We start from the raw sequence: 131,525 nt of genomic DNA, 5'->3' as shown, positions 1-131,525 counted from the left end.
GCTATCATCTTCCTGAGGGAGGGTCACCACAGTCTCTCTAGTGCTCAACCCCATGCCAGCAATTGCTGGTAATTATAGTAACAACCATAATTATTATGGCTAAGATACTCAACTAGTTTTCTACGGCTGTCATAACAAAGTACCATAAATTAGGTAGCTTAAAACCACAAAAATTTATTGCCTCAGTGTTCTGGAAGCTGGAAGTCCAAAATCAAGATGTTGGCAGGGTCATGCTCCCTCCAAAACCTGTAGGGGAATCCTTCCTTACTCTTCCTAGCTTCTGCTGGGGGCCATTCATCCCTGATGCTCCTTGGCTTGCAGCTGCGCCACTCCAGTCTCTGCCTGTACCTTCATGAGGCCTTCTGCCTGTGTGTCTGCATCTTCACATGGCATTTTTCCACTTCTAATAAGGGCACCTATCCTATTGGCTTAGAGCCCATCCTAATGAAATCATCCTAACTTGATTACATCTGCAAAAACAAATAAGGTCACATTCACAGGTGTCAAGAGTTAGGACTTCAACATCTCTTTCTAGGGGACACAATTCAACCTACAACACCAAGAGCTTGGTGTGGGCAGGTGCTGTTCTTGGTGTTTCACCTGCATTCACTCCCTTAATCTGGACGACACCCTTGTGAGGCAGCTATGATCATCACGCCCACTTGATAGACCAAGGAATTAAGGTAAAAAGACGTGAAGCAATCTACCCAAGTTTAAATTTGTATGCAATTTAGAAACGCTGAGAAGGCAGAACTTCTCCTTGCCTTTCTTGCTCTTTTTCTTCTTGAGTAATTAGGGGGCTAACTTGTAGGAATTGCATGCGTAGTGCTCCTCAGACTTTCATGTGCCTATGAATCACCTGGGATGTTGTTCAAGTATAGATTCTGATTCAGCTCTGAGGTAGGGCAGGAGATTTCGCCTTCCTAAGTAGCCCCCAGGTGCTGCAGGTACAAGTTGTCTTTAGGCCGCACTTTGACTAGGAAGATCACTTGGTTCCTAAGTACTAGCGCTATCAGTGCTATCTTTTTTTGAGATAGGGTATTGCTCTGTCACTCAGGCTGGAGTGCAGTGGCAGGATCACAGTGCACTGCAGCCTTGACCTCACAGGCTCAAGCGATCCTCCCACCTCAGCCTCCCAAATAGCTGGGACTATAGGCACATGCCACCATGCCTGGCTAATTTTTTGTACTTTTTTGCAGAGACAGGGTTTCAACATGTTGCCCAGCTATCTTGAACTCCTATACTCAAGTAATCCACCCATCTCGGCCTCCCAAAGTGATGGGATTACAGGTGTGAGCCACCATGCCCAGCCTGGAGTGCTTTTAAATTACTAACTCTCAGGCCTTATCTGACTCAGAGTCTCAGAGGCAAGACATAGAAATGTCTATTAGCCTTTATTTGAAAAGAGGTGATTCTGAAGGGCATCTAGGTTCAAAGACTACTGGCCTGGACAAACTAAATGTTGATTTGAATTGGCCTGTTATCATCTTGATCACATTGTGGTTAAGAGCAAGACATTCGAGTTAAATGATTTTAATTAAGACTTCAAAGCTGTTTGGGTAATTACATCCAAAAAAATATGTCAACCCACAGGCAGTCCCTTAGATGAGTGGTCTGACCCTGCCTTGGGGAAGGTGTAGATGCCTGACTTAGATGCAATCATATGCTTATCAAGTTTGTAGGTGGCAAAAGCCTGGATGGGAAACCTAATGCGATTGCTAAAATAAAATCAGGTTCTGACATTGTGCCAAAAGCAGTAAGATTAGAAGTGGTTATCACAGGGTATATCAAGTTTACAAAATGAACTGAAGAAGTAAAGGATGGAGAAACCTGGTGCTATTGTTTGGATGTCAGTCCCCTGCAAATCTCATGTTGAAATGTAATCCCCAGTGCTGGAGGTGGGGCCCAGTGGGAGGTGTTTGGGTCATGGGAGCGAATCCCTTACAAATGGCTTGGAGCCTTCCTCATGATAATGAGTGAGTTCTCGCTCTGCGTTCACATGAGATCTGGATAAGAGTATGGCACCTTCATTCTCACCATGAGAGGCACCTGCTCCTGCTTTACCATGATTGTAAGTTTCCTGAGGCCTCACTGAAGGCAGATGTCAGCACTACACTTCCTGTACAGTCTGCAGAATTGTAAGCCAATTAAATCTCTTTTCTTTTTAAATACACAGTCTCAGGTATTCCTTTATAGAACACAAAAATGGCCTAACACATCTGGCTTGATAACTACAGTTTAATTAAACCAACAGTATAAGACAACAACCTAAACATCTCAAGTAATCTTAATCTGTGTTTCCACGAATACAAAAAAGGTGACAGTCTCAGGGCTCCCTGCCTGGCCAGAGCAGAGGTGATATACCATGTTCACGTTGGGATGCCATGGAGTAAGAGTGGCATTAGGCTGCACCCTGTGGAGAAAGATCAGGTTGGTGAAGCACTTGTAAGTCCCCAAGACATGGATGAAAAAAACTGATATTACCTTGGAAGACAGAAAACAAAAGAATACTTGAGCCCCAGCTGAAAATACCTGGGAGCTTGTTATCTGAAAGAGAATGACCTTGTTCTAAGTAGCTTCAAACAGGCAGAAGCAGCATAAATGGATAGAAGCTGTAGGGAGACAATATTTTAGCCAGCATATCTGGGAGAACATTCTAAGACCTGACCTGAAGGATGGTGAAATTAGATGCTTGAGGAAAGATTCAACTCTGTGTTCCTTTTAGTGTTCAAGGAGCTGTGTCATGGGAAAAACTATTTTCACTCTTTGTAAGGCTGGGCTACATGGCCTCTTAAACACTTCCAGCTGAAAATGTGCAGAAAAACATACATTCATATACTATAAAGAGTCTGCCTCAACTCCCAGAGGGTTTTATTCTTTTCCTCTTTCTCAAAAATAGAAATAATTATGTCAAAATGTAAAGTCCTTCTTTTTTTTTTTTCTTTTGAGATGGGCTCTCACTTTGTTACCCAAGCTGGAGTACAGTGATATGATCTTAGCTCACAGAAGGCTTGGCCTCCCAGGCTCAAGGAATCCTCCAGCCTCAGCTTCCCAAGTAGCTGGGACTACAGGTGCATGGCAATATACCTGGCTAACTTTTTTTGTATTGTTGGTAGAGATACGGTTTTGCCATGTTGCCCAGGCTAGTCTGGAACCTTTGAGCTCAAGTAGTCTGCCTGCCTTGGCCTCCCAAAGTGCTGGGATTATAGGTGTGAGCCACTGCACCCTGCCACAGAGTCCTTATTTTAAAGTGTTTTAATATTGCTGAAAATAATATTTTGGCACAAGAATTTCATTGTTTTACTCATTTTATTCTATATTAATTGAGCACCTAATATTGACAATAATTAATGATAATAGCTAACATACAGTGCTACATGTCAGTCACTGATTTTAGCACATATTAGCCCATTTAACCATAGCTACAACCCTATAAACCAAGTGATATTATCATCCCTATTTTACAGATGAGGAAACTGAGTCACAAAGACATAAAATAACTCCCCTAAGTTCACTCAGAGACCTCGAAGAATGGCAGAGTCAGGATTCAAACCCACAAAGCCTTGCTCAGCATTGCTACTCTGAAAATCTATACTGTATTAGTCTGTTTCCACACTGTTGATAAAGACATACGTGAGACTGAATAATTTATAAAGAAAAAGAGGTAGCTGGGGAAGCCTCCCAGTCATGGCAGAAGATGAAGGAAGAGCAAAGGAACATCTTACATGGTGGTGGACAAAGAGAATAAGAATCAAGTGAAAGGGGTTTTTCCCTTATAAAACCATCAGATCTTGTGAGACTTATTTACTTCCACAGGAACAGTATGGGGGAAATCACCCCATGATTCAATTATCTCCCACCAGGTCCCTCCTACAATATGTGAGAATTATGGGAGCTATAATTCAAGATAAGATTTAGGTGAGGACCCACCCAAGCCATATCATTCTGCTCCGGCCCCTCCCAAATCTCATGTCCTCACATTCCAAAACCAATCATGCCTTCCCAACAGTCTTCCAAACTCTTAACTCATTTCAGCATTAACTCAAGTCCACAGTCCAAAGTCTCATCCAAGAAAGGCAAGTCCTTTCTGCCTATGAGCCTATAAAATCAAAAGCAAGTTATTACTTCCTAGATACAACGTGGGTACGGGCATTGGATAAACACAGCCATTCTAAATGAGAGAAATGGGCCAAAACAAAGGGGCTCAAGACCCCATGCAAGTCCAAAATCCAGTGGGGCAGTCAAATCTTAAAGCTCCAAAATGATCTCCTTTGATTCCATGTCTCACAACCAGGTCACACTGATGCAAGAGGTGGGCTCCCATGGTTTTGGGCACTCTGTCCTTGTGGTTCTGCGGGATACAGCCTTCTTCCCAGCTGCTTTCATGGGCTGGCATTGAGTGTCTGTGACTTTCCAGGTGCAGGTTGGATCTACCATTCTGGGGTCTGGAGGATGGTGGCCCTCTTCTCACAACTCCACTACGCAGTGCCTAGTGGGTACTCTGTGTGGGGGCTTGAACCCCACATTTCCCTTTTGTACTGCCCCAGCAGAGGTTCTCCATGAGAAGCCTGACCCTGCAGCAAATTCCTGCCTGACCATCTAGTCAGGATTTCTACACATGCTCTGAAATCTAGGAAGAAGTTCCCAAATCTCACTTCTTGACTTATGTGCACCTGCAGGCTCAGCAACATGTGGAAGCCGCCAAGGATTGGGGCTTGCACCCTCTGAAGCCATGGCTTGAGCTCTACCTTGGCCCCTTCTACACAGGGCACCAAGTCCCTGTGTACACAGCAGGGGGGGTTCTGGGCTTGTCCCACAAAACCATTTTTTCCTCCTAGACCTCTGGACCTGTGATGGGAGGGGCTGCCATAAAGGTCTCTGACATGCCCTGGAGACATTTTCCCCATTGTCTTGGTGATTAACATCTGGCTCTTCGTTACTTATGCAAACTTCTCCTGCCAGCTTTAATTTCTCCTCAGAAAATGAGTTTTTCTTTTCTGTCACATTATCAGGCTATAAATTTTCTAAACTGTTATGCTCTGTTTCCTTTTTAAAACTGAATGCTTTTAACAACACCCAAGGCACCTCTTGAATGCTTCACTGCTGAGAAATTTCTTTTGCTAGATACCCTAAATCATCTCCCTCAAGTTCAAAATTCCACAAATCTCTAGGGCAGGGGCAAAATGCTATCAGTCTCTTTGCTAAAACATAGCAAGAGTGATCTTTACTCCAATTCCCAACAAGTTCCTCATATTCATCTAGAGACCACCTCAGCCTAGATTTCATCATCCATATCATTATCAGCATTTTGTTTAAAGCCATCTAACAAGTCTCTAGGAAGTTCCAAACTTTGCCACATTTTCCTGTCTTCTTCTGAGCCCTCCAAACTGTTCCAACCTCTGCCTGTTACCCAGTTCCAAAGTCACCTCCACATTTTCAGTTATCTTTATAGCAGCACCCCACCCTACTGGTACTAATTTACTGTGTTAGTCTGTTTTCATGCTGCTGATATCCAAGACTGGGTAATTTGCAAAGAAAAAGAGGATTAATGGACTCAAAATTCCATGTGGCCAAGGAGGCCTCACAATCATGGCAGAAGATGAAGGAAGAGCAAAGGACATCTTACTTGGTGTCAGACAAAGAGAGAACAAAAATCAAGTGAAAGGGGTTTCCTCTTGTAATAACAACAGATCTTGTGAAACTTATTCACTACCATGAGAACAGTATGGGGAAAACTGCCCCCATGATTCAATTATTTCCCACTGGGTCCCTCCCACAACACGTGGGAATAATGGGGCCTACCATTTAAGATGAGATTTGGGTGGGGACACAGCCAAACCATATCATATACCAAACTACCTTTTTCTTTCTTTCTTTTTTAGATAGAGTCTTGCTGTGTCACCAAGGCTGGAGTGCAGTGGTGCAATCTCAGCTCACTGCAACCTCTACCCACCAGGTTCAAGCAATTCTACTGCTTCAGCCTCCCAAGTAGCTGGGATTACAGGTGTGCACCACCAGCCATGGATAATTTTTGTATTTTTTTTTTATGGGGAAGGAATTTCATTCTTGTTGCCCAGGCTGGAGTGCAATGGCATGATCTTGGTTCACTGCAACCTCCACCTCCCAAGTTCAAGTGATTCTCCTGCCTCAGTCTCCTGTAATTTTTGTAATTTTAGTAGAGATGGGGTTTCGCTATGTTGGCCAGACTGCTCTTGAACTCTTGACCTCAGGTGATCTGTCTGCCTTGGCCTCCCAAAGTGCTGGGATGACATGCATAAGCCACCACGCCCAGCCCAAAATACTTTTTTCATGTTACAATCTCAGGTCTGACTAGTCATTAGGCACAATGCCTAGAACAGTGGTCCTCAAACTTTTTGGCACCAGGGACTGGTTTCATGGAGGACAATTTTTCCACAGACTAGGGTAGAAGATGGTTTTGGGATGATTCAAGAGCATTACATTTATTGTGGCTTTATTTCTATTATTACATTGTAATATATAATGAAATAATTATACAACTCATGATAATGTAGAATCAGTGGGAGCCATGAGCTTGCTTTCTTGCAACAAGACAGTCCCATCTACAGGTGATGGGAGACAGTGATAGATCATCAGGCATCACATTCTCTAAGGAGTGTGCAACATAGATCCCTCACATGTGCAGTTCATAATAGGCTTTGCACTCCTATGAGAATCTAACGCCACCCTGATTCAAAAGGAGGTAGAGTTCAGGTGGTAATACGAGTGATGGGGAGCAGTTGTAAATACAGATGAAGCTTCGCTTGCTCACCCACTGCTCACCTCTTGCTATGTGGCCCAGTTCCTAACAGGCTGATACTGGTCAATGGCCTGGGGTTGAGGACTCCTGGCCTAGAACTCCACAATACTTTTAGGGGCCCAACAAAATGTCTTAATTTCTTTTAAAATCAAAAGAAAAAATGAGCTTAGGATTAAAGAAAGTGTTTTATTTTTTTCTTCACACCAGAAGAAAACAAGACATTCAGAGCCCATGAAAATTGATGATGGGGAACAGGGGCCCATAAAGGCAAAGTGCATAAGGCCCATGAAAGTCAATATTTGGCCCTGACAGTTTTACCTGTGGTGAATTTTGAAACACATTTCTTGGGGTGTTTTAAGCTGGCCTTGCCATCAAGCTGGTGCTCTCTCATCTGTGGTGGTGACATGGGGGAGAGGGAGTGCTGAAGAGGGTAATTCAGGTGCAGGCAAGGACATGATCAAAGGCATGGAAGCCGGCAACCCTGCGTGCGCGTGGGGAGGAGATGAGTGTGGCAGGTCAGAAATTATTTACTCAGCTTCTTCACTGGAAGAATTGGGCCTCTAGAGAATCGTTAGGGAAAGATAGTTTGAATTAGCGCAAGACTGCAAAATCTATTTTGTACTGAAGAAGACAATGTTGTCTGGAAAGGGAAATAATTTCCAAAGAGTCTGGTGCACACAGCCTGAGGGGTTGGAAACTATCCAAACTGCTTGTCAGGAAAATCACATTCACACTGGGCTGACAGGTGAGAAGAAGCGGTGGCTGCTATTTTGCAATACAGATGTAAAACACTTCTGGGAAACAGAAATAAAGTAAGGAAGGAAGGGTATCTTCCAGGGAAATTTGATCTGTTTCATGTGTAAAAGATTCTAGAAGAAGGCTTTGCAGATGTGGAAGGCCCTAGAGCATACAGATGGGAGTCTGAAAGCTGTCTAGAGGTTAACTACTCGGAGGATCTGGGTAGATAAAGATTTTATAGCCCAGATTTAAAGTCTCTTTCTATTTCTGCTGTACTCAGTTTTCCAGTTCAATAAATGTGCATTTACAGAAATTAGCCAGGAGAGGAATGATACTATTAGAGTTCAATGATCATGAAAGGTAAACATTTCTGAAAGAAACATTTTATTTGTAGTGATACCTGCCCTTACACCAGGGTATGAGGGGCATCTGCCCTAGCCTTTCCTCTCCACTCTCCCCAACCCTTCCACTTTAAAGCACCTTCCTTGAAATTTCTTTTTTTTTTTTCCCTAACATACTCAATTTATCCAACCGATCCTTGACATTTTCTAAGTCCCTTTCAGTCTGCAATTCAGACTGGGACCCACTTGGCCACATCTCCATTTTCTCCTCTATGAAGTGTTCTCTGGCTCTCTGGCCCTCTGCCCCATGTGTGTGAGGTCAACCAGATGCCCCAGGAGTTCTGGGGCTTAATCTATGAAGCTTTCCTAGGGGCTTGTGGCCCGGGCCTGGTTTCAGAGAGGCAGCCTGAATCGCTCCTGCTGGGGTTCTTTCATGAAATCATGCTAGAAGGGACCCAGGATAGCCAGAATTGTGCTGGGAGACTAAAAAGACAAAAAAACAAAAAACCGCAAGTGTTTTTAACAGCCTCACTGAAGTATAATTCATATAACACAGAATTCATCCATTTAAAGTGTACATCAAATAGTTTTTATCAAAAGTAATTGCTGGGTGTTACATCTTCCAGGGGCGTCCTTGCTTATAGATGAGAAATATTGAAATGAATGCACAAGTGGAGGAGGCGAAACTGCTTTTTTCCAGAAGAAGTAAGAAAGAGAATTAGGGTGGGAAGAAGGAGAAGACTGAAAAACTACCTATCAGGTACTGTGCTTATCACCTCGGTGATGAAATAATCACACCAAACTCCTTGACACAGAATTTACACATGTCACAAACCTGCACATGTAAACCAAATCAAAAATAAAAGTTGGAAAGAAAAAATGAAGAGAAGTCAATTGAACCTCTACCAGACAAGACAGAATCTGTATCTACAGAGAGGAATTATATTACACTGTTATCAATTATTACAAATTACAAAATTGTTAAAATTGCTCCCATACATTCCAAATCAGACAACCTAGAGGGGTTATCCTTTAGAGTCTAGAACACTTTTTAGCACACTTTGATTCTTTGTCAGCCTTTCCTTGGAATTTTAATGATAGTAATTATAACTTAGTGCCTGCTATGTACAGGCAATGCACTAAATGCTTCAAAAACATGATTTCATGTAATTCTTATAAGAACTTTATGAAGTAATTATAATCATCCTCATTTTACAGATGATAAAACTGTGTCAAAAAGAGAAGGTGACACTCCCACCATTGTCAATCCACCAAGTGGCACAGAATTCCTAGCCAGGTCGAATGCCAAAGCCTTTGCTCTTATCCTGGGATCTGCTTCTCCTTGGGCTACTTTGTCCCTCTAGGTAACTCTGCCATCTGGGGATTCAGCTTTACTCAAAATCAAGACTACAGGCTGGGCATGGTGGCTCACGCCTATAATCTCAGCACTTTGGGAGGCCAAAGCAGGAGGATCGCTTGAGTCCAGTAGATCAAGAGCAGTCTGAGCAACATAGGAAGACCTTGTCTCTACAAAACGTTTAAAAATTAACTGGGTATGGTGATACGTGCTTGTAGTCCCAGTTACTCAGGAGGCTGAGGTGGGAGGATTGCTTGAGCCTGGGAAGTCCAGGCTGCAGTGAGCTATGATAATCACTGTACTCTAGCCTGGGTGACAGAGCAAGACTGTCAAAAAAAAAAAAAAGCAAGCAAGAAAAAAAGATGGTTCTACAGGATATTCAAGAGCCCAAAGCCAGTCCTCTGTCTACAGCCATTCATGCCTGCCTTGGTAACTGGGCTCCTGGCTTATTGCCTGTGATCATGTCATGGCATTGTCCCCACTTTCAGACAAGGTACCCTACACAGTTCCCCACTCCCTCTCCCCTGTTGTTGTCCCACCCATACCTCTGTTCCTGCTTCAGGGACATTAGCCAGTGTATCAGCCCTTTCAGAACTCAGGGGGATCATTCTTTCCATCCTCAGTTTTTCAGGGACTCAAGTTTCGTCCATTTGACTACTCCTGGGTTCTTCTGCACTTGCCTGCTGGCCTGGGCTTCCTCCTTGTGTGTAGTAGGGGATTGTCCTCTGGGCATGTGCTTGTTTCAGTCTTGGCCACCCTCCTTCCAAACAAGTCCTTCTTCTCAAACTCTCTTGTGTTAACATTCAATTGTCAATATTTCTTAGTTATTACCCTTCTCTCTTCAAAAGCACAGTAATCTTGTGCCAAATGCCCTGCTTAGGCATCTGCTTCCACCATCTCTCCTACTGCTGCCAGCCAAGAGTGGTAGGGAGAGGAGAGGGAAGGGGCAGGAAGTAACAATGCCTTTTATCCTCTGTTTTGCCGACTTGTTCTTCTCCTCAGCAGGAGGCCCAAGTGGTAACACATGGTTAGATCCATTGCCTTAAGTGATATTATACTACAGGAAGGAATGGTTATCCATGTACAAAACACAGGCAGGTATATAATTTCATGTTCTGTGAAACAATAGGAATAGAGCTTAAGAGTAAATCTTGGAATTTTCTCAGTTCTAGAAACTTCTATTTAGCCAACTGAATCCAGCCAAAGTTTTTCTGGCTTAGGTCCCACTCACCCCAGTGGGCAAAAAGTCTCTTGAATTCCTAATGACTTCTCAGCTCACAGGCAAAAGTCTTTTGTAGGCCTGATCAATAAGGAAACAACATCTTTGGAAAGCCAGCCCCTGTCAAATTCTTCTTAGCTTTCTAGCCAGGCGAAAAGCAATCCTTTCCCAGACTCTTGGTTTGAATGTTTCCTCCTCCCTTTATGCTTCATACAAGTTTGTTGCTGGGCTATAACATTTGTCAGTCTGTTTCCCTTCACAGTTGTTTATTTACTCTTCACTAGATTGTGAGCTCCTGCCTTACTCATTTTTACAGTCCTGGTAAGCCTAATCCAGCGTAATACCTAGGGTCATGGAGGAACTGGAGCTGTGAAATACAGAATACTGGCAAGTATAAGAAAAAGGCAAGATCAATACAGACACCCTTTAGACCACGTCACAGGCGTTTCTGTAAGAATTATGGATTCTGAGATAACACAGGAAATTTGTGATACAGCTGAAAGAATGGTTTTGGAAGAGGCAGCAAACAGTCCAAATTCTTGGAGCTCAACTCATGATTCCTGAAATCCATGTCTTTTTTTAAAAAGTAATTTTACAATTAGAGAAAAATACAGACTCACTTACATTTCCTTTCTATATATAAAAGAAGGACAATATGGCCGGGCATGGTGGCTCAAGCCTGTAATCCCAGCACTTTGGGAGGCCAAGACGGGTGGATCACAAGGTCGAGAGATTGAGACCATCCTGGTCAACATGGTGAAACCCCGTCTCTACTAAAAATACAAAAAATTAGCTGGGCATGGTGGCACATGCCTGTAATCCCAGCTACTCGGGAGGCTGAGGCAGGAGAATTGCCTGAACCCAGGAGGCGGAGGTTGCGGTGAGCCGAGATCGCGCCATTGCACTCCAGCTTGGGTAACAAGAGCGAAACTCCGTCTCAAAAAAAAAAAAAAAAGGACAATAAGTACTACATTATTTGTTAAAACATAATTTTCTTATATTTGAATCATTTATTTTATATTAAGCGTATTTTTAAAAAGTTTTTATTTAGAAATTTAGTAAGATCTAATAGTCAATGTCTATCTACATACTCAGTTGGAACCCATCATTATTATTAATATGCTTGATTCTTATATTTGTACCAAGACAATGACATAAGATCTCACTTGCATGCGGTATCCGCCAAAGGGTGGTAGATGCACATGTTACAACGTAGGTTGAAAAACTCCCAAGGAAAACTTCATCTAAAGTAACTTTGCATGCCCGCAGGTGCCCAGGATAAGCAAATGCAAGTATTTCCCAGATGATGTGCCCTCGGATGAGCACTCAGCCAATTCCCAGAGAAAGTAGAACAAATCTGGGCTCACAAGTTTGAAAACAAAGTAATCAAAGAACATTCAAGAAAATCAGCTACCATAAATGAAAGAGAGCAGAAAGAACAAATGATAAAAACAGCCCCATAAGGTCTTCACATATTAGAATCATTGGAGCAAATATTTAATTTCCTGGCAGAAATAGAAGTGATGACAAAAGAAGAAGAAGTTATAAAAATGACCAGTTTCTAAAAGGAATCAAATGAAACTTGTAAACTGAAAAATATAGGGTTGATCTAAGAAAACTGAGTAGAAGCATCAAAGATCAGAATAACCCTAACTGGTGCTGAAACAGAGACTACCAGATAAAAACAGAGCCCATGGATTTGGAATTTTCTATAGAACAAAGGAATCAGCCACCACCACTTGAGTTTGGTAAGCAAAGTTTAAGGCATGCAGGGGGAGTGGACATGCTTTCCACTGACAAAGAGGAAGACAGCAGGTGTCTTCTGATTGGAGGCTTTGGTTTTGGGGCAGTTAGAGGTGGGCATTTCATGTGATGGGTTTGGAGCAGATGTCTGGCCTTCTCTGGTTGCTGATCAGCTGGAGACCAGAACAAAAAAACAGGAAAATTGGGTCTGATCATGGTAGCTCAAACCTGAAGTCTCAGCACTTTGGGAGTCTGAGGCAAGAGGACTGCTTGAACCCAGCAGTTCATGACTAGCCTGGGCAACATAGCAATACCCAGGCTTAAAAAACAGAACAGAAAAAAAAATTTAAAAAGTTGGCTGTTGCTGATTAAGTCTTGCCTGTTCTGGACAGATTGCTACAGAGACTGTGGTTTGGCTGCTGGGGCTTCCTGTATAAATCAGAATCCTATGTCGTGTGTTCTGGCCATTGGCTTTTGTACAGTCAGTCTCTCCCTGGTGGAAAAATGGTTAGCTAGAAGACCGATCTGAAGAAGTACTAAGAACGCAGTTCAGAAAGCCAATGAGATAACATGGAAAAGAAACAGTGAGATGGGGAGGGTAGCATGTGAAGGGCCAATTTATGTCTTATCGGATTTCTAGAATGAAATAAAGGAGAGAATGAGCGACGTGAAATACTCAAAGAGATAAAGGTTGACAGTTTGTCAGGACTAGTGAATGACTCAGGTTTAGAAGGCCCAATAAATCCCAAGCAGCAGTAATACATGTAGATAAATATAACATTGCCCATGGTAAATATTAATGAATAGTTCAATTTAGGGCTAAAAAGAGTAAGAAAAAAATAAAAGGCTGGACAATAATAGTATGTAACCTAGAGGTGTCTGTTTTGAGAGTCAGGTATTCTAAGGTTTTTTTGTTTGTTAGTTTGTTTTTTGAGTCAGGATCTTGCTCTGTCCCCCAGGCTGGAGTGCAGTGTCATGACCATGGCTCATTGCAGCCTTGAATTCCTGGGTTCAAGTGATCCTCTCAGTTCATCCTCCAGAGTAGCTGTGACTACAGGTGCCTGCTACCACACCCAGTGAATTTTTAAACATTTTTTTACAGATGGTTCTCACTGTATTTCCCAGATTGTTCTTGAACTTCTGGCCTTAAGCCATTCTCCCACTGTCCTCCCAAAGTGCTAGGATTACAGGTGTGAACCACTGCACCAGGCAAAGTACTTTTTAAAATAGAAATTTATTCATAAAATTTGTACTTTAAGTATATATGTTGAATTCCAAGAATAACCACCAAAATGATAAAAATTAAATGTATATGCTCCAAACTTATAAGAGGCAGAAAAACAGAATGAGAAATAAAATTAATCCAAACAAAGGCAAGGAAGAAGAAGGAAATATGGAAAAAAGCAAGGCAAATAGCCTATAATATATGCATATACTAAGATGGCAAAAATAAACCCAAATAAATCAGTATTCACAAAAAATGGTCAATGATGTAAACTTTTCAATTAAGTCACTGACTCTTAGAATGCATAAAAATGAAATCTGGATATGTCTATTTTCAAAAGATGTAATTAAAACAGTATCTTTTCCTTATAATAAACCATAACAATAAGAGCTTTCAGTGAGTTGTATGAGTCTATGAATTGTTGAACCTCATGGTGGTTGTGGGAACCCCCTGAAGTTGCAGTTGATGTCAAAAGTGAGAACAATCTTGGCACTATTCCCTTTCACTTTATGGTTGGCTGAAACTCCTTGTAGTCTGTGCCAGAAATGAAAAAAGTTTTTTGTTTTTGTTTTTAGATTGAGTCTTGCTCTGTTATCCAGGCTGGATTGTGCAGTGGTGAGATCTTGGCTCACTGCAACCTCTGCCTCCCAGGTTCAAGTGATTCTCCTGCCATAGCCTCCCAAGTAGGTGAGACTATAGGCACCTGCCACCACATCCAGCTAATTTCTGTATTTTTAGTAGAGATTGGGTTTCACCACGTTGGCCAGGCTGGTTTTGAATTCCCGACCTCAGGTGATCAGCCTACCTTGGCTTCCCAAAGTGCTAGGATTACAAGTGTGAGCTATTGTGCCCAGCTGAGAGCAGTCTTACATGGAGACAGTGCCCACAGCTTTGCAGTTTGGTTCACTCAGAGTAAATATTTACAAAAATTCACCATGCATTAAGCTACAAAACATGCTATCTCAAAGTTCAAGAATCAGTAGTATGTCACTTTTTCTGACAATGTATCTGACTTAAAAATAAAAAATAAAGATCCCACAAGTGGGAGATTTTAAAATCACATTATTAAATAGCTATGGGATCAACAGATATGGAAAGAATATGGAAATTTGAAAATACTTAAAAGTGAATATTTAAGAAAAATACTATCAAAACTTGTAGGAAAAGTCTAAAAATTAATAATATCTGACTTAGAAGGCTCCCAAAATAATACGACAATCATTCCTAAAAGTGTATAAAGAAGGAACTAATAAAGGTAATATAGAAACTGGTGAAATAAAAAGGAAAAACTCAAAAGATCATATTATATAGTTTCAACTAACATACTCTTTGAAAACAGACACATAATTTAAATCTGCATAGGTAATATATGTGCGTGTGTGTGTTTATACATACATTTCTATTTCTACTTGTATTTATTTATTGGAACAGGGTCTCACTCTGTTACCCAGGCTGGAATGCAGTGGCATGATTGCAGCTCAATGCAGCCTCAACCTCCTGAGCTTAAGCAATCCTCCCACCTCAGCCTTCTGAGTAGCTGGGACTACAGGTATGAACCACTATGCTTGGCTAATTTTTGTATATTTTAGTACAGATGGAATTTCGCCGTGTTGCCCAGTCTGGTCTTGAACTCCTGGACTTGAGCAATCTGCCTTCCTTGGCCTCCCAAAGTGCTACGATTACAGGGAAAAGTATATATATATATATATATATATAAAAACATATATATAAAATTCATATATATTATATATAATTCATATATATTATATATAAACACATATAATTCATATATAATATATAAAACATATAATTCATATATATATATTATATATAAACATATATATAATATATATATATTTTGTAGAGACTGGGGTCTCACTATATTGCCCAGGTTCATCTTGAACTCCAGGACTCAAGAGATCTTCCCACCTCGGCTCCCAAAGTGCTGGGATTACCAGCATGAGCCATTGCACTCAGCCAGCTTAAAAATATTTGCTGCAAAAAAATCATAGATTTAAGAGAACACTAATAAGATAAATACAAGTGAATATTAATGTATTAGTCAACGTTCTCTAGAGGGACAGAACTGGGAATTTATTAAGTATTAAGTCACATGATCACAAAATCCCACAATAGGCCATCTGTAAGCTAAAGAGCAAGGAAAGCCAGTCCAAGTCTCAAAACTGAAGAACTTGGAGTCCAATGTTTGAAGGCAGATAGAACCCAGCACGAAAGAAAGATGTAGGCTGGGAAGCTAGGCCAGTCTAGTTTTTTTCATGTTTTTCTGCCTGCTTTGTATTCTAGCTGCCCTGGCAGCTGATTAGATGGTACCCACCCAGATTAAGGGTGAGTCGGCCTTTCCAAGCCCACTGACTTAAATGTTAATCTCCTTTGGCAACACCTCACAGACACACTTAGAATTAGTACTTTGCATCCTTCAATCCAGTTGACACTCAGTATTAAATCACAACAAATAAAACTGAAGAGCTAAAATTTCTAATACTTCCTAATACAAGCTTTTCAGAAAAAAATTAAGTCCTCTTTAAACAACAAAGGAACTTGAGCTTTCAAAAGATTATTTTGCAAATTAATTTTGTAAATGTTTTCACTGTCCTATAGTTTTTGTTGTTGAAATTACAAATGTGTAACACCTTTTAAAAACTCTCATAGTTGCACTTTTGAAAACTTGAAAAAAAAATTTACTAACTTGTTTCAAAAATCTAAAGGAAAAGGTTTAGTGAGTTTTGTATATGTGTTACAAAGAAAAAAAAATCAATACCTTATACTATTGGTTTGAAAGAACAACTTACAGACAACACAGAAGATGGAAACTCACCAGTCGGATCTCCAGCTAAACATTTATAGAATTGATGGATGTGACAGAAAATGATTAGTAAAGATAGACAATGAGGTATTTTTGTATTTGATCCATGAATCTTTGTAAGTTACATTTTCAGCTGTGACATACATTAAAAATTAAGTATTAAGACATACAGACCCATGAAATGAAAGTGAAAGTCCAAAATAAACATGTACCTTTATAGTCAGTTGATTTTTGACAAGGGTATTATAAAAATTCACTGGGGGAAAGAATAGTATTTTCAACAAATGTGCTAGGACAACTGGCTATCCACACTCAAAAAATAAAGTTGAACCCCTGCTACATACACATATAAAAATTATCTCGCTGGGTGCGGTGGCTCAAGCCTGTAATCCCAGCACTTTGGGAGGCTGAGGCGGCTGGATCACGAGGTCAAGAGATCAAGACCATCCTGGTCAACATGGTGAAACCCCGTCTCTACTAAAAATACAAAAAATTAGCTGGGCATGATGGCGCGTGCCTATAATCCCAGCTACTTAGGAGGCTGAGGCAGGAGAATTGCCTGAACCCAGGAGGCGGAGCTTGCGGTGAGCCGAGATCACGCCATTGCACTCCAGCCTGGGTAACAAGAGCGAAACTCCATCTCAGAAAAAAAAAAAAATCTCAAAATAGATAGGGATCTAAATGTAAAAACTAAAGCTATAAAACTCTTAAGAGAAAATAAAGATATGAATCTTCCTGACCTTGAATTAGGCACTTTTTTTTTTAGATATGATACCAATAGCACAAGCAACAAAAGAAAAATAGATAAATTGGACTTCATCAAAACGAAAACTTTTGTGCTTCAAAGGCCACTGTCAAGAAAGTGAAAATAATCCATAGAATGAGAAAAATGTTTATAAATCGTATATCTGATAAGGTCTAGTAGCCAGAATAAAGAACTCTTATTATTCTATAATTTAAAGACAAATAACAATTTAAAAATAGACAAAGAATTTGAATAGACATTTCTTCCAAGAAGAATGCTCAATAAGACCATGGAAAGATGCTCAATATCATTAGTGATTAGGGAAATATAAGTCAAGCCACAATGAGATACTACTCATATCTACTAAGATAGCTATAATCAAACAGACAGACGATGACAAGTAATGGCAAGGATATGGAGAAATTAGAACTCTCATCTATTGCTGTTGGAATTGTAAAAAAGTACAGCCACTTTCTTTTTTTTTTTAATTTTTTTATTGGATTTTAGGTTTTGGGGTACATGAGCAGAGCATGTAAGACAGTTGCGTAGGAACACACATGGCAGTGTGCTTTTCTTTCCTTCTCCCCTTCACCCACATTTGGCATTTCTCCCCAGGCTATCCCTCCCCACCTCCCCCTCCCACTGGCCCTCCCCTTTTCCCCCCAATAGACCCCAGTGTTTAGTACTCCCCTTTCTGTGTCCATGTGTTCTCATTTTTCATCACCCACCTATGAGTGAGAATATGCAGTGTTTCATTTTCTGTTCTTGTGTCAGTTTGCTGAGGATGACGTTCTCCAGATTCATCCATGTCCCTACAAACGACACAAACTCATCATTTCTGATTGCTGCATAATATTCCATGGTGTATATGTGCCACATTTTTCCAATCCAGTCTATTATCAATGGGCATTTGGGTTGATTCCAGGTCTTTGCTATTGTAAACAGTGCTGCAATGAACATTCGTGTACATGTGTCCTTATAGTAGAACGATTTATAGTCTTTTGGATATATACCCAGTAATGGGATTGCTGGGTCAAATGGAATTTCTATTTCTAAGGCCTTGAGGAATCGCCACACTGTCTTCCACAATGGTTGAACTAATTTACACTCCCACCAACAGTGTAAAAGTGTTCCTTTTTCTCCACATCCTCTCCAGCATCTGTTGTCTCCAGATTTTTTAATGATCGTCATTCTAACTGGCGTGAGATGGTATCTCAATGTGGTTTTGATTTGCATCTCTCTGATGACCAGTGACGATGAGCATTTTTTCATATGATTGTTGGCCTCATATATGTCTTCTTTCATAAAGTATCTGTTCATATCCTTTGCCCACTTTTGAATGGGCTTGTTTGTTTTTTTCCTGTAAATCCGTTTGAGTTCTTTGTAAATTCTGGATATCAGCCCTTTGTCAGATGGGTAAACTGCAAAAATTTTTTCCCATTCTGTTGGTTGCCGATCCACTCTAGTGACTGTTTCTTTTGCCGTGCAGAAGCTGTGGAGTTTCATTAGGTCCCATTTGTCTATTTTGGCTTTTGTTGCCAATGCTTTTGGTGTTTTGTTCATAAAGTCCTTGCCTACTCCTATGTCCTGGATAGTTTTGCCTAGATTTCCTTCTAGGGTTTTTATGGTGCCAGGTCTTATGTTTAAGTCTTTAATCCATCTGGAGTTAATTTTAGTGTAAGGTGTCAGGAAGGGGTCCAGTTTCTGCTTTCTGCACATGGCTGGCCAGTTTTCCCAACACCATTTGTTAAACAGGGAATCCTTTCACCCTTGCTTGTTTTTGTCAGGTTTATCAAAGATTGTCTAGTTGTAGATATGTTGTGTTGCCTCCGGTGCCTCTGTTTTGTTCCATTGGTCTATATCTCTGTTTTGGTACCAGTACCATGCTGTTTTGATTACTGTAGCCTTGTAGTATAGTTTGAAATCCGGTAGTGTGATGCCCCCCGCTGTGTTCTTTTTGCTTAGAATTGACTTGGCTATGCGGGCTCTCTTTTGGTTCCATATGAAGTTCATGGTGGTTTTTTCCAGTTCTGTGAAGAAAGTCAATGGTAGCTTGATGGGGATAGCGTTGATTCTGTAAATTACTTTGGGCAGTATAGCCATTTTCACGATATTAATTCTTCCTAACCATGAACATGGAATGTTTCTCCATCTGTTTGTGTCCTCTCTGATTTCGTTGAGCAGTGGTTTGTAGTTCTCCTTGAAGAGGTCCCTTACGTTCCTTGTGAGTTGTATTCCAAGTTATTTTATTCTTTTTGTAGCAATTGTGAATGGCAGTTCGTTCTTGATTTGGCTTTCTTTAAGTCTGTTATTGGTGTAGACGAATGCTTGTGATTTTTGCACATTGATTTTATATCCTGAGACTTTGCTGAAGTTGCTTATCAGTTTCAGGAGTTTTTGGGCTGAGGTGATGGGGTCTTCTAGGTATACTATCATGTCGTCTGCAAATAGAGACAATTTGGCTTCCACCTTTCCTATTTGAATACACTTTATTTCTTTTTCTTGCCTGATTGCTCTGGCTAGAACTTCCAGAACTATATTGAATAGGAGTGGTGAAAGAGGGCATCCTTGTCTAGTGCCAGATTTCAAAGGGAATGCTTCCAGTTTTTGCCCATTCAGTATGATATTGGCTGTTGGTTTGTCATAAATAGCTTTTATTACTTTGAGATACGTTCCATCGATATCGAGTTTATTGAGGGTTTTTAGCATAAAGGGCTGTTGAATTTTGTCAAATGCCTTCTCTGCGTCAATTGAGATGATCATGTGGTTTTTGTTTTTGGTTCTGTTTATGTGGTGAATTACGTTGATAGACTTGCGTATGTTGAACCAGCCTTGCATCCCCGGGATGAATCCTACTTGATCATGGTGAATAAGTTTTTTGATTTGCTGTGGCATTCGGCTTGCCAATATTTTATTGAAGATTTTTGCATCTATGTTCATCATGGATATTGGCCTGAAGTTTTCTTTTCTTGTTACAGTCTGGTGGTTTTTTAAATGGCTAAACATAGAGTTAGCATATGACCCAGTAATTCCCCCTAAATATATAATCAAGAGAAATCAAACAAATGCCTCCATAAAAATTGTACATAAATGTTCATAGCAGCATTATTTACAAAAGCCAAAAGGTAGATACAACCTAAATGTCCATTAACTGAGGAAGAGATAACCCACAGAAAATAGGTTAGTAGTTGCCAGGGGGTAGGGGTAGAGAGGAATAATAGTGACTTCTAATGAATATGGGTTACTTTCTGTGGTAATGAAAATATTATAAAATTAGTGTGATATTTACATAACTGTGTGAATATGATTTAAAAAACTCACTGAAATGAATCCTCAATTAAAAAAATTTTAAGAGTATTGTAATAAAATGAATTGGTCCAAAATTTTGAATCAATGTATCACAGAGTAATGAATCATGGTGTTTTTTTTTTAAAGAAGAAGCATATCTAATCAAATTAGTCATCAGCAATAGCCAGCAAAAGCAGTGGCTTTTGCACTGCTACTAATTTTTATGTAATTTTAAGATAGCTTAATCTTTATCTTATTCTTTGAAATTTAATTCTGGCTTTTTATTGTGTATAAATATTAATGTAGCAGTACAGAGAGATAATTTCTAAATATATAAATATATATTGGAGATTTATGCACAAGGTTTTTACTGATGGGGTATACAACCAACAAAGGTTTCAGACCATCTTGTTAGGTACCTTTATGTGGCAGTTGGGGAAGAAACTCAGGGAACTTATTCTAAGAAAATCAGCATGAGGTGGGGATATCCCAGATTTTATCTTATGTTGAGAATACTGAGGCCAGGTGTGGTGCCTCATGCCTGTAATCCCAGCACTTTGGAAGGCTGAGGCGGGAGGATCACTTGAGCCCAGGAATTCGAGAGCAGCCTGGGCAACATAGCAAGATCTCCTCTCGACAAAAAATAAGAAATTAGTTGGGTATGGTGGTACACATTTTATAGTCCCAGCTACTCAGTAGGCTGAGGCAAAAGGATAACCCAGGAGGTCAAGGCTGCAGTGAGCATGTTCAAAATATTGCCCTCCAGCTTGGGCAACAGAGTGAGACCGTGTTAAAAAGAGAAAAGAAAAAAAATAATACTCAGGCCAGGCACAGAGGCCAGGCATGGTAGCTCATGCCTGTAATCCCAGCACTTTGGGAGGCCAAGGCCAGCAGATTGCTTGAGCCCATGAGTTTGAGACCAGCCTGGGAAACAGGGTGAAACCCTGTATCTGAAAAAAAAAATACAGAAAATTAGCCAGGCATGGTAGCACGTGCCTGTAGTCCCAGCCACTCAGTAGGCTGAGGCTGGAAAATCACCTGAGCCCAGGAAGTTGAGGCTGCAGTGAGCCAGGATCGCACCATTGCATTTCAGCCCTGGGAAACAGGAGTGAGACCCTGTTTCAAAAAAAGAATACTAAGCTAATTTGTGTACATGATTAAAATAAAGAATAGCTGGGTGTGGTGGCACATGCCTGTAGTCTCAGCTACTGAGGAGGCAGAGGTGGAAGGATCACTGGAGCCCAGGAATTGGAGGCTGCAGTGAGGCATGATCACACCCTTGTACTCCAGCCTGGGTGCCACAGCAAGACCTTCTCTCTAAAAAATAAAAATAAATCTGAGACCCCTTACTGGAAAGTTCTCTAAAGTTTTACACACACACACACACACACACACACACACACACATAATTTACACATTTTTAAACTAATTTTAATTCACCATGTGGTGGCAAATTGGTATGTAGCCAACTTTCCTCTGTGTTGTTCCACAGAAGAGGGTTATGCCTTATTATATACTATGTGCTAAAAATGCAACTTTTGAGAATAATGTTACAGTTCTTTCTTCAGTCAAGTCCCTGACTGCCAGCTAGGCATTGGCACCCTTTACCAATTCGGCTAATACCTCAACATCGTCTGGACTAGCGTCCAATTCCTTTCCCCAGCTTTTTTCCTGGAAAAAAACAGTGGTGTTCCTGTAGTCTGCGATCTATTTCTTCAAATGTTTGCCTGACCTAATTATCCAGAACACTCTGTAAATGTAGTCTGCTACACAGCCCTGAGTCTGTGAAGGGATAGGATACTCCCTTGAATGCGACAAAGCAGAATAGAACGATCTGTCTAGCCAGGCTTGGAAAATATAGTTGTCAGGTTGCTATTGGTTAAAATAAAAACACAAGAGCAATGTGCTAGCCACAACCCTCTGTTTCTGAAACCCTGCTGTGAACACTGCAGTACAGGGATCCAAAGGCGAGAGGAAAGTTTGCTGGCATACCTACCTGACCAGTAGCTGTTCTTTGAGACAGGGTCACACTGTATTGCCCAGGCTCGAGTGTAATGGCAGAATCATTGCTCATTGCAGCCTCAACTTCCTAGGCTCAAGTGATCCTCCCACCTGAGCCTCCCAAGTAGCTGGGACTAGAGGCACATGGCACCACAACTGGCTAATTTTTCTATTTTTTTGTAGAGATAGGGTTTCACCATGTTGCCCAGTATGGTCTCAAACTCACGGACCTCAAGCCATCTGCCCATCTTGGCCTCCCCAAATGCTGGTGTTACAAGCATGAGCCACCATGCCCACCCTGTTTTTTCTTCTTAGAAGTGCTTTATATTTATGAGAAGCCATAAAGCCCAGAGCCAAGCTGCACCTGCTTCCCCAAAGTGCCAGCTAGTTGTCCTATGATCAAATGTATTTCCTTTTAGCAGGGGGACGTTGTGGGAAGAACACCCAAATAACTTGTGTTTAAATTCCTAGTCTTCCACTTCCTGGCTTTGGGGAAGTTATTCAACCGCTCTGATCCCTGGTATTCTCATCAGTAACATGGAGATAATAAGAATTACTGCAAATGGCTGTTGTGCAAGTGAAATGAGAAAATGTATCTGAAAATAACCACTGTGACTGGTACACAGTGTATATGTTAGATTTCTGTTTTGGAAGTTAGGAAAACAGGATCTGGGATGGCTTCTTTATGAACTCACAAGCACTATGGCTGACACTGTTGATATGGTTTATCCAATGGGCAAATAACCATGCACCTTTCTTCTTGGCAGAAACACCAATTTCATTCAGATAGTATTTGAGCCTGGCTTCCCCTGAAATCAAAGCCTGAGACAAAGCAAGTATGTGCATGTTTGTTTGGAAGATTATCCAGGAACCAGGAATGAAGAACTAGGGAGACAGGTCAGAGAAGGCAGAAAAGCCAGGAGAATAGTGTGTTATCAAGGTCACAGCTATGGACAATGGAGCTCAATACCACCAGTACCTTCCAAGAATCATATGGCCTGCTCTTGAGGGATGGGCCACAGGAATGCTTCTCCATCAGATCCCATCTTGACTGGTCAAAGTTTCCCTTCCAAACTGTCCATGTCTACCAGCTGATTGAGTGCCCAGTGGTGCCTGTAGCTTCTGGGAAGCACAGGAGAAAAAGCAAGAGGCTTAAAGCAAGAGGCTACCAGGGAGAAGTGAGACAAAGCCCACATGGGACTGTCCTCCCAAGCCAGGACCAGCTAGATAATTTGCAGGACCCAGTGCACAATGGAGAGGTAGGGCTCTTTGTTTTAAAAAATATTTCTAACGAGCAGAGCATTAAACTAAGTCCAGAACCCTTCTTAATGAGGAGCCCTGTGAAATTACACAAGCTCCATTCCAAGAAGCCAACCCTGACTCCAGCTGGGGCCAGAATTAGAGACAAGGCCAAGCAATTGTGAGTGAAGGCACCATGGACATAAACACAGGTAGCAATGTGTCCAGCATGAGAGGATGAATTAAAATTGGTATAAGCCCATCTGGCAGTCTCATTTCCCTTCTACAGTGATTAGGTTAAGATGCTCATGTTCTGGCTAATAAGATATAATGAAAAGTTTACTGAAGGGTGGTGGCCATAGAAAGGCAAGAAAAGCAAATACTTTTTTTGCTCCCCTTTCTCTCCTTTCTGCTAGAAATGCCATTCTGCAAGGACATAATGCTGGGAGCAGCAGCAGCCATCTTGTAGCCATGAGGGGAGGCGCTCCTGCCATACTGAGACAGTGGAGTGGACAAAAAGGAAAAGCTGGGGTCCTAGAGGAATTTGGTTAGCTGCTGGGCTCACCTTGGGACCACTACTTAGGGACTTCCTGCTTAGTAACACTAAGTTTACCTGTGGGTAAAGCCACCAGCTGCCAGAAGCATTTTTAACTTACACAACTCTTAAGAAACATATTCACTATCTTTGGCATTACAATTGCATTGATCTTTGAAGCAGAGTAGAGACTGCTGTCTGTAGACATGCTTTAACTAGGCCAGGGCAAAGAATTAAATTAAGGAAGTAAACAGTCACTGACACTGACTGGGTAGAGGAAAGCCCCATCTAATTTACCTTCCTTGTCTGCATAATCCATATCCTTTGCCTCTAGTTACTTTCCAACTTTCACCATTGGAGGGGTGTAACGAGGGAAACGGCAGTTGGTGCCTCCATGGCGCCAACACCAGTGGGGGACTTGAGCCACTGAGAGATTGGTCTTATTTTCTAAGATTAAGCTGTTTAAATTTTGTAGAGGACACTGTTGTATTTGACTATCCTGAATTATCTTCATCTGGCAGTGGACATCATTTTACTTTCAAAAACTGTTCAGCTGCTTTAAATGTAGTCTTAGTGAGACTTCAGAGTCAAGGCGCTTAGTCCTCCATTGCCAAAATCAGGGCACCTAACTCAGAAGCCCATTGGACTTTCTCTCCAGGACATTTGAATCCCAGTGGCAGTGCCCTGAGTGAACTATGAGTTCTTTGAGTTCTTGCTGTCTAGATTCTGGATGGTTCAGAGTTCCTGTCTTTGCAGAAGCTCATTCTTAGGTTCTCTGAGCTCTCACATCATACACACACACACACACACACACACACACATACACACACACACATATATATTTATAATATATAAACATATATAAATAATATTTGCCTGTTAGCCACTATTTCTATTGCATGCCACTGAAGAATAAAAGAACAATCTTTAAACCTAAAATTTAAAGGAAAGAGAAACCTCAAATAAAATGATTATTTAGTTACTTATAAATCAACTCTTACTTTCACATATCCTGTCATATTAATTGAAGGCACAAAATGATTGTACAGCTGGCCACAATTATCCAAACTTCGCTGTATGCAAGCACTTTGCAATATGACTTTGTAGCTCCTCCCATGAAGAGATGAAGTCTGTTTCCCCACTCCCTTGAATATAGGTTGGTTTCATGATTTGCTCTGGACAAGATGTTGTAGAAGCAACGATGTGTATTTCCAAGCTTAGAACTTGAGAGGTTTTGTCTGCTTCTGGTATATCTATTGGAACCCTGAGAATGCCATGTGAATAAGCCTAGGCTGGCCAAGAGACCACATGAAGCAGAGCTGGTTCATTGCATCCATGGCCATCCTAGAATAGCCATACTGCTGACTCCCAAACCTGTGAGAGAGCCCAGCCCAAAATGAGAACTACCTACAAATGTACTAGAGCTGACTGCACTCATATGCGTGACTCCAGCCACAACTAGTAGAACTATTTCCTTAATTAATAGACTCTTGAACCACAGTAAATCGTTGTCATTTTAACCCTTAGTTTTGAGGTAGTTTTTATTATACAGCAATAGCTAACACCCAGATACATAAGACCCATAAAGAGATTTAGACTCAACGAGACAGAAAATTGATGAGGACAACCAGGACTTGAACTCAGATCCAGGACAAGTAAACTTAACAAATATTTATAGAGCTCTCCATTTTAAATACACAAAATATACATTCTCCACTTTAAATACACAAAATATTGATCGGCCATTATTAATACCCATTTTTAGAATACAGCAATATTCCCGTTCTCGCTCCCTCTTTTTCTTCCTCTTTGTTCTTCTCCTTCACTCCTTTTTTTCTCTTTCTTTTCTAAAGAAAAAAAAAATTAAAAAAATAGCTAATGAATACAACCTCTAAAGCATAAAGGGCACTAAAAGGGTATTCAATCATTATTATATGCTTATTATATGCCTTACACTATGTTCACATATAATTGCTCACTGAAATTCTCATGGAAATCCATAGGTTATATATTTGTTTTTAAAATAATGTAGTTCCTCTCTACTTGCATGTAGTTGGGAAATTTATGTAATACAAGAATATTTGTTTTTGCCTGGAATTAGCCCAGTCTCTCATGTTGCCAAAACCAGAGAAGACTCTATTTTAAGCAGAGTGTTGAGAGAGGTTATTGTGGACTTTGGGCAGGGAATGTTCTTACCGTCTCTCTTAGCACAGTGGTGCATGTTTGATACGTTGAATGGAATATTTAAGTCTCCTAGTGCAAGCCTGGTGGTTCTATTCAAGACCAGAGTAATCCCGTTTGTGAGCCAAAGCAAAAGACATCCCTATTCCAAAGTGCTCAGAAAGCTTGAGGCACTTCTATGATCACTTGGAAAATTCTAAAACTGACTAAGCATTTAGAACAAATGTATAATAAGAGGATCTGTTCAAAACATTCAGGTTTCAATGAAGCAGTTTACTTCACAGACTAGAAGTGGAAAGTTGGGTAACGGGTATGTTTGATTCACCCAGGCTTTAAAATAAACCTTTGCAAAGCTGTGTTCTAAGCTGGTGCATAAGGCCTGTGGTTTATAGCACAGTGGTTCACTTAAGTAGATGAAAAGTATAAATACATTGAACGTATATCCATCATTTTTACTGTACAAGAAACTTTCTAATGAAATGAATTTTTGAAATATCACTAGAAACTTCAATTGTGGTTTCAACAGGATTTAGAAAATATTTTTGCTTATTCATTTGATGTAAAAAATTTCCCCAAACACAATGAAAATCTACTTGTAAAACAGGTTTTCCAGTCAACAAACATATTCTGATGGTGCCTCTGGTTATAATGTGAAGTAAGCTCCCTATTTCTTTCTTTTTCTTTTCTTCTTTTTTTTTTGTCTGTAGAAAGTGATTTATTTGGGTTAAAAAAGAGAAAAATGAGAAGAGAGAAAACTTCCACGAAGAGCGTGTGGAAGCGGGACCCCAAAGGGGAAATCCAAGAGAGGAAAGAGAGTGCCCACTATGTGGGAGGGGATTCCAGAGAGCTGGAAATCCCTCCCTATTTCTTAAGTTTGTTTTCTCTGGGATAAAATCTTGACAGAGCAATTCTTCCAAAAGATCCATAAGGAAGAAAACAAACAAAAAACTACATAAGGTTGTTAGTTAACACTGCCAATTAATCATCAGTAAAATCAATTACTCCTAAAGTAATTCAGGAAGTAGGTTACTCAAACAGCCAAAAGCTAAGAAAGTCCTAGGAAACTACAGTTCTGTGGTTTCCCCTCCATGCTATTTCAAAGGTGTCAGATTAAATAATTTATCATTTAATCATTAAATGATTAAAAATCATTAAATGATTAAAAATCATTAAATGATTAAATCACCAAATCATAAATTAACAAACAGTTATGTTCCAAAATGTTCTAAAATGTTCTAACAGATTGTTCCAAAATGTTCTAACTCTGAAAGAAGGAACAAAGCAAATCATTAGAAAAACTTAATGAAGTAAAATATCATGTCAGGGGCATAAGGAGAAGTGAGAAATAGAGTTAGCAATGATGAAATTATCAAAGCAACAGTACATCTGCTTTTGGTGAAACTGGTCTGTAATGGAATGCTTCCACATTAGCAGGACCAACTGTTCATTCCACCTAATCAGAACCAGTTGTTGCATGTTCTGTTTTATTCCATATTGAGCAACAATAAAGCAAAACTTGAGGCTTCTCAATGCAGCCTTGAGAAACTGTCCCAGTGAGACTTGGATGGCAAACTAGAACTATTAAGAGGAAAATGCTAATTAAATCTCTTCCAAATTTGAAGTACAATTCTCCCTGATTATTGACAGATTTCAGCTGTTGAAGACAGAGTCTTAAGCATGGTAACTGGTTTTGCATCACAGATTTAAGCTTCAGATGAAACTACTGGATGCCAAGAGTCATGATCAATGTGTTCTGTATGTTTTTATCTCAGTCTGTTTTGTTATAATATTTCATCTACAAACTTTTGAGAACAACAAAGAGTTCTTTGTTTATGTGTCCTTTGGGCTTTAAAATCACAGTCTGAAGGGAGAAAAAGGAAAATAACTTTCTAGTTATTCTCTAGAGGAATATAATTTCTTACAACTATTTTCTGAGTAAAATGCACTTTAGAAATTGCTCTGTGTCACGTCCATGTGCCATCCTTTGAAAAGATGGAAATAGAGCAGGCTGGGCATGGTGGCTTATATTGTAATCCCAGCACTTTGAAAGGCCGAGGTGGGTGGATCACGTGAGGCCAGGCTGCAGATCCTGGGAAAACCAACATGGGAAAACCCCATCTCTATCAAAAATCCGAAAAATAGCCAGGTGTGGTAGTGTATGCCTATTAATCCTGGCTACTTGGGAGGCTGAGGCAGGACAATAGGTAGAACCTGGGAGGTGGAGGTTGCAGTGAGCTGAGATTGTACCACTCTACTCTAGTTTGGGCCAAAGAGAAAGATCATCTATACAAAATAAAAGAAAAAGAGGAGAGCATTTTTGCTTCTCCCTCCTTTAGAAGCATCTAGCTCTTGGGATATTTATTTTTATTTAATCCGTTCATAAACATTTATTTTTTGGTAGCTATGAATACTGGGCTAGAGGGCAAATTCCCCAGTAAGGATGTCCTCAAAATCGTTAAAGAAATAAACTTAAATGGGAATAAAAGCCATGAAACAAGAGGAAGTTTGAAAGTAGAACATGCATTATGGCACTAACACCTACTAGAAATGTTAAAATGAAAAAAACCACAGTTATTAAAATTAACAGATGAGCTTAATAGCAGCTTCTTTACTGCCAAAGAGTTAATGAGTAAATTAGAAGGTCAAATAGTTTGTCCACCAGAATGCAGCTCAAAGACAAAGAGAATGAAAATACTAGTGAAAAGTTCAAAGAGAAGAGAACACATCCAGACACTTTAATATGTATTTAATAGAGTGCCGGAAGCAGAGAACAGAAAGACTAGGGAAGAGGTAACATGGAAGAGATACTACCAGCTAATGCTTTCAAGGTTGATCTACATTATAGAGCATGTATGAGTTATAGAGCATTTATTCCTTTTATGGCTGAATATTCCATTGTATGAATGTACTGCATTATATTTGTCCATTCACCAGCTGATAAACATTTGGGTTGTTTCCACTTTGGGGCTATTTTGAGTAATACTACTGTGAACACTCATGTATAAGTTTTGTATATACATGTTTCCAGTTTGCTTGGGTACACACACACACACACACACACACACCCCTATGAGTGGAGTTGCTGTGTCATACGATCACTCTGTGCTTAAACTTGAGGAATTTCCAAACTGTTTTCCAAAGTGGCTGCAACCATCCTACAACCTCACAAGCAATGTGGGTTCTGATTTCTCCATATCCTCATCTCTTAAAAAAAAAAAAAGACAATGAATTTACTGCATTATATTTGTCCATTCACAAACAGTAGACAATAGTTTTTTAAAAAATTATAGCCACCTGAATGTTTGTGAATGGCATCTCATTATAGTTTTGATTTGTATTTCATTAATGACTAAGATACTGAGCAACTTTGCATAAACAATCACACCAAAGGTAGTGCAAGGATACAGCAAGGCCTTGGAATAACCATTCTACTAGCTACAAGTGAGATAAGCTGTTTTTCCTTCACTGCAGACCAATTTCTTGCACATGGCTGCTGTCAGCTTCTGCCACCAGAGAGGGACTAACTCCCTTTCCCTAGGTGTTCTGATTCGTGTGCCTTGGGTCAGGCACCAAGGACCAGAGCAACCAACAGTGAACAGGAACTCAGAGTAAAGTAAAAACATGGCAGCTCCCAGTGGAATCATATGAATGGTCAGGAAGAAGAGTAATTCTCTAAAACAAGGAGGTGTTATTCCTCATTGAAAGAGGATACTGGTAAATATGCAATAGTATGTGTCCTTATCACTACTGACTTTGAGGATCAGACAGCATTAGATTTTTGGTCTCTAAATGTTTTATAACAGCCATCAGTCAAAAGCCTTAAAGTTTTTTGCTGACCTGGACTTTTGCTAAGTATTAAGAAATATATAGTTATGATCCTTATAATACATATTGAGGATATTCTTGGTGTTGGCTGTCTATTTAAACAATCCACTGTTGCGATAAACTTTAGCATCATTCTGTTTATATATTAACTCTAACTTTGCCAAAAAGGTTTCGGATGAAATGCTGACTCAGAGGTCACAATCTGGTAGCCCACAGGTCTGATATTATCTTAAGAAATTTATTGTTTGGTTCATATGGTATTGTCATTTTCTTAAATCTGAACTGGTTTCCTCTACTAAAAAAAAAAAAAAATCTGACTTTCCAGCAGAATTCTACCAGATGTACAAAGAGGAGGTGGTTCCATTCTTTCTGAAACTATATCAAACAATACAAAAAGAAGGAATCCTCCCTAACTCATTTTATGAGACCAACATCATCCTGATACCAAAACCAGGCAGAGACTCAACTAAAAATGAAAACTTCAGGCCAATATCTATGATGAACATCAACGCAAAAATCTTCAATAAAATACTGACAAACTGAGTGCAACAGCACATCAGAAAGCTTATTCATCGCGATCAAGTAGGCTTCATCCCGGGGGTGCAAGGCTGGTTCAACATATGCAAATCCATAAATGTAATTCATCACATAAATGGAACCAAAGGCAAAAAACACATGATCATCTCAATAGATGCAGAGAAGGCCTTTGACAAAATTCAACAGCACTTCATGCTAAAAACTCTCAATACAATAGGTATCGATGGAACATATCATAAAATAATAAAAGCCATTTATGACAAACCTACAGCCAGTATCATACTGAATGGGCAAAAGCTGAAAGAATTCCCTTTGAAATCAGGCACTAGACAAGGATGCCCTCTCTCACAACTCCTATTCAATATAGTATTGGAAGTTCTAGCCAGAGCAATCAGGCAAGAAAAAGAAATAAAGGTATTCAATTAGGAAAGGAGGAAGTCAAACTGTCTCTATTTGTAGGCAACATGATTATATACTTAGAAGACCCCATTGTCTCAGTCCAAAATCTTCTCAAACTGATAAGCGACCTTCAGCAAAGTCTCAGGATACAAAATCAATGTGCAGAAATCACAAGCATTTCTATATACCAATAACAGACAAACAGAGAACCAAATCAAGAGTGAACTCCCATTCACAATTGCTACAAAGAGAATAAAATACCTAGGAATACAACTAACATAGGATGTAAAGGACCTCTTCAAGGAGAACTACAAACCACTGCTCAACGAAATAAGAGACGGCACAAACAGATGGAAAAACATTCTATGCTGATGGTTAGGAAGAATCAATATCGTGAAAATGGCCATACTGCCCAAAGTAATTTATAGATTCAATGCTATCCCCATCAAATTACCAATGACCTTCTTCACAGAACTGGAAAAAAACACTTTAAACTTCATATGGAATCACAAGAAAGCCCGCATAGCCAAGACAATCCTAAGCAAAAAGAACAAAGCCAGAGGTATCACACTGCCAACTTCAAACTATACTATAAGGCTACAGTAATCAAAACAGCATGGTATTAGTACCAAAACGGAGACATAGACCAATGGAACAGGACAGAAGCCTCAGATGCAACACCACACATCTACAACCATCTGATCTTTGACAAACCTGACAAAAACAAGCAATGGGGAAAGAACTCCATGTTCAATAAATGGTGTTGAGAAAACTGGCTAGCAATGTGCAGAAAGCAGAAACTGGACCCGTTCCTGTCACCTTACACTAAAATTAACTCCAGAGGGATTGAAAATTTAAACATAAAACCTAACACCATAAACACACTAGAAGAAAAGGTAGGCAAAACCATCCAGAACTTAGGCATAGGCAAAGCCTTCATGACTAAAACACTAAAAGCAATGGCAACAAAAGCCAAGATAGACAAATGGGATCTAATTAAAATTCAGAGCTTCTGTACAGCAAAAGAAACCACCATTAGAGCAAACTGGCAACCAACAGAATGGAATGGGAAAAAATTTTTGCAGTCTACCCATCTGACAAAGGGCTAATATCCGGAATCTACAAAGAACTAAAACAGATTTACAAGAAAAAAGCAAACAATCCCATTCAAAAGTGGGCAAAGGATATGAACACACACTTTTCAAAAGAAGACATTTATATGGCCAACAAACATTTGAAAAAGTGCTCATCACTGGTCATTAGAGAAATGCAAATCAAAACCACATTGAGATATCATCTCATGCCAGTTAGAATGGTGATCATTAAAAAATCTGGAGACAACAGATGCTGGAGAGGATGTGGAGAAATAGGAACACTCTTACACAGTTGGTGAGAGTGTAAATTAGTTCAACCATTGTGGAAGACAGTGCGATGCTTCCTCAAGGATCTAGAAATAGAAATTCCATTTGACCTAGCAATCCCATTACTGGGTATATACCCAAAGAACTATAAATTGTTCTATATAAAGACACATTCACACATATGTTCACTGCAGCCCTGTGTACAATAGCAAAGACCTGGAACCAACCCAAATGCTCATCAGTGATAGACTGGACAAAAAAATGTGGCACATATACACCATGGAATACTATGCAGGCGTAAAAAAAAACAATGAATTCGTGACCTTTGTAGGGACTTGGAAGAATCTGGAAACCATCATTCTCAGCAAACTGACACAAGAACAGAAAACCAAACACCCCATATTCTCACTCATAGGTAGGCATTGAACAATGAGAACACATGGACTTAGGGAGAGAAACATCACACACTGGGGGAATTTGCAGGGGTCAAGGGGAGGGATGGGGTGGGGGTGGGGAGGGTGGGGAGGGATAAAATGGGGAGAAATGCTGCATATAGCCAAAGGGGGAATAGAGGCAGCAAACCACCTGGTAATGTATGCACCTGTGCAACAACCCTGCATGACCTGCACATGTACCCCAGAACCTAAAGTAAAATTAAAAAAAAAATCTGTGAATTTCATATAGAAATCTGGATTTCCAGCTTTTCTTTTAAAAATGATTAATACTAGAAAGAAACATGTGCACATATGTTTATTGTAGCACTATTCACGACAGCAAAGACTTGGAACCAACCCAAGTGCCCATCAATGATAGACTGGATAAAGAAAATATGGCACATATATACCATGGAATATTATGCAGCCATAAAATAAGAATGAGTTCGTATCCTTTGTAGGGACATGGATGAAGCTGGAAACCATCATTCTCAGCAAACTAACACAGGAACAGAAAACCAAATGCCACATGTTCCCATTCGTAAGTGGGAGTTGAACAATGAAAACAGATGGGCACAGGGAGAGGAACATTACACACCGGGGCCTGTTGGGGTGGGGGAGAAGGAGAGGGATAGCATTAGGAGAAATACCCAATGTAGATGATGGGTTTATGGGTGCAGCAAACCACCATGGCACATTACCTATGTAACAAACCTGCATGTTCTGCACATGTATCCCAGAACTTATAATAAAAGAATTTTTTAAAATTATTTGGTGGCATGTCCTCAAAATCAATGATCAGGCCGATGTTCCCACAACATACTGTAGAGCTGATGCTGGGGAGGGGCCATGCCTTAATCAGAGTGTTCACTGCAGACACCAGCCATTCTGCTCCCTGTGTGGCTCCTTGACCTCTGCAGGTGTATGAGTTTGTAACTTCTGATTTGAATTATTTCAGTCACTAGTCAGTGATTGTCCGAGGAAGCCTATACCAAGCACTAAATCATAGTTTCCCTTTGTTGTGGCCTTGCTGATCACCAAGTGACAGTACATAAATGGAGGATTCACTCACAGTTGAAAAAGAATCTAGTTTACAGGCACTTAAAATTTGTGATCATTTCATTTTCAGACCCTGAAGGCATAACACATAGGGAGATTATCCAGACAACACAAATGCCTCTTGCAAATCCAGGAGACTGTATTAGTTCTTATTCTGTCAAAACAGGTGACTTCTAATTAGCTTTAACCACTTCCTGCTGGAGGATATTTATCTAGTGCTAGCCTATAATTTCTTCACTAATTATCATAAAAAATTTTTTAGCCTAAAGTACTCTAAACAGTTCTGGTTCTAATTTAAGTCCATGTGGTTATTATCTTACTCTATTGTGAGAAGTTTGTAATCTTGCCCTTGTGTTATTGTGAAATAATGCTCTGAGTTATTTCAATTCAGTTCCTGAAGACCCCAGAGGCCAAAGTATTGGGTTGTCTTAGAAAATGACTGTCTTATATAAACATTGTGATATACCACTCCGATCCCCCTTCAGGAATGAAAGATTTATTCCCTCAGCTTCTGGGAGTGCTGCTGGAAGACAATCCTCAGCATCAGCTCTGTTTAAACTGCCTCACTCAAGGTCGTGCCTCCTCCAAGGCAGCATATTCCAAAGAGTGATCACTTGAGGATATGAAGTCCTGGCCTCTCGTCTAGCTTGGGACATATCAATGACCATCCCAGCCCCAGAGCTTCTTACGGGGTTACCTGAGGCCTTCCTTGGGAGTGCATCTCAGTTGACTTCTGCCTAATCCTGATTCCTGTTGTCCTTTCTACAGGTGTTGAGTCTCAGCACTCCCTAGCAACACTAGTCTCCATCTCAGAGTCAGCTTTGCAGGAGCCCAACCTTTGAAACTTCTATGAAGAGTGTGCTATGGAATGAGGGCATCACTTCAAAGGGAAAGGGAAGTAACCAGCATCATTGGGAGATGGTTCATATTTTGGAGTCAAGGCAAGTAAGATAGGGGAAATTTCTGAAAGCTCAGCAGAAAAGCAACTCTTGATTCTCAGCCAAAGCTTCAAGTGGGCAGAGCAATATTGATTTTCCTTCTTCCCCATTTAATTAAAATACTCATGGACTCATATAAAAGAGATGAAAATATTATAATGGCATTAGTACTGCTCAGGCCATCTGCTAGATACCAGGAAGAATGTCCATGTACCAAAGTCTGGATTGAGAAGCCCAGGGCATAACTGAGTGGCTCTAAGTAGGGGTGAGGGAGGGGTGAAAATGAGTTGAACCTCAATTAGTCTCCCTAAGGAGTAGTTGAGGGGGTGGGAGGGTAATTTGTTTTGAAGCTCAGAAGCCCAGTCTCCAAAGATCCAGAGATTGATCTCTTCCAGTGAAAAGATGAATAAGCAAAAAGCAAGTTATCAGAAAGATGGGCTTGCTGTTTTGCATCTCCAGTAATCCTCTCTAGGATCCAAATGGAAGGCTCGAACATTGACTATTTCCCCATGATCACAGGCATGGACCAGAGCTGAATACAGTTCTCCTGTTTCAAAGATACTATTTAAAAAGTGGTGGGGGAATCCTACAAAACATCACAAAATATAAATAGAGAACCTGGTACCCAAGAACACATGTCTGGAAAATACTTCTACAGGAAACCTAATTAACTTTAAAGAACAACATGTCTACACTCTCAGAAAGATTTAGGAAGATGTGGATATTTTGAAATAAAAGATGAAATATGGAGAAGACAACAAACATAAAAAAAAAGAACTAAGATGGCATCAGAAATCAAAAGAACTGTATGAGATAATGGAGTTGTTGCAAGACAACTATAAATACAATTACACATCTGAGTCATCACATTGATGGAAGAAAACTGAAGCAGTGATTCAGAGAATGCCTTGAGAAGACCTCCCAAGAAGCATTTGCAAGGCTGAGAGGTAAAAATCTAAATACGTAGGACAGACACTAGAGAGTTAACAAAAAGATAATAGTTATTCCTAAAACACAGGTCTGAACAAAAGCAATAAATTAATAAGAGAAAACTTTCTTGGTATGAAGATGTACTGCAGTATGCAGAATTCAGTAGCCCATCATATGCCCAGCAAATGAAAAGTCATAGGAAAAATATTAACACCTAGACATATCTTGAACCAGTTTTTAAAGTTCATTTTTTTTTTTTTTTGAAACGCAGTTTTGCTCTTGTTACCCAGGCTGGAGTGCAATGGCGCAATCTCGGCTCACCGCAAGCTCCGCCTCCTGGGTTCAGGCAATTCTCCTGCTTCAGTCTCCTGAAGAGCTGGGATTACAGGCACACGCCACCATGCCCAGCTAATTTCTTGTATTTTTAGTAGAGACGGGGTTTCACCACGTTGACCAGGATGGTCTCGGTCTTTTGACCTCGTGATCCACCCGCCTCGGCCTCCCAAAGTGCTGGGATTACAGGCGTGAGCCACCGCGCCCAGCCCTAAAGTTCATTTTTAAAGCATTCTATATAAAGAACAGTTGACCTATGAAAGAAAAAAAAAATGTAATGTTCTTCATTTCTAATATAGGGGATGGGATCAAGATTGGAAGGAGGATTATAGAAAGCACATGGGTGTCAAAGTTTGGTCTACTATGGTAACTCCTTGTCAGAGCACGTCCTGGTTTTAGGACTCAGGAGTTGTACCCAATGTCCCCAATAACTTCTTAGACTTCTCTGACCTGCTCATCCCTTACCTTTATGCTCTGTAAAGAATGGCTTCCCACCAATGCTGTTGTCAGCCCCATTAATCTCTCTGTCATTCTGGGTTCAGTACAACAGGCCACCATTGACTTGAACTCCAGTGCCCACACCTGTGAGGCATCAAATCTACTGGATCATCTGTGGAATTTTTTTTTTTCAATTTGTAGCCATACCCAGATGCATTAATTTGTATTTACTTATTTTTGGAGACATTGTCTTGTTCGGTTGCCACGCTGGAGTGCAGTGGTACAATCTCAGCTCAATGCAACCTCCACCTCCTGGGTTCAAGTGAAATTCCTGCCTCAGTCTCTCTAGTAGCTGGGACTATAGGTGCACACCACCATGCCCAGCTGTTTTATTTTATTTTTTATTTTTAGTAGAGACAGGGTTTCACCATGTTGGCCAGGCTGGTCTCGATCTCTTGACCTCAGGTGATCCACCCACTCTGGCCTCCCAAAGTGCTGGGATTACAGGCCTGAGCCACCGTGCCCCACCCAGATGCATTAATTTTCTATTACTACTTTCACAGATTAGCACAAACTGGCTGGCTTAAAACAATTTACATTTGTTCTCTTACAGTTCTGAAGGCCAGATGTCTGAAATGGGTCTCACTGGGTTAGCATTAAGGTATCAGCAGGGCTGTACCTCTTATGGGAGCTCTAGAGAAGAATCTGTTTTCTTGTTCTTTCTTGCTTCCAGAAGCCATGCACATCCCTGGCACGTGATCTTCCAGGTTGGAAACTGCTGGTGGAGTTTTTATCCCAGCACATCACTCTGACCTTTCCTTCTACCTCCCCTTCCACATTTAAGGACTTTTGTGATTACATTGGGCCCACCTGGATCATCCAGGCTAATCTACCCTCTCAAAATCCGTTGATTAGCAACTTAATTCCATCTGCTACTTTAATTCTCCTGTGCCAAATAACCTAAAGTATTCATAGCTTCCAGGGCCGTAGACATTGTTGGGGATCCACAACAGGCTTCTCTGATGTTGCTTCTGGCTACTTAACTTTTCATTAGCACCTCCAGAGAAGGGTGGTGACTTAAAAAAAAAAAAAAGAAAGAAAAAGGTAAAATGAACTGTACTCCCAGCACTCTGGGAGGCTGAGGTGGGAGGATTACTTGAGCCCAGGAGTTGAAGACCAGCCTAGGCAACATAGCATAGACCCTATCTCTAACGACAACAACAAAAAAACAACTGTCAACATCTCATTTACAATTAATAAACGTTTGATGACAGAAGGAAAAACACATGGCTAAAATAGAGACCAGAAATCAAATCGGTGGTGATTAAATCAGAAAATGCATGGAATATCTTTTAGCAAAAGGCCTGGCCCAGATCATCCCACACCAGGAGTCAGCCATTTCTTCAAGGTGTCCTGGTTCCTTCTAATGGGAACAGTATTTAGAGAACATCATCTGGAAATTGCTACTGGGTTATCATTGTTTTTAAACCTTTTCAGGTTTAAACCTCAAGAGGCTGAGGCAGGAGAATTGCTTGAACCCAGGAGGTGGAAGTTGTGGTGGGCCGAGATCACACCATTGCACTCCAGCCTGGGTAACAAGAGCAAAACTCTGTCTCAAAAAAAAAAAAAAAAATCTATCAGTTCAAAATAATACTGAATACTGAATAATACTATTTATGAGTTCAAAATAATACTGAAAAGTATGCAAATCCAGAACCAATTAAACAACTATTCAACCATCAGAGGTAGCTAGTGCTCTAACAGCATACTTTGAGAACTGGCCATTAAATGAAAAGAATTAAACATTTGCCTTGCTTGGCACCACTGTAGTTTTATTTGTGGAGCCACACAAGTCTTGAACTGCCCAATTTTTAAAATAATTTACATGCAAGAGAAAACCTACGTGTTCAAATCTCTTTATTGGGGTTTCGGTTATACACAACAAAACCTAATTGTAACTGATACAACATGTAGAAATGGAACTTTCTATTTTCTTAAGAAATGAGGTTGCTTTCTTGACTACCAACTGAAATGAAGGCTGTTGAGACCGAAATAATTTGATAAAGATTTATTGGAAGCCAAATTTGATGACTGACCTGGGAAGACACACCAACAAACTTGGGTGTGTTCCAAAGTCCGTTACAAGTTGGAATGCTTTTATCAGAAAGTGTAGATGGGAGGAAGACTCCTCATTTTCGAGTTGTCCTTTTCATTGGAGGGTACAATGCAGAGATTACAACCATTGGCTACAGATGACAACTACAGGGGATGGGTCAAAGTGGTAGGAAAAACTGTAGGAAAAGGATGCCTCAGCCTCCCAAGTAGCTGGGGCTACAGGCTGTGCCACCATGCCCAGCTAATTTTTGCATTTTTAGTAGAGATGGGGTTTTACCATGTTGACCAGGATGGCTTTGATTTCTTGACCTCATGATCCACCCACCTCCGCCTCCCCAAAGTGCTGGGATTATAGGTGTGAGGCACCGCGCCCAGCTGGATTTTTCTATATTCAATGGATTTCAATCAATTTTGATGCTTAATTTGTCTCATCTATGGCCAGTTAGAAGTTCCTGCAGATCAGCTCCAGTTCTTTTGACATGACCCCATCAGACTGTGAGCACTTTCTTGCTTTTAGCACAAAAATGTGCTAGGGTCATCTTGTACACTCCTTCCCCACACCAGGAGTCAGCCATTTCTTTAAGGTGTCCTGGTTCCTTCTAATGGGAACAGTATTTAGAGAACATCATCTGGAAATTGCTACTGGGTTATCATTGTTTTTAAACCTTTTCAGTGGGCAGAGCTTGAAATGTGTATTTTTTAGAGAGGAAAAATCACAAGTTTATACTAGTATTTCCAATTTAAGATTATGAAGGTTTTACTTAATATCTTTGATTTCAGGTTTGCAGCTCTTTTATGCTAAAATAATTGGTTACTAACAACATATTTTATGTAAATAGTACCAAAATATAAAACAGTATAATCATCAATAACAAGACTACTGATTTTGCTAGGTTTGGAGGTTGAGAAAAAATAAGACTATTGAATATGTCTTGCTTCTTTTTGTCTTAGTATATACCCTAACATCCAGTGCTTTAAAGTGAAATAATTTTTTTCAGTGTGGTTATGTCATCAGCCTGATATACAGGTTATTTTGTTTGTGCTTGTGTTTTTCATCTTAGTGGTTACTACTTTTCTTTTTGACTTGGTTTTATTTTTTAATTATATAAAGCATTTACCTAGTCACAAAACTAAAATTAAAAATGAGGTCTATTTAGAAAAGATGGCCAGGTGTGGTAGCTCATGCTTATAATCCTAGCACTTTGGGAGGGCAAGGTGAGTGAATCACTTGAGTCTAGGAGTTCAAGACCAGCCTGAACAACATAGTGAGACACTGTCTCTACAAAAATTAGAAAAAAATACCTGGCCTTGGCAGTGTGGCCTGTAGTACCAGCTACCAAGGAAGGCTGAGGTGGGAGGATCATCTGAGTCAGGGAGGTCGAGGCTACAGTGAGCTATGATGGTATTACTGTACCCAAGCCTGGGAAACAGAGTGAGACTGTTTCAAAAAAATAAATAAATTACTGGGTATATACCCAAAGGAATATAAATCATTCTATTTAAAGATACATGCACGCATATGTTCATTGCAGCACTGTTCCCAATAACAAAGAAATGAAATCAACACAAATGCCCATCAATGACACACTGGATAAAGAAAATGTGTTACATATACACCATTGAATATTATGCAGCCATAAAAAGGAATAAGACCATGTCCTTTGTAGGGACATGGATGGAGCTGGAAGTCATTATCCTCAGCAAACTAATGCAGGAGCAGAAAACCAAACACCACGTGTCTTTACTTATAAGTGGGAGCTGAATGATGAGAACACATGAACATATGGAGGGGAGCAATACACACTGGGGCCTGCTGGGGGTGATGGGGGGCGAGAGAGCATCAGAAAGAATAGCTGATGGATGCTGGGCCTAATACCTGGGTGATGGGTTAATCTGTGCGGCAAACCACCATGACATGCACATGTTCACCTATGTAACAAACCTGCACATTCTCTACATGAACCCTGGAACTTAAAAGTTGAAGAAAAATAATTAATTAAATAAAAAATAATTTTTAAATAGTCTAATTTTCTTTCCTTTGGCTCCCTAATATATTATGCTTTTGACATATCCTTTTATTTTTTAAAAATATGGACAAATGCTTATATATATATATTCATATTTCCCCCATTTTTGACACAAAGAATATTATATTCTAAATATTGTTCTGCATCTTGCTTTCTTCACTTAAAAATATATTCTAGAGATTACTCCATACCAGTAGATAGAAGGCTTCCTCATTTTTGTGTATGGAGGGGGTGCTGCCTAGAACATCATGTTTATACCATAGTTTATTCAACCAATTCCCTACTTATATAGACATTTGTGTTTTTCTTTTGTTATTATAAATAATACTACAATGAAAATCTTGAGGGTATGTTATTATGTCTTTGTCAGTGCACCTTTGGGATAGATTTCTAGAAGCAGGATTGCTGAGACAAAGAATATATACATATATAATATTGCAAGAAATGAACAAATTCCCCTCCATGTGGTTTATTTTTTGCATTCCCACCAGCAATGTGTAGGAGAAGCAGTTTCCCTGTAGCCCTGCAACCCTTTTGCATTTTTGCCATCTGACAGATAAGAAGTGGTATCTCAGTACAGTTATAACTTCCATGTCTCTTATTTTGAATGAGGTTGAACATCTCTTCATATGTTTAAGGGTCACAGAAAACAAATTTTAATTCAAATGTTTGCTGCTGATGCTGATATTTTCTTACTTTTAAAGTTAGATAGAACAAGATGAGCATGCTTAGGTATGAAACAAGTTTACACTGAGGCAAAGGTCAGGGCTGATGTGTTTCTTAGAGAAAATTCTATGAAGCTTTCTTTGAAAGATTGCAGGGACAAAAGTTTATCCATCAGATTTTAACATGGATCCATATAGTTTCCTTATAGTGGTATCCACTCACTGAAATTCTTGTCTTTGGCTATATATTAGATTCACTTACACAATTTTAAAAAAAGAAAAAAAAAGATGCCTGGGCTTCAAATATCTACCTCTGAATATCTTCAGGATAAGGGCTTGATAGTCATATTTTTTGGTTTTTGGTTTTTTTGTTTAAGCTGAGATGATTCTGTGCAGACAGACCTGAAAACCAAATGCATTTGTTCAATAAGTATTTATAGGATGGCTACTAAATGTCAGGGAATGAGTTGGCAGCTGGGTGCTGGAGACAGGGCAGTAATAAGACAGACATAGCCCCTGCCCTCATGGACAGATGGGTGCTGAAGACACAGCAGTAATAAGACAGACATAGCCTGTGTACTCATGGACTATAGAGACGGCTGAAAAACATTTAATAAACTCACATTAAGTTGTCATAAACACTATGAAAGCACAGTGGGCTGAGATATAGAATAGCAAGAAGAAATGCTTTTTGATAGGATGGTCAGAGAATATCTCCCTGAGATGATATTCAAGCTGATTTGCAGAAGGAAAATGGACTTTTGGGCCAGATAGGCCTAAATGTTTAAGGGCTATTAGAACATGTGCAGAATTATTATAAAATACTGTGCTCAGAACCTGGTTCACAGTAAATGGCAGCTGCAATGATGATGATGATGATGATGATGATGACCCTTCTGTTCAGCCAGATCTTTAAGTCCCATTTCAGTCTAAACTGCTTTATTAAGCCTTCCTTGGTGAATGCAGCTAAAACTTATTTATTCATTCATCAAATGTTTATGGGGCACCCACTGTTTGCAAGGTACTGTTCTATGCACTGGGGATACAGTGGTGAAACCAACCAAGGCTTCATAGAACATGTGTTCCATGAAGTGACTCAATTTGACAATTATCTATCATCTCTTCTCCAGACTTTTCCAATAGGATTGCAAACTCTTGAAGGTCAGACATGTTTTCTTTTGAACATCTCCCCACAATTTCAGAAATAGACTAAGTGTTCTGCAGAGTGGTAGACTTAGTGACCTTTCAGCTGGTCCGGCATGCATCATCCACCCACCAGCCAAGGAATCTTAGACCTGGGTATTAGGAGAGAAGAGAACAGATGCAGAGTCTGACATATTAAGGGCCTGAAAGCAAAATTTATTCTTTGAAAGAGGCCAATAACCATACCATTTCAGTCTGCTGAAAAGTTGTAATGTGTGCTATGGTTTGAATGTCCCCTCCAAAACTCATGTTGAAATTTAATTCCCAATGTGGCAGTACTGAGAGGTGAGGCCTATAAGAGGTGACTGGGTCTAGGCGAGATGGCTCATGCCTGTAATCCCAGCACTTTGGGAGGCTGAGGTGGGCAGATCACTTGAGCCCAGGAGTTTGAGACCAGTGTGGGCAACATGGTGAAACCCCATCTCTCCAAAAAATACAAAAATTAGCTGGGCATAGTGGTGCACACCTGTGGTCCCAGCTATTTGGAAGGCTGAAGTGGGGGGATCACCTGAGCGTGAGGAGGTCAGAGTGATCATGCCACTGCACTCTAGCCAAAAGAGTGAGACATTGTCTACAAAAAAAAAGAGGTAATTGGGTCATGAGGGCTCTGCCCTCATGAATGGATTAATCCATAGTAACCCATGAATCCACTAATCCATTAATCTATTCATACTTAATGAGTTAGTGGGTTAATGGGTTATCATGAACATGAGACTAATGGCTTTAGAAGCAGAGAAAGAGAACCCTGAGCTAGCCAGTTCCGTCCCCTAGCCAAGTGATGTCCTGTGTCTCCTCTGGATTCTGCAGAAGATCCCTACCAGCAAGAAGAGAAGGCTGTCGTTGGTTGCACCCCCTTAACCTTGGACTTCCCAGCCTCCACAACTGTAAGAAATAAATTTCATTTCTTATGAATTGCTCCATTTCAGGTATTCTAATATAAACAGAAAATGGATTAAGACAGTACCAAAACTCACATCCTGTTGGTACAGGCTTTAAGTAATTGGTTCATACAAAGTTGAATTTGTATGTTGTTAACCAACCTCATGAAAATTCTTTTCAAGAGAATATGTTAATCAATCCTGGATAAGCTTCTGGATTTCTAACATTAACTTATTTTCTTCACTTTTCCTATCATTCCCCCACACACATATGTACATCCACATCCACATACTTTGTAAGTTTATTCTTTTGTTTCAAAACTCCCATTCCTTCCAAGCCAGTGCTTCTCCAGCATAAAAATTGCTGATCATACCAATAATTTACTGAGTTACAGTTATTGAGTTACAATAAAATTATTTACTGAGTTACACTCATTAAGTATGTCCTGTGCAATATTTGGGACATACTTAGACTTAAAAAGTTATTTGTTACACAAATCAAAATGACAAAGAGATACTATCTCACACCCATCAGAATGGCTAATATGAAAAAGTCAAAAACAAAAGATGCTGAAAAGGCCGCAGTGAAAAGAGAATGCTTTATACACTGTTGGTGGGAGTGTAAATTATTTCAGCCACAGTGGAAAACAGTTTGGACATTTCTTAAAGAACTTAGAACTACCATTTGACCCAGCAATCCATACTGGCTATGTATTCCAAAAATAAATCATTCTACCCAAAAGACACTCATATGTTCATTTCAGTACTATTCACAATTGCAAAGACATGGTGCCCATCAATAGTGGACTATATAAAGAAACTGTGGTATGTGTATACCATGGAATACTACACAGCCATAAAAATGGAAAACAATATGTCTTTTGCAGTAACATGGATGCAGCCAGAAGTCATTATTTAACTTGAAAACCCCCTACCAATTATTTTCTTTATGATCCCAGTTTGCTGTGACCTTTGACATAGTTGTAACTTGTTTTATTACCCAATTATCTTGAATGGAGCATCTGCGAATGAATCAGTTTCAGCAAACATTCATAAACGTCTGGAAGGCAAGGAGGGAGATATGAAGAAAATTTGAGCCTTCATTTTCTAGCTCAGCAAGGTTAAAACCAGTTATTTTGAGAAGCCAAATTTGTGTGAAAAATAAAGTGATTTTATATGCTAAAGATGTGTCTGGGATACTGTCCAACCTACCCTCTGCGGGAAGACTGGGCTCATTGGGAAAGAAACCGGACTGCAGGCTAGAGGAAATTCCTTAAGTTCAGGCTTTATTGAGAGGAAAGAGCCTCCGGGCGGGCCAGCCGGGACGAAAAGGAAAAATGGCCGCGCCACTCAGAGCGGCAGGGTTGTTTTATAGGGGGCTGAAGGGCTGGGGGGTGGGGAAGCCAAAAGCCGAGGTGGTGGGCAACTGTTGGTCAGTTTGAACTGCTGGGCGGGAAGCTGGGCGGCGGGAGGGCTAGGGCCGGTATGTAAAGTGAGAGATAAGGGAGCCTCTTTGTGGGGGAGGGAAAGAGAGAGATAGAGAGCTTTCGTGGTAGGGGCAGAGTTTTCCAAACATTCCCGACTCCTTAAAGAAAAGAAAAAGAGGGGGTCAGGGGTGTCGGTTGTCTCTCTGGCTACTTCCTGCTGACAAGGGTCGACGGGGGGTTCTGAAGAGGTCTCTTTTCTTAAGGAGCCTGGATGTTCGGGGAGAGGTCTGTTTCTTGCACTCGTTCAGGGTAGGGTTGGAGCAGCATCTGGTGGATGGTGACTCGAGTCAGTTCTTGAAAGCGCCGCTGTAGGAACTGTAGAAAGCAAGGAGCAATAAGTAAGATTAGGCAAACGGCTACTAGGGGCCCAAGCAATGGGGACAAGAGGGTATACATAGAGGAAGACCACCACGCTGTGGCTTCAGCCGAGAACTTCTGACTCTGCAGGTTAGTTTTGAGTTTCTGGAGGCTCTCGATTCGGGTTTCTACTAGGCCGGATTCATTGATGTAGTAACAGCACTCTTCTTGTAGGAAGATACAGGTCCCTCCTCGTTCAGCAGTGAGCAGGTAACAGCCTTCCAGCATAAGGAGGGTCCATGAGGGGCCTTTTTTACCCAAGAGAGGTGAACCCAAGATGGGATTTCAGCAATTCTTATAGCTGATGGAGTGGTAAGGAGGACTGTGTATGGTCCTTCCCACTTGGGGGTGAGGGGCTTTGGGGAGAGGGACCTGATAAGAACTGAGTCTCCGGGGGAGACTTTCTGTGTATTTTTCAGATGGCTGGGTGGGTTGGGGAAGAGAAGCGTTGGCTGTTCTCGGAGAAGGCTGCGAAGGAGAGTAAAGTAGGGGAGGTAGCTGTCTAGAGGAGTGGTCTCTGGCGGTGGGGGAGTTGAAAGTAGGAAGGGGTGACCGTACAGCAGCTCAAATGGGCTAAGCTGTGACGGGCCCCAGGGGCTTGCTCTTACCCTGGTGAGGGCGATAGGAAGTAAGGTTACCCAGGATTGGTGGAGCTCAAGCATGAGCTTGGTCAGATGCTCCTTTATTAGGCCATTGGCCCGTTCTACCTTACCAGAGGACTGGGGATGGTAGGCGGCATGTAGCTTCTACTGAATTCCTAGAGAGGTAGAAATGGCATTAGTGACTTTGGAGATAAAGGCTGGGCCGTTGTCTGACTGTATGGTAGCCGGGAGTCCAAAGCGTGGGATGATGTCTTGAATGAGATGAGTGGCTACTGTCCCGGCAGACTCAGAGGCTGTGGGGTAAGCTTCAATCCAGCCTAAAAAAGTGTCAACAATGGTTAGCAGATACCAGTACTGTTTGTGCTTTGGCATATGGGTGAAATCAATTTGCCAGTCTTGGCCAGGTAGGAACCCGCGTAGCTGATGAAGCTGGCACCGGGGATGACAGGAACCCTGGGAATTAGTTTTCACGCAGACAGTACATGAGGACTGGACTTCCTGTATGGTACTGAGGAGGCGGTGGGGGTGAAAAAGTGGGTTGAGGAACTGGTATAAGGCTTTAGGCCCAATGTGGAGTGAATTGTGGATGTCTTGGATTATCTGGTACTTTTGCTTTTCGGGAAGGATGAGGAGGTTATGCTTGAAGGCCCAGTCATCCTTGAACCGTACCCCAGGGGTAGACTGGAGGGTCTGGAGTTCTGAGGCAGAGTATTGAGGGCTAGGAGAAAAAGGCTGTGTGGGCTGGCGGTGGGGAAGGTTATGACGACCTTCAGTTTTGAAAGGATGTCTCGCCCCAGAAGGGGAACTGGGCAGGTGGGGATTACTAAAAAGAGTGGGTAAATGGAGTAGAGTTATATGAGCACATGAGTGGTGGGGTTTGGTAGGGGATACTCGGGGTCCCATCGATTCCCATGACCGAGACCTGGGAAGGGGTGAGACGGCCAGAATAAGAAGGAAGTGCGGAGTAGGTAGCCCCCGTGTCTTGTGACCCTAGGCTCGGCGAGGGTAACCGGAGTCGGTAAGCCAGGGCCCCGCTAGTCGTCTAGCAGCCCTAATAGACTGGGGAATGGAGTTCCCTCGGAGGTTGGCTCCTGGCAAGCAGGCTCCTCCCTACCGAGGGTGACCACCGGCTGCGTAACGCCAGTGTGTCTGTTTTGAGTAACCAGCACCCTGGGGAAGCTGGGGCAGTCTGACTTCCAGTGTCCCGGGAGCCGACAGATAGGGCAAGGCTTAGTTGGTGGCCGTGGTTGTGGACAGGCTCGGGACCAGTGTCCTTCCTTTCCACATTTGAAACATGCCCCTGGAGGGGCATGGGTTTCGGCCTTGGGCTTCTGGTTCCCTGCCGACCTTAGAGCCACCACTAGGGTTTGGGTCTGGAGGGCAGCCTTCTGCTTCATGCGAGTTTGGCGGGCAGCCTCAGCCACATCTTCTCTGGGATTGAATACTTTAAAGGCCATTTTTACCAGGTCTTGGATGGGAGTCTCTGGCCCCTCTTCTGCTTTCTTTAGTTTCCTTCTTATGTCGGGTGCTGATTGGGAGATAAAATGGGAGGCTAATACAGTGGCCCCGTTTTGGGAGGCTGGGTCTAGTCGAGTATACCGGACTAGGGCTTCTTATGCTTGAGTGAGGTATTGGAATTCTTTAATATAGGTGGACGGGTCGGCTGAGAAGGATCCTAAACGTTTCTCAATTTGGGACAGGTCTTGGAGTGAGAAAGGAACATGGACCCTGATTAAACCTTCTGCGCCTGCTACTTCTCAGAGTGGGGCCAGGATAGTTGGTTGGTGGGGGCGGGTGTGGGCCGCCACCGGAGAGGCAAGAGGAAGTGCGGCCTCTGAGGGAGGGGGCTCGGAGGGAGTAGAGGGAGAGCGAGGCATGGCCTCTGAGGTAGGAGGTGCAGAGGGAGTGGGGGAAGGGCGTGCCGTTGATGGCGACTGGTTGCTGAGATTGGCAGGAGAGGACAGATGTTCAGGCAGATCCTCCAGTGAGGAGTAGGGAGGGGGAGAGGTAGTGGAGGAAGATTTACAGGGGGTTCGAGATAAGAGGATTTGGTAGGTGGAGCAGGAAGAACATAGGTCGGGGTGGGTACGGAGGTCCCAAAAAGCCTGGATGTAAGGAATTTCATTGTCCTTGCCCGCGTGGCGACAAAAATCGTCGAGATCTTGGAGGGTGTTGAAATCAAAAGTGCCAGTCGGGGGCCAATGTGACTGGTTACCGAGTTTGTATTGGGGCCAAGCCACCTGAGACAGGAAGATAAGCTTTTTCTTTCTGAGGGTTTGGGAATATCCCAATTTGGTAAAATTTCGCAGCAAGCACCCAAGGGGGGTGCTCAGAGGTATTTTGGACTCCGAATTTCCCATGGCAGGCGCAGCTACAGACTCTCCGGCGTGGATGGGCAGATGCAACGAAAAGGCATCCCCATTCGTTGCAAATTCCGTGGAGTACAATTAAGTACGGAAAGGGAAGCGGTCAGAGGGGCGTCCCCCGTCTGGCGGCTGTCCCTCGGAAGGCTCCTGGAGCCGGAACGGAAGACTACCTTGGCTTGGCCGAGACTAGGCAAGGAGTCCGTGTGGAACGCCGGAGAGGGAGCAACTGCACCGAGCCATAGGAAGAGGAGACGGGAAGTGGGGGAAGGCAAAACAAGAAAAAACTTGGCTTACCTTAATCGGAACGTGGAGGTGGCAGGGCCAGTGTTGGGTAGGTCGGGGAGGGGGGCCGTGGCTGGGCCAACGGCCTCAGCTCCCGTCCCGGGTTTCCGGCACCATTTGTCCGACCTACCCTCTGCGGGAAGACTGGGCTCATTGGGAAAGAAACCGGACCGCAGGCTAGAGGAAATTCCTTAAGTTCAGGCTTTATTGAGAGGAAAGAGCCTCCGGGCGGGCCAGCCAGGATGAAAAGGAAAAATGGCCACGCGGCTCAGAGGGACAGGGTTGTTTTATAGGGGGCTGAAGGGCTGGGGGGTGGGGAAGACAAAAGCCGAGGTGGTGGGCAACTGTTGGTCAGTTTGAACTGCTGGGTGGGAAGCTGGGCGGCGGGAGGGCTAGGGCCGGTATGTAAAGTGAGAGATAAGGGAGCCTCTTTGTGGGGGAGGGAAAGAAAGAGAGAGAGAGCTTTCGCGGTAGGGGCAGTTTTCCAAACAGATACAAGGGTGTTATTCCTTAAAGTGTTTCCTTGCATACACTATAGAGGCTTTTTAAAAAAAATCATCTAAAAGTTCATTACAATTCTGGCAAATACAGTGCTTCTCTATGTCTTTCCTCCCTTGCAGACAGACCCTAGTGATTTCCAAGGGCACCCAATTAAATTACTGAAAAGAAATATGGTATTCTTGTCCTTTGGCTGACCCATTCATCATTCTGGCCTGAAACTCATTCTGACTGCCAGATTTCACTGAGAACAGAAATAAACCATTCCCTCTGGTTTTGAGTTGTCCTACCATGATCACTTTCTTCAGCTCTCTTGCTAAAACTTTTTAGATTAAAATAACTATTGGGTCAATAGATCCTTTCCAAATGACATATAAATGCTATAGAAGGTCACTATTTACAATGGTCAGTAAATGTTTTAGAAATGACTGACAAACTGGGAAACTCAGAACAGATAATTCCATGAAGACAAATAATAATTAAGCCCAAATGGCAACTCTCTAGGCAGAAGTACAAAAAGATAGACAATCCACCCAGGAAAATATCGAATTTATTCTTGCATGCTGAAGAAATGGCTGATGCGGTTTGGTGTGTCACTTGATGGCAAAGTAGACAAGCTTTCAGTCAAAAGGAAAGCTGATGGTAGAATCCCAGCCCTCTCCTGTGGATGGTGTTCTTCAAGGCAGATGAACTTCCCTCCACCCTCAGGAGCAAATCCCTTGTGTGTAGCAGTAGGGTGGGCCACAGTAAGCAGCTGTTGGCTTTTCCTTAGTATGCGTGTGAGGAGGACAGAGACAAACATAATGGGTAGAAATGCTGGCTCCAGAGTCAGATTGCTCGACTTTGTTTCCTAGAACTCGGGCAATTCTGACTTTGGGCAAGGTACTTCTTGCTGAGCCTCATTTCCTCATCTGTAAATAGAATTCATAACAGTATTGACCGCGATACTGGATTGCAGGTAATCCCAGTAACCTGAGGTTACTGCAAGGATCTAAGAGACCGTAAGTGAAAGACGTAGACCAAGGCCAAGCATACCGAATAAGCACATGATCTGTTAGCTTCTCCTGCTATTCTTTCTTGCCTGCCAGCACAACTGAAATGAATGAGACAGTGAATTGGCATGCAGATGGACAATTTTCCAGCTTCTGACCACGGCCTTCCCTCAGATAGATTTCCATGAATAAGCAAGTCATAGTATAAAGAAGCAGAGATTTACATAGAGAGGGAGAGATGGCAGGGACTCAGGATTTCAAATGCCTCTCTCCTTTTTTCCTTCCCTTTCCTGAGACTCCTCCCCACCGTGAGAGAAGCAAAAACAACAGCACAAAGGCCAAAGCCAAGAATATACACCTGATAAGACTTTGACCTGAACTCCCGTGGCAAGCTGAACAGGACCACGTGGAAGATCCCTTTCACATGTGTGCGACCCCCTTGTAGACCCCTGCCTGGTACCCGATCCCAGGTAACAGCTCGAGCGAGAGTTGGAAGCCGAGTTCAGGTTTATTGGGACCAGCGGGCAGGCCAGGAAAGGAAGGAGATCGGGGCTGGCTGCGACTGTGCAGCTGGGGTAGGAGGGTTTTATAGAGGGGGTGGACGGGGCATGGACACAGGGCTGGCGGAGTCTCGTGGGAGCTTAGGATAGGCTGTCCGTCTCTGGGCAGACTGCTGAGGTAGCTCAGAGGGTTATGTGTCGGGTCAGGATAGGCCGAGGCTTGGCGGGCTTTTCTGCTGTGATGATTGGCTGTTTGTTGTTGCCGGGCAGAACAGAGCAGCACCTGAGGGTTTTCTTCTGGGCGGCGGGAAGCCTGGGGGGAGGGGGGTGGACGGGACTTTCTACCGAACATTCCCGACTCCTTAAAAAGGAAAAAGGGCGGCGAAGTCGATCTGGCTACTTCCTGCTGGACAGGGGCGGAGTGGGGTCTTTACGGAGTCTGGGAGGTCTGTAGGGGGGCATATGCGCAATCTGGATGGCTGAGGACTGGTTGTAGCAGCATCTGATTGATAGTGATCCGGGTGAGCTCCTGGAAACGGCGCTGCAAGAACTGAAAGAAACAAGGGGCAACAAGTAAGAAAAGACAGATGATAAGCAGAGGCCCTATCAGTGGGGATAGGAGGGTGTACATGGATGACGACCACCATGCGGTGGCTTTAGTGGTAAACTGGTAACTCTGTAGCTCCGTCTTGATTTTCTGGAGATTTTCGATGCAGGTTTCTACTATCCCAGATTCATTGACGTAGTAACAACATTCTTCCTGTAAGAAGATGCAGGTCCCTCCTTGTTCGGCTGTAAGCAGGTCAACAGCTCTTCGGTTTTGTAGGGCTACTTGGGCAACTGAAGTGACCTGTCGTTGGAGAGATGCTAGGGAGTCATCAATTGCAGTTTGCAGCTGTGAGGAAAGGTGGGCTAGGGCCTGGTGAGTGTTAATCAGGGCCCCGCTTCCTAGGCCTATAGCAGCAACTTTCATGGCTGTTGGGGTAGCTAAAATGACAGTATAGGGCCCTTCCCACCGGGGTGAGAGGGGTTTTGGAGTGAGAGATTTAATGAAAACGGAGTCACCGGGAGCCACCTTTCCCAGAGCGGGTGAAATTTCTGAGGTTTGGGGTATAGAAGCGTTGGCATGTTCCCTGAGTAGATGTCTGAGGAGAGTAAAATAGGGAAGGTAGGTGTTCAGGGGGGAACTCTCCGGAGAAGGTGGAGTGGATAGCAGGAAGGGTCGCCCGTATAGGAGCTCGAATGGACTAAGCTGTGAGGCTCCTCGGGGGCGGGCCCGCAGCCTGGTAAGAGCTAACGGTAGTAAAGAGACCCACGACTGCTTGAGCTCGAGAGAGTTTGGTAAGCTGATCCTTGATGAGTCCGTTAGCCCGTTCTACCTTACCCAATGACTGGGGGTGGTAGGCCGCATGCAGCTTCCACTGAATTCCTAAGGAAGCACAGACAGCGTTAGTAACTTTGGAGACAAAGGCCGGGTCGTTGTCTGACTGAATAGTGGCTGGAAGCCCAAACCGAGGGATGATGTCCTGGATAAGATGGGCAGCAACAGTGTCGGCGGACTCCGAAGTGGTGGGAAAAGTTTCGATCCAGCCTGAAAAAGTATCAACAATGGTTAACAGGAACCGAAATTGTCTGTCTTGGCATGTGAGTAAAATCAATTTGCCAATCTTGTCCTGGTAAAGATCCACACAACTGGTGGAGCTGTTGATGGAGATGACAGGCTCCTTGGGGGTTGGTCTTCGCACAAATGAGACATTGGGCATGGACCTGGTGAATAAGGGAGGGAAACCCTTCTGGATGTAATATGGGTAGGAGGAAGTGGAGCAGGGCTTTAGGTCCGATATGAAGGGAATCATGGATGTCTTTTATGATGGCAGTTTTTTGTGCTTGAGGAAGTATCAGAAGGTTGTGATTGAAGGCCCATCCATCCCTAAAGGTCACTCCAGGGTTTTGCTGTAAAAGTTCGAGCTCAGAGTTGGAATACTGGGGTTTGTAGCAGCGTGACAGGAAGTAGATTTCTTTTGGGGGTGGGCAGGTTTGTGCTGTCTCCCTGGCCGTCCTGTCCGCAAAAGCATTACCTAGGGCTACTAGGGACCCAGAGGTTTGGTGTCCTCGACAGTGAATGATGGCAACTTGCTTTGGAAGCTGGATGGCTGAGATAAGATCAGCTGTAAGTTTTCCGTTAACTACCGGGGTGCCCTTGGTGGTCAAGAATCCTCTCTCTTTCCAGATCATACAATGGGAGTGTGCAATAAGGAAAGCGTACTTTGAGTCTGTGTATATGTTGACAGTTTTGTCCCTGGCCCACTTGAGAGCCCGGGTGAGGGCGACTAACTCAGCCTGTTGTGAGGTGGTTCCTAAGGGGAGGGAGTGAGTCTCAATGACATCTGAAGGGGTCACTATTGCATATCCAGCAATACGGGGTTTTCCTGGGCGTAGGAACGAGCTCCCATCTACAAAAAGTGTTGCTTCGGCCTCGATGGGGGTAGAGTATAGATCCGGCCGTGGAGACTGAGTTTCAACAATGACTTCAAGACATTGATGGTCTAGTATTGGGGTAGTGGGAGAAGGAAAGAGGGTGGCTGGATTAAGAGCAGGACAGTGAGAGAGGGAGACATCCGGATTTTCCAGGAATAGAAGGCGCAGGAGCTGTATCTTGGACGGCCCAAGGTGTGGTAAGGCCTGACTAGACACGAGTTCCTGCAATCTGTGGGGGGAGAATACTTTGAGAGGTTGTTGGAGGTTGATCTTAAGAGCTTCTGTTGTAAGCGTAACGGCCGCTGCCAAGGCTTGAAGGCAAGGGGGGCCACCCTTTTTCTGTGGGGCTGAGCTGCTTGGAGAGGTATGCTAGAGGAAGGAGGGTGCTACCGACTGGTTGAGCCAGGACTCCTACCGCGATGTGGGCTTTCTCATCCATATACAAGTGAAAAGGAAGATTGGGATTGGGCAGAGCAAGAAAGGTTGAAGCACATAGTGCTTGTAGGAGCGTGTGGAAGGCTCGAGTCACTGTTCCCTGTGAAGTAAGTGGGCCTTCAGGAGTATCTGCGGCTGCTTGGTAAAGTGGCTTGGCCAGAAGGGCAAAGTTGGGCACCCAATGCCAGAAGAATCCCACTACCCCTAGAAAGGAGAGTATTTCAGTGGCAGACTGCAGGGGTTGGAGGGCTTTCAGGACCTGCAATCGATCGGGGATAATGGATTTCTTTCCCGGGGAAAGCTGTAGGCCCAAGTAAATTACTGATGAGGTAACGAGTTGGGCCTTCTTTCTTGAAACTCTATACCCTTTGTCTCCTAAAAAGTTGAGCAGAACAGTAGTGGCTCGGGTGCACTCGTCCTGGCTGGGGGAACAGACGAGTAGGTCATCAACATACTGAAGAACAATAGATGGGGCTAGGCGGCAGCCTAGAAGGTCTGTTGCCAGGGCCTGACCGAACAGGTGAGGGTTATCCCTGAAACCTTGGGGAAGAACTGTCCAGGTGAGCTGACAGGAGTTGTCAGTAAGTGGGTCTTCCCAGGTGAAGGCGAAGATGAAATAGGAATCTGGGTGTAAGGGAATGGTGAAAAAGGCGTCCTTGAGGTCAAGGACTGAGAAGAAGGTAGTATCGGAGGGAATTCTGGAGAGTATGGTGTACGGGTTTGGGACTACAGGATGTATAGGGACTACTGCAGCATTGACTAGTCGGAGGTCTTGGACAAGGCGGTATTCTCCTGAGGGTTTCCGAACTGGGAGGATGGGAGTGTTACATGGGGAATTGGTGGGTACTAGGAGGCCACGACTTTTTAGCCTCTCAATGATAGAGCGAAGTCCTAGGCGGTGTTTCTTGGAAATAGGAAACTGAGGTCGACAAAGAAATCGGGAGGATTGTTCCTGGAGGCAAATCTTGACTGGCTTGTGGTGTGTGGCTACTACAGGTGTATCCGTTTCCCATACCTTAGGGTGTACTTTAGGGAGGAGAATGTCTGGGGAAGCATAGTCTAAGTCGGAGTTGAGGTGGTGAGCAACCAACAGGAGGTGTTGGGGAGAGGCGGGGAAAGTGATGTGGCCTTTGAGTTTTGTTAGGATGTCTCGTCCCAACAGAGGCACAGGGCAAGAGGGGATAATGAGGAAAGAGTGGCTGAATGGGACTGAGTTGTACATACAAGTGAGTGGTGGGGTTTGGCGTGGGGTGTGTGCAGCTCCATCGATTCCCATAACAGAGACCTGGGAAAGTATGGTCTGGCCTTGGAAGGAGGGAAGTACAGAGTAGGTAGCCCCTGTATCGAGCAAAAAGGAGACGCTTTTTCCCGCTACCTGAAGTGACACCCTAGGCTCGGCGAGGGTTACTGGGGTCGATGAGCCTGGGCCTCCCTAGTCGTCTAAAAGCCCCAGTAACTCAGGGTATAGGCGGTCAGGAGAGCCAGACTCCCGAGCCGGAGGATCAGGGGTTGGCCCTCCCGGAGAGGCACCCCTTGGTCCACTACTCTGGCTTGTGTTGGCCGGGGTCCTAGATCCCTGGGGGCACTCTGATTTCCAGTGGCCACTGAGCTGACAGAGGGGGCAGGGCCTGGTGGGCGGCCGTGGCTGAGGGCAACTAGAGGCCCAATGTCCTTCCTTGCCGCATTTGAAGCACGCCCCGGCGGGGGCTTGGAGCGGCTATTCGGACCCTTGGCCCCTGTCGGCCGTAGGGCTGCCACCAGGGCTTGGGTCTGCAGTGCAACCTTTTGCTTCAATCGAGCTTGGCGGGCAACCTCTGCTGTATCTTCCCTGGCGTTAAAGACTTTAAAGGCCATCTTAACCAGGTCTTGTATAGGAGTCTCTGGGCCGTCTTCGGCCTTTTTAAGTTTTTTCTGAATGTCAGGGGCGGATTGGGAAATGAAGTGGGAAGCTAAGACGGTAGCACCATTTTGGGAGGCTGGGTCTAGTCGGGTATAGCGGACAAGGGCTTCCTGAAGGCGGTTGAGAAAAAGGGCAGGGTTCTCATCTGGCTTCTGTGTAATTTCTCTTAATTTATCATAGTTAACGACCTTGTTGGATACAGCTTCTAACCCGTGCAACAGGTACTGAAGCATGCGGTCTCGAGCTGGGATGTGGGAGCCAGCTCCATCCTGATATACCCATTGGGGATCGGTGGTGGGAATAACTTCTGTATCTACTGGGACTTGGTTTGGGTTTATGGCATGATCTCTATCTGCTTGATGCCTGGCTGCCGCTAGGATGCGCTCATGCTCTTCGGCAGAGAGGGTCGATGTACAGATGACCCGAATATCGTGCCAGGTGAGACTATAGGCCTGGGTGAGATACTGAAACTCCTTAATGTAGGTGGAGGGGTCTGCCGAGAAGGACCCAAGGCGGCGTTCAATTTGGGCTAGGTCTTGGAGAGAAAAAGGGACATGGACTCGGACAAGGCCCTCTGCCCCAGCTACTTCCCGTAGGGGTGCTATGACAGAGGGAGGCACTGAAGTCTTGGTACGGGTATGGGCCGCCACGGGGGAGGAGGAGGGAGGGCAGATGAGAGGAGGAGTGGTCGGGGGGGTGGCGGAAGGCATAGGCGGAGAGGAGGAAGGAGGCACAGCAGGAGGAGATACAGAGGGAGGGGGGTTAGGTGGGTCCGGGACTTCCGGAGTGGGAACAAAGGGGGAAGACAAATGGTCAGGCATCTCTTCTTGTAGAGTATAGGGAGGTGGCTTGGTTGGGGAGGTAGGAGTCTGCGGTGGAGGAGTTCGGGCTAAAAGAACTTGGTGAGTGGAGCAAGAGGAGCAGAGGTCAGGATGGGAATGCAGGTCCCAAAAAGCCTGAACATAAGGCACTTCCTTATCTTTGCTGGCCTGGCGGCAGAAGTTATCTAGGTCGTGGAGCACATTGAAATCGAAAGTGCCGGGGGGAGGCCAATGCGACCTGTTATCGAGCTGGTACTGGGGCCAGGCCACCTGGGAGAGGAAGATAAGCTTCTTCCGCCTAAGGGTTTGGGAGTAGCCCAAGCAGGTAAAGTTAAGAAGTAAACAACCTAGTGGGGTGTTCGTAGGAATTTTGGACTCCACGTTCCCCATGGTGTGTGCGGCAAAGGGTTCCTGCCAGCCGAGGGCGGTCTCGGAACAGTATCCGAGTGGGCTGGGGTAGTGTGGGGGGAGGCATCCCTCCAACCCACCAGCTTCCCCAGAGGAAGGTGGATAGGAAAGACCAGAGAAGGCGTCCCCTGTCTGATCGTTCCTATTTAATGGTTTTGGATTGGGTGGGTCAGAGAAGGCGTCCCTTGTCTGCCGACCCAAGGCTCCTGGAGCCTGGTTGGGGGATCCTGCTCGGGCCGGCCGGCGCTTGGCAAGGGATCCGTGGTTTGGGACTGAGAGGAAGGGCCTTTGCCACATGCACCACGGAAGGAGAAGGTAAGAAACAGGACTTACCTGATCCGGAGTGCTGAGGCCGAATTGGAGGAGGGCTGGAGAGGTCGCTGAAGGGAGGGGGTAGCTAGGGGGGCTAGCGACCCTCGCTCCCGGGTTTCGGCACCAAATGTGCGACCCCCTTGTAGACCCCTGCCCGGTACCCGATCCCAGGTAACAGCTCAAGCGAGAGTTGGAAGCCGAGTTCAGGTTTATTGGGACCAGCGGGCAGGCCAGGAAAGGAAGGAGATCGGGGCTGGCTGCGACTGTGCAGCTGGGGTAGGAGGGTTTTATGGGGGGGTGGACAGGGCGTGGACACAGGGCTGGCGGAGTGTCCTGGGAGCTTAGGATAGGCTGTCCGTCTCTGGGCAGACTGCTGAGGTAGCTCAGAGGGTTATGTGTCGGGTCAGGATAGGCCGAGGCTTGGCGGGCTTTTCTGCTGCGATGATTGGCTGTTTGTTGTTGCTGGGCAGAACAGAGCAGCACCTGAGGGTTTTCTTCCAGGCGGCGGGAAGCCTGGGGGGAGGGGGATGGGCGGGACTTTCTACCGAACAACATGGCTTAAGGCAGGCCTACCACATAGGGGCAAAGCAGTTCTTCCAGCCCCTTCCACCCAAAGCCCATATCCTGGTTCTCTGGATCTGACTATTCTCAGGGTAAGAAAAAGAGACTCCAGAAATAACTAGAAAGTTAGCAAATGAGTGACATGTCCTAGAGAGCAGGCGGGCCTCACCTAGAGCCCCACTGGTGTAGGCGTTTTCAGGAGACGAGTGAGAGCCTTTGGACTCCTGGCCTGAATATGCCCACCAAAGGGAGAGAAAAAGCCAGAAGACAGAGCTGGGAGCAACCACCCTACCAGGCTCAGAACTTTAGCTCCTTCAATTCATTCAGCACACATATTGTCCCTTCATACATGGGGGATTGTTTTCAGGATCTCCCATGGCTAACAAAATCCCAATGCTCAAGTCTCTGATGCTGCCGTATTTGCATATAACCTATGCACATCCTCCCATACAACAGCATAGAACAAACATACCTCAAGATAATAAAAGTCAGATACAATAGAACCACAGTATCAGGCTGAATGGAAAAAGACTGAAAGCCAGTTCTCTAAGATCTGGAACACAACAAAGATGCCCACTTTCACCACTATTATTTTGTGACATGGTAAAAAGCCCCATAAAACTGCATACCTCAACCATACCTCAGCTTTCTGTTGAAACTGCTCTCTATAACCCAAATGTGAATAAGTAATTAAGGACTGTGATCCCCACCCTACCCAGACAATGTGTAAACGAATGCTAATCTTGGCTTTTGTGAACCACTTAAGTAACAATCAGAATGTCAAATAGTCCCCTGGCCCTGGCATGTCCGGAATCCCCTCACCCTCAACTCCACCCAGAAGGTGATTTATGGAATCCCCTTGCCCTCAGATTGTCTGAATCCCTTCAGACCCACCGCCACCCCACACCCTAATCCCGGAGGTGGTTTAAGGGCATAAAAAGGTCTTGTCACCCTCCTTTCCGGGCCACGGGTTGGAGAGACGTGAGTCCTCCGTGGCCGCTGGCAATAAAGACCCTGCAATTTGGCATAGTTTTGTCTTGGTGGTGACTTTCTATGCTCGGGCCAGTACAACAATTTCATGAAGTACTAAAATTCCTAACTAGAACAATTAGACAAGAGGAAAATATAAGGCCATCCAAAGTGGAAAGGAAGAAGTTGAATTATCCTTGTTTGCAGATGATATCATCTTATATTTGAAAAAAACCTAAAGACTCCACCAAAAAAGATTAGAACTGATAAACAAATTCAGTGAAGTTGCAGGATACAAAATCAATACACAAAAACCAGTAGCATTTCTATGCCTACAGTGAACAATCTAAAAATGAAGTAAAAAAGTAATCCCATTTACAATAGCCACAAATAAAATTAAATACCTGGGAAGTAACCAAAGAAGTGTAAGATCTCTATAACAAAAACTCTGAAACACTGATGAAAGAAATTAAAGAGGAACACCAAAAATGAAAAGATGTTTCATGTTCATGGATTGGAAGAATCAATATTGTTAAAATATCAATACTACCCAAAGCAACCCACAGATTCAATGCAATCCCTATCAAAACACCAATGACATTAGTATAAATCCTAAAATTTATGGGGAACCACAAAAGATCCAGAATAGCAAAAGCTTTCCTAAGCAAAAAGAAGAAAACTGGAGGAATCCCATTACCTGATTTCAAATTACACTACAGAGCTATAGTAACTCAAATGGCATGGTACTGGCATAAAAACAGACATAGAGCAATGGAACAGAACACCTACAGTGAACTCATTTTCAAGAAAGGGGCCAAGAACATAAAGAGACCTACTACTTGATAGCAAAGCAAGGTGACTATAGTTAATAATAATTTAACTGTACATAAAAAAATAACTAAAAGAGCATAATTGGATTGTTTATAACACAAAGGATAAATGCTTGAAGGGATGAACACCCCATTCTACATGATGCATTTATTACACATTGCATGCCTGTATTAAAACTTCTCATGTACATCATAAACATACACACCTAATACATACTCACAAGTAAACATTAAAATAAAAAATTAATTTTCTAAAACAGGCTGACAAAGACTTCAAATGTTTGAATGCTCAAAGAGATATACTGAAGATTAACTTGCATTTTAAAAGAACAATGAAAGCTAAGGCAAAAACAGGCAGAAATAAAATAAGTATATATGGAAAAGAAACAATTAAAAGTGTTGGAAATTATTTTTAAGTGGTCACTGAAATCTTTAAAAATTAGTAAAGAATTTAAAAATATGTATCAAAATATTGAATTTATTTAAGACTGGACAACAGTAGTAAAAGCAGCAGAGAGATATGAGTTTAAAAATACAGGAAAGCAGTAAAAAGTTTTAGAGAATTGACTAAAACGTGAACAGATGGAAGAAAATCCAGCATATTAATATATCCAGTAGGAGTTCTGGGAAAGGAGAATGGAAGAAATAGCTGAGAAATAATATTTAAAGAAAGAAATATTGAGAAGTTTCCAGAATTGGAAAAAGATATAACTTTCAGGTCTATCCTCTCATACTAAATAAGAGTAATTCTGTAATTACATTTCAGAATATTAAGGATAAAGAATAAAACCTAAAAGCTACCAGAGTCTACAAATCAATATAAGAAATGGCAGACAATCCAATAGAAAAATGGGCAAAAGATCACAAAATAAGTTACATCATGGTAATTTTAAAGGGGGACTAATTTCATTAGTCATCAAAGAAATACAAATTATACTACTATGAGATATCTCAACACACCACAATAATGGATAAAATGAAAACAACAGAAGCTGGGTGCAGTGGCTCACGCCTGTAATCCCAGCACTTTGGGAGGCCGAGGCGGGTGGATCATGAGGTCAAGATATCGAGGCCATCCTGATCAACATGGTGAAACCCCATCTCTACTAAAAATACAAAAAATTAGCTGGGCATGGTGGCGCATGCCTGTAATCCCAGCTACTCAGGAGGCTGAGGCAAGAGAATTGCCTGAACCCAGGAGGTGGAGGTTGCAGTGAGCCGAGATCGTGCTATTGCACTCCAGCCTGGGTAACAAGAGCAAAACTCTGTCTCAAAAAAAACAAAAAAAGAAAACAATAGATAGTACCAAGTGGTGGTAGAATGTCAGTCAATGGCACTTTCACATACCATTGGTGGGAGTGTAAACTGGTACTACTGTTTTGGAAAACCTTTTGGCAGTATATATCAAAGCTGAGCACATACATACTCTGTGACCTAGCAATTCCATTCTAAATAAAATTGCATACATAATCTCAGAAATGCATATATATGTTCACCAAAGACACAGAATGTCACCAGGCATGGTGGCTGATGCCTGTTAATCCCAGCATTTTGGGAGGCCGAGGTGGGCGGATCACAAGGTCAGGAAATCAAAACTATCCTGGCTAACACGGTGAAATCCCGTCTCTCCTAAAAAATACAAAAAAATTAGCTGGACATTGTGGCACCTGCCTGTAATCCCAGCTACTTGGGAATCTGAGGCTGGAGAATCGTTTGAACCTGGGGGCAGAGGTTGCAGTGAGCCAAGATTGAGCCATTGCACTCCAGCCTGGGCAACAGAGTGAGACTCTGTCTCAAAAAAGAAAAAAAGACACAAAACGTTAATAGCAACACTATTCTCATAGCCAAAAGCTTTAAATTACACTAATTCCATCAAGAAAAGAATAGAGTTCCATTGCAGGGTTTTGCCATGCCTGGGGGTCCCAAGAAGCACTCAAAGCATGTTGCAGTGCTGAAGCATTGGATGCTCAACAAACTAACAGGCATATATGCACACTGTCCATTGTCAGGCCCCCACAAGCTGAGGGAATTATCTTCCCCTGATTGTCTTCCTCAGGAATAGACCCAAGTATGTGTTGACTGGAGATGAAGTAAAGAAGATAGGTATGCAACACTTCATCAAATTGATGGCAAGGTTCAAGTGAACATCACATATCCTGCTGGATTCATGGATATCACCAGCGTTGAGAAGACAGGTAAGCATTTCTGCCTGGTCTGTGACACGAAGGGCTGTTTTGTTGCTCACTGACTCACAATGGAAGAGGCAAAGTACAGGCTGTGCAAAGTGAGGAAGATTATGGAGGGGATGAAGGGAATCCCACATCTGATGACTCATGATGCTCAAACCATCCGCTACCTAGATCCTCTCACCAGGGTGAACGATACTGTGCAGATTGATTTAGGGACTGGTAAGGTAATCAACTTTATCAAATTCAACATGGGCAATGTATGTATAGTGATTGGTGGAGCCAACCTTGGTTGTGTTGGTGCACAACCAAGAACAGGGAAAGACATCCTGGTTCTTTCAATGTGGTGCATGTGAAGGAAGCCAATGGCAACAGCTTTGCCATGAGGGTTTCCAACATTTTTGTCATTGGCAATGACCATAAACCTTGGATTTCCCTGCCCAAGGGAAAAGGCATCCAACTTACTATTGCTGAAGAGAGAGATGAGAGGCTGGCCACTAAACAGAGTAGGGACTAAATTGCAGTGACAGCATATCTTTTTTCTTTGCACAAATAGTGAATAAACTCATTTAAAAAAATAAACTTGTTTAAAAAAATAAAGTATGGTATATTTATACAATGAAATATAATACAACCCTGAGAATGAATGAATTATATCTCATGAAACAACATGAATTTTATAAATAATGCTGATCAAAAGAAACCAAAGGTTGGAAGAAAAACCTATCTGATAAAGGATTTATATCAAAATATGTAAAGAACACTAACATCTCAGTAAGAAGACAACCCATTTTTTTGTTTTTGTTTTAATTGATATGTAATATTTTATATATTTGTAGGGTACACGTATTTGTTACATGCATACAATATGTAATGATCAAGTCAGGGTATTCAAGGTATCCATCACCTTGAGTATTTATCATTTCTATGTTTTGGGACCATTTCAAGTCCTCTCTTCTAGCTAATTTGAAATATACAATACATTATTGTTAACTATTATCATTTCTACTCTGCTTTTGAACATTAGAACTTATTTCTTCTAACTAATTGTATGTTTATACCCATTAACCCAACCTCCTTTTAAGCCCCCTTACACTCACACATCATTCCTAGCCTCTGGTTATCTATCATTTGTATTCTCTGCCTCCATGAGATTAACTTTTTCAGCTCCCACATATGAGAACATGTAGTATTTGTTTTTCTGTGCTTCATTTATTTCACTTGCCTAATGACCTGTTGTTCCATCCATATTGCTGCAAATGACATGATTTCATCTTTTTTAATGGCCAAATAGTATTCCTTTGTGTATATATACATCTTCTTCATTCATTGATGAACACTTAGGTTGATTCTATATCTTTGCTATTATGGATAGGGCTGCAATAAACATGCATGTGTAGGTATCCCTGTGATAAACAAATTTCCTTTTATTTAATAAATACCCAGTAGTGGCATTGCTGAATCATATGGCAGTTTTTAGTTTTTTGAGAAATCTCCAAACTATTTTCTCTAGTGATTGTACTAACCCACATTCCCATCAATGGTGTAGTTTCAGGCATCATATTCAAGTCTTTAATCCATCTTGAGTTGATTTTTGCATATGGTGAGAGACAGGGTCTTTGAAGGTGTCATATTTTCTTGTTTTTTTCAATGTTTCCTTTGTCCTTACATTGATATCTGCATGTTGTATAACAGTCATTTCTTTCAATCTTATGAATTTGCTTTAGTACAGGAGGACTTTTTCCTGAAGATGTATCTGTGATTTTGGTTGAGTCGTGCACACTGACTTTAATTCTAGGTGCATGCAGTAGGGCAGTCTCTGTATGACTTCTTTGGCTGTAAGCAGCATCAGTAGTATTTATGATTTCTTTGATGGCTTAGGGTACAGTTATTAATGGAAACTGTGGTGAAGTTTTGCTGGGGACTGGATGCCTCATGGTCCAGTCTTCAGATCCCAGTGGGCTGAGCCTGCTTGTCTTGGGCCCCAAGGTGGCATCGGTGTCACCAAGTCCAGGCACGCCAGTTCTTGGGCCTCCAGAACAGTTCTTGAGCTTGCTTGAATGCCAGAAGTGGCAGCAATGGGCTGTGGGGGTGAGCATGTTCTCAGGCCTCTGGGCACTTGGCATGCTCTAGGCAATGGCAGTAGCAGTACTGAGATGACTCTCTGGGTCCCAAGTGGTATGTGCTGCTATTGATGGTGGCTGTGATAGCCTGGGTGGGCTAGTCTCCTGACCCCCAGGTAGCATGTGCAGGTAGGTGTCAGCTGTGGTGGTAGCAGCAGGTTGGGTAGGCTCAATCTCAGGCCCCCTAAAGGAGTGCTCAGGTGCCAATGGTGGTGGGCTGGGCTTGGCAATCCCTAAGCCCCTAGATTACATGCTTTGACATGGGGTGGGGGCAAAGCTGATCTGAGCAGACTTGTCCTTAGGACAAGTCCTCAGGCCACCTGATGCTGTGTGCAGGTGCCTGCCATGATAGGCAGTGGTGGGGCAATCTCAAGGCCCCTGGTGGAATGCTCAGGTGAGGTGGCAACAGTCATGCTATGGCCCTGCCACTGGGGAGGGTGGGGCACAATCACCTTACTTGTGCTTCAACCCTGACAGCAGCAGCCCTGCTTCATTTGTGCCTCAGCCCTGGAGCTGTTGAGCCCCAGGGCAATGGGTAGCCTGTTGGGGGTTGGGTTCTCAAAATGGTGCCTTGCTGTAGCTGCTTATGGCTTGGTGGAGCCGGGAGTGGGACCCAATGCAAGCTACATCCTTGGAGCTGTGTTACTGTATGTTCTTCAGGTAGCTGCCTTTGTTTGTTTCAGGGCCTGGGAGGTTTCAAGAGCTCTCCTGTGGCTAAGATAGCAGAATATTGTGGTAAGAATGTGGTCTACTGGTGGTTTTTCACTTACCCTTTCCCTATATGGGGGAGTGGCTCCCAGCTGATCCCAGTCAAGCAGTCTGCCTTGCTTTCCTCTCCTTCCTTGCCTTAGGTGTTTCTTGTCACTTTTCTGTTGACTTCCAGTGTTCTCTCAGACGATCTATTCAAAGTGTGATTATTTACTCACTATTTTGGTTTCTTGTAGTGGAGAAGGCAAGTACAAAATGCATCTAGTCAGCCATCCTTCCTCATATAACCCACTTTTAAAATGGTCAAAATATTTGAACAGGCACTTTACCAAGAAGATATGTAAATGATGAGTAAGTATGCAGAAGTACATTAAAATATGTTCAACATGCAATCCTCTAAAAGACTTAGGAAAATTCTCATATGATACTGATGGCATGATTTTTAAAAACTTTCAACCCATCACCCCCACCCCGCATAAAAACAGCAACTAAATTGGCAAATGGGTACAGTGATATGTGCCTGTAATCCCAGCTACTCGGGAGGCTGAGGCAGGCACTTGAACCCAGGAAGCTGACATGAGCTGGAGCAACACAGAGGGACTCCATCTCAAAAAAAAAAGAAAAGAAAAAGAGAGAGAGAGAACATAGAAAGAAAAAAAAAAGGCTGGTGTGAAGGGAGCTGTTTCAATTGACTGTTCAGTCACAGATCAAACTCCTTGTTTCTACTTTTTCCCTCTTTTCCCTACTATACTTGACTAGTCTTAAATAAAATGAAAAAAACAAAAACCCACAAAAAAAATCTACAACAAAACTAGGTGATAAATTATCCCCCAAAATTTCCAAATCTGAGTCCCCTACCGTGTAAGTATCATCTTTGTAAGAAGCAGCAGAAGGAAGCTTTGGGTGGCTGATGGGCCTTTGAACTAGGGGACTCCCAAGTCACCCAAAGGAACTCACTGAAAATGGAGAGGACCAACAGACAACAGCAGACAAACTGCTGTTGTACGGTAAGTTTACCTCAAGTGATGAAGGGACTTAAGCAGGTGGGCCCTATGAGTTCTCAAACTTCATCAGCTGAAGATCCCTTTTAGGATACACCTCTGCTTTGAGTAGACTCCCCGGGGGGTAAAAATCTTATGTTAAAAAGGATAGGGACAAAAAGGGTAAAGGAAAGGGAAGGTCAGATAAAAATGGGGGTGGGAACTGAATTAGAGCTTAGAAAGGACAAGAAACAGCCCTCTTGACCAGCCCCCTACCCACCACCCCAACTGAGGTTCAGAACAGTGAATTAGTAGTAGGTATATAGGAAAAGCCCATATATTGGCTCCCAAGACCCCAGGTGATGCCACTGTGATATAGCTGACCTAGAGTTAGAACCTGTACAATGCAATTTTATAAAGAACAAAGCTGTTTCCATTCTCCTCACAAGGACTGCTAACCTTGGTTTCTGTAAACTGCTAATTTACTTTACAAAAAGGTAAAGCTGCATACCTTCTCTTATCTGTAAATGCCAGAATTGCTGGCCTTTGTTTACCAGAGTAAGCACTCCCAGATAATTCCATCCTGGCACCAAGTAAATAAAAACCTATGGATCCCACCCCTACCCAGACGATGTGTAAACGAATGCTAATCTTAGCATCTGTGAACCCCTTAAATGACAATCAGAATGTCAAATAGTCCCCTGGCCCTTGGAATGTCCGGAGTCCCCCTCACCCTCGTCTTAGCCTGGGAGGTGATTGACAGCTCTCATTCCCATCTCCACCCCCACTCCCAAGGTGGTTTTGCGGGTATAAAAAGGTCTTGTCTCTCTTCTTTTGGGGCCACGGGTTGGAGAGATGTGAGTCCTCCGTGGTCACCGGCAATAAACCCTGCAATTTGGCATACTTTTGTTCTGGTGTTGACTTTCTATGCTCGGTTCGATATAACACCAAATTTGTGGCAAGGTCATCACTGGGAGATCAAAGTTTATAGTCGGGTCCTCAGATTGGGGAACATTTTCTAGCAATGTCTGCATGTAATAAGATTTTACTGATACAAAACAACTGGTGGTCATGTGGTGTTTGTTGTCACACAAATTATTGTGATCACAAAGTGGCATACTCAGTTTATAAGATGAAGTAGGGCCGAGATCATTCTCATGGGCAACATAGGCAGAGATGATTCTCATGGGCAGCAATTTGCCTCTGACAAGTCAGCAGCAAATTCTTGCCTTCTTCATCTCCCATAAAATTCTGCAACATAGATATCTGGTAAACATCTGCCAGCTGCCATTGCTGTGTGCTCAATAACCCTGGCTTTATGGACTCTACAGTTGAGTTATAGGAGTGAGGCTATAAGGGCTGGTATACGTAGATTACAACTGCTTCACTAAATAGAGATGGGGTGGAGGGTAGATCACAGGCATAAAATTCTCATTGAAGAACAGAAACTATCCTTCTTTTGGGAAGCCTTCGAAGACGGAGGACTTCCTAACAGACACTGTTTCTAAAACAGGACTAACAATTAACACATACACACTATGTATGTACATAAAATATTTGAGGGCACAAAACATTTTATCATCCATGCCTGTTAGGTGGTTATTGCTCAAAAGGGTTATAAAAGCAACGAAAGGGAAAATAAACCAACAATATAACTGAAGTTCCCATTATTCTGAAATTCAAACAACTTTGAATTTCCAGAAAGGTCTGAGATGTGCTTTGCTTTAAAATACTACAAACACATTTCAAAGGGACAGCATAAAAATCAATTAACTCATCCCACCCTCCTGGTTAACTCAGAAAGCCTTCTAGACAAGGTGCATAGTGCAGTCAGCTAAGCCTGGGGAAATAGAAAGAATTGATGTGTCATAGATAAGGTCAACTATGAGGCTGACACTTTCTTCTCCTTTCCATTTCCTGCTAAGCATGCAACTTTCTGGCCTCAACAATTATAGCCAATGGCTGCAGAGAAGGCCAAAGAGTAGCAGCATATTCAAAAGCATTTTTATTGCAGTGGTGTGAAGAATCAAGAATTAGTCGCAATCAGTTTATGTTACTGAAATAATCTTCACATCAAAACACCCCAAATAAATCAGGTCCAAATTCTACTTCAACCACTGATATTGCTGTAACAAATATGAATAGTGCTTAACATGCCCCCACCAAAAAAAGGCACTTTCTTCTTTCATATACCCTATCCTTGTATAAACAGGTCAAGGATGGAAGATCAGTCAAACAACATTGTCATAATATGTGCATGCTGATGCCAGTTCTGTGTACTTCGGGCTCTTCCTTTATGAGGTCTGAATATATGCCCAGGCTGGGTGTAGTGTCTCATGCCTGTAATACCACCAATTTGGGAGACTTAGGCAGCAGTGGATCACTGGAGGTCAGGAGTTTGAGACCAGCCTGGCCGAGATGGTGAAATCCCATCTCTACTAAAAATAAAAAAATTAGCCAGGTGTGGTGGCGCATACCTATAATCTCAGCTACTTGGGAGGTAGGAGAATCACTTGAACCTGGGAGGTGGAGTGAGCTGAGATTGCCCCACTGCACTCAAACCTGGGCGACAGAGCTAGACTCTGTTGAAAGAAAGAAGAAAGAAGAAAGAAAAGAAAAGAGAAGAAAGAGAAGAAAAAGAGAAGAGAAGACAAGACAAGAGCAGAGCGGGCAGGCAAGCAGCAGCTACCAAGGGTCTTCTTGTGTTTTCTGGCATTTCTTTGATTCATCCAATTACTCTGTTTACTATAGGATCTTCAACACAAAGTTGAAATTATAATCTCAATTTCCTCATCGGCAAAATGGGTTTTATACTACCAACTTCAAAGTGCAGTATAGAGGATTAAACAGAATAACAAAGTACAACCTACAGTGCTTGGCACATATAGATATTTTTCTTATCTAATGGCAACTATTATTTAATACATGATTTATTTTACAGATTACCTCACATCAGGTACATTGCTGAGTATTGAGAATTACAGAGTATTTTGATACAGTATGATCTGTAACATGAGACGATTTTCTCTTAAGACTGAACTTTACTCACCTATGTTTGCACAACTACCAACAAATACATACATTCAGGTTTATAATAGTGCTTATAAAATACTTGTAATTTAAACCAAAAAGGATCTGAGACAAATATCAATCAATTTAGGCTTACTTTGCTAAGATTAAGGACTATGGCCCATGACACAGCCTCAAGAGGTCTTGAGAACATGCACCTAACGTGGTTAGGTTACAGCTTCCTTTTATACATTTTAGGTAGACAGAAGTTACAAGCAAAGGCATAAACTGATACATGGTTACATGGAAGGGATACATTGGTTCAGCCCAGAAAGGCAGGACATCTTGAAGTGGAAGAGCTTCCAGGTCATAGGTAGATTCAAAGATTTCCTAACTGGGCAATTGGTTGAAAGAGTTAAGCTTTGCCTGAAGAGTTGAAGTCAGCCTAAAGAAATGTTAAAGTTAAGCAGGTTGTGGAAGCCAAGATTCTTACGTACATGGAGCCTCCATGCAGTAGGCTTCAGACAGAATAGTTGGTAAATATCTCTCGTGGAAACTTAAAAGGTGTCAGACTCTAGAAAAGACCTAGCAAGGGAAGGAGATTCTCTACAGAACGCAGATTTTGTCTACAAGAGAGGGCTTTGCAGGGCCATTTCAAAATATGTCAAAAAAACGTATTTTGGGGTAACATACTTTGATTTCCTTCAGGGCCTGCTGTTATATGATCCTGTACCAGAGTCAGGTTGAATTTGGTATCTTATTGCTAGAGTCTGTTTTGTCAGTGTTATGATCTCTATTTTCATATTAATGCTGGTCAGTTATTCCTAAACTTCAAAGGGAGGAGGATGTAACAGCTATGTCCAGGCCCTTCTTCCTGTGATGGCTTGAACTAGTTGTTCAGGTTTTTTGAGATGCCTTGGCCAAGAAGGGGTCCATTCAGTCAATTAGGGAGCTTAGAATTTTATTTTTGGTTTACATAATCAGTTTTTACACCTGTTAAATAAAACAATCCTTCGAAACATCATGTAGGCCCCAAAGTTGGAGGAAAGTCTTCTAGCCATGCTTCCAGCTATTTTTCAAGAGCTGGGCAGATAGCCACTAGACTTGAAAAGCAAGTATTACTGACTTTCCTACCTCCAGCAGGTGACTGAAGCGAAAATGAGCAGTCTATTAGGAAAGTTCCAGTGTCAGCTACTCTACCCTCATTTTCCTAACTAGAAAAACCTGAGTAATGTGGGTGTATTAATAGAATCCTAGCTACTTCTGGAATCTATATCTAAATCTGGGAGTTTTGTGTATTATCTCTTAACAAGGGTAGAGAAGGCTGTTTCTAGCTTATTTTTTCAATGGCCCCAAGGATCTCAATTTCTCTTCTCAGATTCTTTTTAGTCTCACAGGACTGGAGGAGGAAGAAAAGCTGACACAATTGTTTCTTCCCACTATAAATGGCACTTGGGTGGTGTGACTATCTAAAACAGACAAATTTGAAAACCAGGCCCTTAACCTAATTTTCATAATGCAAATACTGACAAAAAGCTCCAGGGCGCAAAGCTGCTTAGATAGAAGAGAAAAAAACACTATCTTGTCTCACCAAAACTAGACTTCTCACATCAAAAAGGTAAAGTAAAGAAAAATATCTAAGAAAAAGAAACTGGCACGTGCGGTGGCTCACACTTGCAATCCCAGCACTTTAGGTGGTTGCGGTGGGAGGACTGCTTGAGCCTAGGAGTTCAAGACCAGTCTGGGCAACATACTGAGACCCTGTCTCTACAAAAGATTAAAAAAAAAATTAGCAGGGCATAGGGTCATACATCCATTGTCCCAGCTACTTGGGAAGCTGATGTGGGAGGATGACTTGAGACTAGGAGGTCAATGCTGCAGTGAGCCATGACTGTGCCATTGCACTCCAGCCTAGATGACAGAGTGAGACTGTATCTAAAGAAACAAACAAACAAACAAACAAAAAACATAAAAAGCAACTATGGCTGGGGCAAAATTAGCTATTTCCAATTAAGAGTCTTTTATCCATTAAATAGATTGTCTTATCTGTATGTATGTCAGGATACATCTCACCATTATATACTTAACATAATTTACATCTAAACTGTATTTTTTTCAGAATATTTGTTGAAAAAGTTTCCCTAAGCACCCAAATTGTTAATGCAGACAAAAATCTATAGACTTTCATTCCAACTTAATTTTCCATATTGGCCATCTTAGAAATAATGTAAAATAAATATCTGAATTAAACTTTACCGGTAGTATTACCCAACTCAGAAGACTGTCATTTTAATGAAAAAATATTTATTCTCCCAGTACAACAAACAAAAGTATAAACATGGATTTCTTGGGTCTAAATGGTTTAAAATCTAGGAATGGGCCAGGTGCAGTGGCTCATGCTTGTAATCCCAGCACTTTGGGAGGCTGATGTGAGAGGATCACTTGAGCCCAGGAGTTCAAAATCAGCCTCAGTAACACAGTGAGATCCCCCCTCTCTACAATAAATTTAAAAATTAGGTGGGCATGGTGGAGTGTGCCTGTAGTCCCAGACACCTGGGAAGCTGAGGCAGGAGGAACACTTGAGCTGAATTCGAGGCTGCAGTGAGCTATGATAGCACTACTGCACTCCAGCCTGGGCCAGAGTGAGACTCTGTCCTAAAAAGAAAATAAAATCTGAGAATGTGGTACATGGAAGATGTTGAGTTGAGGCTAGTTCAAAGAATAATAAAATTAATAAATAATTTATTTATTTAAAATAATAAATAATAAACCTTTAACTGGAAGAATATGACATCTCTTTTCCTGATACGGAGTTCTGTCAAAAATGATATTATTCTCACACATAAACAGAAGAAAACATAGCTAAATAGACTAAAGAATAAAAGAGGCTGCCACATGAATGGAAGGAAACAAATGAGTATGAGAAAAAGAACAGTTAATAGAGAGTTAGGTGATCTGTGATCTAAGTTCAGGGTAATTGTTAGATACAAGTAAATTATATATGCAAGTAATGCAAATATTTTCAGCTTACATTTGATAAAAGACAGTCCAAATTCCAACTACCATTAATGAACCACATGAAATACCTCCTTAGAGAAGTGTGTTCCAAAACTGTACAGTTGATATTCTGGTTAGGTTGTATGTAACTCTCACATCCCAAGGGCATGCGTAAGCAGTTCTGCAGTTTACAAAAGAACAGCATTCAAATAAACATATCAGAACACTAGAATATGCCTGGAAAAAAATGAACTACTTTTTTCCTTACAGACTGAGTTTTTATTTCAGTGTTAAGATTGAGATCATACAAAAAAGTAGTATCAAGTAAGTGATTGTGTGTTGGAGAGCAGAAACTTCAAAATGACCACATGACCATAGAAAACAGTAAGTATAATACAATGCATATGTAGCTATAGATGAGACAGAAAAAATGGCTAATGTCCACAAAAATTAATCAGCCAAAATGCTAAACCAATAAAGATTAAATTTTGGCATAACTGAGTAATTTGGTCACCTATTATGAATGAACTCTTGTTAGCCAAAGACTATCTTTTTCAATGTTCAACTCTTCACATATCCTATCACAGATAATACCTTTAGTTTTTATCTTGAGATTCTCGTTTTAGACATTTCCTAAATAAGAATAACACCAGAATAGTATCACTACTTCTGTAAAACTAGCAAAAATGGACCACACTTAACCTCCATCCAGTAGTTTCATATGAAATATTTAAAATACATCTTTATAGAGTCAAAGATGACTATATGGTCCTGTGGAACAATGAAATTTAATTTCAATAAAACTTTCATAGTCTTGGATATTTTAAAAAGTATTCAAAGGATACAAAAAAAAAAACAACTAAATTCATTCATCTTTATATGCCCATAGACTAAAAGTATAGTGTTTATATATGAAAGTACTCAACAGACATTGATAAACTGAAGGTACTGATTTGCAACAAACATCAGGATTTTTAAAAGTCTTGAAAAACAGGGCCAGGCGCAGTGGCTCAAGCCTGTAATCCCAGCACTTTGGGAGGCCGAGGTGGGTGGATCATGAGGTCAAGAGATTGAGACCATCCTAGTCAACATGGTGAAACCCTGTCTCTACTAAAAATACAAAAAAATTAGCTGGGCATGGTGGCGCATGCCTGTAATCTCAGCTACTCAGGAGGCTGAGGCAGGAGAATTACCTGAACCCAGGAGGCCGAGGTTGCGGCGAGCCATTGCACTCCAGCCTGGGTAACAAGAGCGAAACTCCGTCTCAAAAAAAAAAAAGTCTTGAAAAACAAATACAGCAGTAAAATACATTAGTTATTCAAGAATTATAGAGAATGCTAAGTCATTTTATAAAAAAAAATTAAAACTCCCACAATACTACAAGCTTCCAGAATCAAGCATGCAATGCAATGATGAATATTGAATTTTATGTTGATGGTTACCTCTAGGTAGGGTTTAGAGGTAGTAAAATCATAGAGGTATACAAAAGTCCTCAAAACAGCTCTTATTTAAATCTAAAACAAATGTTATGATGTTAATTCTGATAAAACAGGATGGGCATGTGTGGTTATCATTTTATTTTCTTGTCTGCATATTTACAATTTTTTTAAAGAAATAAGGACACCAGAACTTTGCAGAATCTGCTATTAATGCACTATTAGCATTTAACAGTTAATCATCTATTTTATGAAACATCATTCATTTGAAGATCTCTGATCAAAAGATCAAGAATCTCTGCATCTCATAATTTCAATACATAGTTGTGACACTTTGATTTTTAACAAAATGCATTTCCATTTTTCCTTAAGAAATGAATACTAAATTACAAAAGTATTTTAAGATAAAACTATAACAATTCTATTTTTTATCTGATCAAATTTACAATTGAGTACAATTTTTCCTCGTTTTTAATTCCATGACTCACCACCCTATAACCTGAAAGGAACCCAAATGGCATGTGTTAGTTTAATCCAAAATTTTTCAAAGTACATTCTCATTTATAATTGTCATAGATTGCAAATTGTTATAGACCCGTAAATGAGAATGTACTTTCAAAGACTTTGGATTAAACTAACACATGCCATTGGGGTCCTTTCAGGCTATAGGGTGGTGAGTCATAGAATGTGATACATGGAAGATGCTAAATTGAAGTTAGTTTAAAGAATAATAAAATTAAGAATCCTTTTATCTTAAAATATATTATTTCAGTAATGACAAAATAGTTAAAATTTTTTTAAAGTTAACCTCCTCCCAAGTTTTCCAGTATGGAATTCAAACTATAAATCTTTCATTGGAAGAATATGACATCTCTTTTCCTGCTGTGGAGTTACAATTTATGAATATAAATGAGAATCTACTCAGGTCAAGAAAGATAGAAAAAAATGTAATCTCCTATAAAGCCTCCTTTAGTCACAATGCACAATAGCACATTAAAAGCTAGAGACATTCCATAGGAGAACCCCATGTTTCCCAAGGTCACTTCAACTCAGGATCCTTTCTTCGTAACATTTGTATCTTCTTTCTAGAATTTGTGTTATGAAGATAATATTTGATTTAATCTATATCATGTCCATTCTGGAATAATTCAGTTTCTGGAAATCCCATGTTGAAATGGTCCTCCTTCATCTTTTCATAGCACACATACCATATTTACAGCTCCCAGTGTTTGTTGGCTTGTTTCTTTTACTTGCTCATTAGCGCCGCTTTTTTTAACCTTAAAGCTATTCAAAAAGGTCTTGGCAAGGTCACATAACCCAACCGTTAATATGACATCATTTTAAAGGTATCCTTGGGTCATAGTTTGCAAACCAAAAGTAACATGAGGTTTTCTTACTAATAGAGCAAGCATTTAAAATCTTTGTCTTTTCTCTAAATTAGCATATGATGACTTCATTGGCTGAAAAACTCAAATGACTAAGCATTAACTAAAAAATATTTCGACTGTGGGTGATAAAAAAGATCTTATTGTCATTTTTTTTTCAAAGACTAAAACTGATTTTTTCAATTTTATCAACTGAAGTTTGGCTTGAAAATGTCCTAATCCAAGTCACATATGACAATCTGTACACAGGCACATGGATATCCTTAACATGTATTGGTTTTCCTATGGTCTGTCTCTTCAAAAGCAAAGTACTGTAAAACTAATAAGAGCAGACTCCAGTAGGGGATTTTGCTACATGCTGTTTAATAAGAGTAACCACACATTTTCAAGAAAAAGCTCAAATTTTCCTTTGAAATATATCACTTTTAAGGTATATATGAATTAAAATGCATTAACACATCCATTTATTTGAGGAAATTTCTGTTAGAAAAAAATTGTTTTAAATTGCCAGATTGAGTCAAAGCTGCTTGAATTTCTAAACTTTCAACATAAATTATTGATTGCATTTTGACATGGAGAGAAGAAAAGACTGGTAGCAAAGTTATAAGAATTCTTTTTATTATACCAAATACTTTCATGTTATTTGACAGAACTCAGAACTATTTACAAAGAAAGAAAGAAAAATCCAACAACCGAAAAATACATTTCATATAATAGCAAAATATAAAAATAGAAGCCAAGTGACAGAATGAAAAAGTTAGCTAAGCAATGGATTTGAAAAACTTTGATTCTACCTTTCTCACTTGTTGCTAATTGTCCAAACAGATATAATAATAATTTAAGATGGTCTTGTGTGACTTCCTAGAAATAAAAAGGAATTCTTGAAAAAATGTTCAAATATTTTATAAATACCAAATACCAAAAATATTTATTTTCATTGTACTTTCTGACTTGTTTCAGTGAAGATGTCCTTTTACAACGTTCTTTCTTGTTTCAAATTCTCATCTAGAGACATTACTTTCTTCTGAAGTGATACTCCCAGTTTATCGCAATATTCCTGATTCAGAAAGACAATGCTAGAACTGTCCCACCTGAGGAAAAGAAAAGAGCACTGCAGACCAATCTGTAAAGTTCCTAGACAGTTCAATCAAGTTAAGGATGGTCCAACTGAGATGTTTTGTTACTCCAGCACTTTTCAAGTGTCATTATGAAATCATAATTCTATCTCAGTGTGAGATTTCTTATATAAGTAGGAAGAATTTCATTGTGTAAACATTTGCAGGGCCAGCTGTTTCTCTGAATAGATTTGTTTCCCCTTAAGAGAGCTGCTCCAGTGAAAAATCATTTCTTACATATCATGTCCAAACCCAAAGAGAAACGCAATGTTTTTCTGTGAAAAGACAGAAACACTCAGGTAATACAAAAGCTTTCCATAATCAAGGGATTGCCTATTACAAGCATGTAATCACTCCTTACAGATTCCTAAAGAATTAAAAGTGTTCTTCATTTACTCATAGTTCATCAGATGTACTGTTAGCCTTTGCTAATTCACATTCTTCACTGGTTTGACAACTCTGAAGGATGTCCTTGTAGTGGTTCTTCAGATCATCATAAAATGAAACAGTTTCTTGTGAGTAAGCCAAGGGTAACACCTTTTCATTTAATAACATCTGCACTCGGAATTGTTCTTTAGGAGTCTTAGCATTTTCACAGTAGTAAAGTACAAATATTAGGTTTGAGGCATAAGGTACAATGTGACCGCTTCGGAACTTCCGATGCATTTGTTCCTTGTAATTGTAAGCTGTTAGAGGTTCCTTGTCTTTGAAGTAGCCCATGAGAGAAAGCAGTGGAAGAAGTGTCTCTGCATGACCAAACTGAAGGATGACTGGAGAAGAAACTGGCTGAGACCTTCAAACAGAAATATATATTAATGTCATAGAACATAGTGTTTATACTTAGGAGTAACTTTCCCATCTTGTTTTTAGTTTAATCCCATCTATTTTTTAAATCTTTATATAAGTTACTCAGGCATATGGCTGAAATTCCATGTGGTGGAGAACTAAACTTTTTATATTGAAAGTCAAGTTCCAAAATTCAGGATCACTGTACTGTCACAAATCCATATGAAACAGTGTGCATACATATTTTCCTTTAGGTTTAAAGAGAGTAGTGTTTTACAGATATGGGAATTTGAAACAGATATGTATTTCAACACTGTATTGCCTTTCTGTGCATAAAACTGAGCAAACTGGCCCTTAGTAAATATTACTCCATAAAGCTCTTTTAAATAAAGTGTTACTATTTTATTTATATCTAGGGTATAAGAACAAGGAAACAAGCAATATTCAGTAAATGTCTTCTCAGGTCTGAACAGGATTACATGGTAATTCACATAATCTTTCAATGGTTTACAAAACCCACAAAAGGTTAGTGATACAACCTATTCTGGCTCAAACAATGTGTCTCTGGTTGGGAGTGGGAGTTTATAAGTGCCAGGAATACAAATCACATTCAACATTATGAGATAAATCAGTTTTTTCTTGAAGTTTTCAATTTTTTTTTTTTCTGGTAAAGGCTTATAAGAAGCAGTGAATAACTGCTTAGCCTTTTTCCTATTTTTACAGAAAAAAATACTATTTTTCTTAAATACAATTTGTAAACCTATTCAAACATGACTGTCTGACTTTTTGCCACCACTCATCGGGTTATCAATTTACTGCATCTGGATTTTCTGGGAGGACAGAAACAGCAGTTTTAGACCTTCCTGATTCCCTCTGCCCCCAACACACACAAACAGAGCAACTAGATAGCAAATCCAAAAACCCGTGGGAAACATTTATGACATAACTAGGTGGAAAAGTATTTTCTGTGAACCACCCCAAGTAGCATCCAGCCTCAAGAACTAGTATCTGTTGAAGAAGCAGAGAGAAGCCTCAGAGCATCTGAGCAATCTGAGAACAGGAGAATCCCAAACAGCCAACAGGTATTTACTGGAAGCTCTGTGGGCAAATTGGAGATGGTAGCTCAAATTGGGAAGTATTCAGTCCTCTCCAGGACTTGGTGAGTACAAGACAGGCCTGCAGTAAGGGCTGGGGCTGGAGAAACCTGGAGCTCCTGTGAACTCTCCAAGCACAAGGCTCACACTAGAAACTGCTGGTAGTGGAATTTCGGCCAAGCAGGAGAGGGACAGAGAGATAAAAAAAGTAAGTTCAGGTGAAAGTCGAGGGAGAGGAACAGAACCAGGAAATCTCAGAAAACAACCCATCATACTTCTGAACAATACACACACCAGAACAGGGTGTGTCATGTTATTCTCACCAAATGAACTGTGTGAGATGAGACAAGCAATCTGACACAAGCATTTTTCTAAATGTTAACAATTCACATTAAAATAACTACAGAAATGCATGTAAGAAAAAATAAAGAGCAGAATCACTTCCATATATGAGTATGCTAGAAATACATACTCAAAAAGTACATTGAAATGGTATTTCAAAACAAACTAAAAGACAATTATTCATACTTTGAGATTAATATTCTCTAAAAGGTATAAAACTTAAAAGCCATTCATCAATAGGAGCTTACCAAGACTGTCTTCATAACTGGTATACTTTAATTAGGTCATCGAAAATACTCAAAATCTCTATTTATTCCCAAGAAGCAACCTTTTAGGTCTGAAGTTACAAAGCAGTAGCATTCAGAACACAGCTATATTTAGTTTGACCAGCATAAGTATTTTTAAATTTTGCATTATTTATCAGTATTTAAGAATTGAGAGGTTTAAGATTCTTAAAAATCCAGATTTTTGGCTCTTCTTAGAAATCTGAAAGATATGGCAACACGCGTCCATATATACCCATAAGACCACAATCAGCTAAACAGGAATAAGGTTACGACCCTCTATAGAGGGCATATACTTCTTGCATAATACATGTATCATTCCACATCGTGTAACATAGGACAAATTCATTCCTTTGTTACTTGCCTGGCCCCTTTATACATCTGAGTATATTCAAGTCTAAGCTAATACCACTGTCATAATCTAAATAATGAAATTTAATAAAGATACAAGTTAAAAGAAAAACAAGGAATATAAATATACTGGTTTATATTTTAAATCCTTTAGCCATCAGGCAGACACCTCAAAGCCAGGAGCAATCCTAAATTCAACTTTCAGTTATTGCTCTCCATGGGATATACTAGGACACAAAACAGGTCAGGGAGAATAGTAGCAATGGCAGCAACACCTCCATTGTCTCGCTGAAAGAATTTACTGTCAGTAACTCCTCTTTCCCCACAGAAGAACTGTAATAAACTGGGGACAAGATGTGATAATATATCCAAACTACTGTCATTTCAGCAAGTAATTTTATACACAATTAGTAAACTTTACATTCTTTTTTTCTACCAAGTGTCTGAGATGCAGTGCGTAATTTACACTTAACAGACAGCTTCACTCATACCAGCCCCTTTTTAGGCACCCAATAAACCACATGTTGCTGGTGGCTACTGTTTTGGAGAGCGCAGGATACAGTTGTATAGACAGTCTTACATACGTAGATTCAAATGTTAATCAAATAAATAGCAAATAGGAAAAAAGATACAAGACAAATAAAAACACACAAATGAAAACTATAAATTGGGAAAAGGAAAGAGACCTAAAGGGCTATGCACAAAGTATGAGTTCAAAGTTCTATTACTTGCTCCAAGCTATAGAAGAAATGGCATCTAGACTGTGATTCAAATTTAAGTTGTAAAGTTCAAAGTTCCTTGGGTTTATACAAAAGGCAGTAAACACCTCCCCAACCCCCCCCTTTTTTTTAACTGTCTAACAGTAATATGTTAAAATCAGCAATTCTTCAGAAGAAATTTGAGGAACACTGTATTTAAAAATGCTTATTGGAAGTTTTATGAGAAATCAAGGAAATTTATATATGAGATTCTGACAGTAAACCATGCCATCAAAAATAAATTACGGTCTTCTATGATTTGATGAATCTAAATTTGTTTTAAAATTGTATTTCAGAATTCCAGACAATTTTTGATCGGAAGGAAAAGTGCTAACTTTTATAAAGTCCATAAGTATTTATTATCTTCTTACATAGAGAAATCTCTATTTCGGAAATTTGAAACACACCAATAAAAACCCCACACAGTATCTTAAAGGTCTAGTTAAATACCCTGGTAAACCAATAATAAGACAAGGATAATAGTTTAAAAAAACTAGAGCAATTAGAACAAGATTTTGCTTATAAACTGAAATGTGCCTATAGGAAATAATAAACTTATAATTTTATTTTTATAATTTATATATTTAAAAAATAACCAAGTTAAAATATTTAAATTTGCAATAATGAAAAATATAAAAAAACACAACTTCATTCATAATCATTATTTATTTTTCTCCTTTTATCCTTTGTGACTTAACATAGCTTGCTACTCAAGAAAAAGCTGCTAGCTGATGATGCTCATATTCATACAAAAGGCCCTGGAAAAATTAGCTGCACTCAATTTTCCAAAACATAATAAGAGACTTTTCAAAAGATCCATTTGGTTAATTTGTTAGATGTGACAGGCCCTGTCATTTCATGCCAAGTGGCAGGCACCATGCTAGTTTCTACTTCTTGGAAGGGTAGAGGAGGGGAGAAGAATACTGAGGTAAAAGAACAGAAACACTAATGAAACATTTCTGGCTCTTGCAGATTTGCATGTGTCTGTTAGAGAAACCCAGAGAAGAACAAATCCATCTGTTTAAGGAAGAACTGAATGGGTTTTGCTGAGGAGGTGGTGTCTGAGCTGGGTCATGAATACATTCCTTCTAGGTCTTAAAACAGAAATGTTACTCATTGTAGCCTTAGCAAAGTAGTTGACTTACCCTTTCATACAAGTACTATCAGACCCTTTTAGAGAGGGAAAATCTGAGCAGCTTGAAAACCACAGGGCATAACCTAGTTATGGGCAAATTTTAGGGCAAATTACCCAATCTCTCTCAGGCTTCATTCTTGCAAAATGAAGATACGCTACTTCTCTGGTAAAGCTGTTGGATTCGAGCTACAGAAAAATACTCCCATATTCACTATCACATATTGATCTATGGCTCTGTTTGCTATAGAGCCATCGATCAATATGTGACAGCAAACAGCCACAGTTGCGGCAAAAGCCACAGCAGTTGCAGCAGTGAAGTACCCCAGCACACAAATTAGTGGTGTGCTGAGTTTAGAACCCAGGAAATGAGTTGAAGTCAGTTCTCCTTCTAAAATATCAGTACCTAACACTTCATTTAGGTAAACATGATATCAAGTGACAACTCATTTCACTGAACAGCATATTTAAAAATTCATCAGATATCCCAAAGGCCAAAGATCCAAATGTAAAAGCAAAAACACAAACATACCATAAAGTGGATGGAAACAATTTATACCAAAAAATTTTACCGGGAAACACCTTAATGCCTTTCAAATAAGAAAATACTTGTTTATTGGGAGTAAGTCATTTAGGAACTCAGTTACTTCTTAGTCACTTAAATTTACTTTCAAACCATTGCTGATTAAAATCATTTAAAATTAAGTAATCCCTGCACTTTGGGAGGCTGTGGGCAGATCTCTTGAGGCCAGGAGTTCAAGATCAGCTGGGCCAACCTGGTAAAACCACATTTCTATCAAATATACAAAAAAATTAGCTGGGTGTGATGGCACATGACTATAGTCCCAGCTACTCAAGAGGCTAAGGCACAAGAGTCACTTGAACCTGGCAGGGGTGGGTGCAGTGAGCTGAGATTGTGTTGCTGCACTCGAGCCCAGGTGACAGAGAATCTGTCTCAAAAAAAACAAAAATCATTTAAAATCAAATCAGTTTTTATTTGTGGGAAGAAACATGCATTTCAACATACTGACTGAGGAAGACTCCCTTGTCAATGCTTAGTAATGCTTTTCAGCAACATGCAATTTGGCAAAAGCACATGTAAAGTCCTGCAAAATTTTTTTAAAATAATTTTTTTTTTCCTTTTTATTTGTTTAAAGAGACAGGATCTCACTCTGTCAACCAGGCTGGAATGCAGTGGCATGATCATGGCTCACTGGAGCCCTGACCTCCTGGGCTTAAGCAAGCACTCTTCTCACTTCAGTCTCCTGAGTAAGTAGGAAGGACCACAGGAGTATGCCAACAGGCCTGACTAATTATTTTTATTTTTATTTTGTGGAAACGTGGTCTTGGCTTGTTGCCCAGGCTGGTCTTGAACTCCTGGCCCCAAGTGATGGTTTCACCTTGGCCTCCCAAAGTGCTGGGATCACATGTATGAGCTACCACACCCAGTTGACTGTTTCTTAAATAAGGCATCAATTCTTTTCCAAAAATGTAAAAATGGCAAAGACCACATTTCTGAGGTTTTTCATCTGAAATGAATATGCAGTAAGAAAAAAGTATTCAATGAAAAGCACAGTTCTACAAAAAGCTGATTGAGGTAGTTCAACAGGACTTGTTTCTCAAGACACAGGTCACAAGGATCCTGCTGATAAAACAGGATGAGGTAAAGAAGCCAGCCACAACCAGCCAGAATCAAGGGGGCAATGAAAGTGACCTCCGGTCATCCTCACTGCTAATTATACACTGATTATATCAGCATGCTAAAAGACACTCCCATCTTCACAGTGACAGTTTACAGGTACCATGGGAATTCCTGGAAGTTACCCTATAAGGTTTAATAAGGGAAATAAACCTTGGTTTCAAGAATTCCCTACCACTTTCCCCAGAAAACTCATGAAAAATCCACTCCTTGTTTAGCATATGATTAAGAAATAACCATAAAAAACAGCCAAACAGCAGCCCTCAGGGCTACTCTGACTATCTGGTAGCCTCCCTTTTATTCCTTTCCTTTTTTTTTTTTTTGAGATGGAGTCTCGCTCTGTTGCTAGGCTGGAGTGCAGTGATGCGATCTTGGCTCATTGCAATCTCTGCCTCCCGGGTTCAAGCGATTCTCCTGCCTCAGCCTTCCAGGGAGCTGGGACGACAGGCATGTACCACTACACCCAGCTTAGTTTTGTATTTTTAGTGGAGACAGGGTTTTTTACCATGTTGGCCAGGATGGTCTCCATCTCTTGACCTCCTGAGCTGCCGGCCTCAGCCTCCCAAAGGGCTGGGATTACAGGCGTGGGCCACTGCACTGGGCCTACTCCTTCACTTTTTAATAAACTTGTTTTTACTCTACTCATTTGGCTCATTCTTGAATTCTTGCCTCCGTGAAGCCAAGAACCACGTGGCCTCAGGCTGAATCCCAATTTTGCCCTACAATATGATCACTAAAGATGTAAGGCTCTAAGCAGATGAACAAAGACAAGGGTGTATGTATCTAAATTTTTATCTTGTTTGGAAGTAAGAGAATATGTCAATAAACGAGAATTTTTAGTCATAAAACCAGTATCTAGGCCACTTCTCTAATCAGTAAGTAATAGCTATTTGGAACACTGCATTAAGAAGGATTCTGAAGGCCGGGCTCGGTGGCTCAAGCCTGTAATCCCAGCACTTTGGGAGGCCGAGGCGGGTGGATCATGAGGTCAAAAGATCGAGACCATCCTGGTCAACATGGTGAAACCCGGTCTCTACTAAAAAATATAAAAAATTACTTGGGCATGGTGGCACGTACCTGTAATCCCAGCTACTCAGGAGGCTGAGGCAGGAGAATTGCCTGAACCCAGGAGGCAGAGGTTGCGGTGAGCCGAGATCGCGCCATTGCACTCCAGGCTGGGTAACAAGAGCGAAACTCCGTCTCAAAAAAAAAAAAAAAAAGAAGGATTCTGAGGTTGTATCCAGACTCAATGTGATCTATTTCATGTTTCCTACACACTTTACTCTCAATTCATGAACCCCCTCTCCTTGCCAATGAATCTCTCCATCTTTAATTTTCCAGATATAACTAAAATGGGTTTGGTCATTTCTAAGACACTGGATTATAAGGCATTAAAAGATGTTTTAAGTTAGCATTATGTCCAGATGAGGTTTCTTAAGAATAAATTTTTTAAAAAGAAAATTAAAATAAGTAAACTATGCAGCATCATTTTTTTGCTTGATAATATCACTACTGGTGAAGTATAAGACAACACAAATATATATAAAACATATAATCACCTAAAACAAATTATTACTTCAAGAAATATGTATAAATCACTCCTAAATGTATGTACACAAATCTTTACTGGATACACTTGGTTTGGTTTATGTCTTTTTAAAAAAAACGTCAAGAAAGCTTGATTATTAAAAATCCCGCTTAGAGAAATTTTGTCTCAGAGAAAAGCAGCTTATAAAATAGAAGAAACTGTCATATTTCATATAATGTGTTATCAACGTGAATATAAAACTGAAACGCTAAGGACAACTAAAAATTATGTTTTAGCAACTACACGTTCTATACAGCTTTTAAAATCTGACTTTATTCTTGATTTTCCCATTTCAAAAACAAAACAAAACAATACGCAATTCACTAAATGTCTAGGTTGAGGTTTCAAGGGTAAGAATTTATCACACTCTTAAATAAGTTGCAACAACTAAAAGAATGTTAAGTATTTTTTGCCTCATCTCAAAACTATTTCCATTACATAATATTGCAGAATATAAATAACTGAAATCTCAAACATAAATGTTTTTCTTTGCTATTTTGTTTTTCTTAGTCTGAATTCAACTTAGTAACCTTTAACAGTTCAAGTGCAAACTATAATAAATAAAGATTACCTTGTAAAATATTACTATTCATAAATAAAGTAATCTTTATTATTATCTGTATTATTAACTTTATTCCTCTAGGCTCAGTAAGAAAGGAGAGAGTCTTCGTCCTTAAAGCTCCAATGATATTGTGAAATATATATTTGATCTTTGTTCCTGTTTCCTGGTACAAAACTCCTAAAATCCTTGAAATCTCCAAAGTGCTGTCATTGTGTATGCTCATGTTGATTGAAAGCTTCAGGATGGGGCTGGTCAGCAAAAAGGCAAAGGCATGATTACAGGGTTAGGATTTCAGGCCCACCCCTTAACCTCAAGGAAGAGGGAGAGGGGCTGAAGGTCAAGTTGATCACCAATGGCCAATAGTTTAATTAATCATGTCTATGTGATGAGGCCTCCATAAGAACCCAAGAGGACAGGGTTTGGAGAGCTTACAAACAGCTGAAAATGTGGAGGTTCTGAAGGGTGGTGTGCCCATATCAAGGGAGGGCATGGGAGCTCCATATCTTTTCCTCCATACCTTGTTTTATGTGTCTCTTCACTTTTATTCTCTGTAATATCTTTTACACTAAACTGGTAAATATGTTTCTCTGAGCTCTGTGAGCCCCTCCTGCAAATTAAGAGAAACAAAAGAAGGGGTTGTGAAAACCCCAACTTGAAACCAGTCAGTCAGGAGTTCCAGAGGACTGGACTTATGACTGGTGTCTGAAATGGGCAGGGGGCAATCCTGGGGATTGAGATCTGTGAGATCTGATGCTACATGCAGGTAGATGGTATCAAAATTAGAGGATACCCAGCTGGTTTCTGCTGCTTATTGGTGGGGATCTCCCAACCCCCAACATTGGGTCACAGAAGTTGATGTCGTTTGTATGTTTGTCTCCTCCAAATCTCATGCTGAAAAGTGATCCCCAATGTTGAAGGTGGGGCCTAGTGGAAGGTATTGGATGGATACCTCTTGAAGGGCTTAGTACTATCCCCTTGGTGATGAGTGAGCTCTCAGTTCATATGAAATCTGGTTAAGAAAGTCTGGGACCTTTCCCTTCTCTCTCTTGTTCTCTTCTCTTGCTATATGATACCTGCTTCCCCTTTGCCTCCCATCATGATTGTAAGGTTCCTGAGGCCCTCACCAGAAGCAGTTACTAGAACCATGCTTCCTATACAGCCTGCATAACCATGAGCCAAAATAAACTCGTTTTCTTTATAAATTACTCAGTCTCAGGTATTTCTTTATAGCATTGCAGAAATGGACTAACACAGAAAATTGGTACCAAGGAGTGGGGAATTGCTATAAAGATAAGTGAAGATGTGGAAGTGGCTTTGGAACTGGGTAAAAATAAAGGCTGGAAGAATCTGGAGGGCTAAGAAGACAAGATGAGGAAAAATTTGGAACTTCTGAGAGATTGGTTAAATGGTTGGGAACAAAACGCTGATAGGAATATGAACAGTAAAGCCCAGGCCGATGAGGTTCCAGATGGAAATGTGGATGTTACTGGGAACTAGAGCAAACATTACCCTTGTTACATCCCAGCAAAGAAGCAGGCTGTATTGTGTGCCCTAGGGATACCCTTATCAATTTTTTCCTCATTTTCCTGTCTTTTTCTGAGCCCTTCTAACTCTTTCAGCCTCTGCCTGTTACCCTGTATTGTGTGCCCTAGAAATACCCCAGGATATACAATACAGGGATCTGTGGAAGTTTGAACTTAAGAGTGATGACCTACGATATCTGGCAGAAGACATTTCTTAGTGAAGCATTCATGATGTGGCCTGGCTGCTTCTAACAGCCTATGATCAAATATGGGAACAAAGAAATGACTTAAAGTTAGAACTTATATATAAAAGGGAAGCAGACTGTAAAACTGGAAATTTTTCAGTCTAATCATGTGGTAGAGAAAGAAAAAGTTATTTTCAGGAGAAGAATCGAAGAAGGCTGTGGAGCAACCACCTGATAAAGAGGTAATTCCAGAACTTTGGGAGGTCAAGGCAGGAGGATCACTTGGGCCAAGGAGTTCAAGACCACCTTGGGCAATGAAGTGAGACCCCCTATCTCTACAAAAAATAAAATAATTGGCTGGGTTTGGTGGTGCATGCCTGTAATCCCAGCTACTTGGTGGCAGAGGTGGGAGGATTGTTTGAGTCTGAGGGGTCAAGGCTGCAGTGAGCTATGATCATGCCACTGATCCAGCCCGGGTAACTGAACAAAAACCCTATCTTTAAAAAAACAAAACAAAACAAACCTTGTTTCCAAAAGAAAAAAAAGAAAACAGATTATCATGATTAAAAGGGAACCAGGTGTTAACATCAAGATAATGGAAAAACGGCCTTGAAAGCATTTAAAAAATCTTTGTGGAATCCCTTCCCATCACTGGCCCAGAAGCCTAGGAGGATTGAATGGTTTCAGAGGCCAGGCACAGAACACTGCTGCCCTGATCAGCCTTCTCCCCACATCCCAGTTGCTCTGGCTTCAGCTGTGGCTCAAAGGGTCCAAGGTATAGCTCAGGCCACCACTTTAGAGGACGCAAGCCACTGTATAAGACTTGGCGACTTCTATGTGGTGTTAAGCCTATAGGTGCACAGTATAAAAGTGAAGAAGGCTTGGCAGCTCCCACCTAAATTCCAGATATTTATGGGAAAGCCTGGGTCCCACACAGAAGCCTGCCACAAGGGCAGAGTTCCCACAGAGAAACTCTACTAGGGCAGTGCCAGGGGGAAGCATCACACTGGAGTCCTGCTGCAGAGTCCCCACCAGGGAACTCCCTAGTGTAGCTGTGAGAACGGGGCTGCTGTCTTTCAGATCTGAGAATGGTAGAGCCATCAGAAGTGTGCAACCTCAGTGTGGAAAAGCCATAGGCATACAACTGTAACCCATGAGAGCAGCCATAGGGGCTGCACCCCACAAAGACACAGACACAGAGCTGTCCATGGCCTTGGGAGCCCACCCTTGTGCCAGTGTGCCCTGGATGTGGGACAGGGAATCAAAGGAAATTGTTTTGGAGCTTTAAGATTTAATGATTGGCTTGGTGCAGTGGGTCACACCTGTAATCCCAGCACTTTGGGAGGCTGAGGATGGCAGATCACTTGAGCTCAGGAGGTCAAGACCAGCCAGCCTAGCAACATAGAGAAACTCTGTCTCTACTAAAAATACAAAAATTAGCCAGGCATGGTGGTACATGCCTGTGGTCCTAGCTACTTGTGAGACTGAGATAGGAGGATCACTTGCGTAGGAAGGTCAAGGCTGCAGTGAGGTTATACTCACAAAAGTAATTATGATCCAATTTTTACCAGAAGCCATTAAAGGTAATGTGCCAGGACTGTATAAAGTAAATCAGTAATTTCTGTGAAGCAGTGATTTGGTTCCAAGTCTATGAACAGGCTGCTCTTTGCCCTATGTCATAATTTATAGTTAATATTAAAATAATCCAGTCTGGTTCTTAAGCCATCTCCTATGAACTCCAGTTAATTTAGGCCCAGTCACTATCTGAAAGAACCAAACATCCAGTTTCTCCTTTAATATACCAAAGTCCCTACAATCGTATGAGAACTTTTCTGTTTCACTCCCAACCTTCTCCAACAAACCAAAGCTGGTCTATGAATAAGCCCAAAATACTGGCAACAACAAATGGGTATGAGTACAGCTATGTGTCTGAATGAGGGAGTAAGAAAGTGTGTAAGAGTGTGTGTTGTGTGTGTGTGTGTGAAAGAGACAGAGAGTGAGAGAGAGACACAGAGAGACAGAGAAAAGAGAGAGAGAGAAAAAAACATAGGCATATAGGTATAGGAGGACAAAAAAGAGAACAAAATGTGAAAGGAATTCCTTCTCAGTTGACACTCATAATTACGTTCTTGTTAAATAAAACCCTTGCATATATTTTGTCATACGATTGCCAAGAGCATAAAGATTGCTATATTTTACTGTATCTATGGTCTCATGTGGCTTTGTCACTACCATTCCATCAACAAAGTTGTGAGGTTCAAGATACCATGACAAAAAGGACCAAATTTTTCCTTTAACAGAAGAATACTGGGCATGGTGGCTCACGCCTATAACCCCAGCACTAGATGGGAGAACCGCTTGAGCCCAGGAGTTTGAGACTAGCCTGGGCAACATGGAGAGACCTTGTCTCTAGAAAAACCCCACAAAATTAGCCAGGCACAGTGGCTCATGCCTATAGTCCCAACTACTTGGGAGGCTGAGGTGGGAGGATCACTTAAGCCCAGGAAGTCAGGGGTACAGTAAGCCATGATCATACCACTGCACTCCAGAGTGTCAGAGAAAGACCCAGACTCAAAACAAACAATAAATACAGGAAATTTTAAATGTTTTATAAAGGAAGGCTGCCAAGGCAATCACTCAATACTCCCTGCATCTGTGTTCTTAACTTTCACAAAGCACATGAAACCATCTGAGAATCTATGAAAATGTAACTTCGTACTAGTGAAAGGCATGTGCCCACAAAAATGAATGTCTATGATTCTGTCCCATATTGGTTTATATCCCCAGAGTAATACATATATTCCATAAGAGTCTGATAATTTTGTCCTAATACTATATTTAAAGTGTCTAAGCAAAATAAATATTTAACACCAAATTAAGAATAATTCAGATGTTCTGCATTCTGATCCAATTAGTCATAGTTCTTCAATTAACTTACATTCCCCATTTGTAATGACTATTCTTCCTTTGAGACTCCTGGCAGAAGTATCCCAAAGAATAGGAATTACACCTTTAACTCTCCTCTTTCCCTGATAAAAATGCATTAAACTTGGGATGTTGCATTTTCCAAAAAGTGGCAAAACCACTTGAAAAGATACATATTTTGCTTGAAAATGTAAACTATTAATACAAATACAAGAAAGCAAATGGGTAATCTATATATATGTCTGAATTGAAATATACAGAATCATGTTTTAAGTTTGGGATCTGGTCAGCCCTTCTTATTTTAGAAATAACAGCATCAGAATGGTTAATTGGATTACTCCAAATTATACCCCTCCTTTTATTTATAGAAACTGGTTAGGAGATTTTATTGTATCTTCAACCAAAAACAAAGTTTAAGTGTAAAATCCTGTCTTTTAATGAGGGATGATAATCATGTGTGTGTTAAAAGTAGATAAAGTAGATAAAGGATACAAAGCAACTACTTGAAGCTATTGAAAAAGCTCAACCAGAAAAACAACTAATAATTGCATGCTCTTCCCCCAAATGTACTCAGCTAGATCTTTCTAAGCTCTTAATCACATTTCACACTCAATTGATGTTATGCAAAGTGTGTTTTTAAACATGATGCAGGAATATCAAATACAGCTTTACACAACTCATATAATTCCCATATTTATGTAAGTTTACAAATAAGCAACATGAACTGCCAGATGCTTTGGGAAAAAAATTACCAGAAAAAATTTTTTGGCTAACTCTTACACATCTAACTGAAACATCAGTTCTAGTGGGCATTTGGAGAAGCATCAATCCAACAGCTTAACACAAATCAAGAACTAAAATGACTCAAGTATGACATTTTTTCTCCTCCAGCAAAAATACACTGAAACAGTTTCCACTTCCAATCAAGAGGGTGTAATAGGGACCAGATTTATTGTCCTACCTTAAACTACCAGGAAGCTGAACGAAACAAAGTTTCAGACACTCAACAACAGTCAGAGTATGAGAAAAGGAAGGCAAAGGAGGTCACCCCACAACTGCCCCAGCATATACTGCCCAGTTTACAGACTACGGCACTGGGAGGGGAAGCCCAAACAGCTCAGAAGTTGCCCTGAGCAGCTGAGATGGGAGAGAGAATTTAGGGAGGCCACACTAGCTGAATTAACAGGACAGATTACCTGAGAAGAGAGCGCTGCAGACCAGCAGGGGCTCCCTCAAGTGCTGGCACTGAACAGCACATGTATATGAGAAAACTATCCAAATCCAGGAGAAAAAAAAAAAACAAAACATTGAAAAGGAACAGATAAAAAAAATTAGCAGAGCTAATTAGAGATTACTCCCACCTATAATTCCAGTGACTCAGGAAGCTAAGGGGAAGGATTGCTCAAGCCCAGGAGATCAGCCTGGGCAACAGAGCAAGAAAAAAATAAAAATTAAAAAAAAATATAAATAAGTTCCATATATTAAAAAGTTTTTAAAGATTAGCCAGGCGTGGTGGCATATGCATGTGGTTCCAGCTACTTGGGAGGCTGAGGTGGGAGGTCTGCTTGGTCCTGGGAGGTTGTAGGCTCACTATGATCACACCACTGTCCTCCATCCTGGGTAAGAGAGTAAGACGCTGTCTAAAAAAAAGAAAAAAATTCCCGAAGCTAACACACACACACACACACACACACACGAATAGTTTTCATACAAGCCACAGTGGGAAAACCTCAAAATGCACAGGGTACACATAAATACTCAGGGTGAAATGCCTCAATAATGGGGAAAAATCATCAATACATATTATTATTTTTTTTTTTTTTTGAGACGGAGTTTCGCTCTTGTTACCCAGGCTGGAGTGCAATGGCGCAATCTCGGCTCACCGCAACCTCCGCCCCCTGGGTTCAGGCAATTCTCCTACCTCAGCCTCCTGAGTAGCTGGGATTACAGGCACGCGCCACCGTGCCCAGCTAACTTTTTGTAATTTTTAGTAGAGACGGGGTTTCACCATGTTGACCTGGATGGTCTCGATCTGTTGACCTCGTGATCCATCCGCCTCGGCCTCCCAAAGTGCTGGGATTACAGGCTTGAGCCACCGCGCCCGGCCATATTATTTTTTTTAAAAAAAAGGCAAACCATAGACTAACAATATATTTGTAAAGCATAAATCTGATGAAGGGAGGGGCAGGCACGAGCTGGCCTCAGAGCCCCGGCCTCGGACCGCCCCCTCTACACCCGGCACGCCCAGCGCCACCGGCCCCAGTCCTCCGGCTCTGCCTCCGTGAGGTGATTCCCAGCACCGGCCGGCCTGGGAGGCTTTCGGTGAGCGCGATGCGGTAACTAGTGGGCGAGAATGCCGTACGAGATCAAGAAAGTGTTCGCCAGCATCCCCCAGGTAGAGGTGGGCGTCTCCAAAATCATCGGCGACGACCCTAAGGACAACAATTTTCTGTACACCAATGGAAAGTGAGTCATCCTAAGGAACATCGACAACCTAGCCCTTGCTGAAATCTACACGGAGCACGCCCATCAGGTGGTGGTGGCCAAGTATTCGCCCATTCTACATCGCCTCCAGAGCTGTGACTGGGAAGCTGAGAATCTGGGAAACCACGCAGAAGGAGCACCTGTTGAGAACGAGTACCAGCCTTTCGCCAGGAAGATCAAAGACATTGCCTGGACTTAAGACAGTAAGAGGATCGCCGTGGTCGGGGAAGGAAGGGAGAAGTTCGGAGCAGTCTTCCTGTGGGATAGTGGCTCTTCTGTGGGCGAGATCACGGGCCACAACAAAGTCATCAACAGTGTGGACATCAAGCAAAGCCGGCCATACTGGTTGGCCACAGGAAGCGACGATAACTGCGCTGCATTCTTTGAGGGACCCCCATTCGAGTTCAATATCACAATTGGTGACCACAGCCGCTTTGTCAACTGTGTGCGATTCTCTCCTGATGGGAACAGATTTGCCACAGCCATTGCTGACGGCCAGATATACATCTATGACAGGAAAACTGGGGAGAAGGTGTGCGCACTGGGCGGAAGCAAGGCCCACAACGGCAGGATTTACACCATTAGTTGGAGTCCTGACAGCACCCATCTGCTTTCTGTTTCTGGGTACAAAACTTACAAGATCTGGACATGGACTCCATGGTCAGTGTGTTTCCCATGGGCTCCAGGGTTCTGGACCAGCAGCTGGGCTGCCTGTGGCAGAAGGACCACCTGCTCAGTGTCTCCCTGTCTGGGTACATCAACTATCTGGACAGAAACAACCCCAGCAAGCCCGTGTCCGACATCAAGGGTCACAGTAAATCAATCCAGTGTCTGACCGTGCATAAAAACGGCAGCAAGTCCTACATCTACTCCAGGAGCCACGATGGACACATTAATTACTGGGATTCAGAGACAGGGGAGAACGACTCCTACACTGGGAAGTGCCACATGAACCAGGTGTCCAGGATGACCGTGGACGAGTCGGGGCAGCTCATCAGCTGCAGCGTTGACGACACCGTGCGTTACACCAACCTTACACTGCGGGACTACAGTGGACAAGGAGTCATGAAACTGGACGTTCAGCCAAAGTGTGTCATTGTGGGCCCTGGGGGATACGCTGTGGTCATGTGCATCGGGCAGATCGTCCTGCTGAGGGATCAGAGGAAGTGTTTCAGCATCAACAGCCCCGGCTACGAGCCTGAAGTTGTGGCAGTGCACCCAGGCGGGGACACGGTGGTGATTAGAGGTGTGGATGGCAGCGTCCGCCTGTACTCCATCCTGGGTACCATGCTGAAGGATGAGGGCAAGCTCCTAGAGGCCAAGGGCCCTGTGACTGACGTGACCTACTCCCACGATGGCGCCTTCCTTGCCGTGTGCGACGCCAGCAGGTGATCACAGTGTTTAGCGTTGCTGACGGGCTACTCGAGCAGTGTTTTTTATGGACACCGTGCAAAAATCGTCTGCCTGGCCTGATTCCCAGACAATGAACACTTTGCCTCTGGTGTCATGGACATGATGGTGTACATCTGGACCCTAAGTGACCCAGAAACCAGAGTTGAGATCCAAGATGCACACCGGCTGTACCATGTCAGCAGCCTGGCCTGGCTGGACGAGCACACGCTGGTCACCACCTCCCACGATGCCTCTGTCAAGGATTGAACAATCACCTACTGAGGAGCCCCACCCCCGCCTCTGGACAGACCTAATCAGGGACTAGAGTTTAACTGCAGTGGACCATGTCATTTCTCTATTTCTGTCACACGCCCCCTTGCCCCTGCCCCACCGCAAGAGGCAGTAGGGCCCCATCATGACCCTTGTCTCTGCAAGGTGTCTGTACACGTTCTTCTGAAAGCTTTACACAGAACAGTTTGCACATGAAAAATAAAGCTAGCACTTAAACAATGTGTGGAGCATAACTAAAACCCGCAGCCCAACCAAACCTTGAGAATGCAGAACATTCCAGAGGCAGTAGCCTCCAAAGCACACAGAGCCCCCAGCCCTGCCGTGGCTCTCTCTCACTGTTGGTCAGGGGAGGTTGTACAGGTGAATGAGCTGGGCTCTCACGTTCCTACCTGCAGAACATTTCTGTACTAGTGAGAAGAGGGAATATGTGCTGCAGTTCAGCAAAGCCAGAATTCTGTGTTGAGCAGATGTCTGTCTCTTCCTAGCATGTGACTCACACCATGTGGCTGCCTTCAGAGAGCCACCTCCAGAGCAGATAGGGACACACAACCCCTGGATATGTTTCACTGTCAGATTTTGTGCTTGATTTTAAGAATGGAAGTGTGGTTGTTTTTTTTTTTTTTTTAATGTATTTTAACTGTTGCCTGTCAGTGTTTACAAACTAGTGCATTGACGGCACTGTGTTCAGGTTTTTAGAACCCTTGTTAGTCAGACTGAGGTGTCCTGGTCACTGTTTCACCATCATGCTTTGATGTTCTCCTGTCTTTCTCTCCTTCTGTTCCCAGGAGCAAAGGTTAATTTAAGGGCAAAGATGAAGTCACTGTAAACTAATCTGTCATCGTTTTTATTTTTTCTTTTTCAGTGCAGAAATTAAAAGTATAAAGAAAAAAAAATCTGATGAAGGATCTGTACCTAGAAAGTACACACACACACACACACACACACACACACGCACACACACAGAGAGAGAGAGAGAGAGAGAGAACTCTGACAATAGTAATACAGATAATCCTATTAAAAAGCAGACAAAATATTTAAACAACCAAAGTAGATATACAGATATAAATAAGCACATGAAAAGATGCTCAGTATCACTAATCATTATGAAAATGCAAACTAAAACCACAACAAAGTACTACTACACACCCATTAGAATAGTTAAAATTAAAAAGACCTGCCATATGAAGTGTTGGCAGGATGTGGAACAACTCAAACTTTCATACATAAGTGGGAAAAGTTTAGTAGTTTCTTAAAAAGTGAAAACTACGGCCGAGTGCAGTGGCTCATACCTGTAATCCCAGCACTTTGGAAGGCTGAGGCTGACAGATTACCTGAGGTCAGGAGTTCAAGACCAGCCTGGCCAACATGATGAAACCCCGTCTCTACTAAAAATACAAATATTAGCTGAGCATGGTGGCACACACCTATAATCTCAGCTACTTGGGAGGCTGAGGCAGGAAAACTGCTTGAGGCCAGGAGATGGAGGTTGCAGTGAGCCAAGATGGTGCCACTGCACTCCTGACTGGCCAACAGAGTGAGACTGTCTCAAAAAAAAAAAAAGAAAAGAAAAGAATAATACACTTACATAAGACTCAGCCATTACATCCAATTAGGTAGGTGCCCAAGAAATCAAAGCATAACATACAAAGATCACAAATATTCAGAAGCATTATTTGCAATAGCCTTCAACTGTGAACAACCAAATGTCCATCAAAAGGTGAACAAATGGTGGTGGATATGTACAACAGAATGCTACTTGGCCTTAAATAGGCATGAACTATTTGATTCATCATCAACACAGATGAATCTTACAATTACTTGCTGAAAAAATATTTTCATCATCAACACAGATGAATCTTACAATTACTTGCCAAAAAAATATTCACTATGACTCCATTATATAAAATCCTAGAAAATACAACTTAATCTATAGTGACAGAAAGTACATCAGTGGTTACCTGAAAATGGGGGTAGACAGTGAATTAAAAAGGGTCACAAAGAAACTTGGATGTGATGGATATTTTATCTTGATTGTGGTGATGGTTTCATGGGTATATACATATGTAAAAACTGACCAAACGGTACACTTTAAATATGTACAGTTTACATGAATTATACCTCAATAGGGTTATTAAAAAATACATCAAAACAATTACTAAGGGCTGATATGCTGAGATTAGTGAAAGAAAACTCTTTGGTAGCCTATTTCAAAGACTCGTCATAAAGCCTTTACCAAATTTGAAAGAGTTCAAATTAATTCTCTCAGTAATTTTCTTTTTATCCTTTTTTGTGCTATTATACGTGTTCTCCAAACTTTGGAGACAATTTCGATGCATTCATCTTTGTATACCTTCTGTTGCCAGCCAAATAACCTGAACACAGTGGGTACTCAAAAATAACCTGGAAAACACTCTGTATTTATTTCAATGGATTTGTCCAAATACTTTTGAAAAATGACAATAGATTTTACTTGTCTATGTTCTAATTAAGGAGAGAGGTGTGTAAGTGTAAACCTCAGAATACATGGAACTTATTTAAAATCAACACAAATAACTAAAGCAGAAATAGAAACAATCTTATTTATTTATTTACTTACTTACTTAGAGACAAGGTCTTGCTCTGTTGCACAGGCTGGAGTAAAGTGGCATGATTATGGCTCACTGCAGCCTCAAGCTCTCAGGCTCAGGTGAGCCTTCCACCTCAGCCTCCTGTAGCTGGGACTATAGGCGCATACCACCACACCAGCCTAATTTTTTTTTTTTTTGTAGAGGTAGGGATTCCCCCTGTTGCCGAGGCTGGTCTCAAACTCCTGGGCTCAAACGATCCTCCTGCCTTGGCCTGCCAAAGTGCTAGGATTGCAGTTCTGAGCCACCACACCCAAGCAGGAAAAACTATAAATCAGCATCCAGATGACAGGTCAGGTATACTGTTTTTCTCTGGCATAGTTAACACCATACCTAGCATGGCTTATTTCCCAACACTGTTCAACTTAAACCACCAAATTAACTTTGGCATTTTATATTTTTATTCCCACATAGGCCTTTGCTCAATACACTTCTTCCTTGATGTCTTCCTTATTCCTCTCTAGGCAAATTTTACCTGGAATGATTGTCATGATGGTATTAACAATAACAATAAAATACTTAATTTTTGGTTTTTGTCTTTGGTCCTGTTTATGTGGTGAATTACTTTTATAGATTTACATATGTTGAAGCAGCCTTCCATCCCCAGGATGAAGCCTACTTGATCGTAGTGGATAAGCTTTTTGATGTGCTGTTGCATTTGGTTTGCTAGTATTTTATTGAAGATTTTTGCATCAATGTTCATCATGGATATTAGCCTGTAGTTTCCTTTTTTTGTTGAGTCTCTGCCAGGTTTTGGTATCAGGATGATGTTGGTCTCATAGAAGGAGTTAGGGAGGATTCCCTCTTTTTGTATTGCTTGGAATAGTTTCAAAAGTGCCAGCTCCTCTTTGTACATCTGCTAGAATTCCGCTGTGAACCCGTCTGGACCTGGACTTTTTTTGGTTGGTAGGCTATTAATTGCTGCTTTGACTTCAGACCTTGTTATTGGTCTATTCAGGGTTTCAACTTCTTCCTGGTTTAGACTTGGGAGTGTGAAAGTATCCAGGAATTTATCAATTTCTTCCAGATTTACTGGTTTATGTGCATACAGCTGTTTGTAGTCATCTCTGATGGTAGTTTGTATTTCCGAGGAATTAGTGGTGATATCCCCTTTATCGTTTTTTACTGTATCTATTCTATTCTTCTCTCTTCTTTTTTATTAGTCTAGTAGTGGTCTCTTTTGTTGATCTTTTCAAAAAACCAGCTCCTGGATTTATTGACTTTTGAAGGGTTTTTTGTGTCTCTATCTCCTTCAGTTCTGCTCTGATCTTAGTTTTGTCTACTGCTTGCTTTTGAGTTTCTTTTTATCTTTCTCCTCTAGCTCTTTCAACTTTGACGATAGGGTGTTGTCGATTTTAGATCTTTCCTTGTTTCTCGTGTGGGCATTTATTGCTATAAATTTCCCTCTAGACACTGCTTTAAATGTGTTGCAGAGATTCTGGTACATTGTGTCTTCGTTCTTGTTGGTTTTAAAGAACATTTTTATTTCTGCCTTCATTTCATTGTTTATCCATTCGTCATTCAGGAGCAAGTTGTTTAGTTTTCATGTGATTGTGCGGTTTTGAGTGCTTCTCTTAATCCTGAGTTCTGACTTGGTTGTGCTGTGGTCTGAGACTGTTTGTTATGTTTCCATTCTTTTGCATTTGCTGAGGAGTGATTTTCTTCCAATTATGCGGTCAATTTTAGAATAAATGTAATGTGGTGCTGAGAAGAATGTGTATTTTGTGGATTTGGGGTGGGGTGTTCTATAAACATCTATTAGGTTTGTTTGGTCCAAATCTACATTCAAGTCCTGGATATCCTTGTTGACTTTCGGTCTCATTGATCTGTCCAATATTGTCAGTGGAGTGTTAAAGTCTCCCACTATTATTGTGCAGGAATCTAAGTCCCTTTGTAGGTCGTTAAGAACTTGCTTTATGTATCTGGGTGCTCCTGCATTGGGTGCATATATATTTAGGATAGTTAGCTCTTCTTGTTGCATTGATCCTTTTACCATTATATAACGTCCTTCTTTGTCTCTTTTGATCTTTGTTGGTTTAAAGCCTGTTTTATCAGAGACTAGGATTACTACCCCTGCCTTTTTTTTGCTCTCCATTTGCTTGGTAAATCTTCTTCCATCCCTATATTTTGAGTCTATGTGAATCTTTGCACGTGAGATGGGTCTCCTGAATACAGCACACTGCTGGGTCTTGACTTTTTATCCAGTTTGCCAGTCTGTGTCTTCTAATTGGGGCATTTAGGCCATTTACATTCAATATTAATACATTTACATTCAATATTAATACTGTTATGCTTGAATTTGATCCTGCCATTTTGTTACTGGCTGGTTGTTTTGCCCATTAGTTGATGCAGTTTCTTCACAACATCATTGGTCGTTGCCATTTGGTATGTTTTTGCAGTGGCTGGTACTGGTTGTTACTTTCCTGTGTAGCACTTTCTTCAGGAGTTCTTGTAAGGCAGGCCTGGTAGCGATGAAATCTCTCAGCAATTGCTTGTCCATAAAGGACTGTAGTTCTCCTTTACTTATGAAGCTTAGTTTGGCCGAATATCAAATTCTGGGTTGAAAGTTCTTTTCTTTAAGGATATTGAATATTGGCCCCCACTCCCTTCTAGCTTGTAGGGTTGCTGCTGAGAGATCTGCTGTGAGTCTGATGGTCTTTCCTTTGTGGGTGACTCGACCTTTCTCTCCGGCTGCCCATAGGATTTTTTTTCCCTTCATTTCAACCCTGGTGAATCTGAAGATTAAGTGCCTTCGGGTTGCTCTTCTTGAGGAGTATCTTTGTGGTGTTCTCTGTATTTCCTGGATTTGAATGTTGGCCTGCCTTGTTAGCTTGGGGATGTTCTCTTGAATACTAGCCTTAAGAGTGTTTTCCAGCTTGGATTCATTCTCCCTGTCATATTCAGGTATGCTGATCAAGTGTAAATTAGGTCCTTTCACATAATCCCATAGTTCTTGGGGGCTTTGTTCATTTCTTTTCACTCTTTTTTCTCTAAAAAAGGTAAGCGTTGGCTCACCTTCCCTGGGCTGTTTTCACTGTCCTACCAGTCCCAGCAAAAGGAACTTCTCATTTTATTTCATTGATTTGATCTTCAATCTCTGATATCCTTTCTCCTGCTTGATCTATTCGGTTGTTGAAACTTGTGTACGCCTCATGAAGTTCTCATGCTGTGTTTTTCAGGTCCATCAAGTCATTTATATTCTTCTCTTAGCTGGTTATTCTAGTTAGCATTTCATCTAACCTTTTTTCAAGGTTTTTAGTTTCTTTGCATTGGGTTAGAACATGGTCTTTTAACTCAGAGAAGTTTGTTATCATCCACCTTCTGAAGCCTGCTTCTGTCAATTTGTCAAACTCATTCTCTGTCTTGTTTTGTTCCCTTGTTGGTGAGTTGTGATCCCTGGCAGGAGAAGAGGTGTTCTGGTCTTTGATGATTTCATCTTTTTTTGTGCTGATTTCTTCCCATCTTCATGGATTTATCTCCCTTTGATCTTTGAAGTTGGTGATTTTGGGAGGAATCTCTGAGTGGATGTATTTTCTGTTGAGGTTGGAGCTGTATCTCCTGTATGAGGTTTTTTTCCTTTTTTTTCCCTTTTTTTCCTGTAGAGGCACTGCTGGGCTGCCCAGATTCAGTCAGGCTGCTGGGTGGCCTTCTCCTGGAGTTTGTTTATGCAGGTGAGATTAGCCCTGCCTTCCCAATGGCAGGCATCTTTCCTTCCCAGAGTTTGATCTTCCTGGTTGTGGTCAAACTGGTGTATTTGCTGCAAAACTCTCTGGTGTGCAGGCTTCAGTTTGTTGGGTTTTGTGGCGGTGGGACCTACCAGGCCGTATGGCCTGTTTCCCTGCTTTCAACTCTGCCTCTTTCTGTGGGATGGATAGTTCCATCCTGCTGGCATTAGTCCAAACTTCAGCCCAGGTCTGTGCTGACAACTTGTGGTTGTTAGGTGGGCCAGGGCTGTCACTCAGATTTGCATGGACAACCCGAGGTGTCCTCAGTCCAGTGGGGCTCTTGCGGACCGTGGGTTGCAGGAGGGATGAAGGAAGCACAGAATCCGAATCAGAGCACTGAGGGGTTGAAGTCCCTAACCCTCCAAGCCAGCTGTACTTTCTGGGTGGGTACATGCCCTGTCCTGTCTTGGTTCACCCTCCCTGGGCTACTCTCACCCTGCTTCAGCTCACCTTCCCTGGGCTATTTTCACTGTCCTACCAGTCCCACCAAAAGGAACTTGGCATCTCCCTTGGAATCTCTAGCCTTCTGCATCTCACTCGCTGGGAGTTGCGCTTCAGAGTTGCCTCCTCTTGGCCATCTTGGCGCCCCGAGGTATAACTTCTTATACATGTTCACATATTCCCAAAGCCTAGCACTATGACCGCACATTGTATGTGCTCAAAAACTGCTTGCTGAATTGAAATGAACTGGGCCTTTATGGAACCATGAAATCATTTTCTTACCTCTTAGGTGGTAGAAGCATTTCTTCTGTACAATCTCTGACACAGTTATCCAGATTCAACTAGCATACTTCTAAAATAGAAAACTTACTACTTCACAAAACAGCCTATTCCACTGATTTAATGGTTATCAAAAGTTGTGGAGTTTTGTGTGAGGTTTCTTTTTTAAAAATAATAACTGAAATAAGATTTGCCTCTCAGTTCTACGGTTGGGGTCAGCACAGAGTAGGTATACTCTCCAACTATGGCAAGAACAGATATAACAATAGATTTGAGAGTGATTCTTAAAAAGCTGTATACAATTCAACAAGAATAAGTTTAAAAAAAGATGTACAGAGGGAAAATAATTATGCAGAAATAAGGAATAACTACTTGGTAGACCTACAATCTAGCAATAGTCAAAAAGTGTCTATTCAAAAGGAAGCTGGACATTTGAAACTAGCATACAGTCAGGCTAGTTATACAAACTTTTACTTATTAATATTTAGCCAGTATGTGGCTGAGGATGGTGGCTCATACCTGTAATCCCAGCACTTTGGGAAGCCAAGGCGGGCAGATCACCTGAGGTTAGGAGTTCAAGACCAGCCTGGCCAACATGGCAAAACCCCATCTTGACTAAAAACACAAAAATTAGCCAGGCATGGTGGCAAGCGCCTGTAATCCCAGCTACTTGGAAGGCTGAGGCAGGAGAATCACTTGAAGGTGGCAGGCAGAGGTTGCAGTGAGCCAATATTGTGTCACTGCACTCCAGCCTGGGGGACAGAGCGAGATTCTGACTCCAGAAAAAAGAAAGAAAGAAAAAGAAAGCATTTAGCCAGTACCTTTCAACACTAAAGAGATTCCTGGCACTGAAAAGATTCCTGATATCCCTGGCTAAACTCTATGAAATTGTGACTTTAGAAAGTTAACAAAAAGACCTAGAATTGGCATACATTTCTAAGAACTTCAAAGAAACAAGTTTCCTCTGTTAAATGGGCTAACTGACCAAATGACGAAAAAAATCACTTGGTGCCACTACACATTTATCTCAATGCTGCCATCTTTTAAAACATGGGACTACAGAGCTTTAAAAAGCCATACCTTATAGATTATGAGATCTGAAAATATCAATGATTTGAAACCCTACAAAAAGGTAGAAAAAAAGGTTAACACTGAAAGTTGAGGTAGTTAGTAACAGTAAAAAATATTTTAGGGTAATTAATTTAAAATGGAAGCTCTCATGAGGCAAGTAATTATAGACTCAAAATAAATCTTACTTTGAGATAACATGAAGTAACTTGTTGAATTCCCCAAATCTAAAAAGATTATATTAACAGAGATATGGGGAAGGAGACAGCAGAATAAAATCTACAGATATCTCATTTCTTCCGTAAATCCACTCTGCTCTTCTAATCAAAGCTGCTTAAATAGCAGTATCTGCTTGAATTTGCTGGTTTTGACTTTAATTCCATCACTATAGTGATGGTGCAAAAAGGAAAATAAAAGTCAAGTTCCTAATAAAATTCAAGGAGCTGAATTTCAAGGGCTGGTTATATTTACCTGAAAAATTAACACTTGCAAATTATTTGCAATCTTCTTTTTTCCATAAAGTAAAACCATGCTGTTAAAATTCTGTTGAAAAAAAGATTCAGTGGCACTGAAGAATGTTTCTGATTTAATGTTAATATAAAAAAAAAATACAACCTGTATACATATTAACATTCCAACAACGAGTAGGGGTAGGATGGAGAAAGCAAAAAACAGCCTGGGAATCTGGGAATTAAGTGAAAGTCATTTCATCAGAAAATATGAATGTCAGAATACTTGTTCGTAAACTCTAATTCCAAATTTAAAAAAAGGATTTTAACTCATGCATGAAAAAAAAAAGATTAATGTTTTGGTAGAAGAGATGGGGAAAAATACAAAGATAAAATTAAAAATCTATTAAATTTATAAAATTTAAAATATCTATAAAATTAAAAATCTATTAAAATAGTATTATTTTAGCACACTGGTGCCTGACTGTTGATGTGCAGAGAAAAGCAGTACGTGGGAACTCTGTCCTTTCTACTCAATTTTGCTGTGAACCTAAAACTACTTTTAAAAGTCTATTAATTAAAAAAAAACTTACTTGATCCTTACTGAGCATAGATTAATTTTCTTCAGTGGTATTGCTTACAGTGTTGGTAAATCTGTTTTTAGAAGAGAAATCTTACAGAAGTCTCAAAGTGTAGTTTCTTTTCCTTTCCTATTTTAAGATCTAATCTTGATTCAGCGAAATAAGTATCTTTCAAAATCCTCATCAGTCTTTTAGTACAGATACCTACTGCTGGGAAACCACCTGCCAGTGTCTTCACCATCACTCACTGCTGAACAGTGTTTGTTGAGTCCTTCCTCAGTTAGAACAAGAGGCACTGGCCAAAATGATTTCCTGTCTTAAACAGTCAAACTCTCCTTCCTTTTTAACTTCTTATATCGTTTCGCAATTTTACATAAACAGTTAAATCATTATACATGGCTTTTATAAAACGTTTTTATTTTCTCTAGATTGTAAGAGCCATAGTGCGATGACTTTGCCTCAGTCATCAATGCCTGACATATAACATAGTAGCTGCTTTGCTGAATGAATTTTCTTTTCAATCCACAAATAGTGGCATAATCATCCAAAAGAAGTAAAAATGTTTCCATCTTGCAATGAAAAGGAAGTTAGTTTAATAAATGAGACCATAAAGTTTGAAAAGAGTAAGTCTCACAAAGTACTTATTTTCATTATTTGAACAATTGCTGGAGGTGGCGGGGGTGGTAGAGGGGAAGGGTGTTTAAATATCTGAAAAAGACACAAATGACATGTTTGGGCCAGAGAATTCTCATATATAATATCAATACCATGTCTGCATATCATATTATACTAAGTGCTTTAATAAATATTATCTCACTTGATTATCACAATTCTATGAGTCAGGTGAGGTATGGGTTGAGCATTCCTTATCCAAAATGTTCGGGACCATAAATCTGTTGGATTTCAAATTTTCTCAGATTTTGAAATATTTACATGTACATAATCTTGGGGATGCGACCCAAGTCTAAGCATGAAATTAATTTATGTTCCATATACACCTTACACACATAGCATAAAGGCAATAATTTTGTGCATGAAACAATTTCAATTACAACCCATCACGTGAGGTCAGGTGTGAAATTTTCTACTTGCAGCATCATGTCTGCACTCAAAAAGTTTTGGATTTTGGAGCATTTCCAATTTTCAAATTAGGGATAGGCAATCTTCATTCCTCTTTTCCAAAGTGAGGAATCTGCAGCATCCATAAAGCAGGACTGGGAATCAAACCAAATCCAAGTATCTGCCTACTACATCATATTGCCTCTACACCACAGAACTGCACCTGCTGCCACAAGTCATGCATGAAAATTCACCTCATCAGCTTCTCAGTATATTGAAATACAATCAGCTACTAGCTAACAAAAATGGAGTGCTCAATTAGTTGCATTTTCTCTCTGTAACTTATTTGTAGGTGAGATAAGCAAATTATAAGAAAATAAGCAAGATGAACAAAAACATAGTATAGTCATACAAATAAATATTCAGCCACGAAAAAGAATGACACATGCTATTGCTACTTGTACAATGTGGAAGAACCTTGAAAACATGATGCTAGACAAAAAAGCCAGTCACAAAGAACCACATATTGTATCATTCCATTTATATATAATGTCCAGAATATGCCAATCCATGCAGATAGAAAATAGATCAGTGGTTGCCAGGGGATGGCGGAGTGAGGGTAAATGGAGAGTGACTGCTAATGCGCAGCACACAGAGCTTCTTTCTTAGGTGATGAAGATGTCCTGAAGTGGGAGTAGTGACGGTTGTACAACTCTGTGAATATACTAAAACACTGAATTGTGCACTTTAAGTAGGTAAACTGTATATGATACAGGCATTACCTCATTTTATTGTATTTTGTAGATACTGCATTTTGCCACACATGGAAGGTTGGTGGCAAGCCTGAGTTAAGCAAGGCCATTCGTGTAATTTTTCTAACAGCATGTGCTTCACTTTGTGTATCACATTTTAGTAATTACCACAATATTTCAAAGTTATTAATGATTATTACATTTGTTGCAGTGATCCGTGATCAGTGATCTTTGATGTTTACTTTTGGAATTGTTTGGGGGTGCCATGAACCCCACCCAGGATGGCAAACCTAACCAATAGATGTTGTATATGTTCTGACTGCTCCATTGACCAGCCATTCTCCATCCTCCTCCCTCTCCTCTAGCCTCCCTATTCCCTGAGATACGACAACACTGAAATTAGGCCAATTAATAATCCTACAATGGCCTCAAAGTGTTCAAATGAAAGCAAGACTCACATATCTCTCACTTTAACTCAAAAGCTAGAGATGATTAAGCTTAGTGAGGAAGGGATGTCCTTCTGAAGGCCATGAAGGCCAAGCTGAAACAGGACAAAAGCTAAGCCTCTTGGATAAATAAGTCAGGTTGTAAATGCAAAGGAAGAGTTCTTTGAAGAAATTAAAAGTGCTACTCAGTGAATACATGGATGATAAGAAAGTGGAAGAATGTTATTGCTGATAGGAGGAAAGTTTCAGTGGTCTAGTAGAAAATCCAAACAGCTGTAACATTCCCCTTAGTCAGAGCGTAATCCAGACAAAGCAAGGCCCTAACTCTCCTCAATTCTATAAAAGCTAAGAGGTAAGGAAGCCGCAGAAGAAAAGTTAGAAGCTGGCAGAGGTTGGCTCATGAGGTTTGAGGAAAAAAGCTATCTCTATAACATAAAAATGTAAGGTGAAGCAGCAAGTGCTGATGTAGAAACTCTAAGTGATCCAGAAGATCTAGCTAAGATAATTGAAGGTCACTATACTAAGCAGATTTTCAATGTAAGACAAAACAGCCTTCTTTTGGAAGAAGATACCATTTAGAACATCAATGTCTGGTTTTAAAGTATAGGCTGACTCTTTTGTTAGGGGATAATGCAGCTCATAATTTTAAGCTAAAGCCAGTGCTCACTGGTCTTTCCAAAAATTCTAGTGCCTGTAAGAATTATGCTAAATCTACTCTGTCTGTGCTCTATAAATGGAACAAAGCCTGGATGAGAGCACACCTGTTTTTATACGGCATGGTTTACTGGCTATTTGAAGCCTACTATTGAGACCTGCTGCTCAGAAAGAAAGATTCCTTTTAAAACATGACTGCTCATTGACAATACACTTAGTCATCCAAGAGCTCTGATGGACATATACAAGGAAATTAATGTTGTTTTCATGTTTGCTAACATAAAATCTATTCTGCATCCCATGGATCAAGTAGTAATTTTGATTTCATTTAAGAAATAAATTTCATAAGGCTATAGCTGTCATGGACAGTAATTCTTTTAATGGATCTGAGGAAAGTAAACTGGAAACCTCCTGGGAAGGTTTCACCTCTATAGACGCCCTAAAGAATATTTGTAATTCATGGGAGGAGATCAAAACATCAACATTAACAGGAATTTGGAAGAGGTTGATTCCAACCCTCATGGATGATAGGGAGTAGATGCAGATGTGGTGGAAACAGCAAGAAAATTAGAAGTGGTGTCCAAAGATGTGACTGAATTGCAATATCATGATAAAAATGGAACACATGAAGAGTTCCTCCTTATGGATGAACAAAGTGGTTTCTTGAGATGGAATCTATTCTTGGTGAAGATACTATGAGTATTGTTGAAATGACAACAAAGGATTGAGAAAGTTGACAAAGCAGTAGCAGGGTCTGAGAGGACTGACTCCAATTTTGAAATAAGTTCTACTGTGGGTAAAATGCTATTAAACAGCATCATGTACTACAGAGACATTTTCTGTGAAAGGAAGAGTCAACCGATGCAGCAAACTGCATTGCTGTTTTCTTTTATAATAAATTGCCACAGCCACCCCAGCCTTCAGCACCCACCACACTCATCAGTCAGCAGCCATCAACACTGAGGCAAAACCCTCCACCAGCAAAAAGATTACAATTCTGAAGGCTCAGACAATCATGAGCATTTCTTAGTAATAAAGCATCTTTAAATTAAGGTACGTATGTATTGTTTTTCAAAACACAATGCCTCTGCACACTTGCTAGACTATAGTATAGTGTAAACATAACTATTATATGTACTGGGAAACCAAAAAAATTGTATGACTCCCTTCAGTGTGATACTCACTTTTTTGCAGTGGTCTGGAATTGAACTTGCAGTATTTTTGAGACATGCTTGTATATGAATTATTTCTCAAACTGCTTTAAAACATAATGACCTGATGGCACTGTAAAATCCTTAATTTAAAAAAATTCAAATATTTTCCAATATACTGCATCACCGCAGGGAAGTGATCTAATAATTTTAAAACATTTTCAGTAATTATGTCATAAGCAATTTGGTGTTGCCTTGTAAAAAAAACTTTACTAATTCAGAAAAATGGAATTTTCTATTCTTTAAAATTTTTTTCGCTTTTACCAAAAAGTAAATCATTCCTTTATTTTTTCTTTATCCTTTTGTTAAATATTCAGATTACGTTTTACTGAAACATAACTACCACGAAATTCATCAGTTTCAATTAGAGAGTTAGATATCTTTATGTATACAGCTGTGTGTGTAATCATCACAGTCCAGTTTGGGAAAACTTCTACCACTCTAAAAAGTTCTCTGTGCTCAGCTGGGTGCAGTGGCTCATGCCTGTAATCCCAACACTTTGGGAGGCTGACAGGGGAAGACTGGTTGAACCCAGAAGTTTGAGACTAGCTTGACACTATAGCAAGGCCCTGCCTCTAAAAAAAAAAGTTTTTAATTTAGAAGGTTCCCTGTGCCCATCTGCAGTCAATCCCTGCTCCTACCTCCAGACCCAGGCCACCACTGATTTGCTTTTGTCTTGAAAGTTTTCTGCTTTTTAGAAATTTCAAACAAACAGAATCATTCAATATATAGTCTTACATATCTGGCCTCTTTCAGTTAACATGGTTCTAAAGCCATCCATTTGGTTGACTATCAGTAGTTTGCTCTTTTTAAATTGCTCAGTAGTATTCCATTATACGGATGTACCATGTGTTTATCCATCTATCAGTTGATGATGACTTGAGCTGTTTATAGTTTTTAACTATCATGAATAATTTTGCTGTAAACGTTCACATGAGTCTATGTATAGATGCGTATATTCATTTCTATTGGGTAGATTCTTAGGAATAAATTTGCTAAGTCATAAAGATACATGTTTGGCTTTTGAAGAAATTACAAACTTTCCCAAAGTATCTATACAATTTTGTATTCCAAGCAGCAATGTATGAGGTTTCTAATTTCTTCACATCTCACCAACACTTACGACAATCCCTTTTTTATTTTGGCTGATTTACAGAATTCATTAGTGGTATTTCACTGTGGCTTCAATATCTCATGACAGTGAACAACCCTTCATGTACTTGTCTGCCATCCATACATTTTATTTAGCGAAATCTTTTCAAATCTTCTACCCTTTTAAAAAACTGGTGGTTTTAGTGTCTGAGTTGTAAGTATTCTGCATATTCTGGATTCAATCCTTAATCACATATGTTTTGCAAATACTTTTTCCAAATACTTGGCTTGGTCTTCTCATTTTCTGAATAGCATCTTTTGAAGGAAAAGGTTTTAAGTTCTGATGTTCATTTTAATCAACTTCTTTTTATTTTTGAGTTTTGCTCTGTGGCCCAGGCTGGTGTGCAGTGGCACAATCATGGCTCACTGCAACCTCCACCTCCAGGGTTCAAGCGATTCTCCTGCCTCAGCCTTCAGAGTAGCTGGGACTACAGGCGTACACCACCATGCCTGTCTAATTTTTGTATTTTTTGTAGAGATGGGGTTTCACTATGTTGGCCAGGCTGGTCTCGAACTCATGACCTCAGGTGATCTGCCTGCCTCGGCCTCCCAAAGTGCTGGAATTTCAGGCATGAGCCACCACACCTGGCCCATTTTATGAATTTTAGTTAGCAGATCACACTTTTGGTGTTACATCTAAGAAATCCTTGCCTAATCCAAGGTCATGAAGATTTACCCTTAGGTTCTCCTCTAAGAGATTTATAGTTTTAGTTCTTATATTTAGGTCACTGTCTCTGGATTTTAAGGAATTTTACAGTTTTACATTTTACTTTAAATAATCTGTTTTTGTGTATAGTGTGAAGGGTCTAGGTGTCATTTTTTTGACAAGATATAAATCCAATTGTTTCTTCACCATTTGTTGAAAATACTACCCTTTTCCCCAATGTATTACCTTAGCATCTTTGTCAAAAATCAATTTACCATATATATCTGAGTTCGTTTCTTGACTCTATTCTACCCTATTGATCTATTAATATTTGACTATAACACAGTTCATAGTAAGTTCTGAAGTCAGACACTGTAAGTCCCTATGTTCTTTCTTAAAATTGTTTTAACTCTTCTAGGTCCTTTAAATTTCTGCATATATTTTAGAATTAGCTTCTCAATTTCTATGAAAAAAAAAAAGATACTGAGATTTACACAGCGATTCAATATACAGGTTACTAATTTGGGTTTTCCAATCCATAAAAATTGTATGTTTCCATATATTTGGGTCATCTTTCTGAAATGTTTTGTACTTTTCAGTATACAGAAATACTCACTACTTGAATAAAACACCAATGATAAACTTCTTATTTAAGGCACTAAATTGAGAATAAAATATAATAGCAAACATGATTTAAAAATTTTCCAGACACAGTTTTAAGTTTACCATATCTCATATCTCAAAGCAAGACAAACCATGAACAAATAATAAAGATCTATTATCTCATAAAGTCTGAGAGTTATAAACCATTCATCAAATTGAGCAGGAAAAAAGTTAACTACTATTTCAAGGATACTTGCCTTGAATGAAATCTCCACACAAGTTTTTGGTAAAGAAACGAAATACTCAATTTGATTTTCCTTCCTGAATGCCCAACAAATCCAAGAAAGTTCCACAAACTAGAGTCATATTCACAAACAAAATACATTTTTGTATTACTACACTATTTATTTTGTATTTTGTATTATTACACTATTTATAATAGCAAAAAATAGGAATTATCTAAATGCCCACTGACAAGAGTAGATGGTATAAATTATGGTTCATTCACATTATTGTACTATAGTGAAAATGAACTATAGCTATACACAATAATATGTTGAATATTATAAACATAAAGTTGCGGGGGTGGGGGGAAACAAAGCAAATTCCAAAAGACAATAAGTGGTATGATTCCAAGAAAAACTAAATATATTGTTTGGGCACCAATACATTCATAATAGAAACTATTTTAAAGAGCCAAAGAGATAACAAATACAAAATTCCGAACAGTAGTTTCTGGAGAAAGGGAAGGGCAAAAGGAGGCAGGAAAACGGAGGTGAGAAACATATAAGTAAACAAATACAAGTTATTATTAATGTTCTAGTTCTTGGGTAAAGTAGAAGGTTCATATGTTTCATAACTTATATGTACATTATCTAATTCTTTTGTATCACATTCTGTTAAAATATTTTTTAAAACACAAGCAAAAACTATTTTGAAATAATTACTCATCATAAAACATTTTCCAGAAGTTGAATAGTAAACTCAAAATGTACTTGACATCTCTTAAAAAGTTCTTACCTTTGTTTCTGTTCAACTGCTTTGTCCAAGTGCTGAAAGATATCCTGAAACAAGGTGCAGCTGGATCGACTGTTAATAGTATACCCATATCCTCTTTTCCAGTATTGTTTCAGATCATTTAAATATTCTAATACCTAAAAAAGTCAAAAATCAATTCTAATATGTTTTAATCAATATAACACATTCCCTGATTTAATGATTCTCTAAGAAAAGGTTACCGTGTTTAATTACCATTCTGCACAAAATATAGCATTTGTCCTTTCCAGCATTTAAGAGTTGGTCCCAAAGGTTCATACCACAGAGATTTATGCTGCATCATAAATTTGGATTGGGGGAATGTAGAGGCTGGTGTGCAAGAGCAAGCTAGTAAACGCTCACAGTCAATCATCCAAGATCAACACAGCTCGAGAGTGGAGTAAGGACATGTGCTCACCTCTCCTTTCTTCTAACATTGTATTAAGATGATGTCAAGGATACATATAGAAGAAAGAAAAAAAGAATAATATTCATTACAGCACAGAAAGATACCAACAGTGGATCAGAAATGTTTAAGAATTTTGAGAAGGTAGAAGTCAAACAGAAAATGAGTTACTCTGGTTCATGTATCAGTTTGGCGAAAAAAAAAAGTGTGCCAAGGACATGGGGAAATGGGTACTGCTGGAAGGAATGTATATTGGTATAGACATTCTAGAGGGAACATTGGCAAAATCCATGAAAACACACATACTCTATGACCCATTTAATTCCATTTCGTTTTTTCTTTTTCAGACAGAGTCTTGCTCTGTCGCCCAGGCTAGAGTGCAATTGCACGATCTTGGCTCACTGCAACCTCGGCCTCCTGGGTTCTACAGATTCTCCTGCCTCAGCCTCCCGAGTAGTTGAGATTACAGGTGCCTATCACCATACCTGGCTAATTTTTGTATTTTTAGTAGAGATGGGGTTTCACCATTCTCTTGGCCAGGCTGGAACTCCTGACCTTGTGATCCACCCGCCTCAGCCTCCCAATGTGCTGGGATTATAGGCATGAGCCACCACGCCCAACCTAATTCCATTTCTTATGAATTGATATTCTTATAAAATGATATTCACAGAGTGATAGGAAATGCAAGCAGCCTCCGGAGATTTGAAAAGGCAGGGTATGGATGTTCTCCTAAAGCTCCCTAAAAGAATACAGCCCTATGATACCTTGATTTCAGCCCTGTAAGATTCAATTTGAACTTCTGACCTCCAGAACTGTAAGATAATAAATTTATATTGTTTTAAGCCACTAAGTTTGTGGTAACCTGTTACAGCAGCAATAGGAAACTAATATAGTAGAGAGAGTGATAAAGGAAATGTGGCAAAAAAGGTTAACAACTGGTAAATATAGGCAAAGGGCATATGAGTGTTCATTGTAAAACACGGAAAACAATTTTCCATATGAAAACTATTATAAAATGGTTGCTAGGACTTTGGAAAACCATTTATTCTCTCTGAGCTTTGGCTTCCTATAAGAAAAATTTGGGATTATATCAGTTCTACAATCCTTTCCAAGCATTAAATTTTGTTGATGGGTTAAAAGTAGGTCTGCAACTGGGTTGATTTAGAAATCAAATCACCATGGGAAAAATGTTTCCAGAGTTTTATGAACCTAAATTATTTAAAAGTAGGTGGGACCTAATTGAACCTTTAATCTCTCTTTATTTAAAGAAAATTGGGAGTTAGTCACAAGACAGTTTATGTTCCCTAACTGCTCATTTTCTGAAAAGCTGCTTCAAGTAACCAAACACAAACAAGCCCCCCCAAAATTTTTTTAAAGCAAAGAAACTGCAAAAACAATACTTACCTTTGCATCATCTATGTCGAAAACATCACACCAAGGAGATTTAATACCTTTAATTGCCAGGTCAAATGAACAGGTGAAAAAGGCTACTTGAATTAAATCTGGGGAGACAAAAAGGTAACATCTTTGTGGGTCATTATTTTCCATAATTTTTCAAAGTCTAAATATCTGTAGAATGCCATGTGTGGTACAGCTCAATAAAATGGACATGTTTGGTTTGGAGAAGAAATAATTTACTTTCTTCCTGGCTATCAAAGAATTAAGACACTCGCTCTGTAATCTAAGAGGGCAGAATTGGAACTATCAGGAAGAAACTACGAGGAAGTATAAATTTCAGTAAAATAAAATTAAGAAATGTTCTGTAATTGGTAACTTATTTCTGCCTTTTTTTTTTTTTGACAGAGTCTTGCTATGTTGTCCAGGCTGGAGTGCAATGGTGATCACAGCTCACCATAACCTTGGATTCCTGGACTCAAGCACTTCACCTGCCTCAGTCAATTACTTGTTAAGTGCATATTTTCCCTAACAATATCAACAAAAAGTGTAACCCAAGGACTTGCTATATAAAACTTGATATGATTTTGTTAATTTTAGAGGGTTCAAGGAGGGGGGCTAAGGTTATAAAAGTTTTATTACCCGACTTAAAAATTAGAAATAACAAAGTACATTTATTGAACAGGTTTTTAAAATTATACCATTCATTTTATAACTAAGAAGCAGCAGTTAAGTACAGAAAAGATATAAAAGGAGAGAGAAGACCACAGAGATAGAGAGGGAAGAAGTGCAGGGTAAGTGAGGGGGAAGGAAAAAGGTGAAACAGCTAAGGAGAAGAAGCAAAAGCGAAAAATCCCACACTAAAGAGAGAAATGTTGGTACCAACATCAGTTTTTCAAACTTAGCTGCTCAAATGATTTCAGAAGTGGATTTCAGAATAAGTTATCTAGAATTTTTAGACTGTTAATTTGCTGATAAAATTTTTTGATACACATACGGATATTGAAGAGAAGGGATAAGGGAATGAATGCTTGGGCTATAAAAAGTAGCCTTTGTTAGCAAATAAAAACACTGCTGCTCTCTAGTCAATGGGAAGTGGGTGATATTTGATGCTAGAGAGAAAAGAAGTCAACTGCAGTGGTTGCCTCCACTGCTTTGATTTTTCTTTGATTTTACTGCCTTTCCTCTTTTCCTAAAGGAAAATGGGACCAAAAATCAACTGACGTTACATGCGTTTTGCACTAGTTCTGGGTTTAAAGAATTCCCGAGGCAGTATATAATATCAAAAAAATGTATTTCATTGAGAATATACAGAAAAGCCATTCAAAACTTGGCTTATATAAAGAAAAGGTTTAATAATATCAATACCTGATACAATATAGTGGCTTGTAAGTACCAGGTACATTTGATGAAAGGACCTAGCTTATTTACACTCAAAATTAGAATTCTGAAACTATGAAAGTTAGCCCAAATGGTATACTCTAACTGGAAGAGAGTTTACTGGAAATAAAAATAATAATTCACCAAAAAACCTCTTCAGAGTACAGGGAGAAAAAGTATCAGATGAAGACTGAGGCTGAGACCTGACTTTGTCATTGTCCTGGCTAAGCTCTCTGAGTGTCAATTTCCCCCCTTACAAAGTAAAGAGGTTAGATACATGATATTATTTAACTTATAGCTCTGACATATCTGTTATGACCCTTCTGATTTCTTGGTCAATGTTTTAGAACCACAAAAATATTTCAGGTGGATAAGAAATTTAAACACTTAAAAAACAAAATAGACCCTTTCCCTCCACTCACCTAAGAAAAAAATAAAACAAACAAAAAAGGGAAGACAATAGGAACACGTAATAATCTTGGGGTAGAAGAATTCCTATTCAAAATAAAACACTCAGAAGCCACAATGAAGAGACAGATACGGCTATATAAAAGATATAAACTTCTGTGCAATAAAAGGCATCATCAACAAACCTAAGATATAAGCAAGAAATTAAAATATTAGCAACAAGCAAAGGATGAATTCTTTGTCAGGCAGAATTAAAAGATATAATTAATATATCCATAACACATAAAAGGTATTTGTGATTAATAAGAAAACAAAAATAAATAGAAAATGAACAAAATTAGGAAGGGGCAATTCTCAGAAGAAATGCAAATGGCTACTAAACATGAAAAGATGTTCACTTTCAGAAGTAATCAAAGAAATGCAAATTAAAGCTAGATATTACTCTTCATTAGTCAAATTGGCAAAAATTAAAATCACTGTATCTACTGTCTGATGATATGGGAAAACAAGCACTCTCATACACTGTGGATATAAATTTTTACTACACCTTCAGGGAACAATTTCAAAGTATATGTCAAAATATAAAATATTCATGCATGTTAACCCAGCAATTTAACCTATTTATATTTTTAAAAACTTTTTTTCATCTATATGTTTATTTATTTGGAGACCAGGTTATGAGACTGGCTAATTTTTGTATCTCTGGTAGAGACAGGGTTTCACCATGTTGCCAAGGCTGGTCCCGAACACCTGGGCTCCAGTGACCCACCTGCCTTGACCTCCCAAAGTGCTGGGATTACAGGTTGTGCCACCGCACCCAGGCTTACCTATTTTATCTTACAAATAAACTCTCACGTTTGACATTATAAGAATGTTAACTGTATCATTACCTGAAAGAGTTAAAAACTAAGAAAAACTTCAGTAGGAAAATGGTTTCCTATAAAAAGAATTTGTACTGCATTAGCAACAGCTTCTTAACAGCAGTAAAATTTGATGATGGGTTAAATAGTTTAAATAGCCTTAACTTGCAAATTGAGTCATTCATATGTCCCATGAAATAACACAGGATTTAAAAGAATGAGACAGTTCTATATTTGTCTATAGATAAAAATATAGTTAAGTAAAAATAGTTAAGTTACTGAAAATACATATAAACATCACTCCTCTATGTAAACAAAAGGGTATTAGTATTTACTGAGCAATTACTGTGCTAAGTACTAAATGCTTTATATGAATTAATCTTATATAATCTTTGCAACAATCCTATAAGACAAGAATAATTTCCACATTCCTCTTACAGAGAAGCAAACTGTGGCATAAAGACATTAACAAACTTGTCAAAAATCAGTTATTTAATAGGATAGTAGAGTCGAGATTCAAATGCAAATAGTCCAATTCCAGAATCCATTATTTTAACTACGATACTTAATATTGCCTCCAAAAAGAAGTTGCTGTCAGTTACTCCATCAGTAAAAGACGTAATTTTTGCCCATACAGACACTAAAAATCATTAAAAAAAAAATCTTTTCCAACAACCTAAATGCCTACTAACAGAATAATGGCTGGATATTGCTATAGTTATAGAATGAAATACATACATTTAAAATATAGAACTAGAATTACAAACATTAAATCAAAAACAAAAAGTTGCATAAAAATCAAATTTTGGACAGGTATAAACTCTGATACCACTCTTAAAAGTTTTAAAATTTACAAAACAATATCCCATTTATGTATAAAAACTGTCATGGGATAATACAAATGCTTAATTCATGACAATAATTATCATTGGTAAGAAAGGAAGAAGAATGAGATCCAGGAAAGGGACCAATGGACCTCAATTTATTTAAGGCAACTAACTGAAGCATGATGTTAAAATTTAATAAAACCAAGTTGTGGATATAGGGATGTTCATTACATTAGCCTTGTTTGCTATCTTCATGTTTGAATTATTTTCCAATAAAATAAATAATTTTCAAAGCTCCATAGGTGATGCCAACGTATAGCCAGTTTGGAGAAAGAAAAATAATTCAATTTCAAATGCTAGTACAGACATCTTTTTGGTCCCTATAAAGCATCCAGGCCCTGTGACTGACAAGTTCTAATCTATTTTCTTCCCCAACATCTACTTTCAGACTTTTGGAAATTAATTGAGAGTATAATGAAATCTACAATCTTTGCATGTATTTTGTCAACATCTGCCCTATGGAATATAAATTCCTAGAAAACAGAAAAAAATCTTATTTTCTTAATCTCCCATTGTTAGGTGGCCATGTGTCCTGGTTTCCCACCTGCTTTCCTGGCATTAAAAGTGTTCCCTTTCACTTTTGAAAGTGTTCCACCAGTTTGGATGTTAAGTTGCATGGTCAGCCCATGCACTGCAATAACTTATGATAGACATGACTGCTCATCTTCTCAGCATCTCTACATATAAAAGACAAAAAAAATCATAGCACTTTGCTTTTCACTTTCTAAAACTTACCCTTTTTACACATTAACAGGTACTTCTGAACTGCTTCAAAAGCTAAAAAATTTATATGATTTTTCTATTTGTATCATTTTATGAGGAGGAAATTCAGAAAAGATTGTTTTAAAAATAATACTTACAGTTGAGGCTTTCTATACTATGCCCTCAAAAAAACTCCAGAATACAGCTAGAATCTTGTGATCTTGTGTATTGACATAAAAAGAATATGAATCTAAAAACAGTAAATAGAAAGCACAAGGTATACAATTTTTTTGACCTAGAACAAGAGTATTTTCTTAATGTAAATCAATTGTGGGTCTTTAAAAAAAATTGTTTCCTTATTTTTTTCATTTTCACAGTTCAAAATTATTTAAACCAGAAGTTCAAGCAAAAGATAACAGGCATATTACCTGCATTCAAATCATTCACTGGCACTTCCAAAGTAGCTGAAACTTTTTTTAAAATGTTCTGCATTTCTGGTCCAGTTTTGAAGGCTTCCACGTGATAAAGAGCTGTAGCATTCCTTTCCACTTCAGTTAAAAACTTCTCACAGTGATCAAAGAACCTCATTAGTTTATCATTAACCCTTGGAGGTCCACACTCCATATCTAAGAGAAAAAAGAATTTACATATATATTTGTAAATCACTGACACAAATGACAGTTTCAAATTATTGAAAATGTTAAGTGTGAAAAAGGAACACCAACATCTTACTAATCCACATATCAGAAATAAGCATATATTGATCAGAAAAGTCATAGGGTAAAATTATTCCCAATTTGTAATGGCTGTAATGCATGAGAATAGCTAGAAAAGACTAAAGAAATAGAGATTGATTTGGTACATCTTTGTAGCAAAGATTCAAATAAAACGTAAATAAGAAAATAATTTTTTTCTTTAAAAAAAGAAATAGAGATTGAAGATTAAATATGTTTCAAATGAAACTGCATTATACATTAATAAGTACTGTTTCTGTCAGGCACAGAAAACTTTAGAAAGCAAACTAAAAATCAGCGAAGTTTCTACTTACAAGGTGAGAGAAAATTCAGCATACAGAATCTATTTTTTCACCCTAAGCCAAAGTCTAAACAGAGTATTTTATTTTCTCGATTAACTTTCCCAACTCTGTGTCACTTTACAAAAGATTCTGCTTTGGACAGAAACTACTGACAACAGCACAAAATGCACTGATGTTTTGGGTCTCCTGTGCTTCACTGTGCTAGGTGCCTATGACTTGGTTTATCTTCTAACTGAAGCCCCCAGATAACTTTCCATTTAGAATTTAATAAATTATATCATTCCCCCAATTTGAGAAGCATTCATAATCATGCTTCAACTACTGGCATGCCCTTTAAGTTTTTTTCGGTCATATTCAAAACACATTTTTCAATCATTTCTCCAATAATTTACCAGGAAAAGAACACCAAGTATATCATTTTTGTACATAAAATATGAGAAAATTGAATATAGTTATATCCGGGCTTTGGATGTATATGAAAAAAATATATCAATATGTATGTTTAAGTGTGTTTCCTGAAATAAATAATTCTGCCCATTTTAATTGTAAATTGGATTGCAATTCTTCAGAAAATATCTTGACTAGGAAAATATGTGAACTTTGTCACCTTTTTCTATAGCTTCTAAAATATGATTTCCCAAGTGGATCTGAATATTTTATCCTTGTTACTATCTAATTATTGCTAGTGTTTAAACAAAAACAAAGGCATTGTGCTGTTTCTATAAACTACAAAATCTAATTCAGCAGAATCCCTCAAAAGCCCAGATGTACATAACAGGCAAAACTATTGTCTATATAAAATAACAAAGTGGCTAGGCAAAGGGTTTACTCTCACACTGAAAACAGTCAGAGGTGGGCTTATTCTGAACTGTAATATTTTGATCCCTGGCTCTCTTCTCCGAGACAAATGCCAGTCTTCACAATGCCATCTGAGAACAAAAATTCACTTGTTCCAGGAGGTCACTATAAGTATATTGTGCCATATTAAAATATGTTCTGCTTTCAACATTCTGTTAATTTAACAGATTTATGACTTTTCACCGTGTTAATGAAAAAGGTATATAGTTTAACAAAACAATTCAACAAATAACTAGACAGAAGTCAGCTAACTGAATTACCCACAATTAAATGACACAGAATCCGTGGAGAAATCCCTTACAGACGGTTTCGCAGCTACAGAAGAAATTACAAACCAGTCTACTTCTAAATTTTCACTTGGGCTTTGAAGCTAAATGATAATCCTCATTTCAATTCTGGCCTTAAAAGTGACCAAGAAACTATTAACGCTTGTTCATCTTTGTGGTACAAAAACGTTACATGTTTTTATTCTTATCAGGTACGTTATTGGACAAATGGGCGCTGTATAGCTTAATGGTTGAGAGAACAAGCTCTGAATCAGACTTTCTCAGTTCCATGAAAATGGGCAAATTATTTAGGGTGTTTGTGAACCAATTTCCTCATCTTTGAGATAGGGGGAAAATACCATCAAATCCCCATTGCCGTTGTAAGGATTTTGTAAAATAAATGTGAGGCATACCTGGCATACAACAGGCATTAGGTGCTTGCTATCATTATTATTTGTAACGATTACAACATTTTCTAAGAGAAAAAGAATCATTCTAGGAAAACAGAAGACCTGGATTCTAGACCTCAAACTAGAGAAAGAATTGAGAAGGCATACTCTTGGGGTCTGGCTTCTTCATCTGTGAAATAAAACAGCCTTACTAGATGATCTCTCAAATTTCAAAAAAGTACAATTAATGGAATAAATAAGTTACTGCGTGTGACTATGGACCACAGCTACAATGACGGGAATGCTACAGTAAAAACATGATCAAAACATAAGAAAAAAGGAGGACACAAAAGCTTGAGATTAGGTTTTTATTTTTTTTGAGACGGAGTTTCGCTAGTTACCCAGGCTGGAGTGCAATGGCGCGATCTCGGCTCACCGCAACTTCCGCCTCCTGGGTTCAGGCAATTCTCCTGCCTCAGCCTCCCGAGTAGCCGGGATTACAGGCACGCGCAACCACGCCCAGCTAATTTTTTTGTATTTTTAGTAGAGACGGGGTTTCACTATGTTGACCAGGATGTTCTCGATCTCTTGACCTGGTGATCCACCCGCCTCGGCCTCCCAAAGTGCTGGGATTACAGGCTTGAGCCACCGCGCCCGGCCCGAGATTAGGTTCTTAAAACAGGGTGTAGGTCTAAAACTGCCATCTGAAAAAGATGAATTAAAAGAAGTAAAGAAAAACTAGTATCAGAAGCAAAACCCGGGGAAGAAAATTCTAGATTCTATTTTTAAAACGTGTGCCCAACAGTGAAACTAGACGCCAGGGAAGGGGGAAGGGATGTGTTGGAGCTCGAAGGGGCAGTTCAGTTTGGGAATGGGAGCGCGAAAACTGCGGGAGACCTCGTCTGTCCCCTTTCCTGCTGGATCCCCAACTTTACTAAAGCAGGCAGCGTGTAGAAGGTGCTGAATTTACACCTGATGAATAAATGAACCTACGTGTAAGGGGAAAAGGAAATAGCCAAGTCCGTAATATACCGCGACCAGGAGGACACAGCCTGAGGGACAGAGGCTTGGGAGCAGAGGAGACAGCTGAGGGGAACAAAAAAGCCCAGGGTCTGTGGGAGGCGGGAGAGGATCGCGAGCGGATGTTAGGACCGAGACAGCACACAGGCTGCCCAGGGGGTCACCTGCGACGTCGGGCGGCGGCAAGCCAGGGTAGTAGTGCTGCCACAGCCCCTGCAGGAAGGCGGCGCCGCTATCCACGCAGCGGTGCTTGGAGCTAGTGATGAGCCGCAGGCGGCCGTAGTTCTCAAGGCTGAAAAGGGCCGGGAAGAGAGAGGCCAGACGCAGCGCCAACTGTCGCATATCCTGCCGTCCCTTCTCCACCAGCTGCCCGTCCATCCAGTCCGCGTACCACAAAGGCCAGTCGGCCAGCGCGGCACCCAGGTCGCGGCTGCCGGTACTACCGGCCCCACCTTCCCTGGACCCGCGGGCCTGCAGCAACCCGTGCAGCTGCTTCAACTTGCGGATCTGTTTGGCTGTGGGGTAGCGGGTGCCGTGGCGAATAAGGGCCACCAGCTGCACCGGGGTGCAGGTCCCTTCCAGTAGCTCAGGGTCCCGCCACGGAGCCTCGGGGCCCGACAGCAGCCCGGGATTGACATCCTCATAGCGAGTCTTGGTGCCGAAATAGGGGCTGAGCGATGAGGCCACTGGGTCCCTAGGCTCTAGAAGAGAGCAGCGCGCAAACGACGAGAGCAGCGCCGCAGCCAGGGCCGCGGCAGGCGCTACCGAGATCCGGAGGAGGCAGCGGGGCGCGCGGAGCATGATGCAGGGCGGTGAGTGGAGGGAGCTGCGCCGGCTGCGGATGCTCAGCTTCCGGCTCCGGAGAGCAGGGGGCGGGCCCGGGGGGCGCTTCCGGCCCGTGGCCTTCGGGTTGCGCCTGCGCTGCCCTCGAAGAGGTCCGGGTGGCTGGCGTCGTGTCTTGCGTCTGGGAGGAAAGCTCGGAGGATCCCCATAGACCTGTGGCACGGCAGGAGCCGGCGGGAAACCCTGAGGAGCTTGTGGCAGCCGTGGCTAAGGTGGTAGCCGGCGTCACTGCCCCGCAGCGTGGGCGAGTTTCCTCTTAGCCCGAGCCTCAGGGATTGACTCAGACTCCTCCGCTTTTTTAGTTGTTTTGGGTGTGAGTGAAACCCAGACTAAACCTTAGCCTGGATTCCAAAACAGGACAGCTTTTACAGATGACTCTCATATCACTGTCCCTACCCTGTGATACTGTGTTTTTCAAAGTATAGTGCCTGAACTATCTGCATGAAATCCGCCTGAGATGGTTGTTGAAAATTCACAGTGGCTGGGCCTTGTTGCAGGATGCCTCTTGAAGCCCAAGGTTTTTTGTTTCTTGGATTTTTTTTTTTTCCATTTGAGTATGAAAATAAATAGGAAAGCAGAGAACTTGGAAAGGGACTTACATTCCTGCAGAATGTAAGTCCTGAATCTGATATAATCTTGACCTCTACTACCAGAGCTTACGCGGACATCAGTGAGACAGCACCCTAAAAGTTTTGTGCTTGTTGATCCCTAAGGCTTAGAGAGTAGAGACACAGCCATCTGGATAATTTGGGTGCATTGAGTCATGGCCCAACAGATTTACTCCATTATTAAGTATGAGCTAATCTGCTTTACGAAACAAACATCCTCTGTATTTACCACCACTCCAGATCCATACGTTCCTCCTATGTTCCTCTCATGTACATACATACTCAAATCAGCAGCTGGGCTTTTTAATAGGTTATTGCTCAGAATCTTTGCCTGATCCCCAAAACAGCTAAATCCTATAGGGAAACAGCAAGGCTGTCTATGTAAGCATATACAATACTGTCTAAGAACATGGTCTCTGAAGTTAGACTTTGTGGTTTTCAGATTCCAGCTTCATCTCTTATTGTCTATGAGATAGTAAACAAATTCTTTTGCCTCAATTCTTTTTCATTATAAAGTGGGGATAATAACACCTAGCTTTGAGACTGTTGAGAGGATTAAATGAAACAGTTTACATTAAGACTTTATACAGTTCTTGTCCCCAAATATCAGTTGCTTTTATTAAACAGAATTAAAGCGTTTCTTTTTTCTTCTTTTTAGAGACGGGGGTCTTGCTATGTTGCCCAGGCTGGAGTGCAGTGGCCATTCACAGGCGCGATCCCACTACTGATCAGCACGGGAGTTTTGACCTGCTCCGTTTCGACCTGGGCCAGTTCACCCCTCCTTAGGCAACTTGATGGTCCCTCAATCCTGGGAGGTCACCATATTGATGCTGAACTTAGTGCAGACATCCGATTGGCATAGCGCACTACAGCCCAGAACTACTGGACTCCAGAGATCCTCCAGCCTCAGCCTGGGACTACAGGCACGTGCCATCACACCCGGCAAGTGTTTTCTTATTATCACTTCTCCCTTAATGAAATAAACTGACAAATAGTTTTCCATAAATATTTATTATCTTATAACTACATTAAGCAATGATCTTTGTGCCTATGCCAAGAAACGTTGAGCTTTCTTATCTTTCTGCCCTGCTGTTGCATCATTCCTCTTTTAACAGTTGCCAGATGTTGATTTAGTGTTTATTTGCTTTTTGTTGCAGTGGAAGCCAACAGAAGAGGGGTCCATTTGTACAGTTAGGGCTGGAGTGATCCATGTTCCAATAGCAGTCCCTTTAACCTCACTTAAATATGGAGGCTGCATAGATCACAAGTCTGAATACTACAAGCAACCTTTGCATAAAAGGAACCACACCAGCACTGATAGCTAACTGCTAGATTGTTCTCCAGCATATCAGAGTTAACTTGAATTGCTTGAGTTGTGCTTCAGTTAATGTAGAGAATGTCACTGAATAACACATAACCATTGAAGTAACCTGCTGCTAACAGTCTCTTGCTCTGCCAATGGAGTTATTTTACAGTGATAAAACTTCTCTTCTGGTGCCTTGACACATCCTAGGACTTTGATGTTGGTAATTATTTCCCCCCAGCAAATATTGGTTCTAATTCTATGTAACTACTTGAGAAACCAGATGCAAAATTATGGTGGATTTAAATTATCAATATTCTTTATAGGTTTTGCTATTCCCATTTAAAAGAAGGAACTGTAGCTATACATTTTCTAGTCCTGGTCTATGGTGATTTTCCTGCACAAACTAACATTGTTGTTCAGAAATATCATTTCCCCTAGAATTACCCTCCATCTAAAACATACTGTTATTCTATCACAAAGATAAATAATACGTTTCCAAATCCTGGTTAAAAAACAAAACAAAACAAAACTCTCTTCTCCTCTGTGTTTTTCCAGAACAGGCATAGATGATAGCAATTGTGTTTTACCATTTTATTTTTTTCTGAAATGTTAGTTTTCTAGGATGTGGAAATATTAGGGTTAACAAAAAAAGAAAACAACTTTTTAAATGAAACAGTAGTTTTCCATAATTGAAAAATCTTTTTGAGCTTTTCTATCTTTAGGACTATTGGGGGTTAGCTGGCTTTAGAGGCATTAACATTTTCTTATTATTTCAAACAATAGAGAACTTTCTCCCTCTTATTATTTTTTATTTTCATTTTTATGGAGACAGGGTCTGGCTCTGGCATGCAGGAGCTGTCTGTAGTACAGGAGCACAGTCTCAGCTCACTGCAGTCTCAGCCTCTTGGGCTCAAGTGATCCTTCCACCTCAGCCTCCTAAGTAGCTGGGACTACAGGTGCAGGCCACCACATCCAGCTAATTTTAAACAACAAGAGAACTTTCAAAACTAAAGTTCTTTATTCTTCAAGAAATCCATTTTTTTCTTAGCTCATTAATGTCCATTTCATGTTGCCTCAGTGGGCCATGTATGAACCTTTTTTCTTTCAGATTTTGTTCAGTTTTGTTGTATACAGACCCATCTTTCTTTGATTGAGTTGTTTTGTCTATATGATAAATCAGTCAGTGTTAAAACCCAAACAATACCTAAGCCAAATAGCAATGTAGGCACCTGTGAACACACATACTTGGTTGCAGTTGCTTCAGTAAAAAGGACAGTTTACACCCAAATTGAAGCAATCATTATGGTTCCACAAACAACATCCCTTATGATCCCACCTCACCTCTTCATTCTTCCTTTGCTGTCTGATCTGATTCAGTACTCCAAAAGATAAGGCAGGTGAGAAGCCATCTTGAAAATATTAAAAAAATAAATAAGGGGCCATCATGAAAATATTTATCCCACATCTTACATTAAGCAAACTGCCAGCAACTATTTGTTCAAAAGTGTGAATGAATAAATGAAAATAGGACAAATAGGCAGCATGGGAAGCTAAAATAGGAAAGTATTATTGCTTTGCTTTATGTGGTATAATTATCTCATTTTATCTTCCCAGCTCTCCCAGGAAGTATGCAGAATAATATTTATTTCATATTGTAGATGTGGTAATCAAGACAGAGAAGCTAGATGCTTTACCTAAAGTCATTCAACAAATATTTGGTAGAACCAGTTCTAGAATGCAATCAATGGAAACAGAGTTATTTTGGTGCTTCTTTTCCTGATACTTGCCCTATTCCTGACAAATGAATAATGGCTTCAGAAAATGTCACTTGTTGCTAGGGCTAAAAGGATAAATTTTCTTCAGAAAATGTCACTTGTTGCTAGGGCTAAAAGAATAAATTTTACATGTAATACTGTAGCACTTACTATTAGTTAATGACCCAATATTTATTCTATGTTTTGCTTTGGAATCTTTGAAATGTGTAGGTCTTTGCCTCTTGGGAAGCTCACTTTATGTTTGCCTCCCGAGAAGCTCACTGTATCCTCTCCTCAAGAGAAAATCCTGATTTGGTCTAAACCAATCTTGGTAACTACATTTCTTACCAGACTTGTTTCAGGAATGTGCATGCAACTCAGTTCTAGCTGATGAGATATGAGGAGCAGTCTACTGGGGAGTTTCAGGGAAAGTTTGTTTTTCTTGTCCTAAGAAATAAACAAATAATGGGGTAATAAAGCTTCAACTCTTTATGGGGTCACTAGATTTGAGATGCTATTGGTCAAAGGAATATTGAATTTGACACAGTAAAATAGTCTGGAAGGAAAGGAAATGACATTCAGTGAATGAGATGCTGAAAATTGATATTTTGAAGGTGGTATCGTAGTTTTTATTGATTAGATGAAACAGTTGAGATTAAGAAAGTTTAGCCAGGACAAGTTATATAGCACAAATCATTTGGAGGTACGGAGGTTAAAAAAAACCTTGAGAGTCCAGGAAGTCCTGGCTCCAAACTTCTGTTCCTGCTGGACTTGAGCCCCACTAGCTTCTCATCTTTCACTAATCTATGTACCCCTTCTCTCCCACTTCTAAAAAGCTGAGCTCACTCAACAACTTTAATTTTATTAAAATAAATTATTTTACAACAGACATTTTGTTTTTAATAAATGTTATTAGTGATTTGGAAAAATGAAAGATTGACATCTTTCAATTGACAGAGATGCCAATAATTTAAAATATAATTTAAAATATAATTTTAAAAATATAATTTTTTAAAACATTTTGTTCTTAAAATGAGAAAGAAATCCAAGGAAGGGATCACTACCCTGGGCAACAGCATGTCCCATATAATAACTAGACCTGCTGCAATTATCTTGCTACCAGGGAGGAGCTAGCTTGAAAATAAAACCAACACAGTGAGATAGATGACAGAGCAGAAAGGGGAAAGAACCTAAGTCCCTAATGATATTCAGCTGATGGATTAAACCTGGAGTGTGTCTACCATGGGCTTCTGTAGGAATTAAAATGTCTGTACTGTTTAAACCAGTGTTTCATTGTTTTCTGCAGAAATCCTAATTGGCATAAAGAAACTATTGACCAATTAACCCCACTGCAACCTCACCTGACCCCTTAGGATGTCCTTTCATGCTTTTCTTGCTTTTGTTGAAGTTACCTATTGAGAATAATAGAAAATCACAGAGGGTGATTTCTGATCCCATCTCCTTAGCTATGACCTTGTGTCTCTGGCTTATGATCATGGTTTATGAAGCATGGGAAGCACTAGGAAATGTAGGAAGTAGGTAGGTAAGATCAGATGTGTGATGATGGAGGTTATCACCGTCAGGACAGGTGTGTAGGCAAGGTGAAATGTGTAAGCTAAGCAGGAGATGCAAATAAAAATCAGAGAGAAGTTATGCCTCCAGACAGATTCTTAGAAAGCCATTATTAAGAACATATGCACCACATCTTTGAGAAGAGTTGTGGAATCCACATTACAGTAATGGCATCACTTAGATTCATGCTCTTCTCTCAGGGGGATAAATCAAAGTTTATAGAATATCAAAGAGTCTTCATCATGTGTCTTAGTCTGTTTATATTGCTATAAATGAATACCTGAGGCTGGGTATTATATAAGGAAAAGAAGTTTATTTGGCTCACACAATTCTACAGGATGTACAAGAAGCATGGTGCCAGCATCTGCTTCTGTTAAGAGCCTCAGGAAGCTTCCATCATGGTGGAAGACAAAGGGGAACCCTTGTATCACATTATGAGGAAGAAAGAAAGCAAGGGAGGGGAGGAAAGTATCAGACTCTTTTTAACAGTAAGATCTCATGGGAAGTAGGAATGAGAACTGAATCCCATGAAGCAGCAGCAAGTCATTCATGAGGAATCTGCCCCCATAATCAAAACACCTCCCAGTGGGCCCCACCTCCAACATGGGGGATCAAATTTCAACATAAAATTTCAGGAGACAAACATTCAGACTGTGTCATTGTCCCTGATTTCTTCAGAAATAGATCAGATTGATACATTTCATGATGACATTATCATCTAAAAATGATATTTTTTTTATTTCCATTTTTTTCAGTTTTTCCTGTATACACCCAAGAGGTCCATGATATTATTTTCTCTCAGTCTACCACAAGTCCTGCAAACTAGAAGATGACCTTAACATTCAATCTAGAGTGGTTCTGCCCAATGACCTTTTGTCTTTTCTAAGTGTCTTCCAAAGGACATAGTAATATTGTATCATGAATTATATTAAAGCTGTTTTCATGGATTAAACAGTAAATCTGACAAACAGGCTGCTCTTTGATGATTCTAGACATATTTATTCTTACATGTTAGACATTTGAGAAAAAAGCCAATTCCTTTATACTTTATGTTCAATTGAGTTTGAAGCCATAAAGAGGAAGGAAATAATAAGGATTCGAGCAAAAATAAATAAAATCGAGACTAGAAAAACAATAGAATCAATGAAACAAAAAATTAGTTCTTTGAAGAGATCAACAAAGTTGACAAAACTTTAACTAGATTAACTTAAGGGAAGAGAATATTCAAACTACTAAAATTGGAAATGAAAGACACTACTACTGATTTATAGGAATAAAAAGGATTATTAGAGAATATGTGTAATAGCTATCTGTCAAAAAATTGGATAACCTAGATGAAACACACAAATTCCTAGAAACACACAAATCAACAAAATGGACTCTAGAAGAAAGAATAAATCTGAATTGATCTATAAAAAGTAATGATACTCAGTTTTGGTTGTCAGCAACCAAGACTCTCCTAACAAAGAAAAGCCCAGGAACTGACAACTTCACTGGTGAATTCTACCAAACGTTTAGAAACGAGTTAACACTAATCCTTCTCGTACTCCTCCAAAAAATAGATGAGAAATAGAACCCTTACTGGGTCATTCTGTGAAGCGAACATTACCCTGATACCAAAGCTAAATAGGCAATAGAAGAAAACTCTAGCCAAATGTTCCTTATGAATGCATTATAGATACAAAAATCTCCAACAAAATGCTAGGAAATTAAATCCAGCAGCCCTTTAAAAAATTATACACCATAACCAACTGAGATTTATTCCAGAAATGTAAGAGTGGTTTGACATATGAAAATCAGTCAATGTAACATACCACAGAAATAGAACGAAGAAGTGAAAAACTCATGATCATCTCAATTGTTGTAGAAGAGCATTTGACAAAATCCAGTACTCCTTTATGATAAAAATGTTCAATAAACCAGGAATAGAAAGGAACTTTCTTTCTCAACATGATAAAAACGACATATTAAAAACTCACAACTAACATCATTCTCAATGGAGAAAAATTTCAAGCTTTTCCACTAAAACCAGAAACAAGCCATGGAGGCCTGTGTTTGCCACTTCTATTAAACATAATATTGGCAATTCTAGCCAGACCCATTGGCAAGAAAAAAGAAATAAAATGAATCCAAATTATAAAGGAAGAAGTAAAACTACCTATTTGCAAGTGATATGAGTGTACAAAGCCCTAAAGAATACAAAAAAATAGCCTTTTAAAGCTAATAAATTTAGCAAAGCTTCAGAATACAAGATCAACACACAAAAGTCAGTTATGTTTCTACAAACTAGCAGTAAAAAATCTGAAAAAGAAATTAAGAAACTTTTATTTACAGTCGTATCCAAAAGAATAAAATATTTAGAAATAACGAAGAAGGCAGAAGACTTGTGCACTGAAAACTGCAAAGCATTGTGGAAGGGAATTAAAAAATTTCTTCTAGAGTTGCTATTGTTTGCAAAATATATAGCGGCAAAATATATAGCAGAAAAGATAACAAAAAATTGGAGAAAATGTCTGCAAATCATATATCTGACAAAGAACTAATATACAGAATATATAAAGAATCCTACACCTCAACAACTAAAAGATAGATAATTAAATTTTTTATGGACAAACAACTTAAGCAGACATTTCTCTAAAAAAACGACATGTAAATGGTCAATAAGCACCTGAAAAGATGCTAAAACCACAATGTGATGTCACTTTGTACCTACTAGAATGACTATAATTAGAAGAAAAAATAACTAGTGTTGGTGAACATGTGGAGAAATTGGAAACCTAGTACATTGCTGTGGGAATGTAAATGGTTCAACTGCTATGGAAGATAATTTGGCAATTTCTCAAAAAGTAAAATAGAATTATCACCCAGTAATTCTACTCCTAAGTATATACCTGATATAGTTTGACTGTTGTCCTGATGCAAATCTAATGTTGAAATGTAATCCCCAGTGTTAGAGTTGGGGCCTGGTGGGAGGTGACTGGATCATAGGAGTGCTTTCTCATGAATGACTTAACACTATCTCCAGCTGTCCTAGAGATTGTGAGTTCTCACGAGATCTGGTTGTTTAAAAGTGTGTAGCACCTCCCCACCTCCTCTCTTGCTCCTGCTTTTACCATGTGACATGCCTGCTCCCACTTTGCCTTCTGTCATGACTGGAAGCTTCCTGAAGCCTCCCCAGAAGCAGATGCTGCTATGCTTTATATACAGCCTGCAGAACTGTGAGCCAACTAAATCTTTTTTTCTTTGGTTAGTTGTCTCAGATATTTCTTCATAGCAATGCAAGAATGATCTAATTCAATACCCAAAAGAATTGAAAACAATAACTTAAACAATTACGTGTACACTGTGTACACTAATGTTGATAGCATCATTATTCACAATAGACAAAAGGTAAAAACAACCAAAATGTCTATCAAAAGATAAATGGATAGGCTGGGCATGATGGCTCATACCTGTGATCCGAGCACTTTGGGAGGCCAAGGTGGGCGGGTCACCTGAGATGAGGAGTTTGAGACGAGCCTGGCCAACATGGTGAAACCCTATCCTTAAAAAACAAATAAACAAAAAGATAAATGGATAAACAAGATGTGGTATGTACATACAATGGAATATTAATTCAGCCATAGAAAAGAATGAAGTACTGATACATGATACAAGATGGATGAATCTTGAAAATGTTATGCTAAGTGAAATAAACCAGTCATGAAAGAGTAAATATTGTATGATACCATTATGTGAAATATTTACAGTAGGCAAATTCATAGAGATAGGAATTAGATTAGAGGTTACCAGAGGTTACCAGGGGCTGGAAGGAGAGGGAAGTAGGGGCTATTGCTGAATAAGCACAGTTTCTATTTGGGGTGATGAAAGGGTTTTGATAATAGATGATGGTAATGGTTGTACAACATTGTAAATATAACTAATACCACAAAATTGTACAATTAAACATGATTAAAATGACAAATTGCATATGTGTTTGTGTTGCTATAAAGGAATACCTGAGGCTGGGTAATTTATAAAGAGGTATATTTGGCTTATGATTCTGCAGATTGTACAAGAAACATGGCACTGGCATCCACATCTGGTGAGGGCCTCAGTCTGCTTCCGCTCATGTCAGAAAGGGGAAGGCAAGCCAGTGTGTGTGGAGATCACATGGTGAGAGAGGAAACAAGAAAGGGGGAAGTGCTAGGCTCTTTTAACAACTAGATCTTGGCCAGGTGAGGTGGCTCACCCTTGCAATCCCAGCACCTTGGGAGGCTGAGGTAGGAGGATCTCTTCAGCCCACGAGTTCAAGACCAGCTTGGAAAAAAAAAAATCCCAAAAAACCTAGCTCTCACAAGGACCAAGGCACCAAAAATTCACTCACCCACAACCCAGGATGGACTTTAATCTATTCATGAGGGATCTGCCCCATGACCCAAATACCTGCCATTAGGCCCCACCTCCAATGTGGGGGATCAAATTTCAACATCAAATACCTGGCCTGCATACCTTTGTCTCTACAAAAATGTATAAAATTTAGCTGGGTGTGGTGACACATACCTATAGTCTCAGCTACTTTAGAGGCTGAGGCAGGAGGATTGCTTCAGCTCAGAAGTTCAAGGCTGCAGTGAACTATAATCATGCCACTGCATTACAGCCTGTAAGACAGAATGAGAACTTGTCTCTAAAAATAATAATAATAATTAATTAGTTTAAAAAGAGCTTATATTGCAAGTTGGTAAACATAAGTACATTTGTTGGGACTATTAAATAATTCATCCACAGGATCAATATTATAAATTGTTGTTTACATCTCAATTTAGCTTGTTTAATCCATAATTCACATTTGCCATAAATCTGTAGTAAATGATTCAATTAAAATACTGATAATTAACCAAATGGGAAAGCAACATATTGAATCAGAAATAGTTTTATTTTTATGTACTGGTATCACCTGAAGAAAAGCAGGTTTAATTAGTGTGAAACATATGGAACATGAGAAAATATAAAGTTTTCTATTGATTATGGAGAAATTTCAGTTCAGTTTCTAGAAGGTTAAATGCCCCAATTTCTTTTTTAAAATGGCTGTAGTAAACTACATAATGGCCTCCATATTTCCATGTGCAAATCTTGAAACCTATCACTGTTACCTTATAATGCAAAAGGGAATTTACAAATGTGATTAAGTTAAGGATCTTGAGACTGGGAGATTATCCTGGGTTATCTAATGTCCCCAGTGTAATCACAAGGATCCTTTTAAAGGAAATGTGAGACAAAGGGAGTGAAGGTGATGTGACAAAGTGGAGGTCAGAGTGATCCTGGGGCTAGAGCCAAGGAATATGGGCAGCCTCTAGAAGCTGAGACAGGTAGGGAAATGGACTCTCCTCCTAGAGCCTCCAGAAGGAAAGCAGCCTTGCCAACCTATTTGAAACTTCTGATCTCCAGATCTGTACAATAATAATCTTTGTTGTTTTATTTTTAGTTTTAGTTTTTAGTTTTTTTCTAGAGACAGAGTCTTGCTCTGTTGTCCAGGCAAGAGTGCAGTGGCATAATCTTGGCTCACTATAGCCTCAACCTCCCAGGCTCAAATGATCCTCCTGCCTCAGCTTCCTGGGTAGGTGGAGTTACAGACACATGCCACCATACCTGGCTAATTTTGTTTTTTATTTTTTGTAGAGATAGGGTCTCACTATGTTGCCTATCCTGGTCTCCAAATCCTGGGGTCAAGCAGTCCTCCTGCCTCAGCCTCCCAAAGTGCTGGGCTTATAAGTGTGAGAGCCACAACTTCTGGCCCATCTGTGTTATTTTAGTGTTTAAGTTTGTCATATTCTGTTACAGCAGCAATAAAAAACTAACAAAATGACAATTTTACTTCCAAACCTATTGTGTCCCTCCCTTAAAATAATTATCACAATAACTATTTTTATATTACAGTCATACACCACATAATGACCTTTTGGTCAATGACAAACCACATATACAATGGTGGTTCCTTAAGATTACAGTGGAGCTGAAAATTTTTTATTGCCCAGATACATCAGAGCTGATCATGGTGCAACACATTACTCACATGTTTGTGATGATGCTAGTGTAAACAAACCTACTGTGCTGCCAGCCCTATACAAGTATAGTACATACAATTAGGTACAGTACATAGTACTTGATAATGATAATAAATGACTGTTACTGGTTTATGTACTTGCTATATTATACTTTTATTATTATTTTAGAGTGTTTTTCTTTTCTACTTAAAAGTTAACTGCAAAACAGTCCTTCAGGAGGTATTCCGGAAGAAGGCATTGTTACCATAGGAGATGGCAGCTCTGTGTATGTTACTGCTCTTGAAGACCTCCAAATGGGATAAGATAAGGAGGTGGAAGACAGTGATATTGATGACCCTGACCCTGCATAGGCCTAGTCTCATGTGTAATGCGTGTTTATGTCTTTTTTTAAAAAAAACTGATTCTCACTATGTCCATGTCGCCCCAGGCTAGAGTGCCATGGCTGTTCACAGGTGCAATCATATTGCAGTGCAGCCTTGATTTCCTGGCCTCGGACAATCCTTTCACCTCAGCCTTTCAAGTAGCTAGGATTATAGGCTTGCATCATAGCACCTGGCTGTGTCTTCATTTTTAAACC

The 131,525-nt window shown here is 40.4% G+C and overlaps 1 protein-coding gene, 1 long non-coding RNA gene and 2 pseudogenes across 11 annotated transcripts; 3 read left to right on the top strand and 1 right to left on the bottom strand.

Annotated features, from left to right (window-relative positions):
• Positions 1-48,637: 48,637 nt before the first annotated feature.
• MINPP1 (multiple inositol-polyphosphate phosphatase 1) lies at positions 48,638-119,639 on the bottom strand. 8 transcript variants are annotated; one of them, XM_035268399.3, is made up of 6 exons: positions 118,986-119,639; positions 115,681-115,878; positions 111,025-111,122; positions 109,200-109,333; positions 82,617-82,739; positions 74,580-75,886 (listed from the first exon to the last, which is right to left on the bottom strand). In XM_035268399.3, the coding sequence occupies exons 1-6, from the start codon at positions 119,620-119,622 to the stop codon at positions 75,490-75,492; spliced, it is 1,587 nt and encodes a 528-aa protein (XP_035124290.1). In that variant the 5' UTR covers positions 119,623-119,639; the 3' UTR covers positions 74,580-75,489. The 8 variants fall into 8 exon arrangements, with proteins under 8 accessions (XP_078202089.1, XP_078202088.1, XP_035124290.1 ...); XM_078345963.1 differs by lacking the exons at positions 74,580-75,886; positions 82,617-82,739 and adding an exon at positions 48,638-52,031; XM_078345962.1 differs by lacking the exons at positions 74,580-75,886; positions 82,617-82,739 and adding an exon at positions 48,638-50,990.
• On the top strand, positions 61,012-61,857 carry LOC100895025 (small ribosomal subunit protein eS4 pseudogene; annotated as a pseudogene).
• LOC103796741 (WD repeat-containing protein 1 pseudogene) lies at positions 90,529-95,441 on the top strand (annotated as a pseudogene). Its single transcript, XR_013524989.1, has one exon. The product of XR_013524989.1 is annotated as a WD repeat-containing protein 1 pseudogene (transcript).
• An 89-nt stretch (positions 119,640-119,728) lies between the features above and the next one.
• On the top strand, positions 119,729-128,855 carry LOC144578700 (uncharacterized). 2 transcript variants are annotated; one of them, XR_013524991.1, is made up of 3 exons: positions 119,729-119,876; positions 120,931-121,214; positions 125,660-128,855. It is a non-coding gene; the product is annotated as an uncharacterized LOC144578700 (long non-coding RNA). The 2 variants fall into 2 exon arrangements; XR_013524990.1 differs by having other exon boundaries at positions 119,729-120,276.
• Positions 128,856-131,525: the final 2,670 nt, after the last annotated feature.

This window comes from Callithrix jacchus, chromosome 12 (assembly GCF_049354715.1).
Source record: "Callithrix jacchus isolate 240 chromosome 12, calJac240_pri, whole genome shotgun sequence".
NCBI lineage: Eukaryota > Metazoa > Chordata > Mammalia > Primates > Cebidae > Callithrix > Callithrix jacchus.
This window is presented reverse-complemented; position numbering and strand designations above follow the sequence as displayed.

Excerpts from the sequence above, each read along its gene's own strand:
- MINPP1 (XM_035268399.3), bottom strand. The coding sequence starts at position 119,622 with ATGCTCCGCGCGCCCCGCTGCCTCCTCCGGATCTCGGTAGCGCCTGCC. Across the intron at positions 115,879-118,985 it reads GCCGCCGCCCGACGTCGCAG|ATATGGAGTGTGGACCTCCA; the intron begins GTGACCCCCTGG and ends TTTTTCTCTTAG. Across the intron at positions 82,740-109,199 it reads GCAGTTGAACAGAAACAAAG|ACGGAGTTTCGCTCTTGTTA; the intron begins GTAAGAACTTTT and ends TTTTTTTTTGAG.